At 32.6% G+C, this 133,265-nt stretch overlaps 6 protein-coding genes and 2 long non-coding RNA genes across 10 annotated transcripts; 4 read left to right on the top strand and 4 right to left on the bottom strand.

Annotated features, from left to right (window-relative positions):
• Positions 1-3,490: 3,490 nt before the first annotated feature.
• LOC148277500 (uncharacterized) lies at positions 3,491-7,452 on the bottom strand. Its single transcript, XM_088232817.1, has 4 exons — positions 7,218-7,452; positions 6,611-7,068; positions 4,974-5,464; positions 3,491-4,326 (listed from the first exon to the last, which is right to left on the bottom strand). The coding sequence occupies exons 1-4, from the start codon at positions 7,344-7,346 to the stop codon at positions 4,088-4,090; spliced, it is 1,317 nt and encodes a 438-aa protein (XP_088088943.1). The 5' UTR covers positions 7,347-7,452; the 3' UTR covers positions 3,491-4,087.
• Positions 7,453-8,965: 1,513 nt separating this feature from the next.
• On the bottom strand, positions 8,966-16,904 carry LOC148277501 (V-type proton ATPase subunit D). The gene is made up of 6 exons (XM_088232815.1): positions 16,556-16,904; positions 16,275-16,392; positions 16,026-16,173; positions 14,764-14,979; positions 12,532-12,662; positions 8,966-10,482 (listed from the first exon to the last, which is right to left on the bottom strand). The coding sequence occupies exons 1-6, from the start codon at positions 16,594-16,596 to the stop codon at positions 10,396-10,398; spliced, it is 741 nt and encodes a 246-aa protein (XP_088088941.1). The 5' UTR covers positions 16,597-16,904; the 3' UTR covers positions 8,966-10,395.
• A 76-nt stretch (positions 16,905-16,980) lies between these two features.
• Positions 16,981-39,061, top strand: FucT6 (alpha-(1,6)-fucosyltransferase 8). The gene is made up of 10 exons (XM_088232809.1): positions 16,981-17,142; positions 17,740-18,193; positions 20,667-20,984; positions 24,610-24,775; positions 25,550-25,736; positions 25,866-26,103; positions 26,591-26,744; positions 27,182-27,355; positions 28,646-28,888; positions 31,002-39,061. The coding sequence occupies exons 2-10, from the start codon at positions 17,949-17,951 to the stop codon at positions 31,089-31,091; spliced, it is 1,815 nt and encodes a 604-aa protein (XP_088088935.1). The 5' UTR covers positions 16,981-17,142; positions 17,740-17,948; the 3' UTR covers positions 31,092-39,061.
• On the bottom strand, positions 38,814-50,628 carry LOC148277503 (uncharacterized). Of its 3 annotated transcripts, none has more exons than XR_015823458.1 (2): positions 50,315-50,628; positions 38,814-39,750 (listed from the first exon to the last, which is right to left on the bottom strand). It is a non-coding gene; the product is annotated as an uncharacterized LOC148277503 (long non-coding RNA). The 3 variants fall into 3 exon arrangements; XR_015823456.1 differs by lacking the exon at positions 50,315-50,628 and adding an exon at positions 43,959-44,172; XR_015823457.1 differs by lacking the exon at positions 50,315-50,628 and adding an exon at positions 42,710-42,802.
• C901 (notch receptor 4 protein C901) lies at positions 47,159-60,746 on the top strand. The gene is made up of 6 exons (XM_088232812.1): positions 47,159-47,558; positions 50,980-51,118; positions 52,131-52,289; positions 56,062-56,253; positions 57,837-58,034; positions 59,683-60,746. Exons 1-6 carry the CDS (start codon positions 47,469-47,471, stop codon positions 59,979-59,981), a joined length of 1,077 nt encoding a protein of 358 aa, XP_088088938.1. The 5' UTR covers positions 47,159-47,468; the 3' UTR covers positions 59,982-60,746.
• On the top strand, positions 52,300-54,723 carry LOC148277505 (uncharacterized). Its single transcript, XR_015823455.1, has 2 exons — positions 52,300-53,534; positions 53,607-54,723. It is a non-coding gene; the product is annotated as an uncharacterized LOC148277505 (long non-coding RNA).
• A 5,225-nt stretch (positions 60,747-65,971) lies between the features above and the next one.
• On the top strand, positions 65,972-69,386 carry LOC148277506 (uncharacterized). Its single transcript, XM_088232801.1, has 2 exons — positions 65,972-66,079; positions 67,985-69,386. Exons 1-2 carry the CDS (start codon positions 66,056-66,058, stop codon positions 68,750-68,752), a joined length of 792 nt encoding a protein of 263 aa, XP_088088927.1. The 5' UTR covers positions 65,972-66,055; the 3' UTR covers positions 68,753-69,386.
• A 118-nt stretch (positions 69,387-69,504) lies between these two features.
• Nep5 (M13 family metallopeptidase neprilysin 5) lies at positions 69,505-102,132 on the bottom strand. Its single transcript, XM_088232819.1, has 15 exons — positions 102,084-102,132; positions 98,787-98,883; positions 98,301-98,395; positions 96,171-96,283; positions 91,423-91,609; positions 90,389-90,650; positions 89,325-89,412; positions 88,469-88,771; positions 87,994-88,188; positions 79,821-80,157; positions 75,707-75,755; positions 75,535-75,602; positions 74,041-74,171; positions 71,371-71,526; positions 69,505-70,447 (listed from the first exon to the last, which is right to left on the bottom strand). Exons 1-15 carry the CDS (start codon positions 102,130-102,132, stop codon positions 70,271-70,273), a joined length of 2,307 nt encoding a protein of 768 aa, XP_088088945.1. The 3' UTR covers positions 69,505-70,270.
• Between the last annotated feature and the right edge of the window lie 31,133 nt (positions 102,133-133,265).

Genomic DNA, 133,265 nt, shown 5'->3' on the forward strand with positions numbered 1-133,265 from the left:
ATATACCCCACAATGCCCATAAAAAGAGCAAGAGGACACAACAAAAAAAGATAAAACAAATTATTTTACAGCAAATTAGTTAATAATTCATAGCATCTTCACCGTACACTGTGCAAATATCGCGAACAGCTTTATTTCTTCAATTGAACACAAAAAGGAGGTGATGTCAAAAATGCTCACTTTCGTCTACTTTACATTCCATTTTGAAGACTTGTAACCAAATAAAATAATATTTGTAATGTAAAAGCAAACACAATATCTTGTAGAATAGAAAATTTTCTTTTGAACCTTTACCATTTTGTTCTACTTTTAGTGCTCATTTTGAAATTAGGAAAAAAACGGACACAACTTATGTTAATATGTTTCTTTTTTGGGTGATACCTTGTGTGTTGGATTTGTTCCATTTTTCGACTTCGAATCAAAAATTTTACATAAACCCAGTAATTATAGTGCACGAATAATAAAAGAGGCGGTTGAAACACACAGACACCCAAATAACATAAACAAAGATGACAGGCTTAAATTAAACTCAACACGGTTCCCAACACTACATACTACAAAAACAAATAGGAATGTGCCCACTGCCAACTGCGACACGGTACAAATTACTAGTTTAAATTCATTTCAACAGAGAGGGAAAAAGTTTTCGAGAAGGGAATATGGAAGTCTAGGCATTTACAGGGCTTATGACCTGTCATTGGCTGGTTTAAGTGGCCACTTTACACACTGTGTAACATTCACCATTCTGCCCATGTTTGAACATCCACATTTCCTCAACTCTTCCATCTGTTGACTTTTGTGAAGTGAAAGAGCTGAAACCTTTATCACGTGGGTGAGATTCATCCGGCTGAACCAAATCACCTACTAGGCAACGCCTGGAAACAATTTTCCAATTTTTATACTTCTTCTTTTACCAGGTAGTAATTCAACAATGTTTGATTATGTCCAAATGCTTGCAGACTGGCTGGATTTCCTCCCTAGGGAGTTGTTCATATTTAAATTCATTTCAACAGAGAGGGAAAAAGTTTTCGAGAAGGGAATATGGAAGTCTAGGCATTTACAGGGCTTATGACCTGTCATTGGCTGGTTTAAGTGGCCACTTTCCGGATGAATCTCACCCACGTGATAAAGGTTTCAGCTCTTTCACTTCACAAAAGTCAACAGATGGAAGAGTTGAGGAAATGTGGATGTTCAAACATGGGCAGAATGGTGAATGTTACACAGTGTGTAAAGTGGCCACTTAAACCAGCCAATGACAGGTCATAAGCCCTGTAAATGCCTAGACTTCCATATTCCCTTCTCGAAAACTTTTTCCCTCTCTGTTGAAATGAATTTAAATATGAACAACTCCCTAGGGAGGAAATCCAGCCAGTCTGCAAGCATTTGGACATAATCAAACATTGTCAAATTACTAGTACTTAAACACATGCTTTTTTTCAACAAAACACACAGTTTACCTTGAAAATGGCACCTGCAATGGTAGCCAAAACTTAGGAACAAATCCAACACACGCGGTATCACCCAAAAAAGAAATATGTTGATAACAGTGACCGTGAAAACCTTCGCATCTTTAAAACTTATGTTATACATCGGTATAAACTATAAATGGTATAATATAATAACCGCGTAAAAGCATTAAATACGAAATTGCTGATTTGCGAAAATAAAGCTTAATGCATGGAGTTTCCAGGTTCAATTCCCGATGAGATCAATATATTATCATATTTTTGCAAACCTGGGTATTCTGTGCTATATTCATCAATATCAACCTCTTGGCCTGTTATGATGCAATTCTTTTTTTAAAAAATAAAATCAGAACTATTTATGAAATACATTTTTGGAAATAGTACTCTAGACTTTTTCCATTAGAGCCTTGATTATACATTAAAATTAATTTTAAAAATTTTGCACAACTCCATTCAATTTTTAAAAAAAAGAGAATAATAACATTTCTTAAAACTAAATATGTATGATGAACTAGATCAACTTAATATAAATTATTGATTAAATCCCAATAATGAACTATTTTAATAATGTTTTATTACATATTTTTAATCTATGTTTTTTACAATCAACGTAAAAATAATTGCTGTGCGTATTCACATCCCTTAATATTTTTATAACAAATTACAGAAATTTGAACTCACAAACAAAATGCAATAATTTCAGGGGTTTGTGATAATATAATGACAGAAAAAACATTGTAAAATTAAATAAATTTGAAGATGTTCTGTGTATTTAAAAGGCTTATAAATGCATAATTTTACATAAGCTATAGGAAACGATAACTCAATATAAACATATGAATAAAAAACTGTTCAGTTTACTGAAAAATTGGGTGAATCTGGTCTGTACGGATAATTGTAAATTTGTCTACATCTTCTTCATTACATTCTTAACTTTTCAGGATAAGAGAAAGATATGTGGATAGAATTTATGAATACGGCAAAACTTCTAGTACAAATACAGTTTCAATTCAAAGTATCTTAAGGCTGTAGTCTGGTAAAACGAATGCAAAATTAGGAAATCATACGATTTTGCCATTTTAAAACGAATGTTTTTTTTTAATCGCGCAATAATAAAAAAATATAAATTAGATAAAAACAATGTTTTTTAAAGGTATTTCTGTTAAAAATATACTTTAAAGTTTTATGTAACTAAAATATAATTACTTTTAGACCGGCAGATTACGCCATTTCAAATTTAGACTCAACATAGGTATCTGGGATCTCAATAAAGATTAAGTATTGAACTAAAATTTGTTGTAATAATTTGAAGATAATAAATTGAACATGAAAGTAGCTGCCACCAAATTTAAATTTGTTTTTGAAAATAAATAAAAGCAATTTAAATCACGTACATTTTTGTGACATTTTCCTTTATTTCTAATTAAAATTATGCCTTCGATAATACTTTAAAAAAATAAAATTTATTGAAATACTTAAGTTGAAACCTTTTTTTATAGAATTGTATTATCTTTTTTTGAAAACAGAAGATACATAATTCTGATTGTAATATTCAATTTAAAACAATATCTTATTGACTTTTTTATGACTTTCAGACCAGGATTACCGAAAACAAGAAGGGCTGGTCTCAAAGTGAATACAATTCTATAAAAATAGGTTTCAACTAAATTATTTCGATATTTTATTTTTTTTATAATTACCGAAGGCATAATTTTAAGTAGAAATAAAGGAAAATGTCACAATAATATATGTGATTTAAAATGCATGTATGCAATGCAAATGTATTTCTTTTCAAAAACAAAAAAATAAAATTTGGCCGCGGCCACTTTCATGTTTAATCTTCAAATTATTATAACAAATTTTAGTTCAATACATAGTCTTTATTGAGATCCCAGATACCTAAGTTTAGTCTAAATTTGAAATGGCGTAATCTGCCGGTCTAAAAGTAATTATATTTTAGTTACATAAAACTTTAAAGTATATTTTTAACAGAAATACCTTTAAAAAATATTGTTTTTATCTAATTTATTTGTTTTTATTTTTTTGTTATTGCGCGATAGAAAAAAAACATTCGTTTTAAAATGGCAAAATCGTATGATTTCCTAATTTTGCGTTCGTTTTACCAGACTAAAGCCTTAAAGATGCCCGTTTTAATAGAAGTGCTTAATTGGCAATAACACTAAAGGCAATGAAATCAAGAAGTTTAATAAATTGTTACCTCAAATAAAAAATTTTAACAATGGACTTTTATCGGGAAATATCTACAATGAACATCAGTAGTGACAAATAACTGTATTCCACCAACAAAAATGCTTAATAATCCAAGCAATTAATAATAATAAATTGACAATCCAGTAACAAATCAAACAATATTTTTTTCTCAGCAGTACCTTAAACTAAAGTAATACTTTATATGTGATGAATTGATTGTGGTTTGATAAAGCTGTTTACACAAAGTCGCCAAAACTATAATAGTCAAGGATGTTCACATTTGAAGTTAAATTAATTTTACATTCGGATTATTAACAATCAGTGGTGGAATTCATTATATTATTGATTTAGATAAAAACATGAACATAAATGAAGATGAAAGTTATTTTTTAATTAATTAATTACACTTATCAACAATCTCTTAAAAGCTTTAGATAGTTGGGTTTCATGGTTGCTTTCATAGTGTCGTCTAGCTCTGACATTCTGTGTTGTTTCATATGGCTCTTCATGTTTCCTCTCTGTGCATACCCCCTTTTACAAATGGGACATTTGAATGGAGTTTCACCAGTATGAAGCCTCATGTGCTCCTTGAGATAATCATCGTGGAAGAAAGCGGAGTCACACATAGTACACACACTCGGACGCTCACCTGAAACAAATTGATTTTATTTCTTAATTACGTCAAGGATAAAAACCTTTTTTTCAATAAAATGGTTAAGTAAAATTAAAGACTACTGTCTACTACTAAGTCCTGCTGAAATGCAAGCATGTCATTTGTCTGCAGATTCTCATTCTAATTCTCCAATCTAATAAAAATATAACCTATGTTGAACAATCATAAAAAATTCATATTAGTATACAAATATAACAAACGTCACTAATGTATAAACATATCGATTGTAAAAGACCAAATAACTGATGTGCCATAAAGTAAATTTTACAGAAGTGTCAATTCACGATATTTTAAATGAAAAATTAGCATATTTTTTTATATAAGAAATTCCAAAGGCAGATCTGATGTTATATAAAACTATTGAGGATAAATATTTTAAAAAAGGATTTGAATGTAAACATAAACGACAATATGTAAAATTAGGTCCAGTTTCGTGTGATATTAATCTGTTGATTTTATGAACATTGTATAATGTTCATAAAATCACGCGTTTACATAAAAAACCCTCTTGTATAAGAGGGTTTTTTATGTAAACGCCTAAATTTACGTACAATATCGATAAGAAGTTTAGAAAATTTAAGTGGATATTCAGAATATTTAAAAAAATAATTTATAAAACTTACCAGTGTGCACAGATCGTATATGGATCTCCACAGACTTTTGAGTTCTATATTTCTGGGTACAGAAAGTGCAGTGCTTCCAAACTTGAATTCCGGAATGTATTTTCATATGTTGCCGGAGTCCAGAAATAAAGGCATATTGCTTGCCACACTCATTACAAATAAACTCTCTCCGTGTGCTGTGACACCTTTTCAAATGTCGTTCCATATAATGGTGGTGTTTGAAAATCTTCTTGCAACTTGGATCCTTACACTTAACAGTGGTAGGTGTCGTATCCAGGTGTTTGATCATAATATGATATTTCAAATGATACCTAGAAGTGAATATTTGCCCGCACGTGTCACAGAGGTTGATAGTTGATTTTTCTTTCTTGGATAATTTACGGCGATTTTTTTTTGTGCGTTTAAGCTCGTCTCTTTCCTTCATAAGCTTGGGTAATTCTTCCAGTTCCTTCTTGGTCTCTTCGGAAATTTCTTCCGCGAAATCTTTAAACCTAAGAAGATAAAAAAATTCAAAACACTAAATATATTTATGATGATTATTATTATTTATATTTATAATAATAGGTGAAGGTGAAGGTATTTATTTTTATTTATGACAAAATACAAGGTTTTTAAACTTTACATATTACATTTTATTACATATTTTATTAGTACGAAATATTCCCAATCAGCAAAAGTGCTGGTATGAGGGGAATGGTAATGGTAATGGTTAATTAACAATACAACAATTTCTTCATCTCTTACATGTTTTTAGTAAAAGATTTAACGCCTAACGAGGTACAACCTGTTTTATGACAGACATTTTTTTGTGTAGAGCAAAAATAAAAATAGCATGCTAGTGAATTTATTATACAAATTACACTATTTAATTATTATTTTTAATTATTTATTTTAACCTTAGAGTAATAACCTAATAGAGTCGCCTATACAGAGAAAAACCAATCTATGATTATTGACCACGAAGTTAGCTACAGATTACAGCGGACCGTAGGTGCGCGGTTTGAGAATTGCAAGCAGAAACCGAAACCGCCCATTACACATTTAATGGTTAAACTAAAAACCAAAAAAAAATGGAACGGTCTTGTTCTATGCAATAGAGTTCAAGGGCTTATCTAGAAAACTATTACTATAAGGTTTCAACAGATTTTCTGAATTTTCTCTACACTTAACCATTTTCTAAATAAATTTATTCAATTGAATCCGGGTCATGGTTTTTACAATGTTAGGTTAAAGACGTAGTTTTCTTTTTATGTTCATTACCATCATCATTCCCTTTCCACATCTAATAGTGCATAGAGCGCTGCATTGGTACACCAATTGCGGCGTATTTTGATCATTTTTACTATCTGAAAGTAAGATGATCAGTCTAGTGCTTCGGTAAGAACACTTTTTTAAATTGCAAAAAACTATAAGGAAATCATTTTTTATTACTCTCATTTTTCAATAACATGCTTAATTTATTTTTAACTTTATTTTATGTATTATATTATTTATTGGATTGTGTGTAGGTATTTCATTTGGATATCATAATTATTTCTAAAGTTTAATTGTAATGGTTCTATGTAAATATGGGGTTATACGCTAATTTTAATTTTAACTTTAAGATCAATTTTAAATTTAAAAATATATAAACATACCTCCAATCTCTGCCATTCCAAATACATGTTCCCTCCAAAAGTGATGTTGCAATTCTGTTGGAGACATTTTTATTCTTTGAAATTATTATATTGGGCAAAGGTGTGTCTTTTCTTACTCGCAGGGTTCTTTTTTCGGCCACTTTCCATTTCTTTTTCTTTTTGTTAAGTTTCTTTTTGTGAACTTTCACTTCTTCTTTTACTTTTTCAGGAGGGAAAACTTTCAGATCATCGCTTGAATCGAAATTCTTTACATCTTCTTCGGATAAATAAGCGCCGGTGAATAAATCATCTACCGGATATGCGTAGTCTTCTTCTTCCGTCTTCACGATGTCTTTTTCTACATAATTCCGTAACTTATGATCTGAATTTTCACATTTTTGTTTAAATTCGAAAGCTGTGTTAAGCATACTATAACACACTGGACAAATATTGTTAGGAAAACCATCTTCCTTGCAGATCTAAAAAAAGGAATACATCTATGTTTCAATTTAGGCTTCGCGGTCGATATATCATAATTTTAATACCCATTACAGATAACGATCTGGGGACTACAAGTATTCTAAAATATGTTAACATGTTCATTTTACGACATTTAGAGTGGGTTTACCTGCACAGTAGAACAAGCCATAATTTTTATATATAAATGAACTTCTTCTTCGTCATCAAACAGAGATAAATTAGCGCCCTCTTCTAAACAAACTCGGCAAATATTCTTATATGTAAATGTTATATCCATGGTAAATAGTAAATAATAGTCAGTGACTCCATTAAAATGTAAATATTAGTTAATTTGACAGATGGAACATTTTATTCTAACCTCAAATATTTGACAGTAACCAAACATCAATTCTGAATAGCACTAAACAGCATTATTACAATGGACTACAAGTACCTACACACAGAGTATGGAGATATTTTTTTTTGTAAAAAGGCGTTAGATAGTTTTGAACAAGATACTGAACGCCACTCTTCACTTATTCTTTTACGTGTACCTGGTAAAATTTTTGACGGTTCTAATTTTACCTAAAAATAATACATTTTACCAATTTTTATAGGGTCGTTTTCGTAAGTAATTACTTCAAGGCCGCTGTACATTTTACTTTTTTGAAAAACCGTATATCTATAGGCTAACTTTTAATCATTATTTACATACAGACTAATGCATTGTTAATAAAAATACAAACCACAAGTTTTTTTTTATGAATAGCAATTCCGCTTCACAAAGTCGAACTTCTGGGGGGTAGGCGTTTCAAGCAATGATTGTTTATTATTACGACATCATCTAAATTATTCTGTAGCGTTTGTTATTTTTTTTATTTTCTGTTGTATTATTATTGTTCACGCTTTACAACATATTTATATGTTTTATTTTTAGAATAGGTCCCATGATGAGTTTTTCATCTTGAATGTGAAAACATATTATGTAAATACTTAAAATATAGTGGTCTCCGGCAAATATCAAACCAGAGCACTGCTGGGTTACTGGTCACAAGCACTAATAATGACGCATTTAAACAGCAGAAGTCATGTTTTATTTATACATTACTGAGCTACCCGCTTCATAGCAGCCTGCATAAAAACGCCAAATTACTGGCAGGGTTGGAAAAGTGTGCCGGATTATTATTATAGGTGGAGTAATGATTATTATATGGACAATGATGATTATTTTATCCTATAGTATTAAAAGGGCCTCTCTAGTAAATTATTACTCTGAGTGTTGCACTGTCTCCTATTATTTATTTTATACAATAATGTCACAATTGAATGATATTTATTTTTAATTAATAATATGTTGTATTATATATTCAGCAAAATTTCATTATTTTATAGAATTTACCGCACGTTGTATAAAATGATAAGATCCGCATTGCCGCTATAGACACAGTAGACCCCGGCCTATAGGTCCAAACCTCCAGGGGGGTCTCTGGAGTACCTACATATATCTTTGTTTTTTATTTTATTTTTAAATTCATTGCAAAAAAATAATATACATACTTAAAAACAGGGAATCTATATAAAACCCATTAATGTAAAATGAAAACGGAGGGTTCTCTGTTTAAGATAGTCTCCATCTAACACGGCACAAAGTAATGTAAGAAAAGTTTGTTTTTTGCCCAGTCACCAAAAGAAGGCCCTCGACTCCTAGAGTCCTGGGGGCCCTGAATCTCGTTACGCAGCATTGGACACAATCAATTACATAAGAAACTATAAAGCACAATGTTAAGTTTAATGAATTCACAGCATATCCCTTACCAATAATTCCCGTGTGTTTTCAATTGAATCACTTGATGCTTTGCTAATGAAACTCATACATATTTTTAAAGGATATGGATTAGCACAAAAATAAAACAATAGTTAACTGAAGTTTCATTTATTTGAACTCACATTCTATAACAATTATTTATCCATTACTGGCGTAAATATTCAACTTTATATAACTATGGGCTACTCTTAAGTTATGAAAGAAAATAGATATTATTATATACAAAACCTGTCAAATAAGTAATTCCATTTTTACAATACTGATAGTGTTTATTTAATAAACAGCGGAACTCTTTTTCTTCCTACAATAAAAGGATAACTTTTGAGCCAGGCATTGTTTTAAGGACTTTTTAAATTTTCGCAATAAATTTACAAGCTTAATCACACAAAACGTCAAATTATTTTAATTTTATTAAAATAAGGAATGTATACATACAATACCAAAAGAGGGAAGACCAAAAAATTAATTTGAATTTTTTAATATATAAATGAATACATTGAATAAAATTCAATGAAAATATAGTTTCTGATGTTGTAAATAAAAAGCTTCAGTGTTCATTCAACACATCACACAGAATACAATGCATACTATACAAATGGCTTAAATTTAATAAGCAAGCTTAAAAATGGGTAAATGTAAGCTAGCAGACCATTATAAAAACTGTGGTGCAATCGATTTATCTTTTTTAACAATATTTAACCTTTTTTTCTTATACAATTTTTTCAAATATCCAACTGACTGAGATACTTTAAAAATAAGTACGGCTAAGTCAAATTATTTGGACCAATGACAGCAAAATAAGCCACAAAAATAATGGTAAACTTACCATATATGATTATAGATCATACTTAGGATTTGAAAAATCATTGGTTTTCAAGTAAATATATATAATTGTTTTACAAACCAGCTGAAATCATAAATCAGCCACAAATTTAATGCACGGTCCAATGACTCTGTTGGATGTCTTACTTTTAAAATATTGTCATAAAATTTTATTTTTAATACTCTAGATACATTTATATTTGTGAAATAATTATAATTATTATGTACAATGAAAATTACGCAGTGACAAAAAATACACATAACCACATTCTGATAACATTGAAATGAAGTACATGCGTATAAATACATACATTAATATGCACATCTTAATCTATCAACACCTCCAACAAATGTAATACAATAACTAAGGAAGTTTAATGCTTTTGTTTTGAAATTAATTACTGCAATATTTAACTCAGGCAAAATAAATTTTTAATTTCCATTAAGTTTGCTCTACAAAATCTGCAGAATTTTTAAAACCGGCATTTACCATTGGCGAACTACTTCATGAATTACGAAGATACAGGTGTGTGATTATTACATATTTTAGAGAAATTTCACCATACAGTTAAATATACGTATTGTTATTATGAGCACAAAAAAATAAATAATTAGAATTTCTGGTGGCACTAAACTTCCTAATGACAGCTTCTCATGGTATCTGATGATTTAATTGCATGTTTCGCTGAATGAAAAAGAATTAGAACAGAAGATCTTCATCTCCCTCATCCAACAAGTTAGCAACATCGCGGACATCTTCCCCTTCAGCGAGCAGCGCTGCAACACGCTGTAATTGAAGAATATATGCTTTAAAACAACAGAGGAGAAAAAAACAATAAACACATAATTTTTAAAAAGTATGAATTTATCTCAGAGTAATAATTCTCTAGAGAAGCCGTTTAGCTCTATTGCGGAGAACAAAAACTTTTAGTTTGATGAACAACAAACGTATAACGGACTGTTTTGGTTTGTGCTTGCAATTCTCGACCCCAGTACCTACGGCCCATTGTATTGAAGTAAGCTGTAGCTAACGGTGGTTAATAATCATATATTGGTTTTTCTCCATATGGGTGACTCTATTAGCCATAGGTGTGTTATTACTCTATGGAATTTATGGACTTTCCAATAACTTTCCTTAATGCAACACTACATTATTAATTATAATACAGAATACCAAAATCTATGCTCAACTCGATGAACAAGATTGCCAGCGGCCTCCGTGGTGTAGTGGTCAAGACGCTTCACTCACACACGGAAGTTTCCTGGTTCGATACCCAGTGAGGACACAAAAAATTCAATGTGATTTTTCTCAAGCCCGGGTGATCTGTGTTGTAATTCACAACTGTAATTGTGTCTCCTGGCCTGTTGTGCAAAAAAAAAAAAAAAAGAAAAAAAAAAAAGTAAGTTGTATCATCACTATGCTAAGTATTAAAATACACTGGAACCACGTTTCGCACAGTTTTGAAATAACACGGTTTAAAAATTAAATTCAAAAACTTTTTGAACATTAATAATCTAACAATGCATAATAATAATATACTACTCGTTATTGGAATGCCCTACATCACTCTTTTACTTACTCGGGGTATAACATAATACGATAGTGAATAATCTTTGTTATAAACACAAAGTCTTTATTATGATTTTTTAAAGTATGCATTTTGATGTCATGTTATATTTAAGAAAAAAATTAAGGTAAAATAAATATCAACAAATTACAACTGTGACAGAGAACATTTTAGAGAAGGAAATATGGCAGCCCGGGCATTTACAGGGCTCATGATCTGTCATTGAATGGTTTAAGTGGTCACTTTATATACTGTGTAAAATTCACTGTTTTGCCTATGTTTAAACATACATATTTTTCAATTCTTCCATCTGCTGATTTTAGTGAAGTTACAATAAATAATAAACAATTTACTTTTTTTTTAAAATCCTGAATTGATTTTTATACAAGGAAACCTAACCTACACAGCACTGTATTTTATTTTAAATATACTTTTTTTACACGGTATTGTGTGGAACATATCCCCGGTGTAAAAAGAGTTCTAACATACTAAAAATTATGCGTTATATACGCCTAACGAATGGGACTTTTTTTCTGACGATTTACCCTTTACATTCCTGTACAAAGATTATTGTACCTACATAACATCTGTCTAACCTAACCTAACCTATACAGCACTGTATTTTATTTTAAATATACTTTTTTTACACAGTACTGTGTGGAACATATCCCCGGTGTAAAAAGAGTTCTAACATACTAAAAATTATGCGTTATATATGCCTAACGAACGGGACTTTTTTTCTGACGATTTACCCTTTACATTTCTGTACAAAGATTATTTTACCTACATAACATCTGTCCACTTGTACGATTAATGATTTTAATTTTACTAAATAAAGAATCAATACAATAAATAAATACAATGATCTTTATAAACCGGGTTGTGATCCTGTGGCTAGTGTTGTGGACTCAGAATAGAGGTTCAAGGTTCAAACCCCCCACTCTACCACAACTTAATTCCCCATTTCTCATGGTGAATTATTTACAATTAGCTGAAAATGGTCCCGAAAATTGGAATATTTGGGTAAATCATATGAATACAAATATTTATTTTCTTTAAAAAAAAAAACATTCAGATAATTTTTGAAATATATATAACATCAAACTTTGGATTCACACATTCTGAAAACAAACGTATACGCTGAACACATATTCTAAGATCTGTTAAACTTATTATTTTTAAATTGATAATTAATCGTACTGTTTGGTAGTATGAAACAATTAATGAGAGTAAGATTGGTGAGTGTGACATCTTTTTACAATACTCACTGCTTCTTCCTTCTTTCGAGAAATTCGCTTCTTATCTTGAATCTTCTTCAGGCGATAAAATTCTTCTCTTTCCAATTCATCCAACTCAGAAATGATGTAAGCCAAAGTGCGCTCAATACGAGGAATAATAACTAGAAAAAAATCATTACAAAATGTCACAATATAAATGTAATTCTGTAAACATCAACTCATACAAGTGAATTTGCTTTTTGATAAACTAATTGACTCCAAATTTGAAATAAATTTCTTAGTAGCATCTACATTCTACATGTTATAAAATAATGGACACAGGAACAATTTACAAGTATGTAACTACAATTATTTTTTTTACATACAATGATTTAAAATAAAATAATTATTATAAATTTCATAAGCTTATTAATAGTTTGTATATTTATTTACCCATGTTATTTAAAGTACATATTTACATGACATTGTTTTTTATGTTTATGTCCCTACATTCTTGAAATAAAATCTGCATTATGCCAGGACAAATTAATTATTTTTTTATCAATTAAAAAATTTACTTTTCTGTTAATACTATAAGGACATATAAAACTGGCCAAGTCAGAATTCTTGATTATTGGGAATCAAGATTGAAGTTTTTACAAAGACACAAACTCATAGTTTTGCTATTTATTAGGCAGGCGCTGTGGCGCAGTTGGTTAGACGATCAACTGTGTGAAACTGGCGTAGCGAGTTCGATTCTCGCCAGTTGCAAGAAAAAAATGCAAGAAAGATTATTTTCTCAGTTGGTCTGTGTGTTGTGGTGTATTTTTCATAACCTCCTCCTTATTCCATCTTTCTCACCTGCTGACAAGCCTGTAAATACAGGCTTAGTGATAGGGAAAGATCACTTTTTTTTACATTTATTAAGTGATAAAGATCTATGAAATACTCTTCAGTGAAAAATATTTTTTTGTGCTATTTATTAGTAGCATATAAAATACTTTTAAATTTGTAATTTTGAATTCCCGTAAAAATGGTGATTCCATTGGCCATGCCCCTGATACGTCACAATTCATGTTTATTTGTTCGTGGCGATAGAAATTTTTGTAGAACAATATCACGAATCCTGACATCACAACAACCAAGGCCAAACACGTCATGTTTTTCTACAAACATATTTTGAATGAATTTAATTTTTACATTTATGTATGAAAACATTTCTTCACCATATTCATATTGATTTTGAAAATGCAATTAATTATTCTAAATCCATTTCATAAATTTTTATCGATATTCGTAGTATGTTATTTATCCCTATTAGCAATTAATTGTGTTCGTATGGAAGTGTTTTAATTTTGTCAACATTTCATGAAGCAGATGTTCATATACTGACTTAATAAATATATGATTATCAATTTTGTAAAAAAACCTTTGAGATACAATTGGACTTGGTATTTTTGTTCAGTAGAAGATACCGTCGGCAATAAATCTTCATAAAAAAATCTCAAAATTGCAAAATTTTACTTAGCCACTTTTCGCTGTATGCTCGCATGAGAATATTTTTTTAATTGAAATCAAATACATAATGATCTATGATAAAAAAATAATACAAGAATATAGTTTAGAGCCGGGTTGTGGTCCCGTGGCTAGTTTTGCTGACTCACGGATCCCATTTTCTAATAGTGAGTTATTTACAACTCGTTGAAAATGGAAGCAAAATTGAAATGTTTGGATAAATCATAAGAATGCAAATATAACTTTTTTTTAAAAAGTGGAATTATTCATTTTAATTGCGACGAAGAGCTTATGTATTTTACATTTTCTGAAATAAAATACTGTTTTGCATATTTTTTCTTCTATTTGTCAAGGATACAGTAAAATTGTGTTTCTGAAACTGGCTGTAAAACTGGTGTAACTACTTATTTAAAACAGATTTTTAAAAGATATGAAAAGGGCTGACCCTGAGTCAACGGGACAAACAGCCAGGAGGAAGACCAAAATTATGAAACGATAAATTATTAAAATAGGGTATCACAAAGAGAACACATTCAATATTTGTACTGCTAATGCCGATTTCTACATAAAGAAAATAAAACAAACACTACTATTTATACATATATATATACGTGTATGATTCATATAATTAATTGTAGTGCTTTCACACTTATAGATTACGCAGACAGGGTATAGTGTAAGCTTATAACCGAGTTGCACAGTTATAAGCTTAGACTAACAAACACTACTATGCACTTAATTTAAAATTGGAAAATAAAAAGAACTAACCGTGCTCAATCGCATTAACACGTCGATTTGTAATCTTGATAACATCGTCCAGTGTAACGAATGATGTCTGCAGAGATGCCAACTCAACAAGGAGCTTCACTGCACTTTGGAAATTCTTCTTCAGTTTCAGAATTTGCTGACCGCCTTTGGCAAGACCAGCAAACTCGTATGTGTCTGTACCATCGGTGTATGATTCGAACACTGGCAGAGTTACACCTAAAGAAAAAAAGATGTGGTAAGTCCTCGTGGTGAATTGGCACAATACTATTAGTTTTTAACAAACTTGTTCGCTGTTCAAGCTGTAAGATTTTGGAACAATTTACCATGAATGACACTCAACAATCAACATGTGTTAACAAGAAATGTCAAAAATGTCACTAACTTTCCTGAGACCTTCCATCGTTCAGTCATCACTACGTTTCTCTTCCCTGTCGTTTATTTACAGCTCTCACTATAACCCTCTTCTGGCACTCGTTTTCTGTTATGATTTGTATTATGTTACTCACAACATATTTACATTTCTTTTACCTTATTATTGATAACCATAAATGTTTTTTATCCTTTCTAAATTATTTTTATTTTGTAGAAATTATTATTTTGGAATAAATTATTATTATTCTTTATTATAGGCAGGCCTTGGTGATGCGCCTATATCTCGTGTACTGCTTTTTGTCTGTATAATTGGCGACTGCGATTAGAGCTGTCGATCCAGTCATGGACTCTGAATAGCTGCCAGTCAAGAACTAGCTTTGTAAAAGTTATCAAAGAATGTCTTACAGAAGGGATATGTCTATAGATATGAGTGCACGTTCCTGTTTGTGGGCCTTATTTGTACAAAAATTGCACTATAGTTTTTAACTCTTCTAGAGAGATCTCTGCAGCGTTGCCAACCCTACCAATTTTTTCTTAGATCTACCGATTTTAGGAGAAATCTACCGATCTATCGAATTTTATTGTAATTCTACCGATTTATAATCAAAGAACAACATTTTTATGGTTTACTCATCCCCAATACAGGCAGCAATCCCCTTATAAATGAATAAACAGAATACTCACTTTTTTCTGTTTGCTCAGAAAGTGACTTTTCTGTCATCTGTTTATTATTATGAAAACTACTTATCCATCGGTCGTACATAATGCATATGTTGATTGATTAGTATTTAGTATTGGTAAATGGTGATTACCGGTTATTTTCAAAGTAGTGAATTATGGGTAAACTGTAAACGCAATGATGTGCAGTTAGGTTTTATTTGTTTTCTTACCAGCTACATTATCCTTTTTTGTTCGAATTTTGATTTGCGCTTTAGTAACATTTTGGAGAACTATTTGGTTGATGTCTCCAGAGGCAAATTTGGCTTCTGCTAAAGAGAATGCCGCTTCTTTCATCACTTCTCCCATTAACGTTTTGGTCTGGAATTAGAATGATACAATAATTTTAATCTAGGAGCAGACACTGCAAATGGTTCAAAATTTCGTTTGATGTACTGTTTCAACTACATTGTTATTCCTACCTCAATGATTTTACCCAAAATCATCCTGAATCGCATTTGAAGGGCATCTGCCTTCTTTTTGAGCAATCCATGACCTTTTTGCGCGCCTGCCAAACGACTCTTCATTAACATTTGAGCCCTAAAAAGGAAAATATTTAACAATGATCATAATCCAAAAAATGACACTCCCTCGTATTGATTCACAAACAATACTAAAATTGAGTCCTTTCGCCTATTTTTTTTAAACAACTAGTACGGATCATTCCAAAATAAAAACACTTTCAATATCAAATAAAACTTACCCTCGAGAGGGGAAAATGGGAAGCCTATCTTTACCAGACATGATTAAGAAAACAAGAGGTAGCCAAAAGTCAGCTGACACTTCGTCTGCTCGCCTTGTGATTTTTTACTTCGCTTGAGTGGTATGATTGCAAATATGTAGCAACATTAAGATCAAAAAATATACGTGGAATTTACTTGTTTTACAATATTCATTTCACTAAAATATCATTTTCTTTATTTCGAGTTCTCAAATTTAGTTAATTAGACATTTACCAACGAAAATATCGGATTTTCTAATATAATAAGTACTTGACTAATATTTTGTTTTAGATTTACAATTCTTCTATTTGCTACATTTACAAAATTTTCAGATGACAGGGACACCAACAATATAATGATTTTTTTCTAAATATGACATTATTGAGATTTCATTTGTTTTATTGGTAGTGCTGATATAAGCCATCATCTGAGAGTTACACGGAAGAGTAAAATTGAATCTAAAATACATTTTGTCACTTATTTTCCGACATATTTATCTCAAAAAAGTTTTCCTCGGTGCTTGAAATGCCAAATCACGCTCACATTTTCTGTACAGTGTGACTCATGGGTATGTACGCTAAAAATATTTTTAATTCACTGCCGGTATGGACCCTTGGCCCAGTGTTGAATTGTATTATTTAGAAAAGTGGTCATTTCCTGGGAAACATTCCTGTATACAAAGCCACTGAATTTTTACATTTCGCTTTGTGTGTAAGCAGCAAACACGTAAAAAAATATCTCCCAACATTCAACAGAACTGATTACTAAACCACCCGAGTAAATATTTGTTTTTTGAATTTTAAAAAATAAGAACCAAATTTAATTTTTAAATGTTTTTTTTTAATAACTTACATTAGGTTTTTGAGGTATAAAAATATATCAGTCGTAAATGCAACATCTAAATTACAACTCCTATTGACAGAAAGTCTAGAAAAAATATAATTTTAAGTAGTTTAAAACATTTTTTAAATATTGCTTAATGCTCAATTTTACGTTCTGTAAAAATTATCCTTAGTCAAATCTTATTGTGTACGTTGGCGGCAATTCACGCCGACCAACCATAATTTTTATTACTTCTTTTTTCATAAATCTTGATGCTCTCAAAAAAATCATGTTGAGAATTGCAACTTTACTATAGCTATAAAATGAACATCTCTTGTTTCAGGTTTGTCATATGGAGTCCTAAAAAAATAAACTACGATGTTACAAAAGATCTGAAAATTAATCTCAATAATTTAACAATGAAAGCGCTATGATGATTAATTTAAGTTTTACGTTATCTGATAAAGTTAATTTACAATTATAGAATCAATATATGTGTAAATAATTACTTGATCAAATAAGTTTTTTACACATTCGGTAATCATTTTTGAAATGAAGATGTTACAGCGGCAAGCATTATTTAACCGGTGGGTGCAGGTTCTCATGTTTCTTGTCATTGTATGGATATTTTTCATGGTTATGGTGGCACTTCCTATGATGTGCTCTAGCCCCAGTAAATCCAATAAATCTAACATTGAGCCTGTTAGTGATCGCCTGTCGCAGGCATTACTCCATCTCGGAATTCTTAAAAAACAAAATGAAGAATTGAAGGCGTTGTTTCACGACTTCCGTTTTAGGTAAGACTTATATTTATTTATATATACGCTCAATGGGAATTTTTAAGAACAATAGAAAATTATTGTAAAGAAAAGTAGAAAGACACAATGGTATATAGTAGACTTTGTGGGAGTGTAAGCGGGAGAGAGGTGTTTATAATTGAATTTGATTCAGTGATCGTTTGAAAGAAGATAACTTTTTATCAAAGAAATAAAGACTGATATGTTTGTTGGCAGACCTAAGAATTCTGGGCATAGGGGAATGAAAACCATAGTTAGTTCTATGGTTATCGGTATGAAATGGTAAGTTTTGTCTGAGGTTTCTAGTTGGGATATTTAATTTTATTGAACTCAGTAGTTCAGGTGCATCAAAGAGTGAGTTAAGTTATATTCTCTAATTCAGACATTAGTAAAGTTATAAACTCTCTATTCAAATTCAATTGATTTCAAGACAATGCTTGTTGAAATTTTAACTCAGGAATTAAATTTAAGTTAGTGATAGTGTTGCCAATAACAAATTTAATCTCCACCCTGCCACAATTGAAAACCTATTTAAAATTATAATTTTTTTATCGCTCAAAATCATGTATTTTACTATATTACTTTTCAACATCGTTCTGTAAACTGAATTAGAATCAATTATTGTTTTGTTATCGAAGTTTAAAATATTTATTACATACATTAAAAAATATATACCTGCTTATTCGATTCAAAATTTTGTATAAAATTTCTGTAAGATAGTCTGTACTAGGTAACTTCAAACTCAGCATTTGTGAGTTACCCACTAAAAACACATTTTTTTACCCTCCTCCATGAATGCCACAAATAGATAAGTCATTTATTTTATAAACACCCAGAGGGCTCTTACAATATATAGTCAAAAGTACATAAAGTATTATAGCAATTGACTTAAAATAGAATCATAATACTTTAACTTAATATGTAAATAATTATAAAAAAAGAAAAAGGAAATAAAGTAAAGATGAATATAAATTAAAAATGAGAAAACAATTGAACTGGATAGGAATAAAGAAAAGACTATTGTATAATGTATTTGTATTTATATATAAAGTGTTTAATAATCTCATGCCAAAGTATTTTATAAGTGAAATTATATTAAATAGAAATGTACATAAATATAGGACAAGAAATAGAAATAGGATAAGACTACCACTTAAGAAAAAAACAAAATCACAAAATAGCTTAATGTATAAAGGGTTAAAACTGTATGATGAGATGCCTGAAAGTATGAAGAATGAAAGAAAACTTACGGATTTAAAAAAAAAATGTTATGTTTATTGTAATAATGTAGTTATGTAAGAAATATTTAATAAGTATTTGTTATAATTGTAAATATATTAGTTAATATACAATGTAATATTAACTAACTTAAGTAAATAAATAAATAAAATAAATAAAAAAGAGGAGAATTGAGGGGAAGGCCATTCAATGGAAAGGATAGCTAATTTAATTTTCATGCATTCAAATCATCATAATATGAATGAATCAGTACTTACTATGTGTCATTAAATATTTTCTATAACTACTTACCGACTTTCCTATGTCTACTGGTTTCGAGACGTAACCATCTCTTTGTCAGGTCACCAATTAAACCAACATGCAAAACACAAAAATATAAAACCAACATGCCATGCATTTTAACAAGCATCCCTTACATGCACTGATTAGGTAATGAAAATATTTTATGTTGTGGGAGAAATAGTTGAAAAAAAGAGAGGGAGGGGATGAGGGGAGGGGCGTGAGTTTAATAGGTATAGGGTGACCATTACAATGGAACATCTATTTGTAGCATTCATGGAGGAAGTTTTTTCAGTGGTTAACTCACAAATGCTGATTTTGAAGTTAACTTGTAGTAATTATCCCACGATATGTAAATACAATAGTTTACAAAAATTCCTATGTATTAACAATTGTTGAAATCATACTTTTTGTAATATTTTCATTGTAAAAGAACTTTCAATAATTTAATCAAAACATTTTTTTTTTTAAATAAAAAAAAAAATATCCATACACATGATCCCATATAGGATACATAAAATATGATCTCAATTTTATCATGAACTAAAACACTATTTAGTTAAAACTGTTTAGCTATATTTTTCAATCCTAACTGCATTATAACAATTCATATTAAACTTTTATTTTTAAAAAATTAAAAATATTTTTTTTGGGATTCTGAAAGCCTCTTGAACCATCAAATGCGTAAAAAAAATGTTTTTGTTCTGCTAAGATAAGGGTTAAGGTATTAATTATTTAGTTACTAGCTTTATACTTTACTATTTTTTTTCTCTAGTAAAGTTTTTTTAAATACTAACACTGGATCAAATAGAATATCCGAGAATACCTATTTTGTGAATAAATGAATGTGAATTATTATGAATGAGAAGACAGTAAATACATTGTTAATGCTTATAATAATAAAGTATTATTTTGGTCAGCGTGGCTAATCTCAAGTTCACTTGCATTTTTTTAGGGATTTTGCCAAGGAACAACAATTAGAATTAGTCAAACAACTAGATGAATCTGTAAACAAAGCCTTGGATAATACTAATGATATTCTAGAGAGTGCAAAGACTGGTAAATCCGCACCGTGGAGAAAAGATATAGATCAGAAGTCAAATCCTTCCATGGAATATGAAAACATTAGAAGAAAAATCAAAGCAAATACTCAAGAACTTTGGAATTTTGTCAATGCAGAGGTTGTCAAAGCTTTGAATATAGATCATGCTGACAATCCAGAAATCGTTAAGGTGCTTCAAAATATACTAGACTTAGGAACAGAACACAAACGGTGAGTTTAAATATAACTCTTTATCTTTCGACTTATTTGTTTGTACGGAATCTGCCTCAAGAGTGATACGACAGTTTTAAAATACATATCTGTTTACATTCCATTTTTAGACGTAGATACAGAAAATATTTTTTCTTTTTGCTTGCGGGAAGACCGGCAGATATTCAGTTCTAGTATCTTTTTTTTTGTACTTTTCTTAATCAATATAATAATAGCTAATTACAGTATTTTTTTTATAATTTCAGTGACATGTTATATTATTAGAAAAATAACATTTTCACACTTTTCCAAACTGTTCACTGAATTTTTTTTTTTTTTTTTACTAAAAACTAATTAAGGTTTGATGATTTTTATAAATATTTTCATCTTATAAAAAAAAAGGTGTAAGGGGCATTCCATTGTTAATGGTGGGAAATTTGATTCCAGAATTTGACCAACTTTGAATTTTAACTGTCATCAGAATTCATAGAATAGTTTTTTTTATTTTTTAAACAAAATAAAGAACCATTTGAAATTCTGTTTTCAAGAAAAAGCCAAACAGTCAATATGTTTTTTTTATGTATAAAGGAATAACCCTCTAAACCTCTTTAGAGGCTTATCAGCAGGTGGAAAACAGGATATGGAGGAAGTTATGAAAAATATACCAGAATTGTGACACTGGAAAATCCCACCTTTTACATTTGGTTCGGCCGGATGAATCTCACCCACGTGAATAAAGGTTTCAGCTCTTTTACTTCACAAAAGTCAACAGTTGGAAGAGTTGAGAAAATGTGGATGTTCAAACATGGGCAGAATGGTAAATGTTACACAGTGTGTAAAGTGGCCACTTAAACCAGCCAATGACAGGTCACAAGCCCTGTAAATGCCTAGACTTTCATATTCCCTTCTCAAAAATGTTTTCCCTCTCTGTTGAAGTAAATTTAAATTATGAATGATTTAATATAAATCATCTATTTAATGTAGTTCTTAACTGTCAAATAAAACCTTATCTCATAGTTATTAGCATGTATCTGGTTTATATTCTACATTCCTTATCTAGTCATGTTTCAATATGTCGAGTAAAATATTGATTATTAACTTTTCATAATCGACAAAAGATATGTGTAAAATTAAATAAGTAATTCTTTTTTTTCAATTCAACAAATTCATACATTATACACAACAAATAAGGTGGCCTTCAGAATATGGCTTATTCTATTGATGCTTGCCGAATTATGCTGTACCATAATCTGGCTATTATAAATATAATTTCTCTTGTAGCTGAACATGCAAATTACATAACACGGCTGAATGATAATTTAGAACAAATTAATTCACAACTGATAGTGATGTGAACATTTTAGTTTTTAAACTTAATTGATTTTTGTAATGTGTCACAATAATTTTATTCAAGGGCTCAAGTATCTGTTTTATTTTAAAATCTATATAAAAACATAAAAAATGTTGAAAATGCCATACATGTATTCGATGGCTATTTTCAGGTAAAAATCCTGAAAAAGAAAACAAATAGATAAGTCAGCCTCGCAGTTCAGTGGTTGGCGCATTCGCTTAACATACTTGAGGTCCCGGGTTAGATTCCTGGCAGGGTTGATATTAAATATTTATTTTAAAAGTAATTTAACACTAATACTGCAATATTTCACTGTCCCTGGACTAGTACCTGAAGCGTAATACTGATCACCATACCATTATGTAACAGATGATCAAGGTACGCTGCATTTGGTGTTCCAATGTAGTGACCTATGCACCACTGGGTGTGGATAGGGGAATGATGATGATGATTGATGTAATTCTGCTTACCAGAACTTATTCAAGTCATACTAGTGGAGAACACATTTTGGGAAAATCATAGTGTATATACGAGGTATGGCAATTAAATTCCGAGAATTTGTAAATAAAACACAGGCAAATAAAGTTAGCAACCAAACTTTTTTAACGGCCTTGATAGTAGTCCCCTCCTAACTCAGAACAACGTTTTCAACATTTCTCCCATGATCGGAAGCAGCCTTGATAGTCCTCTAAAGTTAGGTGCCTTTAAGGTGACTCTTCATTTTAAGGAACAAGACAAAGTCACAGGGGGCCAAGTCGGGGCTCTAGGGTGGATGCAGTAACGTTGGGATACTTTTTTTCGCCAAATATACCCTCACAATCAAAGAGGAATGAGCCGGAGCATTATCAAAGGTGCAAGAGCCAGCCATTAGCGGCAAGCGAGTCGGGTCGATTATGGAAAACACGCTGTTGCAGCCGCTCCGAAACTTCAACATAGGACTTTCCAGTCACTGTCTGATCCTCAGAAACGTATTCACGGTAAATAATGCCATGAATATTGATGAAAATGATCAGCATTGCCTTCAGCCGTGATTTTGACATCCTTGCTTTCGTTGGGCGCTCCCCACCCTCTTCCACTGTAGGCTTTGTCTACGGGTCTCGGAATCATGTTCGAATATTCAGGTCTCATCTCCAGTGACTACACGACCCATCCAGTCTCTGCCATCACTCTCAATGCGGGATAACAAATCGTCACAAATTGATTTTCGCATTTGTTTTTGTTGCATTGTGAAAATTTTGGGCACCATCTTCGCGCAGATCTTTTGGATATTAATGTTTTTCTCTAACATCTTCCAAATTGTTTAATTATATTTAACTCGTATGATAACGCACGAAGGGTTAGGCGACGCTCAAACAGGACTAGCTCTCGAAGACTGTCGACATTTGCGTCTGTGTGTGTGAGAATTGACGCTCCTGACTGCGGATCGTCATCCAACGATTCATTACCATTTTTGAACCGTTTTGCTCATTCAAACACATGTGATTGTGACTGACACTCATCTCCATACACCTGCCTCAATTTTCGTAGGATTTCTGCAGGTTTTACACCAGTTACGACCAAAAATTGGATCACAGCACGTTGCTTAAAAACTGAGTCAGTCATTTCTGCAATCGAGTTAAAAAACTTGTATCCGAAGAACACCCGTAAAAAACGAACCAGACGCCCGATTACCATAAAATCTTCACTGCTATTGAATAGAAGGACCTATCTAGCCAGGCGCATGCTCGCCAGTCATGCAGTGTTGCCGGTTCGCAAGCCGCAACTAAATTCTCAGGATGTAATTGCCACACCTCGTACACTAGTTTTGTACTTTATATTTTCCATGAAAAGTAGATTTACAGAACTAAAATCGACATTAAGTTAATGCATTTCCAAAGTCAGCACATCCCTAAGTATGACTGTTAGATTATAGAAAGGTTATACTATAGTTCGGTAGTCAGATGGCAGAAGGGACCATCTGTATTTTAGTTTTCAAAAGTTTTAATAAATATTTCGGTAAATACACATAGAAAAAAATATATAAAAACAGCATTATTTAGAATGGTAATTTGTTATTCAAAAATAACACTAAAATATTTTAGTTTGTAGATTGAAGTCTTGAAATTTAGTCTTATTACAGCTCTCCTGAACATTTTTGAAAATTACAGATGGTCCCTTCTGCCATCTGACTACCGAGTTCCTGTCAGTAAATCTTTACAGTTTAGAATATTACTACTAACTAATTAGAAATAAGGGTATCATTATTATCATTTCTCTGGTCCAAAATATTTTTAATGGATATTTTTGCTATTTCAGTTCTCTTTCGAATGACCTCCATACCCTGCAAGAAGTAGATGGCTATGAAAGATGGCGGGAGACTGAATCAGCTGCACTCGGAGATTTAGTCCAGCGGAGACTCCACGCTTTGCAGAACCCTCCTGACTGCTCTAAAGCTAAAAAAATTATGTGCACTCTCAATAAGGTATACCTTTTGCCAAAATATGTGTGTACCCGTGTGCATATAAACACGCCAATCAAATAAATTTACTTACTTTTTGCACTCACTCAAATTTTTTAAAATAAAATCTGATTATTATATTTTTCTATATCTCCAGTCCTAGAATTTTTTTTATCTCTAAATCCCTTTAGTATAAATTATTCTTACCATCGTAATATCAGTGCAAAATAAATCTCACGTGAGCAATCTTCACCGCGTATCATTTAACATTACCAAAGTCGTATCGGATCTGAGATGTCCATTTTGTTGTATTTATAGACTGCTGGGATGGGCGGTGCCTTTTTTCTCTGTTTCAAATGTAAAATGTTATTTTTTTTCAATAAATATATCAATTAACAATTCTTTATTTTATTCCACCTGCACAGTGATACATTTTTTGGTATCCTTTATGAATAAATTGATTTGATAAAATGGATCTCGCGGATCCATAGCAAGCGTCTTGTGTCTGTGATTTTAAACCAGCAACCAGGGGAGCATTAATATTCATGACCTGCATAGTTCTAAATAATTGTGATTAACTAATATTATAATATAATTATTGGTTGGTAAATTGCCATTTGGCAATAAGCCCGCCAATGTACAATCAACATTATATACAAAAAGTTAAATAAATAATAAACTAACGAATCATATCCCAACTATGATTAATGAACTTACAATACAACTTATGCAAGTGAGGTGGTCATCAATAAAAATATAATTGTTAAATGCATGAATTACATGTAAATATATTTTCAGGGCTGCGGTTATGGCTGCCAGTTGCACCATGTGGTGTATTGCTTCATTCTGGCTTACGCCACAGAAAGGACGCTCATTCTTCAGTCTGTGGGATGGAGGTATCACCGCGGAGGATGGGAGCACATCTTCCAGCCCGTCTCAGACACGTGCACTAGTGCGGATGGAGAAACAAAAGACACTTGGCCAGGTAATAAAACAGATCGGAGGAATAGTCACAATTTTCAGCAGTTTTAATAGATTTAAAGTTATCTAGATAAATCTTATAAAGGTACGATGATGAACATTCTAACAAACTTTGTATGTTTTGCTATTTCAGGCAAGTGGTACACTCAGGTGGTAAGCCTCCCGGTGATAGACTCACTGTCCCACCGCCCGCCCTTCCTCCCCCTGGCCATCCCTGCCGACCTCGCCCCGCGCCTGCGTAAGCTGCACGGCTCTCCAGCCGCTTGGTGGCTGGGACAGTTCCTGAAGTACCTGCTCCGGCCGCAGCCAGAAACCGCCACGTTCCTTGACCAGACCATAAAAAAAATGGGCTTCAAGGGACCCATTGTGGGGTAAGTCCGCCCTTTATCCGGTTGCTCAAATTTCTTCCACAGAAAAAAATTGACTGGGTGTTACTATTGTGAAAAAACCCATGTGACGGAGTGCCTACTTAAATAATTTCGCCACAGCGTTTTATGTGAATATGATGGTTTATATCCTGGGATATCTTCGGGAGACACTGGTTAAACCTGAGGAGAGAGCTTGTCCCCTGCCTAATTGATAGCTTGATACTTAAAAAACCTGGGCATGGAGGAGGATATTTAACAGTAGATATGAGAGTACTTGCTATCCACTCAGTAGTCCGACTCTTTTAAGACCTAGGCTTGGAAGGGACAAATTAATTTACGGAGACCTGTCAATAGTTCTATACAGGTCACAGTGACATCAGGAGCTTATTAAGCATAATCTGACCCGTATTTTGAAAGAACGACATTTTAAAATGGCCGAATCGTTTGATTCTTACTTTTCATCAGAATAAACATATTTTTGTCCTTCAAGGGTTCATATTCGCCGTACAGATAAGGTGGGAACTGAAGCAGCTTTCCACCCATTGGATGAATACATGAAGCATGTAGACGAGTATTTCACGCAATTAGAAATGACTCAAAAAGTTGATAAAAGAAGAATTTACCTAGCCTCTGATGACCCAAAAGTAAGTTTAATTAATCAAGTAGGTAGCATATTTAATTATATTATTTAAACAAAAATAAACTTATATTCAATTTTACATATTTGAACCGCCTTTTTTTTCAAGTAATGCTACATACCACACACCTATGACCCGCATGTATTGGGAATACAATATACTGCCAAAATAACAAAATTGTCCTTTTTCATGATACTCTCCCATTTTTTGCAAATAATCTCTTAGGAATAAATCTTAGTTTAGAAGTACACAAATACAACTTATTTTTCATTGCATTGTTTACTGTATAAGAAATTAAACTAAAAAAAAAAAACAATAAACGTAATTCTATCTATTTTGTGTAATTCTATAATTGAAGATAATGCATGTGAAATTTTTTCGACGAATACCTTCAAGTATATCTTTATTGAATTGCCTTATAATAAAATAAACGAAAATTTTAGGTTATTTTGGAAGCAATCAAGAAATATCCTACGTACGAAGTTATTGGGGACACAAATGTAGCAAAAACCGCAGCTGTGTCTACGAGATATAGTGTAAACTCATTACATGGTATTATTTTAGATATTCATCTACTGAGTCGTTGTGATTTCATCGTCTGCACATTTAGTAGTCAGGTAAGATTTTATAATCACATCATCATTTCCTCTTCTAAATTTCTCATAGAAAGCAGTGTTAGAAACTAATTGAAAAATTTGTATAGTCCATCCGAATATTTAATTAACATTATCTTATCTGTGCGTGACTAAAAGTTTTCAAATAAAATATTCTAGTTTGCCTACTAACAAATGGAATTTGGATGTTTGCTTTATTTACCGACAAGTACTGATATATGAACATAGAGCTTATTATACATTCAAACCCACTGTCCATCGTAATAAAGAATTGATAAATATTTGTACTTTTTTGGTTCAAGCAAGGACTGAATTTATTTATCGATAAATCATGAACTAGAAATAGTTTTTTAACCTTATGATTTTTTCTGTTTTGAATTCATTTAATATTTAAATGGTACAAAATAAATTGTGTTCTGTTCTATTCTATTATTTTGAATACACCAAAGAAAACATTGTAGCTACACATGGTTTTTTCATGCAATATTTTTTTTAACATTTGCATTTTATCAGGTGTTTTTATAAGTTTGATACAACTTTAAGTTCAAATACAAGAAGCAAATATTTATTTGAATGAGTTTGTTTTTATTGTGTTTGAAATTATACAAATACATGTTTATTTTTTGAAAATTATATCTGAAGAATATCCTCTATGACCAGTTACGTAGCGTATTCTGTCTGACCAATTGTTGCCAACTTTTCCCAACAAATCTGGGTTCTTTCCGAAATGGTGCATCTTATATTGGCTTCTAATGCTTGAGTTGTTGATTTGTTTCCATAGACATAAACCGTGGACTTGACATAGCTACATAGGAAATAATCCAATGGGATCAAATCACAGGATTGTGGAGGCCAATTGGCAGAACCATTTCTGGAAATAATGTTGTCATCAAACTTGTGTCGCAGCAAATTCGTGCTTTCACTAAGAGCCCTTTACATTTGGCAAACTAAACAGCAATTTTAAAAGTAAATTTTCACAATTTGCAAGCGCTGTTTGTGTGTAGGGTGTTTCATTATTAATTTGAGCATAGTTATAGAGCATAAATGTAAAAAAAAAACAGCCATTTGTTTGATAAGAAGGTCTTTTACCGATATAAATTTCCATCAGGACAAAAAAATCATCTTTTGGATAAAAAAAATTATGGACAGTTAATTATCAATTGCATTTAATAAGTTGTTTACAAAATTATAAAGACTCATTTTTATTTCATTCAATAAAATTATTTTTTTTCCCTAAATTTACATTTCCAAATGAAAATTTTGCAATAATAACGTAAAAACACTAAATTTTAGGTGTGCAGAGCGGCTTATGAAATTATGCAATCATTACATGTTGACGCATCAGATCGATTTGTATCTCTGGACGATATCTACTATTATGGTGGACAGAATGCACACAATGTAATGGCTGTATTGCCACACAATCCCCCTCCTCAAAGAAACCAGGAGATGCAACTCAAAGTGGGAGACCTTATCGGGATAGCTGGAAATCATTGGAATGGATTCAGCAAAGGAATGAACAAGAGAACCAATCAGGTATGTGCTATGTAGATTCATAATGGTCGTAAAATATATTGCTATGTAAAAAGAAAAATTCTCTGAAAAATAAACAGATGTCCCCTATGAGGAAACTTCAAATATGTGACAGCTCGCACACTTTAACTACTTCCAATACGGTACGTATTTATTGGGAAGCTGTCGGCGTGGAAAAGAGAGCGATCTCTCTTGTGTTCTTGTTTTACAAAGTTTTGACAGCGCCCTCTGTTGACAGGTCTTGCATTTCTCTAATATTTAGGCACATGACTCCCCTTTCGTCTGATAACGACATAGCTAGTCTGCATGTGACTGTTGTCAGTAACACAGTTAATTGAATTAAAGTTAATAAAATAAATTATCACCATGAAATAATGAAAAGCTTGCAATCATACAATGTAATTACTGATTGGAAGAAAAAACTTCTCTGAAAATTAATTAAATTAAGTGTGTCAAGGCATCAATAAAATTTATTAGTATTTCTATTCCAAACCATTTTTTCAAATAAATAAAATATATATTTGAAGCACTAACTTTGGGGTTATTCATTATACATAATTAAATTAAAGATTTTACATAATTCAAATTAAAACATTTTGTTTTTCAATCTTCCCCATTTTTTCCCCACCACATTTTTTTATTAAATTACTGAGCTGTCTGTGATTTAATAAAAAAATTGTAAACATAGAGAATTAATTAGAATAACAATAAACCCGACACAATTTTTTTGTTGTACAATTGCATTTTGTTTCAAAAATATTTATTCAGAAATCTTATGCCCAGTGAATCTCATTTAAAATTTAATGCAGACCAAATAACATTTTACATAGTTATAAATTTCTTGAGGCATTAAAAATTGATTAATAAACAGCATTGATTTACCATTTTTTTATTTGGTTATTGTTCCGGACGCGTAATAGAGAATAATAAAAATGCAAATATATAATCAAATAACCAGGTAGAATCCCCGGTATATGTACAGAACTGAGTGCTAGGCTCTCAATAAAGATAAAGTATTCACTTTCGAGCCTGGCCTCAGTATTACCGGGGCAAAATATAGCTAGAAACATGTAAAATGTAATGTAAAATAAAAATTATGATCATCATGTTGTGCGCGTCGCGGCTGCGGACGAAATAGCCCGTACGGGCGTTAAGCGCCCGTATTTACGCCACCTGCGGCCGGCGGCATGTAGCGAGTGGCGGGGGAGAGCTACCCCCACCACTCCCAGGCAGCCGGCGCGGGTGGGACGGCTGACTCACGGGGCCCGACGCGCATCGCTATATAAGGCGTGTAACCGACCTAATAAATTTAGTTGAGTTCCTAACTCTGAACAGTTCAGACATGTTTTATTCCGTTCTCCGCCCTGTTCGCCCTCCTGCACTTTGCTCTTCGCTCCGCTCTGCCTGCTGACTGCCTTCGCCTCTCTACACCACTTGGACCGGGTGGAAAGTCCTTTTCAGGGCTATTGAGGTTGACTTGCGGTCGGCGCAGCTGTGCTCCTACCTTCCGACTTTGTCTTTGACTCTGTCTGGGAGGGCGGCTTCCCACTTACGCCGGGAAGCTTGACTGCGACAGACGCGGGTGACGAACCAGCGCACAAACACGTGGTAACACGTACGTTACAGTTATTAAATTAAAAAACATAATAATTTGGATGTTTGTAGCACTAACTTTGTAGTTCATTGTTACATTTTAAAGGTATAAATAAAATTACTTTGTTTTATGAACCACTTTTTAATTGTTATTATATAACCCTGAAAAGGGCAACGTGAGTTGCCGCATCTAATCGGTTGTGACCATAAAAAAAGTGATATTATTATTTATATCACTACAGAGATGGGTAGAATTTTTGTTTCAAGATTATGGATATTCGAGCGTTTACAGGGCTTATGACCTGTCAAAACCTTGAAACAAAAATTCTACCCATCTCTGTAGTGATATAAATAATAATATACCTACTCCCCCTTGGGATAAAAAACCCAGAATTGTGTGTGTATAAATATGTAAATATATATACATACCAAAAATAATATTGTATAAAAAAAGTGGTTCATAAAACAAAGTAATTTTATTTATACCTTTAAAATAAAAAAACATCAATTGGTTTTTTTTCAGGTTGGTCTCTTTCCCTCATTTAAGACAGTTGACAAATTGGACGATGTGGAATTTCCTACATATACCAATGTTCCCTTGGTTGTGGAATAGTTTGGTTAAGCTAATCTACCTGGCAAAAACAATACAACAATCTTGAATACCATTTGTGATAAAAAAAAAAAACATTTATACATAGTGACTATTTACTAGTTTATGATATTAAGTGGATAAAATCTACATCTCAAAGATTTTTAGAGATTTTGCATTGTAAAGTTCAGAGTAATATATTTTTATTTTTCTAGATTTAGAGCCCACACATAGTGATCAAATTCGAGTTCTACAATTTTTTCAAAATAATGATTTGTATATATTTATTGATACATACATATATTGTATTTGTTTCTGAAAATATTCAATTGATTCTTGTATTTAAAACATGATCAATCTTTTTTATACTTGTATTTTAGGAATATTGTAACTGATATAAGACAGTCTGTAAATTTTAGTTGTTTTTTTTTTTTGCTCTTGTAAATTTATTTATTTAATTTTTAATAACAGGTATTATTTCGATCAAGAATGCCGTGTTGTATAAAATTGTGTATTTGGTATCTAAATTGGAGATTTTTGAGTTCTAAACAATGAATTTTTGGAGAAATTAATGTTAAATAATTACAATTGTGTTAGTATATTTTGGGATTGTTAAAATTGTGGTTGAACGTATTATTCATTTGAAAAAATACTTTGCTTTTTGCAGTGTTGTAAAAAATATTTATCAATTTTTATTTTATTTATTTGAATATACTAAAATTTGACTCAATAATAATTAAGGACGCAACACTTCTACATGTTGAATTATTTAAAAATAATTGCTTAATGATTCCGTTTTTTCCTGCATATGTTTTTTGTTTAATCGACATAAAATGAGTTCATTTTTAGTTTTATTTATTCCATGAATGTATTGCCAATGTGTATGAATTATTTTATTTCATACTGAAAAATTAATCGATTTATTTTATTTATCTATTTCAATTATCGAACAAAATAAATACAAATATTTACAAGTTTTCAAAAATTTACATATATATTACAATTACGTTTTTATTTTATTTTTCATTTGTGGATGTATCCACTCTACTGGGCTCATAGGCACTTTCTAAAGTGTCAGTTAAAATTAATTTTTTAATCCATTTTTTTTGCACCACAACAGGCCAGGGGGCCTAATTACAGCGGTGAATCAGCACAAAATTTCCGGGCTTAAGAAAATTCACATTTTATTTTTTGTATTCTGGGAATCGAACCCGGAACCTTCCGTGTAAGTCAATCATCTTAACCGCTTCACCACGTAAACCGCCTATAATCTGTACGTATAATTAGGTAATAATTCCTTGTCCGTATTTAAATCGATCCATGTTAAAGGGGCCTACGTCCATAGACCGAAGGTTGAGAAAATCGACAAAAACTGTCTCTTAATTTTTTTAAGGAACTTTTCTTATTTTTAATTAATAATTTGGTATAAATAAGGAATACTGATGTAAAAGTTTATTAAAAATATTATTTGGTTAGTAAGTTTTTTATGACTTTTTTTTTCATTCACAGACTTGTTCCCTTTAAGCATCTAAATTTTTTTCTAATAAAACAAAAAATTTAACATCATGTTTTATTATTTTTTCAGTAAAAAAGTATTACAATTCGGTGGTTACAATATTAAGTCTACTTCCTACAGTTAGAATGATATATAGTTCTCATTTATTTTCTACCATCTCGTCAACATCAATGGTTTAGGTTAGCAGAATTTTGTTTCCGCTTTCTCATCGGATTCTCATCTATATCCATGTTGAAATTACTTAAAAATCCTGCAGTATATCACGCTGGATTTTTAAGGTAAAACTACTAAACTGACCGCTGTCGTATTGCCAGGACACTCATAAAGTATTGCCACTAAATTTTTTTTTTTATTCTGATTCCATGTTAAAAGGGAACTTGTCAATAGACTAGTCTTTTTTTAACTTGGAACTATAATCGCTGGTACAATTTTCTACAAGCTATTTGTTAGATTAGAGCCTTTTTGTTAGATATTGAATGAGGACTAAAAGATCTGTAGATTTTACATAAAAATGACAAAATCACCAAAAGTGTGACTTGTACCCTTTAACATGGATCGATTAATTTATTATGATTGTTTTTAAAAATATTTTTATGCATTTTATTTTATTCTCAATTAATTTTAATCAAAATAGTCTTATTGGGTATTAATTTAATGTAATTATATGTGCCTAGGCCTGTTTAATTTAACTATGATATTATTGGCAGAAATCTCATTTGAGTGTAAGCCTCCTAGTCTTATATGTCCATATTAGATGTGTTTTGTGTTTTTTTGCAGAACTGTGTATTACTTTGTTTTATTTTTTTTTCATCCCTCCTTTTTTTAATTAAAAATATACAGCGTGTTCTGCAATTTATTGTGATTAAAAGAAAAATAATGTGCCATTGCAAATAAGGCAAACCTGGCCTTAATAAAATCTATTTTATTTTCCCATTTACAATAATTATTTTTTTGTTATTAGTACGAAGATCAATTTCCTGAGATTACCTTATTTGTGCGTACGCATTATCTTGAAAATTATTTACACTATTAAAGAAAAGTCAAGCACATAATACGTTTACTCATTCCAATGTCTTATCTATTTAAGTTTTTTCTATTTTTCTTTTCTTCAATTAACAATGGAGAAGAAATTTATGTTTCTAAATAACCATTCCATTGTATTATTATTATTTCAGAGTATGAAATGGTTATTCCTAACTAAAGCAATAAAATATGTTCTTTGTAAGACAGTTTTGATGTTTTAATTTAAAAACCATATGTCATAATTTACTTTTTCACTCACACTAAAAGTTATTTTTTAATGTTAAAAGTATTTATGTAAAACCTTCCTTTTAGGACCATGTTAAAATGTAATTTAGTTCTCTTAAAGAAGGCTTTTATATTTTAATACATGTAGCATTTAATAACTGTACAAATAATGAATTGGTTATAATGAGGTTCTAAGTTTACTCACTTCATTAAAATATGTACCTAATGTTATATCTGAACAACATCAAATTATTTTTGTATCAACAACTTTAGATTAATAACAATAATATGTAGCACAATTGTTTATAATAAGATTATTTATGCCCTTGTCACGTAAATAAACAGATTTTTTTAAAAGTATAAAGCATGTAATGTATTAAATGACACTATGCAAAAGCAACTGATTTTTGTATGTATTAATTACTATTTTAAAATATAGTAAATGGAAGCGGGTAAATTGTTTATAGAGAAATAATTATTTCTGAAATTATATTAATTATTTTGTGGTTATTCTTTATTTTATACACTGCTTTATTCAAAGATTATGCCATTGTTTCAACCAAGCAAAAATGTCGTCTTCAAAAATGCATAATTTTTTAAAATACAAATTAGTCATGAGAAAAACACAGATTTATTTCTGTAAAATCGTAATTATTTTTAACTTTTTCACCCATTCCCACACAAGGCCTGCCGGCCAATGCCATTTTGATATTAAACGGAAATTCCCGGTTAGTCTTTAAATAATGTTGTTTGTTCTAAATTTATTGAGAATTCACTATATTTATGCAAATAATATAAATAATTGATGCAAACTTAGAAATCTCCGCCAAAAATAGAAAATTAGTTATTAATGCCAAAATACATAAAAACCTACCTACCTAAATACCTAAATTCAAAACTGTCTCAAAATTGTACTACTTGACATCGCAAACTTAGCATTCTCTATTGTGTTAGTGAAGCATAGTTAAAAATCTCACAATTCTTTTTTCTAAGTATTTCGCAAATTTCTCAGTAACTCCTTCAGTGGAGATTTCTAAGTTTGCTTCTAATACCCTCAAATATTACAAATTTGCAATTTAATTACAAAATAAATCATTACCATAGTGTTTTTTTTTTTTCACATATACTCGCAAAATTAAATAGTGTATTATCGGATAAATTTATGTGTATGTGGAATGGGTTAATGTGTTTATATGTTCAACAGTGTTGGTTATCCTTAGTCAAACATCATAAATTCGCTAATATTTAGCTTAGATACTCAGCCGATACTTGAAAATTGTTAAAATATCATGAAGTGATGCATTCATTTTATAAAAATGAAGGATGGAAAGAAAAATCTGAAATGTTTTTTGCTGATGTGATACTTATTTATTTTAAATTTTGAAATTTATTTCAAGAATAAATTAGCACAACATTTTATTCTAGTTTATTTTTAAAAATAGCTAACTCCCCAATAGCGCTCTTTAACTTTTCAGCACTCATATGAAATTGGATATATCTTGAGCATTATTCACGTAATTTCAAATCGAGTCCACTTTAAACCAAAATCTTTTCCTGTCTTTTCTAATATGAATTTATTGTTTATCTGTTTAATAAAATTTGACTTCAATAAGTTCTTGGTGCTCCATAAATATATTTAAAAAATTACACTTACTAAATCAATACGTAATTTTTTTATAGCAAAAACATTTTGAAACAAATGAATCTCACCCACATAAATAAAGTTTTCAGTTCTTTAACTTTACAAACATCAACAGATGAAAGAATTGAAGGAATATAGATGTTCAAATATGGGCAGAATGGTTAATGTTACACAGTGTGTAAAGTGGCCACTTAAACCAGCCAAAGACAAGTCTTAAGCCCTGTAGATGCCTGGACTTCTATATTGCCTTCTCTGAAAAGTTCTTCGTCTCTGTTGTAATCTGTTGATAAAAACATTTTGGTTTGAAAAAAAATCATCATCCCCCTTTTCGCACCCAGTGGTGCGGTGCCACTGTATCATTAAACCAAATGCAGCATAGTTTGACCATCTGTTACATGAAGGTAAGATGATCAGTCTTACGCTTCAGGTGCCAGTCCAGGAACAACTAAGTATTGCAGTTCGAGATTCCTTTAAAATAAAATAATCAATTACCTACCTTTTAAATACCTGTATAGTGGTGTGTAAATAACTTCTAAGAAAAAAATGTAAAATTATTTATTTGTGACTTGAAATGAAAATATTGTAAAATTTTAGTTTTTAAAATAATTATCTGATTATATAGGTGGATTAAGTAAATATTATACAGTAATATTTTTTAATTGCTACAAGACCAATGTTTGTAAATATGATATTATGTATGTAAATAAGACATATTATTTTACGTTTATATTTATTATGTATTTTGTGTTTAATAAAATATCTATGAATCTTACATCCTAAAATTATGTCGTGTGTTTATCTCTCTCAGTTTTGAAATAATCCAATTATTAAGCGTATGTAAATTATTTGATCTGCCTTGAATTACACTGATAAAAAAATGCAAATTTGTGATTTATATTTTTGTTAAATAATTTACTAAGTTTATTTGTTTTATAATTTATTTTTTTTTAATTTTCTTCTATAATTTTATTAGTCAGTTTTATATTAATCATGAGCATTTTTCAACAATAGAAAAAAGTGTTTCAAACAATCTTGAAGGTTCTATGTCTACTCAATTTTTTTTCCTTTCCCCCAGAAAATTAAACACGTTTTACATACATACTATGTCATAATTTTTTCACAAATAGTTTGCCAATGTAAATGCCCATTCGACTTTACATGATAGAAAAAAAAACTCAATCATATATTGAAATAACATGTTACAAAAATAATTATTTGGCTTAGTTAAATACATATTACGATACTTGTACGGACCTGGGCTTGGAGGAGGAGATTTATGAGAGCATTCGACATTCATTCAAATTCGCCACTTAGAAGCCTGACTCTTTGAATACCTAAGCTTAAAGGACGAGAACCTATTTTCGGAACGAGAACCTATTTTTTAAGAACTTTTATAGCACTGGCCCCCGTCTTCCAGAATAAGTGTTGTTAAATAATACAGTAATAAAAATTTCAAGGAAGTTCCGATAAACTTAAAAAGAAAAGTCTTCGACGCATGTATTCTCCCGGTGGTAACATATGGGTTGAAAACGATAACATTAACCGCCAACACAATATGTAGATTCAAGTGCACGCAGTGTTCTATAGAACGGCAAATGTTAGCAATAAGTCTGAAGAACAAAATTAGAAATGAAGAGATCAGACGCCAAACAAAGGTCGCCGACATAGATGACTGTATCGCTAAATTAAAATGACAATGGGCGCGACAGGGAAACGAGAGATAGACCCCCAGAGTTCTGAAATGGAGACCGCGTGACAACAAAAGACCAGTATGGCGACCCTGGAAAAGATGGGTAGACGACGTGATCCCAGTTGCGGGAAGAAAATAATGGAAAATATTAGAAGAGGCCTATATCCAGCAGTGGAGATATGGCCAAGAAAGAAGACAAATTTAACTAAAATGTAATGCAACCATGAGAAGCTAAATGTGCTAAAAATCATGACAAATGTACGTATGTATTTGCAAAAGAAAATACTATTTTAACTTTAAAATTTAACTACAGGATATTTTATATGTTTAATTCGTCTTTCTTGGTGAATTGTTTTTTGTGGAATATTTCAATAAACCTGTATAATATTAACAATTATAAGGCTAAATGACTGATACCCTATTTTGAAGAGTCAAAAAAAATTCTAAATAAAAATGAGCCTATGTTTTTTTTTGTTTTGAATCAATTTCCAAAGAATGTAGGTAAGACAGGTTTTATGTACGAGAAAAATTCAGAAAATAATTTCCGCTTGATGTATTAAATAAAACGAGTACATATTCAGAAGAAAAAAAAACTTTTGAATAAATCTTTAGACTTAAAATTATTTTTCTTTGTAGCTCCCGCCATTTTGTTGGCACTTGTCATACCGTGGCACAAGCTTTTGTATTCCTTCTTCATTAAAGAGGGTGCCCACATTATCAGGAATCATTCATTTGTTCCTTCATTGACATGTCTCACCTTACTATTGAATCTCTCATCACATGTTCTCCGCACACCTCACAGATATGTTGATGAATGTGGACTGGTTGAATGTTCTTCGCATTAAGGAAACGAATCTCGGACATTATCTTACAACCTGCGGGTTTTTCAATTTTATTTGGCAAAACAAGCACCACAAAGCGTACACAATAGTCAGCTAACTCTCAATGGCGTTGATTCCTTCTCAATAGGTCAGGGTAAGTAATATGCATGCGCGATATACATTGTATGTAAAACTATTAGGGTTATGTAGGATAAATACTAAAAACACCTTTTAGTTTAAACCAATAGACAATTTACAAAAATCTGTTAACTTTGTGAAGGTTGTGTGTCGAGTTTTTGCTGTAAAAAATTTAAGTACATGGGCATCAGCTCATATGATTTCAAACTCAATTTCTGCTATAATAGCAATTAGTTCAATGAGCTTATCAGTCAATTAGCCTTTTTGCCGTTGATATTATAACATTTATTTTTGTCACTGTAATTCTTGGATCAATTTTAGTTTTTAAGAACCAATGTCATTTTCGTATAACATTATACCTTGTAAACAGCGTGCTTCTCAAATACAGTCACTAATATGTATATTTTTATATTTCAACAATAGTTTTTTTTTGTTGATTTTTTAAACCATGATTGTTTTTGTTGACATTCATATCTTACGCACCAATTAAAATAAATTTCATATGAAGCTTGTTAAAATTTCATTACAATGTTAACCAAACATTTTTTTTCATAATTAATTTTATTTTAAGGAATTTTAATGAATTTTTAATTATTTGTTAAACCAATGATAAATGTAAGCAAATTGCTTGTGTTTGAAATATTATTGATTTATTCTTCTTAAAAAAAGCCCCAGCTTTAAAAATTTCAGAGGTAATTATGATATTTTATATACAATATTATGGTTTTAGTTTTTAAAGCTCTTTATTAAAATCTAAATAAACATCTATCCCAATATTCCATTTAAATTGGAAAGTTAAATTGTCTTGTAAAATAAATTTGGGGGTTATAGAATTTTTGAAAGCACATAATAAAAATTGTTGCATGAATCTCATAGTTGAAATTTCTAGGTATGTGTGTTTTGGTAATTGGGGAGTGTATTAAAAAATATTTTTTTAAATGTATGTGTTTTATTCTTGGTATACAAATCTGTCGGCATTTTTTTACAAAAATTTAATTTCTTTTTTATACATAAATTTAACCGTTGTTTACTTGACTAATCCAATTGTCACTAGTGAATTTAGAATCTCGTGAGTGCGAGTTGGTAATTCTTTGGGAGCAAATATAAATATTATACCTACTAACTTTTATTCTGTCAGAATTCCAATCTTTCATTGACAAAAAAAAAACAAAATTTAAAAATTGATTGAGGGGAATAATCACAGAGGAATTAAAAAAATTATGTAAATGTTAAAAAATGTACTCTGGCTAAAAAAACCATTGACAAAAAATACTTAAACTAAAATACACTGTTTTTATTTTAACCACTTTACTTAAGTAATAACATTGATACTTTCAAACCAATATAAAAATTTATTTTTTTAAAATTATTCTACGCCTAAAATAACTGATCTGAGTATATTTCATAAAAACATGAAAACTGTATTGATCTGGGAACTGGCTTTAATACGTAACTTGCATAATTAAATTTCTGGATAATTAAGAATTTTACACTTTTTTTAAGGTGGATTATAAGGATATCTTTCTCCTGTTAAAGGTCCCAATTTTATTCAAGGTTTTTTTAGGATCTTGCAGATTTTTCTGTACACTTTTCAAGTATCTTCCTCCCTTTTGACCTGGTTCTCTTCCCTGAAATTTTTCAAAGATCGAGATGAGGAATTTCATGAGAAATTATCGATGATTAAAAAAAAAAGAGAAAAAACAAAACACTTAACGTTGCTATTCCAAATTATTTTTATTAAAATTAGCAATCACACTTGGCAGTGCTTTTTTTTGCAACTGCATATCGCAGTGCTATTGGTATTCTTAATCAATTTTAAATACGCTATGCTAATGAGGAACTTTAGCCCCACGGGAAATTTGATACAAAAAATGTTTTCTTACGCGCGGCAAAAAACAGAGCATCAAATTACACTGCAGAGTTTCTTGAAAATATACGAAAATAATATTTAAATAAAAACTAACCACTTTGAACGACGTCACTAGTTCATATGAATCAACTAATGATAAGAGAGTTGTGGAGGATTTCTGGTTTACTTATTGTCAACGGACCAATCGGCAGAACTACCGAGGAGAAACGGAAGAGAATTTGAGACGTCACACGCTGATCAATTTCAGAAATACCAAGCTTTAAAAAATCATAGCGCTGATAATATTAATTAATATTTTTAAAATCTTTGATTATTGAGTACATGAAAATAACATTTTGAAATGTATAAATTGTATGTATTTATTTGATATGTAATATATTTTCTTTACTAACTTTGTATACTATGTGGACATCTGTTATTAGTTCTGAGTTTATACACTATATCTGTTTGTTTACTAAAAATATGTATGTAGAACTGTTGATTTCCCTAATAAAATAAAATAATATGGTACATAAAAACTTTTTTTTTTAAATTTGGCTTATTTTAATTGTCTATTAACAAATCAATAAAAAAAAACATTGAACTTCCTCATTGCGCCATCTCACCACTTACAAAAAAGCTATTTTTATAAATAAAAAAAAACTACTACACATAGCAGTGCTATTGCTATTACAAATTAATTTTAAATACGCAATGCTAATTGCGTCATCTCTCCACTTCTTAAAAAGCTCTCAACTTTTTTTTTCTTATCCATCCATTAAAAATATCTAACATCAAAAAGATCAATGATAATTGGTTGGTCAAATATGTCTAAGGCGTAGGTAACTGAGTACAATATTTAATCTAAGGCGTGAATATTTAATCATTAATTTACAACCAAATATTTATAATCCGCCACTTTATCTAAGTTTTATTTTTATGTCCTTTAAATTAATTTCAGCGGAAAAAATATGTATATCCGGATGGTGGACACTGTTGTACTGATCGAAAAGTCCCGCTTTCGTAAAATGCGTTTACGACGACACAACGGCATAGTATCGCAAAAACATACGCACTCGCGTGTATCGCATTCAGTTCGATTCCCGACAAAGTTGATAGTTAATATTTATTTAAAATGGTATATTTATATTGTCCCAGAACTGGCACATGAAGCGTAAGACTGAACATCTTTAAAAAAAATGAAGATACTATGCGATTGGTGCAAGGCTATCTTTCCAATAAGGGCACTTGGTACATGAGCCCAGGGCCGCTGGCCTGATGAGGGCTTCGAAAATTCTGAAAGGGCCCTTTCTAAAATTCCCAACCTCTGTGTGCCCAAGAGTCCCTGCATGGCCTACGACGGCCCTGGATTGGTGTACCAATCCAGTGTTATATGCTGTAAGAAGTGCGGAAAAAAGCAATGCTATTGATCTCATTTTTCAAAATAAAATATGTAGTTTTTAAAAAATATTTTTATTTATATATATATATATAAATTAGTTTGATCATTAATGGTGAAAAATCAGAACTGGTAGTAACAATGAAAAATATGTAGTTTTTTTCTTGTTCGGGCACTTAACAGTTTAAAATCGTAAATGCAAATGCTTAATTTTTTAAAGATCATCATCATCATTCCCTTTCCGCACCTAATGGTGCTTAGGTCACTGCATGGTACACCAACCACAGTGTATCTTGATTTTTTTTTTGTTTCATGAAGGTAAGATCTTGATCAGTCTTACGCTTCAGGTACCAGTCCAGGAACTATAAACTATTCTAGTATGAAAACACCTTTTAAAATAATTTTTTCATATCAACCATGTCGGAAATCGAACCCGAGACCTCTTGCATGGTAGGCAAACGCGCTGACCATTACACCACGAGGCCGACAAAAAGATAATTAAACAACGGATATAGGGCCAATGAGGAATTTCAGTGGTTTTAAAAAAACAAATCTGTTAGATTATGAAACTTGGCCAGTTTAAAAATTATCAGCGCTATGAATTTCGAAAGTTTTGTAATTCTTTAATTACTCCGCGCGCGACGTCAGTCAGTTGTCCTGATTTGGCTTCTCGAAAACCGGAAACCTATCACAACACTCTATCATTGTTTTTTTTATATTATTATATACACACATTACACAATTTTATTACAGCACAATTATATATTTTTTTATTTCCTGACTCTTTAGAAAATTCCGTGTCAAGTCGAAACTCTGGCGTCGTCGCTACAAAAGGTAGCTATAAAGCTACGGAGCGCCCGATGTGATCAGCTCCATCAAGGTGGGGCCGCCTGAGGTGGGTTGGCCATATAATTAGAATGGACGACGACAACGCCAGCCAGCCAGAAGGACGTCGAGGAACAGGAAGGTCCAAAATGCGATGGATGGACTGCATCAGTTCGGATACGACCACGTTGGAAGTGGGGAACAGGAGAGGAAGGGCAGCAGACCGACAAGAGTGGAGGGGACTCCTGAATACAGCCAAGGCCCACCCATGCTGTCAAGCTTATGATGATGATGATGGTCATAATATTACAGTATGTAGAAATGCCAAGACATTCGTAACCCCTCAAATGAGTTCTTTGTATGTATTGAGATAATCTATATATAAATGAATGTATGTATGTTTGTCCTTTATAGACTCGATAACTACTGACCCAATTTACGTGCATTTTTTTGCAAAATAATCTAATTTATATAATGAATTATTTTTAATGGATGAATTCATTGATTTCCTTACAATTTCTTAATTTCTACATATTAACTTATTTTCAATGGATTTTTAGTAATGCTTAAATAATTTAAACTGACATTTGATGCATTTTTGAAAAACGGATTCTTACACAAAATGCACCACTGTTGGTAAGTAGCGGAGACTTTGACATTTGCAAAAAGAATTCTCTATTTGAAAAATAATTATTTTATGTTTTGGAATTCAACCGTAAACAAGTACCTACATATCAATGAAAAGTCTTTTTCCCTTTATCCAGACAGTATTTACACGCTTTCACGACACAGTCAATTTTCTTTTATTGTTATTTATTTATTTATTGACGGACTCATACAGTCTATCCCAACAATGGTAAACACTCTAAATACAGGTACAAATGAAATAAAATAAAATTATAGCTAGGAAAAAAATAAAAATTACTACCTCAAGACGAGATCTGGTCTATCTTAGTTCTTCCATTTCTTTTGGTTTCGAATGAAATGTCAAGGCCACGTCAAAAACGTCGTCGTTAAGGAATGATTAAATTCGCGTTAAGCAAGAGTTGAGTGTTATAATTTTAGAATGTTCAGGGTAAAACGCGATCTGACTTTTCTTCATTAACACGTATTCGCGTATTTTCTCCATAGATTATGGTCCCGGAGAAGTAAATTTTGCACGATTTTGATTTGAGCACGACGAGACCTCTTAGCCAATCACATTAGGAGATAAAACAAAAACTAACTCTTATTAAGAATAAATAAATAGCTCAAAAGAGGCAAAAATAAATAACCGGTGTCCTTATTTACAAAAAGCGTTTTTTTAAATAATCTAATAGCAGGCAAGCCAAGGTCGGGCAGGACAACGTCTGTCGGGTCCACCAGTTGAATAAATAAACATTAATATATCTAAGAAATTTAAAAACTCTTTTCATAAGGTCAACTGTACGCCGCTGCTTGTTTACTCCGAGATGTCGAAGTATGCCACAAGTTTCTAGTCCGCACCAGTTCGATTACAGTTATGCACTCTCTGTCAATTTTATATTATTTCTCTCTGTGAGGAAAGTAGGGCTTGAGTGTCAGGCCTAAGCGCCATAACTACGGCCGCCATGGGTCGCCGAGCAACCGAAGAAACTTTCCCACTTTATTTTCTATCATATTGATGTAATATCTGTTTTCCGTATTCAGGCTGAATAAAGAATCCAATTCTGTGTTTGAAATACGTAGATCCTTACAAGCTTTGAAAAAGAAGTCAAGGAGTCAGTAAAAGCGTTGATTCTTACCCAAAATAATTTTTAAAACATGCCATGTGAAGACTTTCTAATTATGTTCATACACAGGCAGAATGGTAATTGTTACACAGTGTGTAACGTGGCCACTTGAACCAGCCAATGACAGGAAAGAACTCACACGAGAGGTAGTATTATTCATGGTCAATGTAGTGCAGGCAATTGGTAAAATAAACCAAAGTAGGGAAGAAAATGCCGAACACTCCTCTAGTGGAACGGAAGGCCTGTTGACTACTGCCAACAGGCCGGCTTCTCCTAAAGAGTTTTGAGTGGTTTCCTCTCCACATGAGCAAATGCTAAGAAGTTCATGATTGGCCCACATTAGTATATCGGCGGCCTCCGTGTTGTAGTGGTCAAGACGCTTGACTCACACACGGAAGGTTCCGGGTTCGATTCCCGGTGAGAACACAAAAAGTAAAATGTGATTTTTCTGAAGCCTGGATGTTCCATGATGTAAATCACCACTGTAATTAGGCATTCTGGCCAGTTGTGATGCAAAAAAAGATAATTAAAAATAATTAATTTAAATGAAGGGAAAAAAAATCCGTCCTGATCCCAACAGTTTAGATAAATTAAAAGAAATTTAATTGCAGAAAAATCCACTTTTGAAATATAAACCTTGTAAATTATAAGCAAGGTAAATAATAAAGCAACTCCTATATAAAAAAAATATAAATAAAAAAAAGCCAATGACGGGTCATAAGCCCTGTAAATTCCTAGACTTCCCTTCTCAAAAATATTTTCCCTCTCTGTTGCAACAAATTTAGATCTCAAGAATTCCCTATGGAGGAAATACAGCCAGTCTGCAAGCATTTGGACACACTCAAAACACTGTCGCTTACTTAGTAACAGTTTCCTTTCCAGCGTCGATATGTTAGTGACTTCTACTTTGCTTTTACTCAATTGTTATTTGATTTATGATTTGTTTTTATTTCGCTTAGTGATTAATGTGTTGTGTGCTACGTATTTAAAGTCACGGGTCTCCATATTTAATATAATAATACGAAACGGGTAGAAATGAGGTGAACAGGTACCATGATCCGAACTTTCACGACTTGTTGCCATCGGAATACTAAACAGTTATATAGCTCTTACTCAGACAACTCGTGCTAATGACTAATCTTTTCTTTGAAGTTAGGTTTAGCACAGGCTTACTGAAACCTCAACTTTAAAAAAAAAATTAGCTTCTAACACGTCTAAGCAAAAATCGGCGAGAAGGCCGCCATGACACTATTTTAATTTTTTAAATTATATTACATACACAAAATTATAATTTATGCAAAGTTGCTTTGACTGTCTAACTAGGGTTATTTACCCCGTTCTAAGACAGTCAAAAAATATAAAAAAACAGTAATCAATATATAGAAACAGTTATAAAGATACAGGACAAAGTGAAAAACAAAGTAAAAAATAGAGTAAAAACATGGTAAAAAATGTAATAAAAACATAGTAAAAACAAAGTAAAATTGTAGTAAAAACATAGTAAAAATGTAGTAAAAACATAATAAAAATTTAGTCAAAACATAGTAAAAATGTAGTAAAAAAAACGTAGCAAAAACATAATAAAAACAAAGTAATAAATGCAGTGAAACTATAGTAAAAACCATTTAAATATATAAATGTCTGTAAAAATATTTGAAACTCAGTAAAATGCGAAATAAAAACAGAATACATAGTAAGAAGCATATTTAAAGTCATAATAAAAAAGTGAATGTATGTGTATATCAAAAAGCATATTTAAAAAAAAACATATAGTAAATTTGAGACGATGGATCCTCATAAGTATTTATTCCGTTTCTGATTCGAGCTTTCATTCATTTTCTGATTTACATGTAGACAATATAACATTGTTTTGTCTCAGGATTCGACCACTGTCCACGTGTAAACAGCAATCTGCAGGACAAACAATTGTCCCGAGACATCGTCACCGATACAGACGTTCAGGCTATCTCCGCGAAACAATGATTAACCCCACCACCGCGCGCGGCCGCCGGCGACCACATTGTCCTCGTATTAACACGTGCGGACAAGACAATGTGGCAATAGCGATTTACTAGACGTGTCGCTCCCAAAAAAAATTCTGCTGAATATGGCGGCAGATAAATATCCTTGTTATTATTTAGTTCTTCCTTTAAACATTCCAACACATCTTGTTATAAAATTAATAATATTATTCATGAATTCGCTCGAAACAAACGCCGTCGTGTATTCATTTTTGCAGCGCTCGCGTGTGAACTGCGGCCGAAATTTCGTATTGGTCCTGCGTTCTGTCCAGCGCTACTTTTCGCCTTATCCGTATTATTTAAGTTTAAAAATATATATTTATTTATAAAACATTGTAAATATATTTTTTTTAAATGACAAATACTACGAATACTTATTGTAACTACATATAAGTAGGTACATAATCTAAAAGTAATATATTTAATTATAAATGACTATTTTTTTTTGTGGTTCTGTGAAAATCAACCATAACAACAATTATTGATAAACACGCGATACACTTAGCTTCATTCTACACTATTTAATACCATACTTGTACAAAAGTTTATTAAAAAAGACCACAATGAAATTCAGTAGATATTTCCACTATGATTTAAATGTCAACACTGGGCACTGGCCGATTCCTTTTTAAATGAATAATACCACAAACGACCACTTAGAACGCCACATGTCCTATGTAATACATAATATGTCAACGGTATCCTATCGAAGAAAAATAGTCCTTCGGAAGTAATGTTCGAAATACTAGTTTCCAAATAGAGAATCTTCAAATAATATTTGTAATCTGCGAGTTTGTTTTAGTACTAGAAAACCTGACTGGGTTAAAGATGTAAAATATAGTGTACTTTTTTGTATGGAGGAATAAGCTGAGGTAGAACGGGCTGGGCGCTGGACCAACTTCATAGATTATTATTTTTGTAGGAGTATATAAACGGTAGTGGTGATTTATAATAACTAACAATAATTTTTTTTATTTTCCCATAAACATAGCTACTGTAAAAAAATATTATTGAGAGGCAAATGTAATGGTAAGCTGTGCATAATCGCTCATTTGAACCATTCGTCCCTGCTATGTACTCACCCTAACACACACACACAAAACACATATTCCTCAAAATAAAATAATATAATAATCAATGACTTTCTCATTTCTGTTTGCCCTGTTATTATTACATATACGTACCAACGTCAGTAAGGTGACCGTGAAGACTAGTTCTGTTCCCGTCTTACTGCTTCCAAGTTCATTGCCTCTAATCTTCACTATTCACTCAACGGTGCTTCCAGCGTATACATCTCTCCTCACCCCTTTCTTCCGCAGGAACGGGACCCGAGAACGCATCCCAAATACTCTTCAAACCGAGCGAAATCCTCGCTAAGTGCAGTTCGTGCAATTTATTCGTCGAAATAATTCATAACTGTTAATTCGGAATCAGCGCCAGGTATTCTGCCCATTGAATGGCGAAATGAATTGTACAACAATTGAAAATATTCAGTGTTAAAATGTTTAAAAGTTATCTATTTTTGTTTTGTTTACTGGTGATTGTGCCGACGGTGTGGCCTGCTAAATTTGTTCCGAAATGGAAAAAGCAGGTAAGTAATCTAATGATTTTTACATACAAAAGTTAAGAAATAGGTACAACTATGTATTTTTCTTTATTACATTGTTTACAGGTATATATTTATTTATTTATACTTTTACAATGTTTATATTATTTTTTTATACAGAAAAATGTTACCTCACTGCGGTGTCCCGTGCCTAGGGAAACATTTTACAATAAGTGAATCATGCCTTAAATGAGTTATTTAACATAGTAAAAATAATAAGAAAATTAAAACGTAATCTATCTAATGAACCTAATTATCTTCTTAAACATCATAAGCAATAAAAACTAAAATAATCATAAAAAACATAACAAATGCATGTAGACTTGTAGACCAAATTTCATAAACAGGACACAAATGTTTACTTATTTGGCTTCATCCATTCATCGATTCGTTCGCAACCCACCTCCACTATCCATTTCTTAATAGCAATTTTATATTGTGAATACTTACTTATTGTCCTTATGGACAATGGAAGTAGATTGTACACTTTAACCGAGTAGGCCAATCCTCTTTGACCAAAGGTTGTATTAATTTTGAATTGTTTTTGCAGCATTAGTATTTGTAAAATGAGTTATGGAAGGTAGAGAATAATATAACATATAAAATTTAATTTTGTACATGTCTACCGGTTTCGGAGTAAATATTAGTTAAATTATAATTTAGCTATTGATTTCAAGTTTCACTTGACGAAAATCGAGATAAAAACGAAATTTGATTGATTTTTTTCGTTATTTATTTACTTCGGTAACTCAACAAATATTAAAATTGTATGCGGAATAAAATATAATAATTTAGATTATGTAAAAGGCAGTTAGGTAGAAATATTTTTTTTAAAGGGTTATGGATAGTAAACACTGTTTTAACACGGTTAAAAATTAAATCTGGTAAAACTTGCATAAAGTTTTCCTTCTTAAATTATTTTTGTTTGCACCACAACAGGCCAGGAAGCCCAATTACAGCGGTCAATTACAGCTCAGTATATAGAGGCTTGAGAAAAATTACATTTTGAATTTTTGTGTTCTCACCGGGAATTAAACCCGGAACTTTCCGTGTGTGAGTCAAGCGTCGTTAATAATGTTGAATAATGATTAGTTTGGAATATACGGACCCTAAACATAAACAATATTATTACGTACCAAAACCTTTAATGACAAAAAAAAGTAATTTTAAATAATAAATAAATGTCATTTTAATGAAAATACATAATTTTAAATAAAAAATATATCCTAACTTGTAAAATGATTTGACAAAAAATAATCCAAACTAAAAAAAATATTTAATAAAAAATTCCTTGATATTCACAATGATCGGCCCATATTATACATGAATTATATAATTTTGTTATAACCTTTCTATTTTTCACTACAAACTTGACTACTATTTATTTATCTTAAAACCATTATAGAACACAAATCTTCCCCAATATTGATGAATTGTTAAAAAAAATGTAATTATAAATCAAAAACATATTGTAATTGAACGAATATCAAATTATTATTACTACTCCCCTATTCGCACGTAATAGTGCATAGGGTACTGCATGGGTACAACGTGTCTCAATCATATGATATACATTCATATGCTTCAAATGCCTGCCATATCCGGAGCAGGATTCTCCTACTACTTTGACATGAGTTTCTTTCGTGTATTTTTTTTTCTTTTTTATAATATGTACGTATTGAATATTTGTTTGTTATGTAAATGTTATAATTAAAATAAATTAATTGAATTGAATTGAATTGAATCATTTACTGAAATTCAACAATCCGTTAAAATAATAAATAAATCGACTGTGCTCACTACGATTTCCAAAAACCTCCATACAAAATTTCCTGCTCTCAATTTATCATAGTCATTTTTCATCTGAAATGGAATAATTTTGTATGAAAATTATTCTGTTAAATTCTTGACAATATTTTGAGTTTGTCCAAATTTTTGTTGACAAAGACTGGATTCAACTCCTTGGGGAGCTGTTTATACTAATAGATTACAACAGAGATGAAGAACTTTTTAGAGAAGGCAATATAGAAGTCCAGATATTTACAGGGCTTATGACCTGTCATTGGCTGGTTTAAGTGAATGTTACACAGTGTGTAAAGTATGTCACAAGATCTTTAAAATCAACCAATCAATTACAGTGTTGTTATTGTGTTGTGATAGATTTCTGGTAGCCATTTCTATCAACGTTTAGTGTATTTTTACGCTACGGGGCTCTACTTTTAAACGTCAGCAGAATTTTTGCTCTGACTCTTGTTCAGGGTTCAAAAAACGAAAACAATCCATTCAACACGTGGGTGCCTTTAATATACTAGAGATGAAAATAACCGAATGATTTATTAATAACCATTATTCATTTATCTATTCGCTCATTCAATTACCAATTCATTTGAATTAGTAACTGCATTCGGACTTTTATTCGAATATATTTAATATCAAATGCATTCGATTATTTTCTATATGTCTCAAATTATACACACACATGCGTGCAAAAAATAATATATATGATTTTTTGTTTAGAAAAATGCCGGTTCAATTAAAAACTCGGGAAATATAATTTTATTTAAAATAATTATACATTATGAAAATATGAGATAAGTTTACGGTATAACTGGTTTGTTAGAAATTGTTCGTTAATTGTTAGAAATTAATAACGGAATTTACTTGATTTATCTTGTTTCGTTTACATAATAGAATCTGCAGGTATGAAATATTATAATGACTAATTATTGTGTGTTACTTACGCACCTGCCAGTACAGGAAAATTATGAAATATTGTGAAAATACACATTTAATGTAAACATTTCATCTTGACCAGGTCGAAAAATCGAACCCGTGTCTAAACACTGTTACTTCGTGCATGTTTAACGTAACACTACAGCATTCTTGCCCTGAAATCCTGAAAAATAAATCGCTAGATTAATTATTAACTCGGGTGTCGTGGACATGGGGGGTGAGGTTTGGCAAGCATCGCTAACCCCTAGATTAATTACACCCCAAAGGCCGTAAGCATTTATTTAAGCCATAAGAGTTATTAAGATTGATTTTTTTGCAAAAGAGAGGGAAAATAAAAGTTTAGGCATTTACTATAGGCATTTACTATAAAATAAAATTATCTTCTCTGTGACAAAAATGTTTTTCTGTTGATTAGTTTTGTCTCAGGACTCAACGGGTTATGAGGAAATAGAGATGATGTTGATAGGCCCTTTTCACACATTCCTCTCCAATCCACCCGGCCCGATAATTTTCCGGGTACACCCTACAAAAGGTGACACATTTTGTATGCGTTTGTAGGATGAACCCGGTATAATTACTGGGCTGGGAGGATTGGCGTGGTATGTGTGAAAAGAGCCATGATGTTATTATTTTGATTGTAAATTATATATATGTATTTATTTTTTATTCCCAGGCTTGTGAAATTCCGGCATCCCAGAGCGAGTACAGTCACTACAAGTGCAACGAAGATGGCGAACTGACCTGCCTCCCGGGGTGGCAAGGAGACCTCTGCGATGTTCCTATATGTAAACGGGGTTGCGATCCCCTAAACGGTAATATTTTCACTTTCCTACCCTACCTAAACCAAAAAGGTCAAAAATATATAACAATAGATCCTTATGTGTATATGATAGTGCCTATGTCCAAATCCTAGTAGAAAAAGTATTTAAACTTTACAAAAATATCAACAGATCATCGTGATCGTAGAACAACGACGGATACTCGAAAAATGCAACATTGTCTGTTTAAATATTTGTTCTTAAGAATTGGTTTTATTAAGTCTTTATATTTCAGATTTAAAAAAAATATATAACTAACCTGAGTATCAAAAGATATACTTCTTTTCTTATCAAGTTTTACTTTATTTCATTTTATTTATTATGGTTCACAAGCAATAAACAATGCATACGGCATTGGTAAAATAATCACAATTTGTTTTGTTTAGATATTGTTCATCAATTATATGTGAACACAACATGCGCAAATAAGTTTTTTTTTTAAGTTTTTTCATATTTTTTTCTAAAAATTGACTAGCTTAATTAAATTATTTTATGAAATTTATGATGTTAAATTATGCTAACAGTATATTACAAATAATTTTATCTAACTAACACAAGGGACTATCTGATTTAATACGTTGCGTTACAGTTCTGCTATAATTATTTATTGTATCGTTAAAGATATCAATATCAGCATTACTTTCTATATAATTATATAATCTTAACATACGTGATAATGCATTAAAGTGAGTAATACTATTATTGAAGGTTGGAAGATAAAATATAGTGTACGATCTCAATCGCCGCTACGGACGGACATTCAGGGGTAACATTTTCCAAACAAAATGTAGAATCAACATTACAATGAATTATTTTATAAAGATACATAAAGTCTAGAATCTGTCTCCTAAATTCCAACTTTTCTAGACCAAAATGTTCTAGGGGCTGATCATAAGACTGAAGGGTTGTTTAAATCTAGAAAAGTCCAGATCTTGTCTCTAGTTTACAATGCGTGTCGTTTGTCTGTTTTTTTTTATCATTTGGGATAAATTTTATTTGATTTCAGGATACTGTAAGCGTCCCGGTGAATGCCGGTGTAAGTTGGGATTCTACGGAGAGAGGTGTAATAAGTGCATTGCTCTACCGGGATGTCAACATGGATTCTGCAATGTTTCCTTTGAGTGCATCTGCCACAATGGATGGGATGGTCTTTTCTGTTCTGAACGTATGTTAAACTTTTACCTTTCAACATAAATTTAACGTTGTATGTTTGATAGATTGTCTTTTGACTGACATTTCTTGGGGGAACTGTATTTTAATTATAATGATAAAAATACGTATATAGTTTTATTCCACTTTTATCTTTAAATATATAATTCTTCTGTACGTGTGATGTCATTGAACTCCTCTTAAACGGTTTAACTGATTTGCGTGCGGTTTTTTGCATAATAGGGAGCTTTGCATTGCAGATGTTCGTAAATCTTTAAATTTTCAATATACACCGCAAGACAAAAAAAATTACGAGTTTACCTGCTACCGCGCCCCTTGACTTTACTGAACCCTTTTTCTAAGAAATCCTTTATCGATACCTCTTTCTTTTGTTTAATAAATTAAGGACACTATGTGTCACCTTTCTACAATATTTACATTTTAAAATGTCTCAACAGTCTTGTTTTACCCGCGTTTGAGTGAACATAACACAACAATCATGGAAAGTGCAAAGCAAATGTCGATTGCGATAAAATCCAAAATAATCACATTGTCGCAAGAAAACATATCTAATTGTGAAATATCTCGTCGAGTTGGGTATTCAGAAGGTGCAGTGAGGTTTTTATTTAAAAAAATCCAAGAAACTGGATCCATAGAACGGAAAAAAGGAAGCGGACGGGGGCGCGTGACATCTGCCCGAGATGATCGCTTAATAAAAAAAATTGTTATGCGCGATCGATTTTTAACGGCACCTGAAATACACGCAGAGGTGCAGTCTACCAGCACATCAACATTTTCAGTAAAAACAGTGTCCAGGCGGCTGTTGGAGCATGGTTTCCAAGCACGGAGTCCCGCAAAGAAACCATTACTCACGGACAAAATGAAGAAGGCTAGACTGGATTGGGCGAAAGAGCACCAGAATTGGACCTTGGAGGATTGGCAAAATGTTGTTTTCTCTGATGAATCAAAATTCAACCTTTTTGGTCCAGACGGCAGAAAGATAGTTCGACGAAAACGTGGGGAAAGATATCATCCGTCGTGCGTCACTCGAACCGTTAAACATTCACCCTACGTGATGATTTGGGGGTGCATGACAGCATACGGTTTAGGACCTCTAAATTTTGTACAGGGTACGATGAATGCCATTCAGTACAAAAAAGTGTTAAAAAAACATATTATTCCAACAATCGAGGACATTACGCAGTATACCGCGGACCCAATTTTTCAGGACGATTCTGCGCCGTGCCATAGAGCCCGCACTGTGAGTACAAATATATATATTTTTAAATGCATTTTGTGACCACATGATAAATAATTTATTGTTTTTTTATAGATCAATGAATTCAAGGAGAAAATTGGCTTAAAATCGTTGACGTGGCCCGGGAATAGCCCCGATAGAAAATTTATGGGCGATTATGAAAAAAAAAGTCGGGAAAAAAAAATCAAAAAACATTGAGGAATTAAAAAAAAACTTAATTCAAGTTTGGGAAGAAGAAATAACATCAGAAATTTTAGATTCGCTTTACGCTTCTCTAAATAATAGAATTTTACATGTTATAAAAAATAAAGGTGAATTCACTAAGTACTAAATATTTTTAAATGTTATAAATATGTTTAAATGTAAAATACTTTAATTTAAAATAAAGCGATAAGAACCTACTTCTTAAATATGAATTAAAAAATAACATGTCTTTTATTATTCCATCACAAACACTCGACCATAAATGAACCGTTATGGGTCTCTAAGGTTCGGGTAATCTGATACCTGATATATAATGGCAATTTCTAAGTACAATTCATGAGTAAGATTTTTTATTTTAACCTTGAAATAACGAGTAGTCATCACATATGTCAAACAATATAAAAAAAACTAATTTAATATCAAGAATAATTCATTATATGTCAATTTTAGTTTTTTTTGAGAACTCGTAAATTTATTTGTCTTGCGGTGTACTAAAAAAAGTTATGAGCATAAATGTTTTATTCATCGACCTACCAGGGTTGCATTCTACGCATATACAAAAAAAATGGAAGGATGTTTTTTTTTATGTATGAAAATGGTTTATTTTTAATGTTTACAAACAACATTCGCTTTTTATGGATCCCAATCAGATTCTTTCCTTCAATTCCTTATAATTTCTAACCATTTATTTCTTTTTTATTACTTTTTTAGTAATGATAAAATAAAATTAACTGACATTTAATACATTTTTGAAAATCGCATTATATTTTATAAATCAATTATTTTATGTTTTGGAATTCAACCATAAAAAAAGTACCTCGGTACCTACTTAAATTCAATACTTGAATATTAATAATTCTTCACGCGTACATAAGAATTATATAATATAAGGTTAATTCTACAAGTATGTTCTGATAAAAAGAGCCAGACCGCTTTCATACAAAAAACCGTAATAATCACCTTTTGGAAGTAGTATTGACGACAAAAACGGGATTTCTCAATTTGCAGAAAACACCCACAGCTCTAGGAAAATCGTACGGTATAGACGCCGATGGGAAGATTAATTCCTCCAAAAATCTAGTCATCTTAAATAAATTAAGTGGATAAACACATAAGTATTTTAATATTATAGATTTATTAATTTAAGAATACCTGTAAAAAAAAATGTTTTAATGCAGAAAGTCACCTCACGAATTCAATATCTGGGCGTTTTCTTCAAAATGCATATATTAGGTTGTGTGGTCAGCCAGACTTTTAAAAAAAATCAACATTCCTTTAACACATAATTAAATAATTTGATAGTTATTATAACAAATGATTTGAGTTTTTTCTTACAATAAAGTATCCACTTATAAATATAAAGTAATATGTTCAATACATAATAACACAACATACATCAGAGTTTTACTAGGACTGGCTGTTTTCTGCAAAATGCACATCTTAGGTTGTGCGGTCAGCCAGACTACGATGGTCAAATATTCAGTAGAATTCGTTTTTTTATTATAAAAAGATCGAATGTATACATTACTTATCATTTTAATATAACACTTTTGTATTTTAAAAGGCAGTGTATCAATTTACTATCTTCAAATTGTAATACCTAAACAATACTATGTTGATTTCAATTGTTTACCGTTTATTGACTTTTATATGTATTCTAAATAAGTATTTTTCTAACTTCTTCTAATTTTAAGATTATTTTAATATAACCTATGCGAAAAAATGTACTCCTGTTCTCCACTGCAATATATGTATGTATTATTATGTATTCTCATATATTTTCTACTAATATGTAATGATTTTTATTTTATTTTATTTTTATTTTTCTTTCTCTTCGTAATTCATTTTTATTTTTTGCTCCTTTCTTTGTGTAAAATGCATTTCTGTCTTCATATTTAAAAATGTACTTCTGTTCTTACCACTTTTATACTAATATGTAAATATGATATTTTTGATATTTTTCTTTTTCTTCTAAAAATCATTTATATATTTTATGCTACTTCTTTGTAAAATATATGCCTGTCTTTATTTGTATATATGTATGTAAAAACATGTAAAAGCCTAAAAGGCGTTTAAATAAATAAATAAAGTAAAACACATTCCAACTGTTGTGTAGATTTGATTATTTACACTTTACATAAAAGTGCTATTATTTCAGTTGCAATTTTCTGTGGCTGGCTGCTTTCTGCACAACTAAGTTCAATTGACACGTGTGCTGTAATGTGCATGTTAATTTTTAAAAAATAAATCTGCTTAAAGTTCGCCGAGCTACCATAAGCTATTTAGCTGAAAACAGATTTATAGACTCTTGCTTGTCTATTTTCAGCTGTGTGCCGCTCAGACTGCCACCCAACACGTGGGTACTGCAACTCTCCCGGTGCGTGCACGTGCCGACTGGGCTGGGCGGGGCCCAACTGCCGTTCGTGCCAACCCCTACCGGGGTGCCAGCAGGGGTACTGCGACAAGCCTCTGGAGTGCAAATGTCTTCCTGGATATACTGGCCTGCTGTGCCAGACCCGTGAGTACAAACTTCATATCACTCTGCTTTTATTTGCTCTAACTACCTTGTCACAAGAATCATCGACCAAAAAATATGCCAATGAGGAAGTTCAGTAGTTTTTTTTATTTTTTATTTGTTAAAATACTATTCAACTAAGTCAAAAATTCTTTTTTTAAATTTTTGTATATCGTATTATCAGCGCTACGATTTTTTAAAGTTTTGTATTTCTGAAATAACTCCGCGTGTGACGTCAGAGGTTCATTTCCGCTTATTCTCATTCAGTTCTTCCCATTGGTCCAGAAACAACAAGCAGGCCGGAAATCTTCCATAGCTCTCAGATCATAGGTTGATTCATATGAACCAGTGACGTCATTCAAAGTAGTGCGTTTTTATTTTTAAAAAAATTTCCGTAGATTTTCAAGAAACTTTGCGTTACAATTTAATGCTCTAATTTTTACCCCGCGCAAGAAAACATTTTTTGTATCCAATTTCCCGTAAGGCTGAAGTTCGTCATTATCATTCCCCTATCCGCATCCAGCGGTGCATAGAGGTGTATTAGGTGTATTTTGAACATCTGTTACATGAAGGTGAGGTGATCAGTCCTACACTTCTTGTTCCAATCTAAGAACAATGGAATATTGAGTTTTAACAAATTTTAAAATCTATATTTCACTTCCTCCCTGCCAGGAATCGAATCCAGAACCCCCAGAATGGTATACAAACGTGCCGACCACTACACAATAAGGCGGAGAATAAAGCTAGATTTCTTTATTCACGATATTCGTCCCGAGCGCAGCCCTCAAGTCGAAAATATTTGTCCTGTAGCTCAATCACAAATAACTATCGACGTGATAACAATTTCTCGCCGTGGTTGTTTATCGTATTCGTGATCACAATGTAACATCCGTGAACACCTAATATTAAATATCAAAATATTTACATTTCGTGACGTATAATCCTGCTGCGCAATCACATGCTTGAATTTCACCGGTGTAAATATGGAAAATATTCCAAAACTGCAATGTTTAAATAAACATAGGAGTTTTGGAATATTTTCCATATTAACACCGGTGAAATTCAAACATGTGATTGCGCAGCAGGATAAATATTTGTTTATTATTTATCATGCTATTTATTGCATTTAGCCGGCGGTTGGCAAGCCAAATGTCAAGAAAAGCAGTCGTCAAAGTAAATTGTAATTTAATTTTTACTTTTTTGTATTAGATACTCTTTATTATTTTGTAAATGCGATATATTGTATGATTTTTTACAGTAAACGCCGATTTTTCGTCAATGAACTGTATTTATTAACAAGGAAAACCAAAAACAAACCGACACGAGCGTCGACTTAGAGATTACATACGCGTTTACTTATGACTGCGATAACTTAAGCATGTTCATTATTGTTCATTGTGCATGTAGCATGTTTTTAAGCACGTCGATACTTATTTGTGGTTGAGCTACTGAGCGATCTCTTCTCGAGCAATTCCGTTCAGAATACCAGTTCAGGGATTGCAATATGTTGTCTTTAATCACACGTAAAATTATTAAATTGTCCAAGCAGCCAAATTAATTTATACTCGAACTAACTATATTTCCAGCTATCTGCGCGCCAGGCTGCCACAGTGAGCGCGGGTACTGCCGCAGGCCCGGGGAGTGCCGCTGCCGCGTGGGCTGGACCGGGGAGCGTTGCGAGCGCTGCTTCCCCTACCCCGGCTGCCACGCCGACCACGGCACCTGTCGCCGCCCTTGGGACTGCCTCTGCGCCCCCGGCTGGGGCGGAATGCTGTGCGACCAAGGTATTGTAGAAATCACTTTATCCAGTAATCATACTTCCTATCTGCCTCTCCAGAGCGATAGTTTTTTTTATTTTTTTTATGGGAGTTACGTTATTTTTTACCTTGCTTATGATATTTTATTTTATTTTATTTATTTCAAATACAAACAGATGTACAGGTTAAATGAATAAAAATAAAAACTATAAAAAATGTATACATAGTAGGGCCTGCCATCCAATTATATGTATTCACTAAATTATACTGCAATAAAGCGACGACGGTTCAAAGTTAAAAATATAAAAATAATAAATATACTATTTATTATAATAAAATAAATATGGACTAAACAAGGAGATACTAGGAAAGGAAAAGAAAGAAATTAATAAGGGGAGGTGAAGGATGGTTGAAGGAAAGTAGGAGGGGAAAATTGCATTTGATTTAGTGATTAAGAGTAAGAAAAAAAACAGATAAAGCGGTTTGTATTTAAAAAATGGATTTTTCTGCAATTATATTACTTTAATTTTATCTAAAACTGTTGCGAACGGGAAGGATTTGTTAAAGTGGGCCAATCAGGAACTTCTCAGCATTTGCTCATGTGTAGAGGAAACCACTCAAAACTCTTCAGGAGAAGCCGGCCTTCATTCGGCCGGCAGAGCGATAGTTAGCTTTCGCACGAAAGGGTATGTTGACCAGCGCTGTTATTTTGAACGCTCTCGTGGCTGTAGAAAACATTTTTATGTCGCGTATTATGTATGTTAACAAGCGAGATAAAAGCTATTTCTACGGCCGCGATAGCGTTTGGAATAGTAGCCGAGGTGTGAACGCAAAAGCGCGCGCACAAAACATATTTTTAACGCGTATTTACGTACTAAATATACACCAACAGAGCAATCTGATCTCAAGCAATTTCGGTAAGAATACGTGCTGTTCTTAACCACTCTTGTGGCACAAGAAAACAGTTTTAATTGTGTATTTTGTGTGTAAATACACAAGAAAATACGGCCATGACAGCGTCTGGAATACCACTCCAGGGATTGCAATATTTTGTCTTTACTCAAACGTAAAATTATTAAACGGTCCAAACAGCCAAATTCATTTATACTTGAAGAAAAACGTCATGTCAAGTTCTACATTATCTCTGCATGTCACAATGTCACAATTTCGTAAAAACCTGAAACAATTAGAAATTATTTTATAACCTCAAAAAATTACGTTCCTTTTTCTGCGTAGACAAACTTTATAAAAAATCGACACCAGCAATCAATGTAAATTCTTTTAATTGTCTTCAGTCTCAAATTTCAAATTGTTTGATAGGAATAAGTGCTTTATTTTTTTTAGTTATGTGCCAGAGAGTGGCGTTTATTTAAAAAACAGATTCGACATGCTTATTTAATTACAAGAGAGCTTCGTCATGCAAAATCATGCTTAATTATGGTAGATTTCTATTTTTGTAACTGCGATCATTGTAATTAATAAATTTTATGTATTTTTTAAATTATTACTAATCAGTTCCAAATAAATACATATAGTATTTCCCACCTAAAAACATTGAAAAAATATTGAATTTAAAAGCTTACTGAAAACTCCAATCCTTTTTCCATTTTGCTGTGGATGCCATATGCCGGATGCTATTGAAATATGTTAAGATATTATTTTTACTTTATTTCAGAGCTCAACCACTGTGAAAAGAACGCTGGAACCTGCCAAAATGGGGGCAAGTGTACCAGCTTGCCTAAAGAAGATGGACTATTTAGGTGTGAATGCCCTTCTGGCTTTAAGGGCAGACAGTGCGAGCTGGCTCCACCAGTCATCACCTCAACGTCACCCAAGACTCCCGAAGATACAGTTATTGATATGAATTTTAATTCGTCGATGCTTCTGGAAAATTCTGAAGAAGACACGACTGTACTAGGTGTAAAAGTGCCGGCGACTGACGAAAAAAATGACAATACTGACAATGAAACATAGACAGAAAAAATACCGGGAAACCTATCTTTGATTGGATACTCAAAATAATGTTTATTTTGCTCAATTGTTGTATATTAGACAACACATTTTAGGTACTTTTAAAAGTCCATATTAATATAAATAACTAAGCACTAGGTAAAACACTTTGAAAAAATTATACAATTGGATCAAAAACAATCCGCGCCTTTTTTAATTGTTTCAAAAATTTAAAATTTCTTGCAATACGTGCATGAATAATATTTTTTAAATCCTTACAAACAAAATATATGCTTTTACTTTTTTTCATATTGTCCTTCATAAAATAAAATAAAATGTTTTTAATTATACTTAATCCATTATTTGCTCAACCTTTGATCACTAGGCCATGAACGCAGTACGCGTAAAGTCAATTTTCTTTAATTAGATTGACCAATAAATAATTTTGAGATAGGATTGGATAATTCTACATGTCTATGCGGTTTCTGTTTCCTTAAAGAAATCGCCGGGTATCTTTAGTAATTTGTGCCGTATATATACAGTATAAAATAATATTTGGAAATATTAATGAATATAAACTTGTGAAGTCTCTCTTATAAACAAATATTATTTAGATTGGTGGTACTCAAAAACGAGTACTTATATAAGAAAAAGATAAGTCATTATTTGTCTCATCATATTTACGACATCCGATAAGTAAAATGAAACCAGCTGTTTTATAATTAAGGTATATTTATTAAACTATTTATTGTTATTTATTTATTAATTGTTAATAAAACATTTCATAAACATGTTTTTTTCTTTATAAAATACCAATATCTGTAATAATTTACTTTAATATTCCGCTATTCCGCATACCAATATTTGTTTGCTTCCTACTTTAGTTTTTTTTTCGGTTTAGATCATGAGTTTAGATTGGATATCAACCCCCCGGGCCTAAGGGATACTCACTAGGCGGGGGTGATAGCAATTTTTTTCAATCACTTTTTTTATTAATAATCATATTGAATTAATTTTTTTGCATAAGCCTTTCAGAAAATGTAAAAAATGTATCAAGATTATTAAAATATTAAATATTATCTGCTGAATTCTTTAAATAATAACGCACATTTGTTTATTTTATTTATTTATTCATATACGTATGTACATACATTACAAAAACAAATTTGTCTATGCGTTCACCCCGTGCAAACAGCAAACATAACATTTAATAGCTCTACATTTTAATATTCTATTGACATGTACAGTGTCCACGTGTGCTTATTTGTTATTTAGTCGTATTTTTACAACCATCACCACAAAAGTCCGGATTTGGTGCCTACCATTTTACATGCATTCCCCCTCATAACTCCCCGCTGTAACGTTCCACTAACGGGCGGCGCGGCATTAAATCAGTGCTGTTCAACATGTCACACAGAGAGCAGTGCGATGTCGTGTAGCATCCTCTCGCAACAGTATATTATGAAAATATGTGTGAATTTCGCAGAAAGATAAAAATATTATGAAACGGTTTTAAAAACACTACCATGACAATTATAATGAGTTTTGAAAAACTCGTACGAGTATTTAAAGCATTTTAGCTGGGGTATTCATGGAGTGCAATATATAATAATACACTTCATCTCGTGTATTTTGTAAGTAAATGCACGACAAAAATGGTTTTTCAACGGCCGCTAGGGCGTTTGAAATACCAGCCCTGGAACCCCCCCAGGAACTCGGGGATGTTTTTTACGTTCAGGCTCGGAACGGTTAAGATGTAAAATTGGTTCAAATTAATATTCGAGCATAAATAATCATTTTCGCAAAGTTATTTTATTTAAACAGGTGATTTTAATATTGCATTTTTTTACCTTTGACATTTAATTTAGAAAAATTTCCAGTTAAATGTTTAAAGTAGTTGCTGTTTAAATTCTCTAAAAATGTGTATTTGGCGTTTTTTATTTTATTTAAAGGCAGTTTTTAAAAACACGTTTAAAACCGTTGAAAACTTCAAAAAAATAAAACATTTTCTTATACAGCTTCATTTTAGTTTTTCAAAACTTATTTAAAGACTACTCTGTATCCAGGCGGATGAAGAATACAGTTCTGTGTGTGAAATAGAACCAGAACCCTGGACGAGCGTTTTCTACTCGATGGCTGCTCTCAAGTAAAAATCTTGAATAAGGAAATCGAGTGGAGATAAATCCATCTCGTTGTACTGTGGTTGACGTATTTGCCTACCATTCTTACAGTCCTGAATTCGATTCTTAGCAGATTGGATGTGATTTGTTGATTTCTTATCACTTTACCTTCATGTAATCGATTATCAAGAGCCGCAACTTGTAAAAGGACGACACCTTTCTTCTCAGAATTTCCCCTTAGCTTTGCCAAACGCTGTATAAAACAAATACGCAGCAGCGTTGGGAGGATCATTACCGCGCTTCTTCTACAGGTAAAATCACTAAAATGTTTTTCCCAACGCAGCAAACTTTCGTCGTTATCACCAAAGTACTTTCAAAACGACCTAAATTTTCCCCGGACATGGAGCTATGAGATGTTACTTTTATAGGTTTAAATTAAGGAATGATGACTATTGTCCATGCGGTGATATTTCTTCACAGAGTATGGAACATCTGTTATTTCAGTGACCATTTTTCAGTTTACAATGCCATAATCTTGAAACAGAATGCAGGAAAGATGGAATATCCTTAACAAATATCTACTCTGTAGTTAAAAGTAGTTATCACGCGCCATTGTTCTTGAACTTTTCAACAATGGTGATTGGACTCATAAAGGTAATACACCAAAATCAGTGATCAAACATCCCATTTCCAAGACAAACAAAAACGAAACGAAATTTTTTTCCGAATACCTTAACCTTATACATGACACGTAAGGCTACTAAATACAGGGGTCCAAATATATATTTAAGAAATCCATAAAAAAATCGATTATCGAAATACGCTACGTTGGTTTACTAATGAACTGCTCACTGTGTGGTGAAAAGGGAATGATGATGATGATTTTTTTTTTAAATAAGGCTTGTACTAGGTCGTAAAAATACAAAAAAAACTTTATTTTAAAAATAAACTATGAAAACACTAGGTAAAAGTTATAATGTATATCAAGTATGATAATTAAAAAAATAATTATTCAGCATAATATAAATCAGTATGCTGAATAATTAATTAGCAATAAATATATGAAATGGAAAGAAAGAAAGAAATGACAATCTTATGGTCATTTAAAAAAAAAATAGGGTAACTTTATCTTTATAGTAAAATCATTGTTGGACATCATTCCCCATTGTAGTATACAATAATGCTTTTTTTCTCTTTCAACGGAAAACGTTCAAATATATATTGATTTTGTATTGTATTTCGTATGTTATTGTAACAAAAAAAAAAGTTATTTTTTGTCAATGAAAGCGAGTATTGAAAAACCTGTCCTCAATTACACAAATATTTAGAGTGATTTCTAAAGGTGAGCAGTGAACACTATTTACAGAACATCTAGATCCTGACTAAAATTAATGCAAAAAAACTTAGAATTAAATATTTATGAAATGTAAACATTCTTCGAGATATAGCTCAGTTTAGTTTATTGTTGTGTAATCAGGGTAGTTCAAATACTAAAATTATATTATTATTAAATAAATTAACTCTCAATAAAACAACAAATAAAATTTCGGCAAAATTACGTTTATTTAGGTATAAAAACTTAAATTGCTCCCTAAAGAAATTAAGAAATAAAAAGGGGTAAATTAATTGAAAATAAAAATACCGGAACCCTTTTTTTTAAGTTAAGGCAACCCATCCTACGATGATTTGTGCCATAAAGTGAATTTTTTTTTTCTTCAAAAAAATAAATAATTTTAAACAACAAAGTGCAAAACTACTTCAGGAGATAAGACTTACAAGATATGGGATAAATTTATAGGATTAGGAAGGTTTAATTTCCAATATTAAGGACATGCATACCGAATGCATCCAAAAAACGCGTGTTTTATGCATTCCTCATCAAGCCGCCAATATTGGAGACAATTATTTTTGACAATTTGTAGACATGATACCAGGGAGAGGGCTGGATGGAATTTTGTGTATCGAATTCAAAGGAACACCTTGCAAAAAACAACTTGATTTTGAATAAAGAACTAGTGAAACATGAGCACAAGAACACCTTTATAAAAAAAACAAAATACTGAACTTATATAACGTAATAAAAACTGCAATAAATATAACTTTATTAAATGTAATATATTAAACAAAAAAAATATTTATATGTATAATAATATTGCAGTTTTCATTATTGAAATAATAAAATTTTACCAAAAGTGGTATACCTACAAATATGAAACCAGGGTCGCTATAACAATCGAAAGTTAAGGACGTCATACGTTCACCATCACGTTATAGGTAAAGATAAATATTCCACCCAGAGATTACGCAGATACACTAACTTCGAGTTTTGTGTAGGTAATTTGATATATACCAAGGGGAGGCGTATGTTACGGTACACATATCTGCACACAAAAGTGACATACCTTCATTATGACGTCATAGTAGAAGATAAACTCTCCCGAGCGATCACGAAGATACACTAGCGAACCTTTATCTCGAATTTTGAGGTGAGTACATCGGTATTTTGTTCCACCGAGCAATTTTCGCATTTATTATGATTTATTTCAATTTTTAAATATTTATGAGGTGGCCACATTTTTTCTTAAAAAACTCTTTAAAATTCGAAAGAGCAAGAAGTCAATTTTGAAAGTGAAATTAATTCTGACGTATGTTACATACATGTCAGTTTAGAAACCGAACGGCCAGACGCAGAGATAATGTGGTTAGATGCTGACATATTAACATGTAACAGCTTCTAGCCGATCGGATTTAAAACTTAGATTGGTACAAATATTGCCATTACAAAAAATATGTTTAATTTTCTTCGTATCTTTTCCTATATTTTTGAGAACACGTATCGAGATGTCAATAAAGCCGGCTTTGTAATATCTCGGGAGATCCATACAGATGAAAAGTTAAGTATACTATCTTAGGAATTGTCAAACGTTGTATAAAATTATGTTCTAGCAAGTATTTACAAATTTCTTTGCGATTAATTTACATTTTTAAGCGTTTTAAAGTGAACACATTTAATAAAAAGCCTTACAAAAATCTATTTAAAATACAAAACAGTAATACTTTAATTTTAAATTTAGTATCGAACGCAAAGTAAATTTTCTGTCCCACGTATTGGTTGAATTCGATCATATATGACGTCTGAGATGACGTAATGAAAACGCGTATCGACATGTCGGTATATCAAAATTCTCCATACCGTCCTCGGTATAGGTAGTACCTTTCTGGTTACAGATAGTAGAAAAGTTAAATATACCGTCCAGTATGTTCCGATGGAGATAGCGTTCGCAATGGCGGCCCTGAGGTTAAAAAAAAAAAGATGACCTATGCGAAGAAAAACGGTCAGAAAACATTTTCGAAGAGAGAATATGGAAGTGTGGGCATTTACGGGGCTTATGACCTGATGTTAGCTGTTAAGTGGGCATTTTGTTAACTGTGTAACATTCACCATTCTGCCTTTATTTATTCAATTCATTCAATTTGTGAAGATTTATTGAAGCGACTGAGATCGTTTTGTTAGCCAATTTCACCAGTTTCACCCCTCTTTCGATATCACTCGTTCAAATTCTCTTATCCAGCATTTTATTCACAGTAAATTTAATTAATTAAAATTTGTAAATAAACATAACTTGTATGATGACACACCCTAGAATGACATAACCCTTTACACATAACACAACCTATCAGGTGCATAATATGTGCAACAGATCGTTGCATGCTGCATGCTGCATTTCTTCCTCTTCCAACAATTTATGATCTGCCACGCGTTTCTTCGTTATATAAAAATTTAAATACCAGTAAATCCAACTCCTAGAACCAGATCTAAAGAATTATGGATTGTTTTAAAGTCAGTTTTCTTATATAAACCAGTAGCGATTTTATATTTTTATCATTTGCCGTCAAAACACGCAGAGAGCTTTTACTGTTTTATCTTTATATATTACCAAATAGTTTGAGAAAAGTTTTGTATCGCGTGTTACAACTATGGGTACAAAAGTTTTTGTGCTGGTAAGAAACTGTTCGTTTAAATATGATATTACAACAGAGATAGTATAAATAATATTTCTGAGAAGCGAATATAGAAGTTTAAGCGTTTACACGGCTTATTTATTTATTTATTCTGGATAATTTCTCAAAAATCACCTCAGGGGCGCTGCACAATAAACACCCCAACACGTATCGCAGCTCCAGAGTGCATAGGCGGTTGGGATTCAGTTACCTGTTTCCAATTATATAAAATTTTAGTAACATGCAGAAACGAGATTGCAGTGAGTCTTGCAGCTACAGAGCGCATGGACGGTTTGAAATCTAAATAAAAAACAAGTTTCAAATAACTTTGATCAAAAAATTATGATCCGTCGTTGGCTGATTTTTTTTATGTCCGGGCAGATAAAAAATACAGTTATGTACGTGAAATAGAACCAGAACCTCGGACAAGAATTTTCTACTCGACGGCTGCTCAGACGAAAATCTTGAAAAAGGGGAAACTAGTGAAGATAAGTCTGTACTTTTAATATAAAAATCAAATACTTTATTTTATTTTTACAATATAAAAACAGACATTTCTGTGACAAGAGGGAAATATCACTTTTTTAAACATTTTTAAAGCAGCAAAGGTCTATGAAATAATGTCCAATAAATTTTTTTTTTTGCTAATTCTGAATAGCATAAAAAATTGTAATTTTGAATTCCCGCAAAAACAATCAATCTTTCGGGCACGCCCTTATTACGTCACGATTCATGTTTATTTGTTCCTCGCCATTAAATTTGTTTAGAATATTATCACGAATATTGACGTCACAACAACCAAGCGTCGCGTTTTTCTACGAACATATTTTTATTGAATTTCTTTTTTACATTTTTATATGAAAACATTTTTCGACAATATCAATATTGATTTGGAAAATACAGTTAATTATTCTAAATCCTTTTCGTATATTTTAATCGGAATTCGTAGTATGTGGTATTTCCCTATTTTTTCGCCTTGTTAGGGCATTTTCAAACAAACGAACATTCCCTAACAAGGCGAAAGAATTGTCACATATTTTTTTTGTTTTTATATTGTAAAAATAAAATATAGTGTTTAGTAGACTCAAATCAGTGTTTGATTTTTTTATTAAAAATATAAATACAGAGTTCTACAAAATATACGTTAAATCAATTAATCAATGAGGTACGAGTAAGTTTGCTTAGTTGTGTAGTGGTTTGCGTATTTGCCTACCATGTCCCGGGTTCGATTCCTGAGAGGGAGGATTATAATATGAGAACTGTAACCTGAAGCGACTTATTACCTTACCTTTCATGTAACAATATTGATATAGATACGCCGCAATTAGGAAGTTCAGTGTCTTTTTTTTCCTTTTTTTATTTGTTAATCGAATCTCAGTTTTATTTCAAATTTAAAACGAGCTTCAAAAGTAAAACAATATGATAATAATTATACGTATTTTGAAATAAAAAATTCTGGTGTACAAGATGTTGTTTTTGGTTTTATGTTACATATGTTATTTTATTTAATTACAAGTCCTTAAAATGGAATGTCAAATAGACAGATGTGAGAATTTTTGACACCACCTTTTGTTTGCGTTCAATCGAGGAATAAAACTGCCAAAGCTGCTTGCGATATTTGCTCGGTGTACCATATAAGTGTGCGTAAATACAGAGGGCTTTATTTATAAACCTGGCATAAAGTTACGTAAAGGCTTAGTAGTAGAATATGGATAGAAATACCATCCTTATTATGGTCATAGAATAAGGATGATATTCCCATCGTTATTTTACCACTATTCCTAGGCGTTACTTTATACCAGGTTTGTAAGTAGGGCCCCTTGACTTCCATACTTCATGCACAACTGTTGGTCTTTAAATGTATTTCAATTTATTTACATAAACTATTTCATTTTTCCACCTCAGGGTATTTTAGGCTTGCAGTGCGTCTCTCTAATACTCGGGGCAGTGCTCAAAAACCCCGTACAGAAAAGTAAAAGAGACATAATTCCTGGAATAAATTCCTGGAACAGCCCCCTTACAGATCCCTGGATTGGTGGAAACCTTGGATGGAGGCAGAACACGTGGAGACCAATCGTATCATCACCTCTCGTGTCATCACCCCTCGTGTCATCACCCGTCGTGTCATCGCCTCTGGTCACTCAATACTGGAGGAAGAAAACTCCCATTACTGTCTCCCAACCGATCATTGACAGCCATCGTCCTTACCATGGATCCATTGGCAGTGGTATTTCCCTCTTTGGAAGTTCACCTTTGATCGGCAATGGATATATCGGAGGCGGATATCCAATAAATAATAACATAATTGGATCTCCCTTCTATGGATCATCTTCCCTTCTTGATGGACCGTCTTTGATTGGTGGCTCTCCCATTTTAGAATCACCTGTTATCGGCGGATCATCTTCCTTTCTTGGTGGATCATCTTTGATTGGTGGCCCTTCCATTCTAGGATCACCTCTTATCGGTGGAACATCTCCCCTTCTTGGTGGATCGTCTTTGATTAGTGGCTCTTCTATTTTAGGATCACCTGTTATCGGTGGAACATCTTCCCTTCTTGGTGGATCGTCTTTGATTGGTGGCCCTTCCATTCTAGGACCACCTCTTATCGGCGGATCATCGATTATTGATGATCCGGCTCTTATTGGAAGTGGTTTAGATTCACACATTTGGTGATCAACGTAACCAGTCATTTATTAAAAGCTTCATAATTATCTCACCTGTTGTTGTTGATTAAATTAAGAATGTGTGCTTTTTAACATTTTATTAATAATGTACTAAATAAAGTTTAAATATATTTTTTTAATTTCCGCATTATTAAATTTGTTTATACAACTGTATTATTTGTGGGTCTGCCCATTAGCAATTAGCCTCTACAGGGTAATTTGGTCAGAAATCGGTAAACACGTACAAATAATTCAATGATGGAAACAAATAAATAATAATCTAATATGCAGTTAACAATTACATACATAAAATAATTGCATGAATATGTATATTTGTAATTCAACAAACTGAATTAATATATTTAAATCTGAAGAGGTACAAATTAGTTGTAAGCTTTATTTCGTCTACATATATAATTTTAATTTAATCACTATCACCTTAAGTAATATTATACAATACACCTGTCATTAAATAAAGAATAATTCAATAAAACATATACTTGTTTTTGACAATAGTACTTTATTTTGCTTTTTGGTCCCTTATAACATACATATTTCTACTTACGCATTTACATTTAAAAAGGCACACTGAAAATCACTCCTTATAAATAAATAATGATTACAACTATCTTAGTGCATGATTTTTAACAACCAGTTGTATTTGTATCTAGCCTAGACGCAGAAGGCGAAAAGCATAAATAAAGCTTTTGGATTTTATAAGTAACATTTTTGATTGATTGAAAAAACCACAAAATATTAAAAAAAAAACTTTATTGCATCCAATTCACGTTTATTTTAATAAATATAAGAGATCTGTTGTTACTAGTTTATTAAGGATGAAATAATATTTCAATAGTTGAAATATATTTAATTTTATATTTAAGAACTCGGAGCTGGTAAGTTATTCAATTGAAAAAAAACATCATTTTGTACAGTTATTGTTTATGTAAACATCAAAAAGTTTTAAATCATCTATTGAAGTACCGATGCAGTGTCCTATGCGCCACTGAGTGCGAATAGGGATAAGATGATAATGAAACATTAAAATGCATTTTAATATATTGTATACTATTATTGTTTTGCCCTTGTTTGTCTTTGCTAAATAGTTGTATGTTCTTTTTGTTCAGTTTCTTGCATTTATGCTTCTTCATGTAACTGTTGTAATTGGCTTAGGCCGTATATATATAATAAATAAAAAATTCTTATTTCTTGCATATTCTTTCAAATAACGGTAAATACACGAAACCGTAGAGGACAATCCTGTTGAGTGTACTAAATTTAAGACAGATTATATTATCATGATGGTTTCTGCAAACCAAACCAGAGGATTTAACAGCACAAGCACTTGGTTACTCTTTTCCATCCTCTCATTATAAGACGTGAACCTGACGCGGAAGGACGCGCGAAAGTTCTCAGCCGACAAATGGGATTGAAAGCTTTTTGTGGATGCCATATACAATACACCATATTATTCCAATAGAACGGTGCAGAGTTATGGTTTATTAAACTATTTTGTCGTTTTCGTGTATTAAAATAGAATGCATTTCTGTTTTAAGGGATTCATTGTACTATTTTTAGGGCACTTCCAGGCTTTGGCGAATTCAGGAATATTTTGTAGAACTCCCTTTAATCTCACGTGGCTTGGAGAATGTTCGTCATTAACTTCATATCCGAGAGACTTTGCTGTGCGGATTCCACACCATAACTAAAAAGGAATATTACATAAAAATTGATACATCAAAATAACGATTCATCACTATTTTAAAGTTTAAAAAAAACCCTATAGTTGTCAAATAACAATGTCATTTATCTGGAAAACGATGCAAATATAGAATAGTTTTTTTTAAACATTTTTTGATAGTATTAACTTTAATTTTCTATTTCTATGAATGTTGTCGATATTTTTAATTACATTATAGTGTCATATTAATAGCGTTTAAAAAAGGAAACATGGAAGTCTTAGTAAAACTATTTATGCAATACTTGGATTATAACATATTTATGATTTATATCTACTAAAATACTTAATAATTTAGTTTCTATTTCAAAATTAATCGTTTACTTAACGAATCATATCTATAAATTAATATATTTTAGAGGGTTTATCCATGAACTTCGGCTTTAAAATGTAACCAACAATGTCATACATATGAATCAAGGGATAAAAAAATGATAAGATTACCAATGAGGAGAAAAACAGAATCTCAAAACTCATTGTACAAGGGATTGAAGCTGTGCAATAAGTTACCCCAAGAGATGAAAAAATAGAAGGAATTAAATTTTTACAAATTAATTAGAAAAAATATGTTCTTGAGAAATTTTGAAAAAAAAGTAATGTTAATAAAAGTTAATATTAGTTTTTAAGATGTTGTGAACTAACTTAATAAAGCATAAATAAATTCATAAACAATCTGGGTAAAGCACATTGTAATTTGTTATCGATATAAAATATTTGTCATACTTAAATCGATAAATCAAGACGAATTTCCTTTTTTTATAAAAATCTTTTCGATTTTTAAATTTGTATTTTTATCGAAAAAATGATAAGTGTGATTTATATTTTTTAAGAAATTATTTTTTCAAATATTGAATAGGCGTTGCAGTATATATTTGTTAAATTATGCATACATTTCCATAGGCAAGGAAAAACAATTGATCTCCGTTGAGGTTTTCAAGCCCTGGGAGGGACATTTTAGTTTCTGACTCCTTCCAATATCCTTTTAGGGCCGATCTTACTCCTCCGTTATCCGCTATATTTTCACCGAGTGTCAAATTTCCATTCACCTAAAATAAGTTATTAATAGTGTTGAAAATGCTTTTTTTTCATTTTGCCCTTATTTAGTATATACAATAAAATAAATATGAAATTGTGTTAAATGATTTTTTTTTTCTACCGCTTCTTTTTTTATTTTTATTTATTTGGATAACCAACAGCTATTATATATAGCTCTTATATAACAAAACAAATAGCAAATAAGCCAATTACAGGTTTTCACAAGTACCATCACAATAAGTTAAAAAAGATTCTCGAACATAAAATTAATAGTAATTTAATGTAAATCCAAAATAAAAGAAAAAATACTACGAATTATTTCGAAAGCAAACGCCGTACGTCATTAAGATTATTTGCAAATAAATCCATGTTTAATGATTTATTTATTACATTAAAATTATTAAAAGTTCGCCATAAATATGAACTTTGCCTATAATTAGATGAAACAAGAGGTATGTGAAGTAGAAGGTTATTTCTTAGAACTTTAGAAGGAACATTGATAGAAAGTTTGCATAGTAGCATTTATCAAGGTATAATTAACTCATGTGAGATGGATGCGATCTCGTATCGTATCCATCTCACTCCACCCCTCCCATTTTTACAAGAACAACATGACAAAAATACTTGACTTAATAGCTCCATATGGTTAGATTTATTATTTAGTAAACGTTGTTGAAATAAAAAAGGATTAGATTTATTAGTTAATTATACCTTGATAAGCTTGTGTGGCTTTGATACCGGTCGATAAAAAAAAAGTGATTAAAAAAGGATCTTCTTGGGAGTCGAATCTTGAACCTCACTCATAGTAGTCAAACTCGCTTAACATCACACTGTGAAACGGTATTAGTTTTATATTCTTCATAATTGATTATTGTAAAAAAATTAATCTACCTACATAGAATTCTTATTGTACCTGTACTCCCATCAACTTTTCTCAGTTTAAAAATCGTAATCGCGCGGGTCGTAGCAACATTCCCATAAATCTACTATTAATTCTTAAAATTTTACCATACATCAGTCGTGTAATTATAATTACATTATTCAATAATTTCAGTTCTTTTAATAACCTCTAATATTTCAAAATAACCGGTTTTTGTGCGTATTTTTGTGTAGTGAATTAAGAGAATAAAGTATTAGAATAAAGTAAAGAATAAAGTATTAGAGGATATATGACACCCGACAATTTCTGTGAATAGGTATGTGAACATTGTTTTTCGGACACTCCCTCGCAAATACCTCCTTGATATTGCGGAGGCATCTCTCGGCGTGTCGATATCTTTTCCGTTTGACAAAATAATTTATCATATTTGTATACAGTACGTCCGAAGACGGCATATACAACTGGGCGCTTTCTGGTTTTTGGGTAGTCCCAGCTCACATAAGAAACAATTTATCAAAGAAACAAAAAAAAAGAAACACGCCAATGGTACTTTTTTTATTACAATAAAAACAAATGCACATTTCTGTAATAGACAATTTATTAAAATAATACACATCAAATTTCAGCTGTCAGTTGATTAGATTTCCAATCTTATTTTTTTCGATGGTTAAAATTATGGGAAAATCAAAGACTTTTTTTTTACCATTATGTATTGGAGTGCCGACGTGTCTGAGTTTTCCTCTTCATATAACATATTATATGAAGAAAAACCAGTCAGAAAAGGTGACAGAAAACCATTCTGATTATTACTTCCCAGATAATAACCAAAAAGTAATTGCCAGCATCGAAGACACCCGATAGGACACGAGAAGAAAAATACGAGAAAGGTAAGTTAATAATAATGGATTATTTTGTTTTCAATGATTAAATGTACGTAGTTATGAAGAAGACAGCCAGTCCACAATTTTGAAAAAATTAGATATTTGTATTATCGGGTGCACTAAGGTCAATTCCATATTCTGATAAAAACGGCCAAGCCGCTTTCATATATAAAGCTGTAATAATCACCATTTGAAAATAGTGTTGATCACAAAAACGGCATTTCTCAATTTGCAGAAAACACCCACAGCACTAGAAAAACCTTACGGTATAGAAGATTGTGGAAAGATTAGTGCCTTCAGAAATCTAGTTCACTTTAATAAATTAAAGTATTTACATATTTGCATACATAAGCATTTTTGTTTGATTAATTCATTCATTTAAAAACACCTGTAATTAAAAATTATGGTTTAGTACAGAATGTCACAAGTAACATAATGTACAAGTTTGAATAAGGTTCATTCAATATTAGATATAGCTGCTTTCTGCAAAATGCACATTTTAGGTTGTGTGATCAGCCAGACTTTAAAAACCATTCAATTCAGTCAAATAAATCCTTTTTTGTGTTGTAAAAAAACTATTGTATGCATCATTTATCATTTTTGAAAGTTAAAAAAATTCCAACCTTTGTGAAGATTTGTTTATTTACTCTTTTCACAAATGTGCAATTATCTCACTTTTACTTTTCTATAGCTCGCTGCTTTCTGCATAACTACGTTGAAATGTAGTTGTGAGTGATTATTAGCAGATGGGAATCGTCACTTACATATTTATCTATTTCTGGAAGGTAAAATTCTGAATACTGCTTTACGAAACATTTTGTTTTGTTTACAAAAGATTCGATTGTTTTATTTGTCCACCATTGAACATAAGTTCCATGTTTGTCATATTGTCGCCCTGAAAGTTGAAATTGTTATAATTACATTCTTAAACTTGTAAAAAATAAGCATATTTAATATTATTAGTGTAGCAATTTTTTTTCAAATAAATAAATAAAACAAGAAATGAAATATTTATTGATTACAAAAAACTCTAATTTATTTTGAAACGCGTCCAGTAAAATTAAAACGTTGATTAATAAATTAATAAATAAAATTAAAATTTATGATAAAAAGTGAATCGAGTTTTATAAATTAAGCAATTAATGACAAAATAAATTAAAGGATCAAAAAATTGGTAACGTTTTCGATGACTAAACAAAAATACCTGAATAAAATTGAACACAAGAATGAACAATAAATAAGATGTGTCATCCATATGCAAAAATACTCCTGTCCTTACGAAGAGTGCATTATCTAGCAATTTTGACGTCATTTTCATAAATACTAAATTATTATTATTAAATTTAATTAATGTTTTTAATTTAAATATTAATCTTAATATGAAAACTAAATTGAGATGGATATGTTCTCATCATCACTATGGCAGCATCATCTGCATGTCATGTGGTGTTAATGACCTTATCTGCCTTAGTAGATTCACTAGTTTTTTATTCTCAAAAGCGTTTTTTTATATATATTTATTCTGCTTGTGTAAGAAAGGGTTTTAGGCGTATATATTGTTGTTGTATATTTAGTTATAAAGGTGCTAAACTTGCTTTGTTTCTTTGTTGTTCTCAATATGTGTTATTTTCTAAATGCTAATATTATTTAAGTCCCGAATTGAGTTGTTGTAACTCCTGGGAATGTAATTCAACGTATTATACTTGTAAAATACTTTGTGTCATATGATTCATAAATAAAATAAAAATAAAAAATCTCTCAGTTTAAAAAAAAAAAAATATACATGGCATATCATGACTTGCATTGTATTGTAACTTCAACAAAAACAACATTATTTTCTTTTACCAAGTTTTCCTCAGAAACATGTCTAACTGAGAAACTGCACTCTTCACACGTAGGGCAGTATATGTTTATAGTTTATACAAACATACGCACATTTACATGCATATATAAAACTTACTCATTCATTACACACAGTACACATTTATGCATAAACGACATATACGTCATGTAATCCACGTAATAATAATATATAAATGCACATTCCGTGACAATCCCAAATAATCCATCCCGTGAAAAAAAAATGCAAAAATTCAACGTGGACTTAAAAATGTAAACAGGCATGTCTTATAAAAGAATTTAAGTTTTAATTATTTTTACAAGTTCATATTTTTATACCAACTTTTTTTTAAATGGGATTTTAATCTGGCATAACCACGGTATGACGAAGAGACAATGGAAACTAAATTTTTTATTACCTAAATTATCAAATCCATGAGTTAATTCGTGCCCCAGAACTGTTCCAATTGATCCGTAATTCAGGACCCTGGAACGAAAACTTATATTTAACTTTTCAGTAAGATGCTAAAAAAATGTAATACTTATTAGTTCAATAAAAATAAAAAGTAAACATATATAAAATCAACTTACTCCAATCCTAAATCATAAAATGGGTATTGCAGCATCACAAGGGGCACAGCTGCGTCCAATTAAAAATTCCGTGTTTTTAATTTTTTTAAATATGTATTAAATAGAAATAATTTTATCTGTCATTCTGTAAAATTTCTAGTTAAATATATTCGAACCATTTTGAAAAATCTTATTAATTTAAAACTTCAAGTACAAAGAATAAGCACTTTGGCGGACTTATTGCTGAAAGCAATATCTTCCAGCCAACCAAAAAACAGACTGGTCAAAAGAAGAAATTGGTCAAAAATTTGTACCAAAAATAATACATATATATGATAAAATAGAATTTTTAAAAAACCTAATTAATTCAAAATAACAGCTGTTTTTTAATTGGGAGATAAGGCTTGCACATATAAACATTAATATTTTTTAATTTTTAAAGTACATTATGTTATATGTATTTAAATGATGAGGAATGTGGGATCAGATAATGAGTTTGGAAGGAGAGAGAAAGAGGAACCAATAAAAGAAAAAGGGATAAAAAAATATATTTGAAAAAAAAAAGTAAAAACTCTGGGGATATATAATAAAAAAGATTCTCGGGATATATATTAATGTTTCTGGCGTTTCTTGAAGGTGGCTAGAGAAAAATCTTCTAATTAAAAAAAAATGTAAATATATTTACTAAGGATATCAATAGTAACACAAATTTAAAATACGTAGATAATAATAATAATGACAAATATCAAGAGAAACACGTGAAATATAAATCACTTTTTGTCGGTCTAACTTGTAAAACGGTCTTTTTTGTCGGCCTCGTGGTGTAGTGGTCAGAGCGTTTGCATACCATGCAAGAGGTTTCGGTTCAATTCCCGACAGAGTTGACATGAAATATTTATTTTAAAAATGTGTATTTCACAGTACCTGGACTGGTAACTGAAACGTAAGACCGATCATCTTACGTTCATAAAATAAAAAGACTGATCAAGGTACAAAGCGATTGGTGTACTAATGCAGTGTCATATGCACCATTCGGTGCGGAAAGGGAATGATAACGATGACGAACTTGTAAATCTCGTAAGTCCCAAACTTTTCGGTATTTAAAAAAATGCGATAATGTACGAATAAACTAGTTTTACACACATATAGATTATTTGAAGCTCACATTTTTTAACCGTTTGTGGACTTAGGAGTTGTGTAAGATGGGTGATGTTAGGATATTTTTTTTGTGTATGTGTGAATATGTATTAGGGATTGATTGTGAGAGTGAGAAGGTGCCTTAGAAGATGTGTGTGTGAGTGTCTGTTATAAGGGTGTGTAGGTATACTCGTAGATGTGTTTACATTAAGTGTTAAAAAGATTGTGCATATTTAAATAATATTATAATAGATTATGCGGACGCAACAAATAAACTCTTTCTTAAAATATTATAAATGTGTGATGTTTATTTTGCAATTAAGCTTATCTTTAAGATGATCGGAATATCGGAAAAAATCCAAACAAATAAAATAAAATTGTATAAAAAACAATTTGTAATTTCTTTCGAGGCCGGATGCCATGTGCGCCAATTTAAAGGGCCAAATAACGCCAAAAAAGTTTATGTTAACTAATTAATAATGTTTTGAGTTCGTCCAAATGTTTGTGGACAAGGGCTGGATTTTACCACTTAGGGAGTTATCAAGATTAACGTAATATTAAAACAGATATGAAGAACATTGCAAAGAATACGAAAAAGATTTTAAAATTTCATCATTTTTAATGCCTAGTAATAATTTTCCAAACGATATTTTGCGAAAGTTTAATGACTTTCTTGGTGGGATTCTTACACTTATCGATATAGGACATATTGTAATAACCAGTTATTATATACGCAACTTTCAATCATTATAAAGGTAAATTAGAAATCTCTTTTCATTAAAACTTGGCAATACCAATAACCAATAAAAATTATCGGCAAGTGTCTAATTTTCTTCCAACATAAATCAGTAATGTCACAGTATAAATACATACAATTAAATTCCACTAACAAACTATGAAGGAATTTGAATAAGCCAATGTTTGCTGCTACGTTTATGTGGGTAAAATTTTAATAATTTACTCCCAAATCGAGTTTTTTCTGGTTAAACTAAACAATTAAGACGTTAAGTTTGATTAGGACTTTATTTCACATTTTTACTAAAAGCCAAGGGCGTTAGCCACTTACGTATAGCACAAGAACCATATTGATCCTTTATCCAATAAGCAGAGACTTAAATACCCTAAAACTCACCGTATAAGAGTATATTCTTGAGATAGAAAGCAAACAAATACTTTTAGTAGGGCCAATTTAAAAGGTCACATTTGACACTTCATCAAAATTTAACAACATAACCTTAAAAGGGCGGGTATAAAATATTATTTATTTTTTCGAATTTAGAACTGCACAATTGCTTAATTTTTTTCAATTACGATTACATATTTATTGTAATAATGACAAAAGAAGGTAATTTTACGATTAACTTTCACTAATTAACCATTCTAAACATAATATACTGTTTCTGTTCTAAACGTCGTTACAATGTGGCATCAGTGAACCCTTTTTCTTTTTAAACGCTAGGGAAGTTACCCAGAAAAATTGAATGTTGATAATTTTGTTAAATTATGTAATTATCTTATTTTGTTACTTAAATTTACGATAGAAAATAATAATGGACAGGGATTCGACTAATGATTTTTAAAATAAAATTACAGTACCTATACGTACTTTTTCATAGTAACTGAATTCAAATCACATAATATATTATATTATGTTTGAAGTCTGATCGAAATCGATTCATTAACTTTAATCGATGTTTTTAAGCAGGTCACCTCACTATGAAGCTAAAACCGACAAATGTCAAATGTGGCCTATTAAATTGGCCCTACTATGGTTAACGGTTTCTTTATTATATTATAGCTGGTCATATAATAATCCCTCCTGAGGTGGTCAACTCTGCTTGCCTCTTTTTTTTAGCCCCGGGTTGTTGGCACCCCGAAAGACTGTCGAAGATTGTCTACCGGCTGTAAGTATTCAGCAAAATTTTGATAGGCTGGATTTCTGCAAATGGACTGGCGCAGAAGTGTGTTCAATGGAGACGACAAGTGGTGGCCATATGCTTCATATAAGAAGTGAAAACGGTTGAAGAAAAATCACTTGTTTTTTTTTGCACCGCAACATACCACAAAGTCCCTTGAATTGAGACGGACTGTGCTCCGGTGGCTAGTGTCACGGACTCTGAATCAGGAGGTCCGAGGTTCGAAACCCGCTCTATAAAAACTTGTTTTCCAATTTCTAACTAAATTATGACTAAAAGAAAATTATCCCAAATATTTGGGTAAATCATATGAGCGAAAATATTTCTTTAGACAAAAAAAATTACGGCGCTACATTGAAAAAAATCACATTTGACTTTCGTAATATTTATTTTTTTATTTTACATACGGCCTAAGACAATTACAACATTTACACGAAGAAACACATATTTTATTACAAACAAAAATAATATAAAACTATGCAGCAAACACAAACAAGGGCAGCTTGCCAACCACATACACACATCGCATTTGAGGACATAAGTCTCCTTGGCGGTGCCCACAAACACGAAAAAGTTGCTCGTTACCGAACGAGAAAAGCTACCCAAAGGACCTCTCTCTTATCTGGTAGCCTTAGCTTCTTTGTGCTGAAAGAAGGCAATCCAGAAGTACATAATATGCACTTCATGGATTGAGAAAGAGGAAAGTGAATTCTTCACTGACTGGGATTAAATTGATTGGACATGATCAATTCGCCGAAATGATTACAAAACTTTTTAAAAGCCTTGAAATTCTAAAACGCAAACAAGGGCAATTAAATAATGGTAATCAATATATTCATAAAACGATAAACCTATAAGAATTTGAGCTAAACCATACCAATCTATCTTCGTCCCAGGCTGTTTTAGCGACGAAGAGATCTACGAAAAGCCAGAAGAGTATCAGGAAAAAAGGAATATTAAGAAATATTATGAGGAATGTAACCTGGAACTTTTTTGCACAAGGTAATATTCTTTGCTAGTACACCGAGGGAGTTGCGATTTATTTACAAGTGGACATGTAATAAAATAAATAAAATTCTTACTTATGGCATTCGCCTGAAAAGTGTGGTATGCGTTGACTTCAGTCGGCTCAGTATCCCAATTGAAAAAATATGGTTTTCTAAAATAGTTTAACTTATTTTTGAATGCCAGTGATACCAAACAGAGCTGATTCTCAATATGTGTCTTGGAATCGGTAACTACTCCAAAATAATATTCCTCCAACTTCCCCGGAACCAGCAACCACTGAGGAAACCCAATTAGAGTTTTCATGTTCCTCACTTTCTCTATGGAGGCTGATTTAGTTGGCATGTCCATCCAGCCTATTGACATGACGAGGTCCTCGAACGATGACTTTATATTCTCCAGCATCCGCATCACCTGCAATTTCAAACTGTTTGACTAAAATTATAGCGAAACTATTGAATATATGTATTTCAGCTGAAAACACGTGTAAATTCTTGTTAAGCGATCCAATCAAACGACATTCACTTTTTTATTTTTTTTATTAATACATTTCATAAATGGTATATGTTTTTTTTTATTTTATACAAATCTACATTTATACATCTAGTAAATGTTATAACCGTAACTCTCCAAAAAAGAGACTAACTCTTGTGCTTGGAGAGTGACTGACACTATTATAGTTATTTATTTATTAGACTTAATTTAATTTTAAATAAACAAGTACATGAGAAAAAAAAAACATAGGATATATAAAGAAAAACAGAAAATAATCAAAGACTCATACTTATTAAAAATTAATGCAGTTTTTACACTTGTTCAAAAAATTTCTATAAATTTACTTTGAATTTATTTATAGTTAAATAAGTTTGTATAGTTTTTAGTTCCTTTGGGAGATTATTGTAATTTTTGACACCTTTGAAGACAAAGCTTTTTTGACCATGACTTATGTGGAATTTTTATTTCAAATGTTTGTAAAATTTTGTTTAAAATTCCTCATAATCCTTTTTCCATTTTCACAAATAACCTCAATAGGAATGTATATAATACAATAACTAAATAAGGCTTTGTTTTAACTCTCGTGTGGCTGTTATGTCACCCTAGTTACATAGATACTTGTATCTTAAAGAAAATAACAATTATCTATTCTTGTATTCATCATTATTTCTAGAAGGGATGCTGGATTACAACAACCTTTGAATCTCTTTGTCAAATTTTTCTTACGAAACATTTCCATAAGCTGATTTCTGGAAGTATGTTTCATCCAAATATACTGAAAGAGATCAGTCAATAATTATACTAGAGCGAGATCTTATGCTCTGTTTTACACACCCAGAAGCCGTACAAATGCATGTCAGAATTTACCCATTAATAGGGCAATTCTATTGCTGAATATGGCTTCTGCGGATAATATGATCTATTTTTCTGTACATATGGGCAGTTTAGCAGTTATCTACTTCCTATTCATTAATTTCTAACTTATGTTAGAAACAGACTGCAGTCTGTATTACGTGATGGGTTAAACAGCCCGTAAAGTAATGCAGTCTCGTAGTGTAATGGGCAGCGCATTTGCCTACCGTGCAAGTGGTCTCGGGTTCGATTCCCGACATGGTTGACATAAAATATTTATTTAAAAGGTGTTTTAATTATCATCATCGTTCTCTTTCCGCACCTAATGGTGCATAGGGCATTCAATTAAATATTTCACAACGGTTTTTTTAGCACAGCCTTTTAAGAGTTATTATACTATAATGATGGTATATATTTAAGAATTAGATGTTAACATAAGTTGTGACCGTTTGAGCACCAAACGCAAAACAAAATGGTCATTCAAAAAAAAATTTGGTTCTTCAAGAAATTTTTTGTTTTTACGTTTTAGTTGTTTTTTTTTAAAGAAATTTTTGCGTTCCTATGATTTACCCAAATATTTCATTTTGAAGGCTATTTCCAACGAGTTGTAAATAGCTCACTATTAGAAAATAAGAATCAAGTTGGGGTAGAGTGGGATTCGAACCACGGTCCTTTGATCCGTGGGTCCGAGACACTAGCCACAGGACTACAACCCGACTAAACCAGTTGATTTCAAACCTTCAAAATGGAATGGCAAGTAGACGAAAGTGAGCATTTTCGACGCTTCTTTCTGTTCGCGTTCAATCGAGGGAATAACAGAGAAAACCAATAAAGGGAATACATTATTGACTTATTAACAGTAAAATAATAATTAATTTTGACTAATTTGTAGTAATTCGTCTTCTTGTTTTCTTTATTTGGAATAAAAACGGACATTATGCGGTCACGATACATAACTGAGATTATGAACCTAAATTAATATGGTAAATTTTCCAAAATGTTCAACAAATATGTGATATTTGGACGGACATTTTGAAACGGAAGCATATGAATTTCGTAAAACGGACTTACACGATTGAGTCACGTGTGACTTTTTTCGATAAAATAAACTAATCCTCAAATATACACTAATGTTAGAGACGCCCCTTCTTTATTTACATTTAAGTCAAAATTGAAAAGTCACTATCTAAATATTTAAATTGTTCTTTTATCCTTCTTCTTTCCTTCCCACCCCCTCTCCATTCTTCGTAGTATAGTGTATTTTTTTTTTTTAATATTTTTATTTTTGTTAATCTTTGCTTTTAATTTTTGTATAAAATTGTAAGATTCAATATGTTTATGTATTTATAATTTTCTCAAACTGAACGGTTTGGTTAGGTAGGAAGAAATTGCCGTATGTAAATATATATTGTATATGTATATAAAGTGTCAAATAAATAAATATCATATTTTTATTACCTATGTATATTTCAGGATCATGACATCAAAAGTTATTGTTTTTCGACATTATTTTTAGATATAATAATATTTTTGTGAACGTTTCTGGTTTTACATATTTGTGAAGCAGTATAGCTTAATAATTACTTATAATCATGTTTATTAATGGAGAGTAATATTTTTAAATAAAATAATCCATTATAGTTGCATTTTTGCGCCTAGTTCCTGGTGAGATTTCTAGTAAATGCGTATTATGTAGTATTAACATACATGTGATAACTAGTTTTTAGTTTGAACCAGTGTCTATACCTGTTATTTCATCTACGTATAACATTTTCCTCAACCCTTTGTAACTAATTCCTCACAAAATAGTGGCTTGACTTTGTGAGGAATGAAATAGTAAGAGAACGGACGCTGCGAACTCCGGTGACAACTGTCGTCAGGCGGAGGCGATACGATTGGCTGGGCCACATACTGCGGATACCTCCTGAGAGCCTTAACCACGCTTGCCTACTTTACAAGGCGTCAGTGTCTCGACGTCCAGGACATCCACTGCTGACTGTTCGTTGGCAGTTTATGTCAGAACTACGAGTGGCGAATCTGAATTGAGAGGACGCACATGAGCTGGCAGCCGATAGAGTACATGAAGGCTATTTGCGGACACCATATGCTCTAACTAGGGAGCTGACATGAAATTATGATTTATTACTCAAATTCTTTCAAATAAAAATACCAAGTGTTTTAATTGCTATCTGCAGAATCACGTATTTGTTAGTTTTTCTACAACAACAACAATAACAAACCATCACGCCGTTTCTCCGTAAGGGTAGGCAGAGAGGATAGAACGCAACATCACTCTATCTTTGCATACATATCTCGCTTCTTCTACATTCATACATCTTCTCATGCACGCGCGCCGATTATTCCGACTTTTGACATGTCTATCTTCAAGTATTTGTTGGATCTGGTCATGCCATGTCTTTCTCGGTCTACCTGTATTTCTGCATCCATCGGCATTCGCATTGTAAATATTCTTAACCGTTCTTTCGCTGTCCATTCGTTCTACATGTCCAAACCAGCGCAGAGCTCTTTTCTTGATTTTGTCGATAATGCTTGTCTCAGCCTTACATAAAATACGGATCTCAACATTTGTGCATCTATCGTACATAGTTTTACCACACATTCTCCTGAGAGATCGCATTTCGACAGCATTCAGCTTACTTTCATCCCTGTTTTTCTAAGTCCATACTTCGCTTCCATACATCAGTTTTTCTACATTTCATAATAAAATGAAATAACAGTAAAAAATTGGGGTCTGATATTTGTGTGACTTATGTTACAATGCCTCAAAGTATTCTTAATTGAAATATAAAATATTTTTAAGCAATTGAAGTAATTAATCAATAAATGTGACAAAAATAAAAAACAGAGATATCTGGGGTTACATTTTTAAACACCAATACATTGATAAAGTAACACCCATGAAGTTTTGAAGGTGAGGAATCTATCTGTTAAGGATCTGGGCGTTAGATTTGTGAGCACTCTGACATTTCATGAACACATAGAGACAATCAGTGGCAATGCATTGAAGATGTTAGGATTTGCTCTGCGTACTGCCAGGGTTTTCGAAAATACCCGCGTACTGAGAACTCTTTACAACTCCTTGGTGCAAAGTAGACCTGAGAGTGGCTTGATGATTGGGGGCCACATGAACTAAAGTACTCTCTTATGATAGAGAAAATCCAAAAGAAGTTTCTGAGATATCTCTACATGAGAGAGTGCGGGTATTATCCTTGGCTCTACCCGATCGAGTTTCTACGGGGTATGCTCGGCTACAACAGTTTAGAGACTAGAAGAAATGTGTACTTGACTACACATTTTTATCGATTGTTGCGCGGTATGATCGATAATTTTGAGAATTTGATGACCATTGGTTTGTATGTTCCTGATAATTACCTAAGACAGCGTCAGCATAGATTGTTTCATATTCCGATATTCAGGAACAACCTGCCTATGGTTATGCCTGTTGGAAGGGCTACCGCTATGTTGAACAATATCGCTCTGGATATTGATCTGTTCCATGTATGGATATTGATCTGTTACACACATGTCCACACTCATTCCAATATAACACCCACTCACCCACCCTCTCACACACTTACGCTCACACAAACACACTAGTATGTATTGTACGTGTATTTAATGTATTTCTGTGGATATCTATCATTGGTTTTATTCTCTGTATATTTTATTTGTTATATTTTTGTTACATGTATTACTGTTGATATCCCCAATAAATAAAAAATAAAAAAGGGTTTTCCGGAGCAGGATTCTTCTACTACTTTGACACGAGTCTCTTTCGTGTATTTTTTTTCTTTTTTATAATATGTACGTATTGAATATATTTTTGTAATGTATATGTTATATTTAAAATAAATGAATTGAGTTGAATCCAGTGATATTCTATGAAGTTGATTTATCGCTATCAAAATCGGTTTTTTCTACCTTTTTGATGGTGTAGTTGGCTTAATGTAAAAGGGCCATACATAAAATCTTCATTTATGTAAAAAAACATTTAAAAAATATGACATAATACCTTTATACACTCATGTGTTCAATCGTTTTGCTTATTTTGACAAAACGCATAATATCTACTAAATAGCAAGTATAAATATGTTGTGGTGTAATATTACTTAAAAATTAACTTTGGTGATTACTTTAGATTTTGTTAGCGCTGAAATAGTTTGTACCAGAACGGTCTCATGATGCTATAAAGGGTTAAGGTAACAAGACATTACCTGCATACTATATTTTATCTACTATCCACTACCCGCTGACTTACAGAGTTGATTGAATACATTTACGTAACGTCACTGTTCCGGTCTGCTTCACTTGGCTATATGATGTAATTATCTTGTTTACGTGTGATCGTCTGCGCAAATATCAAATTTACGATAGTAAACAAAATCTAAAAATACAAAAAAAACATAAAAAATTGTTTTATTTCACTGAAAACCCCACCCCATCCACGGACCCGAATCCATTCTAGAGGTTTTGTGGCTTCATTTTAGATCCGCACATTGCGAAAATAAATTTTAACCAACAACGTTTTGAGTATGTCCAAATGCTTGCAGACTGACAGGATTCCTCCGTATGGAGTTGTTCGTATTTAAATTTATTGCAACAGATAGATAAAGCATTTTTGAGAAGGGAATATGGAATTCTAGACATTTACAGGGCTAATGACCTGTCATTGGCCGGTTTAAGGGGCCACTTTATACACTGTGTACCATTCACCATTCTGCCTATGTTTGAACATTTACATTTCCTCAACTCTTCCATCTGTTTACTTTTGTAAAGTAAAAGAGCTGAAACCTTTATCATGTGGGTGAGATTCATCCGGCTGAACTAATTCACCTACTAGGCAACACCTGATACTATCACTTTTACCTATCACTTTCAATACAACTGCCTTTATAGTCAATTTGTGTGTCACCATCAACATAAGTTTCCTAATTAGGAAGTTTTTCTGTTTTTTTATTTGTGATAGACTCTCAAACAAAGCCTTTTTTCAGGGGCGCTTTTCATGAACTGCTGCTTTTTAAAACAATTAGAACAAAATGGTACACACATATACCATCACAATTGAGGTATTTTTTTTCTAATATTTCGTATTCATAATAACTCTTCTGTCACAGGAGTGTTGTAATTTCGATACTAACACTGGTAGATCAATCTTCCACTCAGTTTTTTCAAACGCAATTGGTCTTATCTTAAAAAAGAACTCATTTTATTAGGTCTGCAAGACGTAAATCAACACAAAATATATGTCCTATAAAGGGTTAAATCAGTTTTTTTTAAACTCCATTATGCATTTAAAAGAAAAGAAGACTCGAAAAAGTTTAAAGAAAAAAAATCAACTCTCCGAGTAATAATTCTTTCCCACTTCTATAAACGACTTCTCTTTAGAAGCCTTTTAGGTGTATTTGCATATTAAAAAAGCGTTCCAAGCTTTTGGTTTCGTTTTTTTCAAGAAAAAAAATTGCGTTCTTATGATTTACTCAATTTTTTCAATTTGGGCGATTTTCAACGAGTTGTAACAAATAGGAATCAAGTTGCGATCGCGTCGGGTTCGAACCTCGGACCTCTGATTACGGGACCACAACCCGAATCAAAAATTTCAGGTTTCAAAAAACCCGATTTTAGCTAAACAACAGACGTGCAACGGATGGTTTCGGTTTGCGCTTGCAAATAATACCCTCAATTCTCGACCTGAGTACCTACGGCCCGTTAAATTGCTGTAAACTGTAGCTAACTTCGTGGTTCATAATCATAAAGAAGACTGCTGCGAGACATTGCATAGATATATATACTATTAAGCATGTTGTCCAGATGTTTATTAAGATAATTTTTTTTAGTATTCTTTAATAATATGCATGCTTCCACTTTCCACTATGTTGTATCCTAATTGAATTCAGGGCTCTTGATCTCATAGTCAGGAACACGTAGATACGTTATTATTTTTTTGTAATAATAATTTAATAAATAATTTAAAAGAGTATAGTTTTTGAGACGTATTATTACTCAACATATTATTAATAACAGCATCAACAGATTAAGATTTTTTTTGTATTATTCAATAAAATACACATATTATAACAATATCAAAACATAAAAAATGGCCTTACTTATAAACTCTGCGTAAAGTTACACTTAAGTATAGTGATATAATTCGGATGGGAATACCATCCTTATTCTACCACTATAATAAGGATGGTTTTCCCATTCAAATTACACCACCATACTCGAAAACTTTACGCTGAGTTTATAAGTAAGGCCCTATAAAAATAAAAACATAAAATATTTAAACAGATATTTTGTCCCTATAAACTATTAACAATAGTCTACTATAGTCATCGGGTGCTCAGACATTAGTTTTAATTACGATTAAAATAAAAGTAAAAGAGTAAAGTCATAATTGTGTACCCATATAAAATAATGAACATATTTTATTTTGTTTAATGTGCTTTAAAAAAATAATATTAAGAAAAAAACAACAATTATAATTATACAACAATATTAATTAAAAACTTCTATTTATATCTAAAAACAAAAAAATAAAAATTGAAAATAAAAAAAATAATTTTTGTGTTGTCGTCAAAATGGACTGAATAGGTTCCCCGAAAAAAGTAAGAAAAAACAGCCCTAATACTTTCTGAGTTATAGGGAACATGATTTCGTTTCGATTGAGTTTTACTCAAAATCTGCCAATTATTATTTTTTAATGCATACTGGTATCGTGAATTTAAATAGTCCGCTTTCATTCCATTATATTCTTGTACATACACTCATATTTTTTTCCGCATATTATATAATATTAAGTACCACACTTCCAGTGATGTGCAGTAAAGGTGTCTGCGGTATCCATATACGAGAATATCAAGTTTAGTTTATTAATATTTGTACCTTAGGTAAAGTGGTATTTATGAAGCTTTGATCTGCAATTGCATAACCAACCGCCATTCCCATCACCACGCTGACGCTGCTCGCGCAGCGAATGGACCTTGGAATGTTACTTTCAAGTCCTGTTATTTCTCTCATGTACTTGTAGTATAATTCTCTAATTGCAGTCGTCGTGTGTGGAATAAAAACGTCCACCACCTGAAAACAATAAATTATTTATTTAAATAAACTATTCACCAAAAAATACTGTGAAAATTAAATCACGTATTTTCCTAAATGTTTCGAAATCTTAAATCTTTTTCAAAGAAAACCAATTTTCGGCTACAATCATCTATTTAATAGAAAAATGCATAATAGCTTTACTTTCTACAGGCAATGAATTTTTGTAGTAACACTACAATATACGATTGTAATATCTTTGCAGTTAGCATAAGAAATATGGTACATAGATAGCATTTCCAATCACAGTGAGTTTTACCTGAAACCAAATATACATTTCCAAAACTAGAGGGTCCGTATCCTGTATAATTACAGCCAATGAATACAAATATGCCAAATCATAATTAGAAAACAGTATTTCATCTTGTTTAAAATTTAATTTGACACTTGTCTCGTTGAACAAACCAAGTAAATACGGAGACCATATTTCCACTGCTGGTAAATTAAACATTTGTAAACATTTGTTAGTTTCATTTTGTAATTCCGAGACAGAGACATCAATCGTTTCCGCTTCGAAATCGTCACTCTCCTCGCTCGTGGAATTCTTCAGTTCCTCGCCTATCTGAAAATAACATAGTTCTGAATGTTATTTCCAAGATGTTTAATTTGATCCAAATTTGATATATTTTAATGTTTTTTTAAATATTTGTATAATTCTTAGAAAAATTGAAATTAAACTATTTTATATGTTGATAGTCATCATTAGTAAAATAAAATATGATTGGTCCTAGATTAGAACCTTGCGGTACACCGTTAGTTGTTGAAAAAATAATAATCCATGTTTTTTAAATATGCATGATTGGTAAACAGCTTTTCGTCGATTGTGTAATTTTTTATGCAACCCATGTTCAAACATCATGAAATAATAAGAACTAAATAAATGTGTACAATTATTATCACCTAGTATAGTTTACATTTCAACTACTCACTCCATATATAGTCTTCACAAAAGTTACATATTCTTTCAAAGCTATGTCTATATTTTTATCAAATTCTTCATTGACCTCCTTAGTTTTGTTTGTACGCATTGTCTTAACAAACTCTTTTATCACACCTTGATATAATAACGTATACTCCTTTATATAGAGACTTAACTCGACTTCATCATCATTAACTTCTTCTTCGGGTGATTTTTCTGATCGTTTTCTTGGGAAGAAAATTTTCTTCTTTATTTTTGGAACCATTTTATCTGTTTCGATGTAACTGCAATCAAGAACACAATAATACATTATTTTTTGCATACCAATGAAAAAGTAAGGTTCATTTGGATTTTTTTTATATTCACGTGCGTTACTACTTTTTTGCAAAATTTTTTGAAACCATGAAAAAACACACGACGATTAAAGAAAAAGAACTACACATAATACAATTAACTAGTAAAAAGCGTACGTAAAGTTTCAATTACTCAATAATAAATCAATAACAAACCTACTTTTTGAAAAAAAAAAAATTATTATTAATAAAACATAATATAATACATACTACCAGTAGTTATTAAAAAAAACTAATTTGGGACCGTACATAAAAAGGAAACATTTTTGTGACAATACATAATATCATACATAGTTAATACATCCGAAATAGTAAGAAAACAAAATATAAAAAACTTAAAACACAGTACTTTACACTACTCGTATCTATATAAATTACATTAATAACTATCACTATCGAAAAGATTTAAGTAACATTTTGTAATTGCGACACTTTTGGATTTGCTATTCGACTTTTCGTGTTTTAGCTCATCGGACAGTTAATTAAAAAAACAGAATTTAGTTGAGGGAAACTTAGATACATGAAGATTCTCTGAGGTACGCGTATTATAGTTGTGAATATCATGACCAAATATGAAATTTGTGTGAGCAGAAAAGTTTATGATATTCAATATGTCATGCAGTGGCATCACCTTGGAAGGAAGTATTTTTGCCTGTCGGTAGATATCCTTGACATAGGAATCCTATTTCAGTCGAAGAATGTTTCTCAGAGCTCTGTTCTGAAGAGCTTTTATTTGGGAGATTTGATTTTTGCTGGTGAAACCCCATATACACGATAGATAAGCTAAGTAGAAATGTATCATAGCGTAGTTGACGGAAAACAAAACGGAATGAGGAATCAAGCCCCGAAGTCTATGCAATATGCCAGTACGACGTTTTATATTTTTTTCTCAATTGTAATATCTTACCTTGGAAATGGTTCGGCATCAGATGGCTCTCCTAGAACGAGTCTTTTGATTGTGTTATTTTTGGGATCTGGGAAAATATCGAATCCTATCAGAACATCAAGTCCAAGATTTTTTTTCACTTTAACAATTGTTCCGATCCAATCAAATTTGTAAGGCATAGTATAAGTCTCGTTAGTTATATTAAATATCGTTGGTAAAGCAGGCAGCCCAACTTTTGATAAAAAATCAATCACAGGTTTTACACTAAGACAGTCCAACGTTTCTGTGGAAGAAAACAGCATATGGGTACAAAAATACAAACAGGTTCACAAGATATCAGTACTTTTAACTCTCTCTACTTTATAATGTTTATTTGAATTCGCGGTACTTATTATTCTTCTTAATCAAATTCTTGATAGATGTGGAGATCACCAGACTTTAGGAGACTCTGGTGTCTTTTCATGTCAATACGCGTCTCCGCGGTTAGCAAACAAAGAGTTTAAACTAGTTACTTTTTAGTTTATTTCATTTGTGTTTTGTACGTTTTTGATGACATAAAAAATACGTCTTTTGGATTTTGAGTATTATTCAATTAAAATCCTTAACCTACTTCCACTATCTATCAAAACAATTAGTAACGAAAAAATGTTCAAAAAGGCTATAAAAAAATGGGTAGTGGAGCTAGGTAGAAGTAAAATGGATTGTCTCATTCGCCCAAACCAATATTGAATCCACTGCTCCATAAATGTATGGCTTATGTTATGTTTTTATTCTTTCATTGTGCGTTTTGTAATATAAATAAAATAGATGTACATTGTACGTAAATCAATTATAAATTATAAATCACTTAGTCTTCTTTGTTTATTCTCAAATGTAATTTTTTTTTTTAAAAGTATATTTTAAGTGTCCTCGGCAAGGGTAACCCCAGTGAGGTCACATTCTTTTTTATTATTAATTATTGTTTATAATGGAAAACATATGAATAAAGTAAAAATAAATATAAACGTTGATAGATGCAGAGAAGAAAGATTAAAAATAAAAATGTAGGTACTGACTTGTATCAATACACGACGCATACATGTTTTTGGCTTGATTTAAGGGAAGAGGGTCGGTCATGGATATATTTTTACTGAGGACATCCCTCACCATTCTCTCCACCCTTCTCTTCTTGTCTGTGAACCAATCATATGAAGACAAAAAATCTGGCTTGGGGTGGTCTTCCGCCCAGTTTCCACAGGTATACTGGAAAAAGATTCAACTCTTTCGGTTATTTAAAAATATTATTTTGACAGCGCGTTCGGTTTCATGATCCAGGTATCGATTATATTTTCGCTGCAAGATGTCAAAATACCGAAACTGTCATATAAAGCGTAAAAATAATTATTATTTCCCCATATTACTAGGTAGACTGATCATCATCATTCGCACCTAAAGGTGCATAGGGCACCGTATTAGGGTACCAAATGCAGCGTATCCCGATTATCTGTTAAATGCACGCGTTGAACAGTTGATACAGATTACTAGTCTAGTTATATTTTGTTTTGTATGTGTCTGCGAGTGTTTTTTTTAACCCTTTTAGACCAGGCATTTATTAAAATATACAAGGGATTGACGATTAATTTAAGCACGTACCTATCGAATTATAAAAGCGACGAGTTTATTTTTTTCTGCTTATGTTAGTCAGGATTGAATAAAAAAAAATGTTTTTTACTTTGAAAACTGGCTTTTGGCTGATTCGTTTGTTTTGGAGTAAATTTCTATCGTACTTCTAGTTGATGACCAAGTCAAATTTTACATACATTTCACTAAAATTCTACTAAGTTGAATTGAATAAATATTTATTGTTATATGTCTTATGAATTTCATCGATTTATTTAGTTTTAGAATCTATGTTTATTAATTAACGTTAAATAATTTCTTAAAAATGAGAGAGAAATTAACTTTTTTTTAAATAATTTGCTCAGGAATTAATTCAGCTCTGAAAAGGTTAAAAAACATAAAGTTTACTGCTATCTAAGCCAATGAAAAATAAGTGAAGATCGATCCATGTTATTAATCGGCAAATTAAAAATAATGAATCAACTGTAACGACAATGTTAATAATCAATCTTATAATACATTTTTATCTAGAATATGTATGTATTTAACACCAATATAAAAATGCATTAACATTGAAAATAGTCAGATGGCAGAAGGAAAAATATGACAAGGTTTTCAATAAGGTCAGGGGGGATAAGACTTTTCACGCTTAGAAAACGCTCTCTGTGTCCAGAATTTCGCTATTTAAAAAAATAAAATACCACAGATTGAAAGTATATGTATTATCTTTATATTTATAATTCCTCTGAAACTGTGATGTCACTTAACTCCTCCTAAACGGCTAAACCGATTTACGTGCGGTTTTCAGAGAAATATAGACCTTTGCACTGTGCGTGTTCGTAGATTTTAAAATCTTCAATGTAATATGTAAGAAGTAAGGAGCATAAACGTTTTATTCATCGATCTACCAGGGTTGCATTTGAGGAGAATGCATTTACAAAAAAAGGAAAGATGTTGGTTTTTTGTGTGTAAAAAAGTTTGTTTTTGAATGTTTACACACAGCATTTGTTTTTTCTGGATCTCAATCAGATTTTTTCCTTAAATTTCTTATTGTTTTTACCCATTTATTTCTTTATACTGGATTTTTGGAAATACTAAAATAATATTAAATTCAATACATTTTTAAAAAATCGTATTCCTACGTAAGTACACCTCTCTGTTGGTGAGAAGACCGGAGTTTGACGTTTGCAAAAAGAATGCTAGATTAAAAAATATATTTATTTTATGTTTTGGAATTCAACCATAAACAAGTACCTAGGTACCTACTTATCAATGAAAAGTCTTTTGTCAACGTTCGGGCAGAACAACGTCTGTCGGGTCCGCTAGTAAATCCGCTTAAATAAATCTACTTTTTACACCAAACATATAAAAAAACAAAATGTTATTAATAATAATCTAAAAATGTGCACGACTGTTCCTCTTGCCCTGTTACCCGGGGTAAAAGTATCATAACGGGTTATCTCATAATAATAATATAGATATTATCTCTTATAAGACAAATAACTACATTAACCGTCAATGAAATTTGTACCTTCAATCATTCAAATGAGCAAGAAAAAGGGTCTTGGTTCTAATTCGAGGTACGAGTGTCAAACAAACGCAATAGTAAAATCTTTGTTTTGGTTCTGGAAAAACAACGCATCTCTCTGTCTGACCGACTGAGGAAATGGGCTCTTAATTCTATGGATTTTGATAATTGAGCTTTTGTTCCTGCACCGTAGTTACCTCTTACCCCACCTGACCTTAAATATTTTCATCAATAAGAAAACATAAGCATTGCAACATGTACGAGTATTATGCACGCTACTACTCGTAATATAATATGTTTGTTACTTTATAGGTATGACTTATATTCTATTACTTTTATAAGTTTTTAATGTTATTTCTTTTATTTGGATTGCCATTTTTGAAATATAATTGTTATTTTTAATACTATATCATACGAAATTATTATTATCAAAATATATCATGTTATTTCTTGTATTTGGAATGTTTTTTTAAATTTTAAATTATTTTAATTTACTTTATATTTTGTTGTTGTTCATTATTATGGCCTAACATAGACACCGCCTAAAAAGCCATAATATATTGGTGAATAAGTGTACAAATGTAATTTGGAATAAATGAATTACATTTTTGAAAATTACTTTTTTTTTAAATATTTTTTTTTATTTATAAAAATAAATATTTGCGTTTTTATGATTTACCCAAATGTTTTATTTTGAGGGCCATTTCCAACGAGTTGTAAATAACTCGCTATTAAAAAATGGGAATCGAGTTGGGGTAGAGTGGGAATCGAACCACGGACCTTTGGTCCGTGAGTCCGAGACACTAGCCACAGGACCACAAACCGATTAAAAAAAAAAATGTGGAAGCAATTTTTTTTATAACCGCACCACCTTCTACCATTTTACCAATCAACTGAGCCAATTTTTTCTGCCGTTTTGACGCCTCTGTGAATTTAAAAGATTTACAACAACAGCAACAAACCATCACGCCGTTTCCCCGTTAGGGTTGGCAGGGAGGATAGAACCCAATATCACTATGTCTTTGCTTACAGATCTCGCTTTCTTTACATCTTCTCACGCACGCGCGCTGATTATTCCGACTTTTCACAAGTCCATTTTCAAGTATTTTATGGATTTGGTCATGCTATGTCTTTCACGGTCTTCCTCTATTTCTGCATCCATCAGCATTCGCATCGTAAATCTTTTTACACAAGTATGAATAATCGAAGCAATTTATAATAACCTGCTGACGAGTTGTATGTATAAAACTCAGCAGGACTTTAATTTCAAAATTTTATGTAAATAATTTTGAAAAATAAATTTCAAAAAAAAAATAATCAAAGAAAACCAGCAATTTTTGGTAACAAAAGTCTACAAAGTATGCAAGGGAAGCCATTTGCCGATAAAATGTGATTGTTTTTAAAAGAAATGAAAGTATGACTAAATGTGAATTCACTGTGAATGGGGTTATACTGAAACAGGTAAAGGAATTTGTGTATCTGAGAAGTATGTTTACTAGGGATGGAATGACTGAAAATTTATTGAAGGAAGGGTGAGTGCCGGGAACAGAGTGAATGGTGCACTTAAATCAACATTGGCAAATATGATAAATATTTGTCGCAAGAGACAATATTAGCAGTTGACAGATTAATTTATTTTTTTAATCCCCACTATTTATCAATGGAGTCTATTATAGTACGCGTAATAAAAAAAAAATTGACAAAAAAATTGAGTTTCTTTCAAACATTTCACGTGCATAAATAGCGATTTTGATCTAATTTAACTCTACTTTTAATGTGAGTTTGTCAATTTTTATGTAAGACAGTCAGATTTTGTCATTCTTTCATCGTGACCATATTGCAATAGCAAAAACTGTGTTTAAGCCAGACCGGTAACCTACCACGAAGTTTTATTTCTCTTAAAAGGAAACACGGTCTGACTTTTCTTTATACAATATGCTTCCCAGGACTCAGACAAAATAATGTATGAAGTTTGGTATGTATGTCAGAATGCATTGGTTTTATCTTCTGCCTACAGTAAATGGCCTGATGGTTGCAGTAGCGTATGTTGATAAAAAGTATTGAACTTTTGTTCCCGGTCAAAATATGAAAATCAATAGATATTATTAATGGCGTAGTAAATGCATTATTGATCTGGAAAGAAAGGAAATAAGCCAAACCTTCGTGACTCGGCCTCATTCGATCGTCATTCAATTCAGTGCACCTATAAAATTTATAATGTTTTTTCAGGGCTCGGGAAACACGATAAATAGATAGAGAATGCTTATTTCTAAAAATAAATATCGTCTGATGTTAAATTGCAAAAAAATTCACCAGATTCATTTTTATGAGCCAATATTTTTACAAATATACTCGTGGATTAGAATTCCCTAAATGTGTTTTATTTACTTATTTTATTTATTTATTTACATACGTAATTTTATTTTACATTATTTGAGACAATAAGTCCCAAGGAGTAAAAGTCCTGTGTTGAGATGGGACGAGCAATTATATGACACAGACACATAAGAATATCACCACAAATATGGGATTAGAAACATCAAAAATAATTATTAAAAATATTTTTAAAAACGTATATATGGCACATCAATATGGTGAACAGTAAACTCAAGCATTTGGGAAATCATCAAGGAGTTTTCTACTTTTTAATATGAATGTCAATATTTTTATTCGTACCTGATAAAAATCTTCGCAGGGATCTGCCGTTTGATCCATTGACATCAGAATATTGGATGCTGATCTTACGCATTGTTTTGTCTGACATATTCTTGGCCTCCGTTTGCCAGCGTCTGAAAAAAGTTGAATATGGTTTAAATTCTCTGGAACATAAAATATCACCGTCATCATCATTATTGTTATCATCTTCAGCGCCATCACCATCATTATCATTGGAGGACTTTTTTCAACCCCTGTCCATGGGTAGATTATCTGCGTTTCATCACACTAATCTCAATTATCATCGTTTTTTATGTTATTATTATTTAATTAAATAAACAGCAAAGGTATAATAATTGTATTTTGCTTTTTCCACCTTTTCCGATTTCATATTTTTTATCATAGTACAACAATTGAGATTTGAGTTTGAGCTAAGTGGTATAAAAAGTATACAAATACATAGATCAATACATTGTTTTCAGACATTGCCTAGTAGATAAAATAATTCAGCCAGATGAACCTCACCCAGAATAGCAGAATGGTCAATGTTACACAGTAGATACTGCAACAAATATGACAAAAGGACACTGGAATACAGTATACCTAAAATATGTAACGTGGTACCAAATTAAAAATAGTGAGTTAAATACAGAAGTGAGACGTATGTTCAAATTATGGTAAACAGAAAAAAGTATTTTTGTATTAAAGATAGTTGTAATTTATATTTATTTTATAAAACAAAAAATGTGGTATGCAACGTTTTCAAATGAAATAATTATTTATGTAGGTTAAGAATGGAACATTGAAACAATACATAAGAACCTGCTTACAAGTCGGCAAGACTTGCATTTTAAGATTATTGCGTAAATATCTTTGAAAATATATATATTTTTTTAACTATGCTGTCGATATAAAATATCCAACTATTTAAAAAATATTACGATTCTCTTATTGTGCGTATAACTATAGGGAAATATAACATATTACGAATACCGATAAAAATATATGGAATGGATTTAGAAGAATTAATTGTATTTTCAAAATCTATATGGATATTGTGGAGAAATGTTTTCATACATAAATGTAAAAAAGGAATTTTTAAAAAATCGCTGCGAGAGAGAAAACGCGACGTGTTTGGCCTTGGTTTTTTTGACGTCAAGATTCGTGATAATGCTCTTAAGAAATTTTAATGGCCAGGAACAAATAAAGATGAATCGTGACGTATTTTGCGGGAATTCAAAAAAAAAATTATGCAACTAATGATTAGCAAAAAAAAATTTTTACTTGACAATATTTCATAGACCTTTATTACTTAAAAAAAAAAAGTTATATTTCCCTATTCAGCAGGACTTTTATTTTAAGATTATTATGTTAATATTTTTGAAAATGTATGTTTTTTTTAAATGTACTGTTGATATATTGAGTAGGTAGGAAGAAATTGCCTTAAGGCGATATGCCCGCCCTTATATGTATATAAATTGTATATGTATATAAAGTGTTAAATAAATAAATTAATAAATATATAATATCCATCAATTTAAAAAATATTACGTACCTATCTTTCATTACACGTATTACTATTGTTAACGTAAGAAAAAGGCACTATGTGCCATATATTCTAAAGAATTAAGCAAATGAATTAAAAAAATTATACACAATTTTTATTCTAACCATAAACATAAGGTTACAATATTTTATACAGTTCTATAAAAAACTATCTATGTAGATACAATATACATAAACAGGGTGTTCTTTAAACCCTGTCACATCCGAAACCACGATGATCAGTATGAGCAAGAAGACATATTTGCATATTTAAAACAATATTTAGAACGCAGAATTTTTTTAAAAATGAAATATTAAAAAAACAAATGGTTGCCTACTTTTGCAGGGAAGAAGCGAGGGGGGCATGGCCATGTGTTTGATTGTGTATCAGACTCCCATCTCCCCTCTCCACTCTTCTCCCTTGCAGAAGTAAGCAACCATTTGTTTTTTTTAAATACTTTATTTTTGTAAACTTTATTCGTTCTAAAAATTTATTTTAATGTGCCAATATGTCTTCTTAGTGATACTGATCATCGTGGTTTCGCATGTGACAGGGTTTAAAGAACACCCTGTATTATAACACAATAAAACATAACGCATACTTACTGTGACTAGAAATGATGATCAATATTAAAAGTAAAACGATTATCAAAATTATTAAAATGACTATGATTATTTTCTCTTGTTGTTTTCGTCTGATCCTGAAAATAATTACAGAGTATAAATTATGATATATGAACAATGTACATTTTTACATTAAATAGTTTTTTTAAGTCATCTTATACCATTTTTACATCTCATCAATGATACCTCTTCCAAATTTGTATTCTTGTCTAATTTCATAATTTATAAGCCTATCCTATATCAATTTCTTACATATTCATTGAAATTGTATTTCAAGCGCGCTTTCTCTGCTCTCGACTCCTTTCTGCCAGTTTCATGTTTCACTTTTACATATTATTTTCTAGAATAAAACACCCTTAAGCTTCGTAAGTCTAGCTACAATTGACATATTTGTAAAAAAAAACATTGTCAATAACATTAATTCCTGGCTATTGTTATGAACAAATTATGATATTATTAAAAACTTACCTTGCTGTTCTAGAGCCAACAGCAACCAAATAGCTTTCCGCGACAGTATCGGGCCTTTTGTTAATCGCATTTACAGGTGGAGACACGCCACTAGAATCTGGCAATGAAAACAGTAATTTATTTCAAATGATAGTATTAATTTTATTTTGCCATTGGTGGTTTTGTTATATTAATTAGTGATAGATACATACATTTTATTGATTTATGACTCCATATTACTGATTTTATTAAATAAACAACTAGTTTTTCATTGTATTAAAACTACAATGAATAATGTTGTATTTCTTTCACAACTACTAAATAATAAATAAAAAAAATGTTCCAGAACCCATTATTTTTAGATTAAGTTGAGATTAGAATAGCATCGTATTTACGTTATCTTGTAATAAAATCAATAATTAAGTAAGGTTCATAAGATACAATACTTTTTTTTAATCAACGGTATTTGAGTTATTGGTTATTATTTAATCGAAAATGTTCTTTATCTGTAAAAAATATCTAAACGTGAATCTGAACATTGAAAAAATGCAACATTAAAAATTTATCCAGAAGACGGGTTTTAAAACTAACATCCTTGTACCTTATTGATACTCGTACATATATTTTTATAGACTGTGAACAAAATACATAAGTAGGTGTTACTTTGTTTTTTATCATGAAAATTTCTTAATTAATCCACCTTTGAAAAATTATGTTTGCAATAATGGATTGAATTTTCATTAGAGATGCACGGATTATCGATAACTAATTGGTATCCGGCTTATCCGGCCTAATTTTACTATCCGGCCGGATACTGGATATTCGTTCAAAATCCGGAGGATACCTACTATTTATTAAACTTTGACAATTTCATTAAATACAAGATAATAAATGTATTTATTGATATTTACTGTATTTGGGGAAAGGGAAGTAAGCCACTTTATTTTTTTTAAATATTTTTTTAAATAAAAAATGTTCGTCAGTGAACAGTATACACTCCAAGAAAATTATTTACCGGCAAATATTTTTTGCGCAAGTGGTTGATGGAATTGAGTGGTTTGTGGCTGGATGGACCGCTAGTGGTTGAAGGTCCACCTATCCTACCCATCCTGTGATCTCCCAACTTTCAATGTTTGTTATTCTCCTCGTCTCTATGGTCATGGGTAGCTACGGTTGCTATGGAAACAGTTTTCCATATCCATAGCAACCAACATCAACAATTACACATTTAATGTAGATTAAGAATTAACACAGATCAACGGTTCAGTCAAATAATACCCACCGTTTTTGTTTTATGCCCATTTAAAAAAAAAGTTTTTTTACTTTATAAATTTATTTCATAAATAAATATACATATTTAATACCGGGGAATCTCTATAAAATTAGTGAATTATAAAATTAACACGGAGCAATAAAATAATCGTTTTTAAGTATGAGACAAATTCGGTATCCGGTGGCTGGATATCCGGTATCCAGCCAAACCATTTCATCCATTTCGCCACTAATTTAAATATTATACGTGCCATTATTTATGTAACATATTTACAGTACAAAAATATAAAAGTATGTTCTATTTTTCAGAAACTTTCAGTGTGAAAATGCTCACTATCGTTCGCGTTAATATACATGTATAATGTGCTTATGTAACAAAATAATGATATTTCGCAAGTATTTACTCATTCAAGTAATATATGTATATATTAATAATAAAAAATAGATCAAGTGAAAAATAATTAATCATTTGATTGAGTATATAAAAATCCATACCATACAGGTTGTATGAGGAGAGGTGGAGATAAAATTGGGAAAGAAAGGAGAAGAAGAAAGAAAAACCTAAAATATTCAAATAGTGACAATTCTACCATGATTTAAAAATGAACAATGAAAGGGCGTCTCTGACATTAGAGGGTAGATTATTACAGATCTATGCAGCTACTGATGTGATAGACAACAGAGGTAGATTAAATTTAGCATCTTGCACCAGCGATAAGTTGATACATTTTTTTGAAAAAAAAACATGAATGTCATTACACTATATATTTGTTTACTCCAGTTCCTACCGATATTAAAAAGCCGTAAATTTATTTTTTAATTACTGGCATCTTTAAGTACATCACTATTTTTTTCTGCTTATGTAAGTATTCGAAATTTTTTTTATTAAAAAAAATATGGACAAAATAAGTATCAAATTAAATACGGTTTGTGCGTACATAATTGATAACAACGTTTCTACCTCTCTAATAGACTGAAAACTGGCGTTTAGAGGGGGAGTTCGTTTATCATTTATTTATATATTTTCATATATTTTCTACTAATATGTAGTGACTTTTTTTTTTTTTTTTTCTTTCTCTTCTTAATTCATTTTTATTTTTTGCTCCTTTTTTGTGTAAAATGCATTTCAGTCTTCATATTTTAAAATGCACTTCTGTTCTTTCCACTTTTATACTTATATGTAAAGATGATATTTTTAATATTTTTCTTCTAAAAATAATTTAAATATTTTTTGCTACTTCTGTCTAAAATACATGTCTGTCTTTATTTGTATATATGTATGTAAAACATATAAAAGCCTAAAAGGCGTTTAAATAAATAAATAAATAAATTTATATACACATATATCAAACATTTCCAGACAGAATGCATTAAATCAGTAAAACAAGTTGCGGGATAATCGCACTTAAAACTTTTTTTTTCTTTTAACGCATTATTCCTCCCACAATTTTATTTTATATTAATTTATTTTTAAACTTTAACGAAGTAATCTTTATTCTAGGCATTGCATAAAATTTGAAATCAACATCTTGCACCTTAATTTAAAAATATATGAAGACTGTTGACTTAATGCATTCTGTCAGTATATTTATGTATTATATTTATGTATTATACTTTATTTACATTTAATTTTTACTATCTAAAACAGATTCCTTAAAATTAGACATTACACCGAAAAATTAGTTTTTTAGTTTGACAGCATACTTGGTTGGATTGTTTGAAAGAATTCTAATAGTCCTTTCAAATGATATTAAGGCCAAGTTTTCAATATTATTAATTATTAATTTAATCGAATAAACATACATCATGATATAATAATACATGTTACATGAACTTTTTCGATTCATTATCAGTTTGCGACCCATTGTTCATTCAAAATTGAAGGTAAATATTTTATAAAGTATAAAAGACAAAAAAGTTAAAATACAACAATTTTCAAATAATTCTTTTAGTCAGTACAGAATTAAAAATATTTCTTTCTATCCACAGGAATTTATTCTGGTCTAAAAGGGTAAAACTTATTCTACAATTTTTATTCAATCTTACTTGTAACGGCAATTGTGTTATTTCCTGCACCATCGTTCCACGCATTCATCTTAACTTAGTGCATTATTTCTGTTATTCAGCAAATTGATTCTTGACGTAAATCAATTTGACAACACAACCTATTTCAAACATTGTTCACTTGACTCTAACACAAAATATAGTAAGGTATAACAGTAATATGACACATAGGTAAATTTTTTTGTTGATAAATTAGCAAGGCTTGTTTTGTGGTTTAAAAAGTGGTTATTATTAAGTGCGAATCTGGCAATTATAACAAATTAAAATAATTCATTTTAAAATACTATGCACGCATTAATTTCGGATTACCAACCCGGCACTCTCGTCAACAATATACAGTATATTATTCCAACAATAACTATCTCGCGTACTATATTTGTGTACATTTCTATAAAATTTGAGACAATATGTCTTCATCGTCATCTCCCCTATCCCCACTTAGTGGTGCATAGGGCAGTGCATCGGGAAGTCAAAAGCAGCGTGTTTCGACTATCTTTTACACAAAGGTAAGGTAATCAGTCTTACGCCTCCGGTGCTAGTCCAGGAATAACGAAATAATGAAGTTTCAACAACCTTTAATATTTCACGTCCACTTTGACAGGAATCGAACTCACAACCTCAAGAATGGTAGGCGAATGCGCCAACCACTTACAACGAGGTGGACTTTCATCAACTCGATTTCCTTATTCGGAATTTTTAACCGAGAGCATCCATTAAGCCGAAACACACGTTCAGGGTTCTGGTTCTCTTTCACACACAAAACTGTATTTTTAATTTATTATTTAATTATGCTGTTTAAGTTATTTATCGTGTTTCTATATTTAGAATTTCGGATTTTTTATTGATGTATTTTTAAATATTTTTTTCATCACTTACGTTGTAATTTTGCATGTAAACAATTTAACATAATATTTTTAATTGAATCGGCATTTACTTTATAACACTTCATTATAAATTATTATGAAAATAAAACTTTGTTATTAGTGTTACACAATTTTTATTCTTTTGCAAGAATACTACTATAGTTTCGGGAGAGCACTTCTTCCATCGACGGGTGATATAAAACTAATATAGTAAACACAGAATATTGTTCACAATGTCATAAAATTTAAACAAATTTAAACAAATTCTATGACATTGTGAACAATATTCTGTGTTTACTATATTAGTTTTATATCACCCGTCGATGGTAGGAGTGCTCTCCCGAAACTAAAGTAGTGTTCTTGTAAAAAAAAAAATTAAATAAAATTGTGTAACACTAATAACAAAGTTTTATTTTCATAATAATTTAATTTGACATTAACTTGGTTAATAGTCACAGATTTTAATATTTATTAGTTAAGGTTTATAACTTCTTGTTCAAAACTATTTTGTCCAACTATCTGAATAAAATCCATTACATTACACCATTGTTTTATACATAAATATAAGAAAACATATTCTGACACGGTTAAAATTAATAACAAGACTAGTGTTTTTTAAGAGCTTGCAAGTAGGAAATCATTGCCAAATTCACGCTTTGTAAAAATAATCACAAAAAAACATAAATATAACAGCCGCTCAGAATATTCCTATTGTGGTTATGTCAAAAACGATATCAAATTCTGCGTATTTTGATTAGTGTCAAAGCAAAAATTATTTGCTCTATTATTTCGTGAAATAGAAGAGCTTTTACGAAAACAAACGGAAGCTTCGGCTTGTTACAAATGACACGCCAACTGCTACGGGGGTTGGATACAGACTACGTTTGGTGACAGTTCATGTCAGTGTAGGGGTAGTTTACTGTTCAGCCTTACGTATTTCCCGATCAAGTATTTTTAAGGGATGGGTAAAATATTTTATGCTGGATCATTTAATTTTCTTTAACTATAATTGAACATATTTTTTATTGCCTGAAAATACTTTATTTTGAGCAATTACTTTTAAACAAATATCTTACTAGTATTTTCATTTAAACTTATATGTATTTTAATCGTCATAATTTCACTCTTAAATCAGCAAATGACAGATCATAAGCTCTGTAAATGCCTAGACTTTCATATCCCCCTGTCTCTTAAATAATCTCGGTCTCTTTTTCAATCTTGAAAATCTGCAAACATTTTAACAAAGCCAAAAAAAAGAAGATGTAAATATTTATTTAAAATAGAATTTATTTTAATTTATAAAACAGTTTATTACACTTTTTTTTTTGAGACAAAGGTCCCAACTCCATGGGACCTTAAGTCCAGTGTTGAGTTAAGGCGAGTAATTAGTTGACACATACATACAAGTATATCACTGCAAAAATTATATTGAATCAGAAACATAATAATAATAAATTAATACGAGAACATATATGGCTCATCAATATGGTAAACAGCAAACTCAAACAATCGGAAAACCATCAAGGAGTTTCCCACTCAAATCCCTCTCACTGAGGATAACCAGTTCTTAATTACTGTCTTTAAAACAGTTTTTGTCCTTGAGAGCCTTCTAAAATATTAAATACTCTTGGTGCGATAAAGGAGACATGTCTCTGAGCAAAAGTCTTAGGCGTTTTGGATATGACATAATTCGTGCTGTGGGAAAACCTCGTACAGACATTTTGCTGAGACCTCTCCTTATTGTTTGACCAGAAGTGCGTAAGTGCTTCTTTTAGGTACAGTTGTCTCATATCCAGCCCCCTTATGTATTGGAACAACTGTTCTAACGGGTATGTTGGAGGGCGCCGAAATAAAATTCTGTGTGATTTTTTAAAGTTTTGTGTTTATGACATTGGTGCGCGTGGGACGTAAAGTACTTTGTTTTATTTTATTTTTTTCGTACATTTCTAAGAAACTTTTCCGTACAATTAATTTAATGCTATTATTTTTATCGTGCTCAAGAAAACATTTTTTGTATCCAATTTCCCGTGGGGCTAAAGTTCCTCATTTATTACAATTTCACTCGGGGGTCGCATATTATCGAATGAAGTGTAAAAATAATTGTTACGTAAAATAAAAGTAAAATCGGTTAACTTATTTGAATAATTTTATTATTTGGATTCGTTCGGGAAATTTTGAACAACCCTGATACGCTAAAAGGTTTTGGTCACGGCATTTGGAAAGTAAAACATTCTAACGAACGGGTTATAAATATATGTATTGGAAAATATTCATGACTGCTTATTAAAATACTGCCCTCAATTTTGTGTAATTTCTTATGTAAATGATATTTTAATTAATAATAATAATAATATGTCCTAAAAACTTTGAACTAATACTAACCTTTTTATGTCGAACTCCTTTGGAATCGAACCCGGAACCTCAATCATGGTAGGCGACCGCGCCATCCACTACACAACGAGTCATGCTTATTCAGGATTTTCCCCAAAGAGTAGCCATCGAGTTCAAAGCACTTGTCCAGGATTCTGGTTTTAATTGACAAAAAATGTATTCCTTATCCGCCCAGAAATATAAAAGAGTTTTATGCTAAATTTATTTAAGGTATATATTTAAGGTAAAAATTATATTATAGTGATCGTAGAACAACGACGGATGTGGGAAAAATGCGATATGGAATTTCTTTTATATTTGATCTTAAAAAGTTTTTATGAAGGCTTTATATTCCAGGTTCCAATAAAATCTAATAAATCTAACTAAGCAAAGTATCAAAGAATATACTTTTGTACTAGTTTGTTTTGTAAGTGTCAAGAAAATTTTTTAACCCCTCACATTTTCCCTAACCATAAAATTTATAGATGTGATCGCTCACCTTCTACAAGTACTAAATCAAGAGGTGGGGGAGTATTGCTGGCGATTAATAAGAAATATTCATCAAAACACCTTAAAAATAATAATCTCATCTCAGAACAAATATTCGTTCAAGTGAGCACAGCTTTTGAAAAATTCATAATTGGATGTGTCTATTTTCCACCACTTACAGATTCAGAAAATTATCAGAGGCATTGTGAAGACATCGAGTTTTTGTGTTCAAAATACCCTAACAACAAACTAATTATATTTGGTGACTACAACCTTCCCAACTTGTCGTGGGGAAATAGTGAGAGTGGCTATATTCATAGTGAAAGTGAGAACGATCGGGCGCGACCAATACTGGACATGATTAACTTTTTAAATTTTTATCAACATAATTTTATTTATAACGTGAAAAATAAGTTGCTAGATTTAGTTTTGTCAAATTATGCTAACCTTAATGTTGAAAAGAGCGTTGATCCGATCTTGCCAATTGATGATTACCACCCTCCTCTTGAATTAACATTATATTTACACGAAACCTGTTCAAAACACACTGATATTTCTTTAAATTACAAAAAGGCTGATTTTGATTCAATTATTAATCAACTTTCTAAAACTGACTGGACTTTTTTAAATAATGATAATACAGAAATATCTATTTGCCATATGTATGACATAATTTTTAATTCTATAGATAACTTTGTCCCCAAGTATCAACTTAAAATAAACTATCCAAAGTGGTTTACCGCTGAACTTAAAATTTTACTAAATTCAAAAAAAGTACTACACAAAAAATTTAAGCAAAGTCGGAGTATTCATGATTATCAGGAATTTTCCAAAACAAGAAACGAATGTAAAACGCTTTCCAAGATATGCTTTAAATCGTATGTAAAGAGTATGGAAAATTCGGCGTTAAACTCAAACAATCTTTGGAACTACATAAAAAAATTAAACAATTCTCATTTCGAATATCCAAGTGCTATGCATCTAGATGGAAAATTAGTGAATGGCACTGAAAATATTGTAAACCTTTTTGCAAATTTCTTTAAGGAAGTGTATGATGAACCTATTCCAGATGATAAGATTCCAACTTTTACTTTTGATAAAACAATTACGCTTTCAAACTGTAAAATTAATATGTTGTCTTGTAAGAAGAGACTACTCTCTTTAGATGAAAATAAATCAGCAGGTCCTGATAATGTTCCGCCTATTTTTCTCAAAAAATGTGCCTCAGTTATAGCTGAACCTCTCACCACGTTTTTCAATAAACTATTGTCAATGGGATGTTTTCCCTCCAAATGGAAATCTAGCTATATAACTCCAATTTTTAAAAAGGGGGACGACTCAGATATTAAAAACTACCGTCCTATATGCATCCAATCAGTCATACCCAAACTTTTTGAGTCACTCATACTTGACCAAATTCAACATGATGTCTCAAATATAATAGACACTAAACAACACGGTTTTATAAAGGCGCGGTCAACTGCCACAAACCTAATTATTTACCATAATTACATATCGGAAGCCTTTAATGATAAAAATCAAGTTGATAGTATATACACCGATTTTACTAAGGCGTTTGACAAAGTCTCTCACAAAATATTACTAAGTAAGCTGTATGGTTTGGGTTTTCGTGGAACTATCCTTGATTGGTTTCGAGCTTATCTATCTGACAGGTATCTATATGTAAAAATCAAAAATGTAAAATCAGACTGTTTTTCTGCCTCTAGTGGTCTTCCACAAGGCAGTCACCTAGGGCCTGTTCTTTTTCTAATGTTCGTAAATGACATTACATCCTGTTTCCATGATGTCGAAGTTTTGCTTTTTGCGGACGATATTAAAATATTTAAAAAAATATCGGACATTAATCATTGTGAAACTCTGCAATCAAATATTAATAATTTGTATAATTGGTGTAAAAAAAATAATTTATTTCTTAATATTCAAAAATGCAAAATTATGACATTCTGCCGCAACAGAAATCCCATCGTTTTCACGTATAAAATAAATTCTTCACCTTTAGAAAAAGTTACAGAGATGACAGACTTAGGTATTCTTTTTGACGAAAAACTGAGTTTTATTAAACATATACAAAACATTACAAATAAGAGCATGAGAACCTTGGGATTTTTGCTGCGAACGATACGGGATTTTGAGTCTATAAACATAATGAAAACATTGTATATTGCCCTAGTGCGAAGTCAACTCGAGTATAACTCAGTTATATGGTCACCGCATTACAGGGTTCATGTTAAGGACATCGAAAGAGTTCAGCATAAATTTTTGCGTTTTATCAATTTTAAATTAAGTATACCGATTGAATACATAAATTACTCATACTTAAATGATTATTTAAACATCCAAACATTAGAAAACAGACGAAAATTAAATGACTTGCTTTTTTTGTTTAAAATAATAATGTCGATGTTCGATTGTTGTGAACTTATCAATTTGATTAATGTGCGAGTGCCTGGTCGAGTTACCCGATGTAATACTTTGTTCTACTGCGGTCCATCATCGACCAATTACAGCGCGAATTCGCCAGTAATGCGGATGCATGTACTCGCGAACCAATATGCTAACAACATCGATGTCTTTAGCGTGAGTCTTGTAAATTTTAAATATCAATGTATATGTTCCTTATCAAATAGAACTTAATATTCTGTTCATATTGTATTTTATAACATTATGTACCTAGCTGCTTTAAACCTTTAATTGTATTTCTTTAGCTTATTAAAAAAAATAGAAATATATATATATTTCTTTAATTTTTTTAAAACCAACTTAACTTTAAAACACAGTTCTATATTTTATTACAGTATATTATATATTTTTTTTTTTGAATTTATGTTGTTAATACACTCATCTTTTTATTTTTATACCAACTATACTTCTTAACACTGTTCCTTTATTTTGTTCCTTTATTTTATTTCTTTATATTGTGTTTTTTTTTTTAAATCTATGCTGTTTATATACTCATCTTCTTTTTTATACCAACTTTACTTCTTAACACCGTTCTATCTTTTGTTGCTTTATATTGTATTTTTTAAATTTAATGTTGTTTATATACTTATATTTTGTAAAATTTTCATGTATGTAAAAGCCTTATGGGCGTGAAAAAATAATAAAATAAAAATAAAAAAAACATGTAAAGTTGAAGAAAATCACATGCGTCGTTGTTCTACAATCATGAAGACCGACGATTATAGCGCATACGTCAAAACCCACAAAAAATACAAAAATGACTATTCAGACCCATATACAAATTCTTCGTGTGCTGGCAAAACGTTGTAGCGCACAAAAAATATTCGATCTAAAAGGCATTTGTCAAAGAATTAGTGCTCCAAAAATTAAGTCACAATATGTATAATCCCATTTAAAACAGTGTGTCAACTTCGGTAAATACTTATTTTTCTTTAATTATTAAAATAATGCAAACCAATGATAACTACCAGTGGCGTCTTTGATACCAAATTTCTAGTGAAGTTCAGATTAAGAGATAATATATAGTGTGAGTTAACAATACTCCAATCCTACCATATACTTCTATCCATACCAACCGAAAAATAATATTTTGGCAATTTGTTAAGCGCCTCTAACGTGAAAAATCCCTTTTAGGGCACTGGTATTCACAAACAAACAAACAACAAACAAATCATCACGCCGTTTCCCCGTAGGGGTAGGCAGAGAGGAAAGAACGCCATATCACTCTATGTTGCCGACGTAAAAGTACATGCACCAACTTGGCGGCCCTTCCTGGGGTTTTAATGTAGCATAGGAGGCTTCAGTATGTGTAAGCGATCTACCACCTCCTCAATAAAGACTAGTATTTGTCACTTTCGGGGGTGGTGATCGCCATACTGAAGCCCACATATAGATTAGAATTCATGAAAATATTTGTATGCCCATAATGTGTTTTTATGTTGTTCTGTATAAGTGTTGATCGCCGCGCGGTCGGCGGGGAACTGCGGCCGGTAGCGGGAGGGTGGGGACCTTATACGTGGCGCGAGAGAGACCGATAGAGCCGGCAAATGTGCTCGCTATCTCTCTCGCCGCGTGATTGGTCAACCTAGCACCGCCCGCTATTGGCCTAGCCCACCGCCGCACGGCAAAATGTTGTATATATAGCCCCGCCGGGGAAAAATAAAGTCAGTCATCTCACCACACTACTAAGGCTTTCTACTCTCCACTTCACCTCCCTACCTCGCTTCAAACCGGACCTCATCGCCACCTGGATTCGAACACCGCTACCCCCCTGGACTTGGAACTCGGATACTCTTTGGATTGGATTTTGGACCCCGGATAATTTGGACCCTTGGATACTTCCCCGGAACACACCCCGCCGTTCCCACCGACGGAGAGATACCGGCCTTACAACCCGGTTGCCTGACTCAGGATTGCGGCCGCCAGCGCTACTCGCTAGCGACCCCGCAAGGGATCTCTAGGCGACGATACCTCCCCCGGAGCTTATCGTTCGTCGGCCGAGGCCCGCCTACGCCCGGCCACTCTGCGTTTGACACCAGCACCTATAGAAATACAGTTCTTGTGACGGGCGCGATTGCTACGGACGAAGCAGTGATCCGCCGCGTCTGTTACAAGTTGGTCCTTCGAGAAGAACCGGATATTCATCGCAGAGCGCCTAGAGATGACTTCGAGAACCCCTTCACTCCGCTCGGGTCGAGGAGGCACGGAACCGAGAGAAGACCCTGCTACAGATCAGGACTCAGCCGAGTCGGACACATCCGAAGATACAGTCCAGCGGCTGAGGACGCAGGTTCGAACGCTCCGTGCTTCACTACACGATCAAGACCGACGCGTGCCCTTGGAGACGAATCCCGAGCCCGCGCCGCGTACTACGGATATGGACGGCATCATGACGGTGCTGTCAAAAATGGCGATTCTACTAGAGGCTTCGCAAGGAAGAAGCCCGACTTCAGCCCCAGAGGACGTTAGCAGAGTCGGCGCCATGATAGCGCGCCAATCTACTGCCAAGGACCTACCCGCCTTCGCCGGAGAGCCGCAGGAATGGGCTACTTTCAAATCGCAGTACACTCAGTCGACGGAGATGTGCTGCCTTTCGGATCCAGAAAACCTCCTGCGTCTACAGCGTGCGTTAAAAGGACGGGCAAGAGAATCTGTGTCGTCATTACTAGTGGATCCAAGCCAAGTGAGGGTGATAATGAAGACGTTGGAGCTACACTACGGCCAGCCGGACATTGTAGCGTCTTCCTTGTTGGAAAAAGTGAGAAGGCTCCGCTGCATACAGAACGACGGATCTACGCAAGCATTAGTAGATCTGTCTAGCGCAGTTCGGAACGCGATAGCGACCTTAGAAGGCTTCGGTGGCGATTACATGTCTACGCCACAACTACTAAGCGAACTAGTGAGCAAGTTACCGCTGTGCATGAAGTCTCTCTGGTGGTACAGCAGAAGAGGAAACCGGGTGAGGCCCTCCGCGAAGGATTTCGCGCTCTTCTTGGAAGATTTAACGGAATCTTCGATGATAGGCGGCGGAATAGAGCCGCAAGTGTACAGCGGAAAACAACGCGAGAAGCCACAGAAGCGAGAACAAGTGCATACAGTGATTTCAACAGAGGGAAACGGGAAAAGTGTAGCGTCATGTGTTTTGTGCGGACGAGGACATTTACTACAAACGTGCCAGGAATACATAGAGTGTAGTATTTCGGAAAGATGGGACATAGTGAAGCGAAAGAATTTGTGTTTTTCGTGTTTATCGAACACTCATCGGGCGATAAAGTGTAGAAATGTAAAAAAGTGCGGCCTCGATGGATGTCGCCGAACACATCACAAGACATTACACGACAGAAATAGTGCCGATATCAGTGAAGCTCGGTCTAGCGCCGATATACGAGCGCCAGATAATAATGCCCGCCGCAACACGCCTGCAGCGGCGGGCGCCGGGGGAAACAGACCGACCGCGAACGAAACCCGCGCCGCGAGTTCAAATGAAAGAAACTACGATTACGGCCACAGTTCGCGGACGAATAATATAGTGACGAGCACCTACGCTCGGGAGGAACCGGTCCTCCTAAAAGTGATTCCCGTCATGTTAAGTGGTCCGCGAGGACGAGTGAACGCGTACGCGTTACTAGATGAGGGATCAACCGTGACATTGATTGACGCAAAAATAGCAAACGACATCGGCGCGCCGGGAGAGACTCGAGGATTAAAAATCCACGGTGCCGGCGGAATGTGCGTAACAGATAGTGCATCAAGAAAAGTCACAATTAAAGTGCGCGGAGTTACGGAAGATTTATTCACTCTCCGCGCAAACACAATACAGAAGCTGAGTCTGCCGCTACAGCCCGTGATTGAAGGGGAAGGCAGGATGCGACAAGTGTGCCCGCAGTTACTCATCGGCCAAGATAACGCCTCTCTCATAGTGACGAGAGAGGCACGGAGATGCGGGGAATACATCGCCTCAGTGACAGCCTTAGGAAAGGTGATACACGGTGGGCGGACACGCCAGACTAACGCCAGCATACTAATGGCGCTTAGTACAGAACAGAGACTAGAAAATCTAGTTAAACAAAATTACGCCGTCGACGCGTTAGGTATAAGTTCGACAGCCAAGATATCGCGTCAGGAGGCGCGAGCCACAGAAACCATGAGAGCCACGACACGTTTCCTACCGCAAGGACAGTACGAGACAGGGCTACTGTGGAAAGACAATCGAATATGTTTACCGGATAATCGCCGTACAGCGCTGAATCGATTTTTAAGCATAGAGAAAAAGTTCAGTAAAAACAGTGAATTCGCCGCGGCTTACAAGTTAAAGATTAAAGAATATCTAGACAAGGGGTATGCCCGGGAACTGACGCTGGCTGAAAGACAAGACACTGCGAGTGGGCTTTGGTTTTTGCCGCATTTCGCAGTGACGAACGTGAATAAACCGGATAAAATACGGATAGTATTTGACGCCGCCAGCCGCTGCAACGGGAAGTCATTGAACGACATGTTGGCCAACGGCCCGGACCTTCTCTCATCGCTTATGGGAAATATAATGCGATTTCGCGAGGGAAAGATCGCGCTGGCAGCAGATATAAGGGAGATGTTTCTCCAAATTAAAATAAGAAAAGAAGACCAGAGGGCGCAGCTGTTCCTCTGGCGCGATAGTCCCGAAGAAGAAATTCGGGAAATGATTATGACGTCGATGACGTTCGGCGCGGCGTGTTCACCGAGCAGCGCACAGTACGTGAGAAATCAAGTCGCAGAAGATCACGGGCAAGAGATGGCCGCCGCCAGGGATGCTGTGCGAAATAAATTCTACATGGACGACTATATGGATGCCGTAGACAGTGCAACAGAGGCGATACAACTGCGCCACGATGTCAGCGAACTACTACGGCGGGGCGGATTCATCCTCGCGAATTGGGCGAGTAATGATCCCTCCGTAATGGAAGCGATTCCTTCAAGTCTGAGAGGGAAAAGCGCACGCGAAATAATTAGCGGAACCTCCGTGACAGAGAGGGTCCTCGGCATCAAATGGGACCCGGTGACAGACGAGTTTCAATTTAAATTTAAAGTGTCACGGGAGGTTCCAACAGAGAGGCCTACAAAACGGCAGATGCTAAGTGAAGTTATGAGCATTTTCGATCCACTCGGTTTCGTAGGGTGTTTGACAATACGCCCGCGAATACTGCTACAAGATGTGTGGCGCTCCCACATAGAGTGGGACGAACAAGTGAATGAAGAACACGCAGAGAAATGGCGCACTTGGGTGGACATATTACGCAATACCGAGTGCGCTATACCGCGGCGCGTATCGAGCGCCAATGGCCAGCCAGTAGAGCTGCACGTATTTTCCGATGCCTCGGAGCAAGCGAGCTGCGCCGTAGCCTACATCGTGGAGGAGAACGCCGCCGGAAGGAATGCGACGTTCATGGCTAGCAAGTGCCGAGTTAGCCCGCTACGAGCGCTATCAATTCCACGCCTGGAATTACAAGCCGCGCTCATGGCCGCACGACTGGCGGCCACAATCAAGAAAGAATGCGGAAGTAATATACGCGATACCTACTACTGGACAGATTCTACTACGGTGCTGTGCTGGGTCCAGAGTGATTCGCGCATCTTCACGCCATTTGTAGCCCACCGCCTAGGGGAAATAGATGAGCTAACGAACGCTCAAGAGTGGCGGTGGGTACCAGGAAAGAAGAACCCCGCTGATCTCGGGACGCGGGACGGCGAGATACCAGACATCTCCCCGGCCGGCATGTGGTTCAGTGGGCCGAGTTTCATAAAGAAAAATAAAAGTCAATGGCCGCCGCTCAAGGTAATAACGGCGACCCCGGATACAAGCAGTGAAATAAAGTGTGCGAACAGTGCCATCGTGATGACAGCCCTCCCGGACGAAAGAAGATTTTCCTCCTGGCGGAGACTGATCAGGACTACAGCGTGGGTGTTGCGCTTCATAAACCGCTGCAGGAAAAAGAATACAGGAAGCGCGACACTCATCGCCCCGGAACTCAAGGCATCAGAGAGGGCGTGGATACTCATAAGCCAGACAGACAGTTACCACGCCGAGATAGCCGCAATTAGACGGGGGGAGTGCCTCCCGCGGAACAGCCGCCTGCTGGGCCTCACTCCCTACCTCGATAAAGATAGCGTCCTCAGAATGGGGACGCGAATTATGGAAGCCCCCGCGGTGAGCGAGCAACTAAAGGCGCCCGTCATACTGGACGGAGCGCACGCCTATACGCGTCTATTGATAAGGCATTATCACGAGTCGCGGCAACACGCAAGTACAGAGCGGACACTCAGCGAACTCAGACAACAGTTCTTTATAACACGATTACGGACAAATATAAGGAAAATTATATACGAGTGCCGCTACTGTCGAATACAGAAGGCCCGCCCGCAGCCTCCGCTCATGGGACAGCTGCCTGCCGGCCGACTCGATCATCACGTAAGGCCTTTTACCCACTGTGGGGTGGACATGTTCGGGCCCGTATACGTAACTATCGGAAGACGCCGGGAGAAACGATACGGGGCCCTGTTTACGTGCATGGTTACGAGGGCCGTGCATATTGAAATTACACCGTCGTTGAGTACTGACTCGACGGTGCAGGCCCTCAGAAGGATGGCGGCCCGCAGAGGACATCCGACAACGCTCTACTCGGACAACGGGACGAACTTCAGAGGCGCAGACAAAGAGATGGCGGCCGCCATGAAGGAACTAGCCCACGATCCCGAACTACAGAACGAGGCGACAAGGAGAGGGATCAAATGGGTGTTCAACCCGCCATCGGCGCCACACATGGGGGGAGCCTGGGAACGGCTCGTCCGGTCGATAAAGGGGGCGCTTATGGTGATTCTAAAGGAACAAGCCCCCCGAGAGGAAACGCTAATGACAGCGATAGCGGAGGCCGAGTACACAGTAAACACTCGGCCCCTAACCCACGTCTCGCTTGATAGCCGAGACGACGCTCCGCTGACTCCGATGCACTTTCTCATCGGGTCGAGCGGGGCCCAGCCGCATCTGGCCGATTACAGAGACGCGCCGCCCGAACTGTGCCTCAGAAAACAATGGCGGGTGGCGCAGAAACTAGCCGACGCATTTTGGAAAAGATGGATGAGGGAATATCTCCCGACGTTGGCACAGCGACGGAAGTGGCAACAGGCCGCCACACCGATCATGGTCGATGACCTGGTCATAATAACGGACGCCGCCCTCCCGCGGAATGAATGGCCGCGGGGACGCGTCATAGCAGTCACACCAGGGAAGGATGGACAAGTCAGGAGCGCCCGGGTCCAGACAGCCACCGGAACCTACACACGACCCGCCGTCAAGCTCGCCGTGTTGCAAATCAAGGACGACGTCGGCGCAGAGATGCCTCCTCGGCAGGGGGGAGTGTTGCCGACGTAAAAGTACATGCACCAACTTGGCGGCCCTTCCTGGGGTTTTAATGTAGCATAGGAGGCTTCAGTATGTGTAAGCGATCTACCACCTCCTCAATAAAGACTAGTATTTGTCACTTTCGGGGGTGGTGATCGCCATACTGAAGCCCACATATAGATTAGAATTCATGAAAATATTTGTATGCCCATAATGTGTTTTTATGTTGTTCTGTATAAGTGTTGATCGCCGCGCGGTCGGCGGGGAACTGCGGCCGGTAGCGGGAGGGTGGGGACCTTATACGTGGCGCGAGAGAGACCGATAGAGCCGGCAAATGTGCTCGCTATCTCTCTCGCCGCGTGATTGGTCAACCTAGCACCGCCCGCTATTGGCCTAGCCCACCGCCGCACGGCAAAATGTTGTATATATAGCCCCGCCGGGGAAAAATAAAGTCAGTCATCTCACCACACTACTAAGGCTTTCTACTCTCCACTTCACCTCCCTACCTCGCTTCAAACCGGACCTCATCGCCACCTGGATTCGAACACCGCTACCCCCCTGGACTTGGAACTCGGATACTCTTTGGATTGGATTTTGGACCCCGGATAATTTGGACCCTTGGATACTTCCCCGGAACACACCCCGCCGTTCCCACCGACGGAGAGATACCGGCCTTACAACCCGGTTGCCTGACTCAGGATTGCGGCCGCCAGCGCTACTCGCTAGCGACCCCGCAAGGGATCTCTAGGCGACGATACCTCCCCCGGAGCTTATCGTTCGTCGGCCGAGGCCCGCCTACGCCCGGCCACTCTGCGTTTGACACCAGCACCTATAGAAATACAGTTCTTGTGACGGGCGCGATTGCTACGGACGAAGCAGTGATCCGCCGCGTCTGTTACACTCTATCTTGGCATACGGACCTCGCTTTCTCTTCATTCATACATCTTCTCATGCACGCACGCCGATTATTTCTACTTTTGACATGGCCATCTTCAAGTATATGATGGACTTGCTCGTGCCATGTCTTCCTCGGCCTTCCTCGTTTTATGCATCCATCAACATTCGCATCGTAGATTCTTTTAGCCTTTCTTTCGTTGTTCATTCGCGCTACATGTCCAAACCAACGCAGCACCCCTTTCTTGATTCTGTCGATAATGCATATCTCAGTCTTACACTGTTCACGGATCTCGACATTTGTGCACCTATCATACATCGTTTTGCCACATATTCGCCTGAGGGATCGCATTTCGACAGCATTTAACCTACTTTCATCATCATTTTTCCAATTCCATACTTCGCTCCCATACATTAGAGTTGGCACTAGAACTCCGCTGTGAACTGCTAGTTTAGCCTCCTGCGATAAACATTTGTTTGCCAAAGTAGATTTCAGTGCACCGTTCACCCTGTTCCCGGCACTCACCCTCCATTCAATATCTTTTTCGGTCTTTCCATCCCTAGTAAACATACTTCCCAGATACACAAATTCTTCTACCTGGTTCAGAATATCTCCGTTCACACTAATCTCACATTTAGTTATATTTTCATCCTTCTCAAAAACCATCACTTTCGATATACCATCATTCATAAGAAAATCGCTTTTATAAGTAATTACATGTCATATTAATGACAAAAATATAAAATTTTAATAAAATAAACGTGAAATGTCTGTCTTCCTATTCCTTTTTATATTTTAGGGAGTAAAATTTCTTTATCACAAGTGATTCCATTTTTACTTTAACTTTTGACAGCTCACTTAAAAGTCGCTAGAAAAGTCGCTAGAATTTATTTGTCGCTGAAAAAAGTCGTTTTCAATGTCAAAATGTCGCTTAATCTGGCGACAAAGTCGCTAAATTGGCAGCACTGGTGGACGGTTGACCCGCGACCCACGCTCTTCTGCTTCCACAAGATTATTGAGGCAAATAAATCTTTGTATTCAGTTCAAATTTCTTGTTTGGATGTGTGATAAACAAAACTCACTTACCTCTGACAAATATGACGTCATTGAGTAATACGTATACATAAACTAGAAGCTCTCAAAAACATCGCTTCAGTTGGCTTCATATTTACGTGTGTCATCCCGCGTATTCAAAAATTAACCTTATGCAATAGCAGTAAAGATGTATTTAGCATGTTTCAAAAACTGTAATTACGTATTTCGTGTTATTTTATCTTATGTTCGTTATTTTCAAGCAAAATTCAACCGTATCGTTAATTGAAATAATGATGTTTTTACTAACGATGTTTTTAATTGATATAGTGCGAGTTTAAATACATATTAGGTACTTGGGAATAGCAATGATTTATTAGTGAGGCTCTACCTTTTTTTACAGGGTCCTCCGCCTCTGATAACTACCGTACATTCTCGGAGACTCCACCGCTATGCACGTGCAAACCATGAGCCCACTGCGTGATGTCGCATGATTGGCCCATTCCACACCACGGCAAAAATCTACACGGCATGATAAAATACAATACAGTGGATCGGTATTTATTGTTTTACAATTATTTGATTATTTAATGCCTGACAAACGCAATAACCCGTACACTATGAGACCGACTAATCTCCAGTACTACAGTAGAGAGTACTCGCTAAATTTAAATAGTGATTTTGATAAAATTATCATTAAAATCTCGTTTGTTAAGTTTTACTACATTATTTAAGTCGGGTTGTGGTCCCGTGGCTAGTGTTGCGGATTCACGGATCAGTGGTTCGAGGTTCGAACCCTATTCAACCCAAACTTGATTTCCATTTTCTGATAGTGAGTTATTTACAACTCGTTAAAAATGGTCACCAAAATTGAAATATTTGACTCAATTATAAGAACGCTAATATATATATTTTTTAAATAATGTATTCACCGATGCATTTACTCATTAACTGTGAAATTTAATTTAAAAAAAAAAAACGAAAAATATAAATATTATCAAATTTATATAGGTACTAACGAATCTAATTAATTTCAATCCACTATAATTTTACCGTGCTGTTTAGATGTTTTATTTTTTTATCAAAAACATACAAAAATTAAAAAACAAATTATCAAGTCCTACTGAGCTGCATATAATATGATATATGTGAAATTGGCCATTCTCCGTCGGGTGTCACGCGGCTGGTTTGTTTATTTGTAAATTCTTGTAATAATGAACAGACTTTAGAATGAAATCAGGATCATTTACTCATTAAGATAAGAGAGAAAACGTTTTAACCTTAGAGTAATAAAACGCCAATAGAGTCGCCCGTACGGACAAAAACCATTCTATGATTATCAACCACAAAGTTGGCTACAGTTTACAGCAGTAAAAACGGTCCGTAGGTACTCATGTCGAGAATTGCAAGCCCAAACCGAATCCGTCCGTTACACGTTTACTGTTAAACTAAAAACCGAACCAAAATTTTGACACTTTTGTTCTAGAGCTAAAGGGCTTATCTTTAAGCGTGAGCTAATTATTACTCTGAGCCTCACCTCTAAAATTAGATGAATATGGGTTGCCATATATTGCTCTATAAACGTCGATATACAAAATTTGTTCAGCGTCCAAAAAAAATATTTTTATTTTAATTGCGTTTGCCGTTTTTTTTTTAATATTTTATTATAACTTTTCATAATGCACCGACCCTTTTTAGAATCATCCTTCTTACAGCGGTTTAAATGGACCAACTTATGAAGGAAAATAAATAGCTGAAGTTAAAGGGGATATTACAAATGTATTGAATTTTTTAGGCAGGTGAGATATAGTTTTGCCATTTTTATACTTGTATAATCAACGCAGGAAAATCGAGTAGAATAATAGGTTAAATAAATGCTAAACGCTTTCTTGCATGCGGAGATGCGGTTGACTGGCACAATGACGTCACGGCACCACGTGACTGAAGTATTGTAGATTTTATACAAATAGGCATAAATATGCACACATTATGAATAGTTAACCCGGTAGAAATTCCAGGTTTGATTCTTGGCATGGTCGATACCTAATATTTATTAAGAGGGTGTTTTTTCATTATATTTTTTAGTACATCTAAAACCTGAAGCGCAAAACTGATATTGCTCTTGTTAAAAACATGACATTATTATGTTTGATAAATCATCAGCATCATCACACCCCTTTTTGAAACCAGCGGTGGTAACTAAATTTACTAATTTATTTAGGAACGTGTTTTTCCAAAAATCGACATTCGCTTGAAGCGTAATTTTTCAGGAGGGTTTTTGTGATTCGCGTCAAATCGCGAGAACAATCTTTGTTTTAAAAACTATATTTTACAGCTAAAGGTAATCTAATATGCAGTTTATATATATAGCTTACAGTTTCTTTTTATATTTCATTAACGTCCAATATAAATTGTTGAGATGAAAGATAAAATATCGTGTTTTTAAAAAACGATCGTCATTTGCAATTTGTTCGTTCGGAAGAATGTCAATATCGACATGAGCCCTCCATATTATTTCCCAAACTCACAGCGAAAGGGGGAAAGAAAGCAATAGAGTTAGATCAAATTAAAATTACGTCTCATGAAATTGATATTCATAAATAAAGTTACTTGATTTTCGACAAAAAAAAGTGTTTTAGTGTGACTGAAACTGATTAAAAAACTCTCCGTCTTTAAAACGGTTTTTTAGTATACGGAAGAAGTGCGTTTATTGTTGAAACATCTATCAAATAACTTTAAAATATTAATCTTTAATCAATAGTTGAAATTTCAAGCAAACACCTTATTTTCAACTCGTCAGCTGTTGTCAAGCAAGAAGCGTTGACCTTTATAAAATAGATAATAATCGTCGTCTATGCCTATTTGACACCAACACTTCAATAGTTATTATCCTAGGTAATAAAATATTCACGAGTGGTCAATGTGTATATTGCCTACAACGTGATACGTATAAAACATACATGTATGCATACTGTGGTCAGACCGTAAATGACCTATAAAGGTGTCAGTGAATTGATTTTCTGTTAACGATTGACCACAAATTGAAGGGGAAAATTAATAACGTCCAATGAAAACGTTCAAAAGGATTCATAACTATTTTTTTCTCGGTACGTCGATACATATTTTACGCCCCAGGGTGCTAACGAAGATTGATAATCGTCATCATCATACACCTATTCGAATCCGATGGTGCATAGGACATTACATTGGAACTCATAGGACATAGGACATTACAACGTATCTTAATCATATTGTCGCCGTTCAGGCAGAAGTCATTCACCCTAAAAATTACAGCTTTGAGTCAAATATGCCATTCGAACACTAAAGTATATGTGAACGCATTTGAAGTGTAAAATTATATTCTTTAATAAGCAAACGTCACCAAAATAACTTGTTACAAAAACCTTTCGTAAATTCGAATTATTTGTTTTTTTTTACTATTTGATTTTATATTATTAAATATTAAAAACTTAAGTTTATACATTTGTTTATGTTTATAAAATGTTCATTCAAATAAAAATATATTTTAAACCATAATTGTAATAATTATTTCTAATATTTATTTCCTTTCACTAACTCTTATAGCTTCCATTGTCCAGATTATAAACCAGCAAAAGTCACTAAACCAAAATTTAGCCACCTTGTCTCATTAAAAACCTTCCAGATATTTTTTAATATATCAGAAGAAAAAAGTTACCAATGAAATTTATCTAAAATACATAAATGAATTGCGTTATGTACATAAAACTTCCAAAGCTTAAAAATCTTTTTTTTTTTCCTTAATCTCCAAACTTTCAAACTCCAATTTCCCAAAATGATGTTCTTTCGGTTATTGACTTTTGCCTGAACGTCGATGATATGTTTTATAAAGATAAGGTGATCAGTCTTACGCCTCAGACATTTAAGGGATAGTAATAATTAATTTTGAGAAATAGAAATAGATTTCATGACGAGTTTTTTTTCCACGCATTGGCTGCTCTCCGTTGAAAATTCTGAAAGTGTAAAATGGCAGTGTTCATTAATTAGGTTATAAATTAAAATAAAATACTTGGCAGAACACTTCGACTGATTTTGTGTACTGAGTATTTGATTATTAAGCTCATGTGAAATTTCTTAGAACAAATAATATTTTTCAATGAAAAAAAAACAACTCTAATATGTTTTTAAAGCGTGAATTTTGGCTGTATAATTAATTAATTATCGTCGTCTTCTATATTTAGATATTATCCAATTAATTTTATTAAGTCCTCATTTCGTCAATTATTCGTCGAGGTTTAATCTTTTTGGACGCTCTATAAATTTTTCATTTGACCAATCAGCTAGCATTCAGTGGAAAGCTGTCAAACTGTTGACGAAATGTAAACATATTAAGGAAAATGGAAACGTTGTTAGGTGAACTGAAAATGGAATTCGGAGAGACATTTGTAATCCATTTGATTTTTTTCAGAAAATCAATACACTAGTAGTTCAAACTATTTTTTATTCTTTAGATTTTATTGAAGTGCTGTTATACTCACGGACGATCGTTTGATTACGTTTGCTTTGGGTATGTACATAATATTTATAACCAAAAATCACACAAACCGTTCCTTCTATTAATAAGATGTTTCAAACAAATCAAGATCCGTGCAGTATGCATAGTCGAGAGTTGCGACAAGCATTATCGACAAAATGAAGTGGTAATGCGTTGGTTTGCACATAAAGAGCAAATGTGCAGCAAAATAATCACTAAATACATTTATACAATTCAATTAATTTAATAATACATACATTACAAACTAAAATTTAATACGTATATATTATAAAAAGACAAAAAATACAGAAAGAGACTCTTGTCAAAATAGTAGGAGAATCCTGCTCCGGAAAACCCCTTCGGATACATGAAACACATCAACATCCAGAGCGATGTTGTTCAGCATAGCGGATGCCCTTCCAATGGGCATAACCATCGGAAGGTTGATCCTGTATTTTGGAATATGAAACAATCTATGCTGACGCTGTCTTAGGTAATTATCAGGAACATACCAACCAATGCTCATCATAATCTCAGAATTATCGATCATCCCTCGCAACAATCGATAAAAATGTGTAGTAAAATACACATTCTTTCTAGTCTCTAAACCGTTGTAGCCAAGCATACCCTGGAGAAACTCGGTCGGGTAGAGTCGGTAGAGCCAAGGATAATACCCGCATTCTCTCACGTAGATTAATCTTAGAAACTTTTTTTGGATTTTCTCTATCATAAGAGAGTACTTCCAACCACTCTCGAGTCTGCTTCGCACCAAGGAGTTGTAAACAGTTCTTAGTACGCGAGTATTTACAAAAACCCCTTCAGTACGCAGAACGAATCCAAACATCTCTTAATTTTATTTTTTATTTAACTTTTGTACATAATGTTATTTGTACATTAGCGGGCTTATTGCCAAATGGCAATTTCTTCCAAGCAACCAATAAAATAAAAGTTTTATTTTTATAATTCAAGTTACAGAACATATTCAATAGAAAAAAAAGATTAAAAAGCTAAAGATATATAAAAATAGAAATAAGCGTATTTGTTTATAAATTACCTTAAATCAAAACTATTACTCAATGGGGAAAAGGAAAAAAAGAGGAAAGAGGAAAAAGGAAAGAAGGAGAGATTAAGGAAGAGAAAGGAGATGTTTTTTCAGACGTGATTTAAACAGAGATAATGTAGTAACATCTTTGATGGTGGGTGGGAGATGATTCCACAGTCGAGCCGCATGGACACTATATGAGTTAGAGAAGAAAGAGGAATTGTGGATGGGTATTAAGAGAGTGCCTTGAGAATTAGAACGAAGAGGTAAACCATGAAATGATAAGCGTTGAAATTTTTCACGCAGGTATATAGGAGCGTTAGGACTATGAAGTACATTGAACAGAAGTGAGAGGGAGTGGTAGTCTCTCCGCTGTCTAATTTTGAGCCATTTCAGTTGCCTACGATAATCAGAAATGTGGTCATATTTCTTAAGACCAAAAATGTACCTTATGCATGTATTCTGAAGTCGTTCAAGTTTATCGAGTTGCTCACAGCTTAAATCAGTCATGGAAACATCAGCGTAATCTAGAATGGGTAGTAGTAATGCTTGTACAAGGGTGCATTTAGTACTAATGGGTAAGAATTTTTGCAACCTTCTAAGTGAGTATAGACTGAAAAATATTTTGCGGCTTAATTCATTAGTATGAGCTCGCCAGCAGAGGTGTTCATCCATTTGTACTCCTAGATTTTTTACGGATTTCCTGTATTGAATATTGGTACCATTGACAATAAGAGGATTCAGTGAAGGTATGTCTAGCTTACTAAGCAATCTTTGACTACCTGCAAACATAATTTGTGTTTTAGATGGGTTTATTAGTAAACCATACTCTTTTGTGCATGTTGACATCTTCAATGCATTACCACTGATTGTCTGTATAAAAATAAATGTAAAACGAACTTCCTCTCTAAACACGAGTTTTCACTCTATTAGAGAGGTAGAAACGTTATAATTAATTATGTATATACCAACCATTTTGTAATTTTATACTTATTTTGTCAAGATTTTTTTCAATAAATAATTGAAAGAAAACGCGCATGTAGATGTTTGTAAAGGAGGCAATGGCTGAATGTTATGACTTATGATAGCGTGGTGTGCAATTCTTTTCTCTCTGACTAACGCTGCGGAAAATTTGTGTAATGGTTGGTTTGTTTGAGATTCATTACCACAATGAGGAAATTCAGTGCTACGGAAAATTATGACATTCAATTGCACAGCGAATTTTTAGCAAATTCAAAGTATTATTCTTTTTTTCATACAGAAAAGTTAATAATAAAATTGAAGATAAAAGTCAACTTTTGATTGTAATACGGGCCCAGACCCAGGCTCAAAGACTTCTCTCAGGTCAATAAAATAATTGGAATGTTTAAAACCCAAAGGCATTAATTATTTAATTAATCATTAATTACACTGAGCGAAACAAACATTTTTAAAGTATTCTGTTTCTTGAAACATAAAAAAATCAACGGATAGAAGAAATGAAAAATTTAGATGTTTGAACATGGACAGAATTTCGTTTGTAAAGTAATCCTTGTGCATAGACATTCTAAGTTTTTCGAAATAATTATCCATCTTTGCTTAATCATGTATGTATCAATAATTATTATATGCTTTCCTGATTAATCATTAGCCACTAAACAATAATTATTACAAGTTTGAACAAATGAATCATTCTTAATAGTGAGGGAAATGATTTCGTCTTGTTTTTTTTAAATGAAAAATCAATGTAAAAAATGTGCTCCCTGAAAAGTCCTTAAAAAGAAAATCGAGTAGAAATACGTTCGCCAGGTAGTGTAGTAATTGGTGCGTTCGCCTACTTCACTTGAGGTCCTAGGTTTGATTCCTAGCAGGGTAGACGTAAAATATTAATTATGAAGGTGGTTCTGCACCGCAAAATTTCATTGTTTTAGAATTGGCACCTGAAGCGTAAGACTGACCACCAATTGGTACCAATGCACCCTATGCACCACTGGGTGCGGATAGCTAAATGATGATGATGGTTTATGTTGTAACGGGAGTCAGTCTAGAACAGAGGTAGATAATGTTATAAACAATAATAAATAAAAACAGTGGTACATTTTATTTCTTTATTTTTCAATAAATAATTTATGTACAGACTGCATACGTAACGAAACGAAGCATTCATTGATATCTACAGAAACGATAATAAATAAAGGTAGAAAACGAAAGTAGTAATAATATATTTGAATGTGCTTTCGAGAAAAATAAAAATCTAGTAAAACTCAAAGAATAAGTAAATTTTAAGTCGAGATAAAAACAACTTTCATGATTGTGAAATTTTTAATCAAAGGGTGGAGTTTTGAGTTTTTCTTATGTAATTGTTTTGAGTGTTCTTGGTTAAAAGAGAATAATTTATTAAACAATTCATGGCTCGGGTGAAATATTTCATTAAGAGGCGTAGAGTTTGTTGAATAATTTATTGGCATCTGGATAGTTTTTCTTCTGTGGTGTTTGAAGGCTGATGGTTGGGGTTCGAGTCTACCAGGGGTTGTGGGAATAAATGGGCTGCGCAGCCACCACCTGCTTGATTAGAGGTTGGGCGTAAACGGGGGGGGCAACCTTGACTATAGGTTGGGCGTACACTGGTTGAGCCACTTTCACAATTGGAGCGGGGTGACTAACGTGGACCTGGAAATATGAACGAATATTAATATAACTATTGTCTTTGCCAACAAGTTTCATTAATTTTTAATGATGCTATCGATAATAATATTGATGGTAAACGTAAATAAGAGTACATCCTTTTTTCGCGTGCATTTAGATTAAAACTCATGTAATATGTTTTAGTTCATACTGTAGTTTTTAATAAAATAAAATAAATAAAAATTATCAACTATAGTTTGTAAGAGAAAAATATGAATAAATGAAAAAATATCCATTCTAGATCATTTTTTATCTGTTAAATTTAAAAAATCATTCTCGATATTTCATTCTAAATTATTATTTTATAATAAAATAAATATAACAACTTTGTTTTTAACCACAATTTTTTTTTCCACCTACCGGTTTCAAAGAAAACAAGCTTCTTCGTCAAGGTTTACGTAACTAGTGAATTCTTTCCTATTTTCATCATGTTAACTAAATACTACACGTGGAGCCAATAAATAAAGTATTTTTTTCCCCTACAAGGGTGGTAATTTGATATTAATATTTTCGAAGCTAGACAGAAGAGGACTAAAAAAATATTGTTTATTCTTTTCTTATTATGAATCGCTTTTTAAATTTCTAAGATCCATATATATATATACATATATATATTATTGTATACTAAACGAGGTAGATATTTAGCTTCTTTGTATGTAAATAAATAAATGTAAATACACTAGAAATAGCCCTGAAACAACATACCTTGTATTATAAATCAGATAAATTTATTCTTTCACGAAAACAAAATAATACCCATGCGTGATATTAAATATTGAAAACTGTCTTGTATTGATTGATAATAAATAATTATTAATGACTGTATGTTTCAACCTCAAAACAAGGCATATAATGTCTTCTTTTATATAAAGACAAAATTATCTATATTTTAAAGCCACTAAGTTTTTACCTAAAAGCCATTACAGAATTTAAAGTAATTTTATTGTATTTTAAGATTTATTCCAAAGATATTATTAGCAAAACTTGGAGATGTATCACGAAATATTTATTTATTTATTCACACTCTTTATCAAAATACAATTCCATGTTCACTTTGCCCAGCTAACAAGGGTACATACCCCGTTCCAAGCTAGACAATTACATTTTAATATATTATAAAAGTTAACAAATTTATATAGAGCACAGACAAACGAAATGTAAACTTATTCGGATACACATTTTGATTCATACACATACAGACATACACATATATACACACACATATATATATATATATATATTTATATATATATATATTTATATATATATATACACATATATACACATGTACATACACACACACGTACATACACCCATGCGCATACACATTCGCCATGTGTTCTTTTCCTACCTTTTAAATAATAAAAGCTTAGTCCCAATTTCGGTCCATAAACCCCCAAAAATGAACTGTTTAGCTAACTAGTTGTAAATATTTATGTTTCTGTCCCCTGTTAAAATACTTATTTGATCTTATCTCCAAAATATGTTAAGAAAAGTATAAAAACTGTAAATGTTGTTTCACCAATATTGAAGATGCCTACTAAGGCGAAAGCGCTCGTTGGTCAAAATAATAAAAGGTAAAACTAAACCGAGAAGTTTTATTGATAAGTTTATTTATAATTTTATCATAATCATTACTTAAATATAGGTTTTGTAAAAAGGAAAAGAAAGAAGAAAAATTTATTTTCTAAATATACATAGGGAAATGATGTGATAGTGATGGTAGTAGTGGATACTAGTACTTGGCTAACCTGAGAAAAGGAAGAGTAGCTGCTGGCGGCGGGGGCGACTGCCTTGATGACGGGGGCGGCGTGGATGTACGAGGGCTGCACCAGCTGCTTTACGATGGGCTGAGCGTACGCCACGGGGGCGTGCGCCAGCTGGGGCTGCGCGTAGGCCACGGGGGCGGGCGCGTAGGCCACGGGGGCGTGCGCCAGCTGCGGCTGCCAGGGGTCGAGCACGGGACCGTAGGGCATGGCCACGGCGGCGGCAATAACAGACATAAGGATCTAGAAACAAGACTGTTTATTGTTTGCGGCACCAATAACAGACAGAAGGATCTCGAAAAAAATACAGTTTATTGTTTGTGCCAACGAAAACACATATATAACCTTAAGAGTATACACAGTTTTTCAGGGCCAGACCGCGAAACTTCAGAGGAACATTCCTCATGGTAAGCTTTAAAAAACACCTTTTTTTTCCATAAAGTCTTTTTTTTAAATCAACAATAAATTATTCTCACAATAGATTAAATCTTTATTTTCTCAGACTAGCATCCCTTCCGAAAACATCTACCCCTCCTAGACAAAAAAAGCGATAGAAACGTATTTAACTAACGAAGCGATACGCACCATACGCGGACAAGGGAAGCGGATGGGTAAGAGGGGGGTAGGGGTTTGTGGAGGAACTGCTTGCCCGAGAAAAAAAGGATTTACTACATTTTAAGATTACATTTTTTTTAATTACTTTTTGGAAAAATTACGAATAAGGAATGGTCCTCTGGAGTTTCGCGGTCCGGCCCTGAAAAACTGTGTATACATGACTCTAAGTTTATAACGGTGAATTAAAAAGCTTTTACTGTTTAAATAATATAAAAATAAGTATTCCTAGTGGCCACATTAACTTTAAGAAGCCAAAAACATTATAACATAGACGCTTAATAATTTAAAATTGAAAAAAAATGTATTTTCTTATGGAGAATGCTACTTAGTGTGTTATCAAGACATTTAAAACATCGAATGATATGTCGTTACTGTGTTAGCACTGTTAATGCCTTGACTTAAATGTTTCCTTATAAATAATAGTGTCTATGTCGATTGTAATTTATTTGTAATGTATTTGTTTAATTTTGTAATTGTTGTAATTTATTTGTAATGTATTTGTTTGGATTTGACCCCTAGGGGGTCAAATCCAAACAATCTATTTGGACAAACTTAAAATATTGTACACTTATTTGTTTATAAATTTGTATGAACCACTTTAATTTTTTTTTATTACACTTCGACCGGTTTCGAGGTTACTACCTCATCGTCAGGAATTTAACTAACTTGTAATTACACGCGTTGCTATTTATATAATAAAATATTGTATGAAAGAGACAGAAAATTGAAAGAAAGAGAGAGAAAGAAGATAAAATAAATCATAACGGGAATAGTTTTAAAAAGAACTGGCGTAGAATTTTGTACATTAATTCATTTTCTAATAATATAGCACAAATTTTACCTAACAATATTAGGACAGCTTTTTATACTAATAATAACATAGGTAAAATATTAACAAATTGTAAAGATAAGGATGATAAATTAAATCATTCGGGAATTTATAAATTAAATGGTTTAAATTGCCCAAATTTCTATATTGGAAAAACTTCACGTAAATTTAAAGTTAGAATCAAAGAACATATAAGATGTCTGAGTGATAATAATTTTTCAGAATTCGCAAATCATCTTATATCCGAAAACCATGAATTTAATCAAGAAACGTGTGTAGAAATTTTGCATGTCAATAAATATGGTTTTCGTTTAGATAATTTAGAACGATTAGAAATTAGTAAAGCCATTAATCAAAAACTTCAAATAATAAATAATCAATTTAATTTAACTTCGAGTCCTCTTTTAAAACTATTCCCGTTATGATTTATTTAATCTTCTTTCTCTCTCTTTCTTTCAATTTTCTGTCTCTTTCATACAATATTTTATTATATAAATAGCAATGCGTGTAATTATAAGTTAATTAAATTCCTACCGATGTGGTAGTAACCTCGAAACCGGTCGAAGTGTGATAAAAAAATTAAAGTGGTTTATACAAATTTATAAACAAATAAGTGTCATACCACAAAGTGAAAAATGTTTTTGATAACAATAATATTAAAATATTGTAATAAAATCAACTGAAAATTGGGACATTATTTTCAGGCGTTGTCTAGTATGTGAAATAATCGAATTAGATAACTCTCATCACAACGATAAAAACTTAACTTCACTAAAATCAACAGATGGAAGGATTGAAGAAATATGGATGTTCAAACATGGGCAAAATGCTACAGTGTCTTAAGTGGCCACTTAAACTAGCCAATGACAGGTCATAAGTCCTATTAATTAATGCTTAGATTTCCATATTTCCTTCTCTAAAATGTTCAAAAGCTATATTGTAATTAGTTATTCATTAGTATTTGTAAAAAAAACTTCCGACCCCTGAATTAAGTTTCTCAGTATCAAACTTACAAAGGCTTGCATCTTGCTAAGAATGATTTCTTCTTGTGTAAGATCACTTAACTATACCAGACACTAATCAACTGATGATAGGCATAGATCTCCCAAGCCTTTTATACCCCAAACATCTGGATCGAGGTAAACAAAGATGTCCGAGCGACCTTCATCTTCGAATACCATGATGGAAGGTTTAGTGAAACTTTTGATTATAAAAAAAAATAAATGTTAATAAATATTTGTATGCATATAATTACTTACGGATTTTTTATGTCTCTCAGTTTCAAGACGTACCCGTCTCTTCGTCAGGACACTAATTACACGTGCCAATACCATTCTACATTTTCACCACAGTAGTTGCATAAAAACGTAAAACCAACGTACTGATAGAACACATGCCATTTAAAGCTAATACGAACGTGCACTGATTGAAATAAAAAATGTTTAATCTTGTAGAAGCAATGGTAAAAAAGAGAGAGGAAGAAGGGAGGAGTATGAATTTAGTAGATAAAGGATAATCATTGCAATGGACTATCGTATAAAAGGCTATATTGAAAGGTTATTTAACTATTGATTAAAGTAATATTATTTTTTAAAACCTTCCTAACGACACAAATGATTGAGAGCGGTTTAAATTTAATTTTGACACTTTATGTCACAATTCTATAAGTACGAAATTTATTTCCTTCGATACCTATATATTTTACATATTTTTTCAAACCTGGAATATAAAACCTTTTCGAGATCAAATATTTTAAAAATCAAAATCGCGTTTTTCGCACATCCGTCGTTCTTCTACAATCACGACGATTTAAGCCTAAATTATGTGCATTTAAGATTATAACTCATGTATTTTTTATTGATGTGATGATTAAAATTGATTATGTGATTTGCGAATTCGGAGAAGTTTAATTAAAAATACAATTACCTCAAAATATTCCCCGTGGCCACTGAGCTATAATTGCTAAGACATTAGCTTTACGCACGAGCGTTCCAAGAGCGACTCTCGGTGATCACAAAAAATAATGTATTTTTTATAAAACATTGTGTTTGGTGTGGTATTTCATTACTGTTATTGGGCCTCTTAGCCTACTATGGTGCAAAAATAATACAGTAAAATATAAAAATTAAAAAGTATTTTCAGGCGTTTTTAGTTTGTAGCATAATTCGGATTAATTAACGGCATTATTTTTGTTAAATATTTATGTGACCTTAAAAGCAGAAATGTCAATGTCAAACTATAATGTTTTATTAAAACTCAAGAAATAATAATGACAAAATAATTATTATGCCATTGTTATTTCTTCAGTCATTTAAAACTAGATGGCACAAGTGAGTAAACTTTGAGTTGTGCATGTATTTTTGCGAAGGAATCAATGAATGTTATTTTACTGATAGCGTAGGCTCTCTTATAAAAATGAGTTTTTTTGAGTTGTACTACTATTATAATACTGACTGTGGAATCATCTCCCATCCACCATTAAATATGTTACTACATTATCTCTGTTTAAATCACGTCTGAAGAAACATCTCCTTTCTCTTCCTTAATCTCTCCCCCTTTCCTCTTTCCTCTTTTTTTCCTTTTTCCCATTGAGTAATAGTTTTGATTTAAGGTAATTTATAAACAAATACGTTTATTTCTATTTTTATATATCTTTAGCTTTTTAATATTTTTTTCTATTGAATATGTTATGTAACTTGAATTATAAAAATAAAACTTTTATTTTATTGATTGGTTGGAAGAAATTGTCATTTTGCAATAAGCCCGCCAACGTACAAATGACATTATTTACTAAAAGTTAAATAAATAAATAAAATAAATTATATAAAAAGTGTCCCAGAATTAAAATACATAGAACGGCAGATTCTAGTGTGTCTTCGAGATAAAATAAGAAATGAAATAATTAGACGGTGAACTAAAGTTGCTGATGTCAAAAACCGTGGGGCAAAACTAAAGTGGCAATGGGCAAGACATATTATAGCTGAACAGGGGGGCACCAGATGGGCCCCACAAATATTGAAGGGGGGGCTCTGGTCAAATAAAAAGAATGTCGGAAGACCACCAAAGAGATGGACCGAGACATTGTCCAGATAGCTGGTTGTGCCTGGGTGCGGAGTGGCCAGACGAGTGGAAGACAGACGAGTGGAAGGAGTTGGAAGAGGCCTTTATCCAGCAGTAAAGAAAGGAATGCTAGAGAATGAAGTTATTACATTACAGACTGTGAAACATTCATTATTCTGCCAATGTCTGAACATTAATTCTCACATTTATTGTGAGGTTAAATTAGCGATATTCCAGGACATGTTTTTATATTTTTTTTAAAGAAAAAAGACGCTTAGTGTATGGTTATAGTGGCAAGCGTTTTGCGATGAGTCGCGGGCGCAGTACACTGCGTCATGGCGCTTCCGTTGGTCACTATGGACACTACGCTTGTTACCATATGTTTGAGTTTACCGCGCCCGCACTGCGCCGCAAAACGCTCGCCGCTATGGCTTCTATTTTAGGTGGGAAAGAGAGAATATGGAAGAAGGTTACAAAAACTACACCACAATACCCAGACCAATTGTGAGAAAAAATATTTCTTGGATTTCTTTCTTGCAACTGGCGGTAATCAAACCCACCACGCCAGTTTCCTAGTTATTCGTCTGATTAATTATTAAACGGCACCTGTCTATAAAGATTTTAAATCACTTCAAAAACACTTTTTCTATTCGAGTTATCAACTCCTGCATTTGAAGGCATGATTAGCAGCGAAGAATCGTCATCTAGTTTAATATTATTTAGATCACATTTACTCGTACACACAACGTAATATGTGAACCACCAGTAGCGTGATTTAAGTATCACCTTAAGTTTTACCGAACTCAAAGGTTTATATTGAGGTTAGGTGTGTTAATGTTGTGATTAAATCACCTAATGGTATTTTACTAATGAATCTATATGTTCGATTTTATTATTCACATGTTCAATATTCATTAATATCATTCATGAAAAAACATGCTTTTTTTCCTAGGGAGGCCAAGAACAGACATGATTTTTTTTTTATTCTACTGTTAATTTAATATACAACTGTCAAATTACAGGCTTTCCTATAACACAAAATCATTTATTCATTATGCCCTTTCCGCACTCGTGGTACATGGGGCACTGCATTGGTACACCAATTTATTTTTTTGAAAAATTAAGGTAAGATGATCAGTCTTACGCTTCAGGTACCAGTCCAGGGACAATGAC

This window comes from Micrasema longulum, unplaced genomic scaffold (genome assembly GCF_059751315.1).
Source record: "Micrasema longulum isolate JH-2025_06_02 unplaced genomic scaffold, ASM5975131v1 h1tg001021l, whole genome shotgun sequence".
NCBI lineage: Eukaryota > Metazoa > Arthropoda > Insecta > Trichoptera > Brachycentridae > Micrasema > Micrasema longulum.

Excerpts from the sequence above, each read along its gene's own strand:
- LOC148277500 (XM_088232817.1), bottom strand. The coding sequence starts at position 7,346 with ATGGATATAACATTTACATATAAGAATATTTGCCGAGTTTGTTTAGAA. Across the intron at positions 5,465-6,610 it reads TGGAATGGCAGAGATTGGAG|GTTTAAAGATTTCGCGGAAG; the intron begins GTATGTTTATAT and ends TTATCTTCTTAG. Across the intron at positions 4,327-4,973 it reads TATACGATCTGTGCACACTG|GTGAGCGTCCGAGTGTGTGT; the intron begins GTAAGTTTTATA and ends AATTTGTTTCAG.
- LOC148277501 (XM_088232815.1), bottom strand. The coding sequence starts at position 16,596 with ATGTCTGGTAAAGATAGGCTTCCCATTTTCCCCTCTCGAGG. Across the intron at positions 14,980-16,025 it reads AAAAAAGGATAATGTAGCTG|GTGTAACTCTGCCAGTGTTC; the intron begins GTAAGAAAACAA and ends TTTTTTCTTTAG. Across the intron at positions 12,663-14,763 it reads TGTTAATGCGATTGAGCACG|TTATTATTCCTCGTATTGAG; the intron begins GTTAGTTCTTTT and ends ATTTTTTTCTAG.
- FucT6 (XM_088232809.1), top strand. The coding sequence starts at position 17,949 with ATGAAGATGTTACAGCGGCAAGCATTATTTAACCGGTGGGTGCAGGTT. Across the intron at positions 26,745-27,181 it reads TAGCCTCTGATGACCCAAAA|GTTATTTTGGAAGCAATCAA; the intron begins GTAAGTTTAATT and ends CGAAAATTTTAG. Across the intron at positions 27,356-28,645 it reads TCTGCACATTTAGTAGTCAG|GTGTGCAGAGCGGCTTATGA; the intron begins GTAAGATTTTAT and ends ACTAAATTTTAG.
- C901 (XM_088232812.1), top strand. The coding sequence starts at position 47,469 with ATGTTTAAAAGTTATCTATTTTTGTTTTGTTTACTGGTGATTGTGCCG. Across the intron at positions 47,559-50,979 it reads TTCCGAAATGGAAAAAGCAG|GCTTGTGAAATTCCGGCATC; the intron begins GTAAGTAATCTA and ends TTTTATTCCCAG. Across the intron at positions 52,290-56,061 it reads TGGTCTTTTCTGTTCTGAAC|CTGTGTGCCGCTCAGACTGC; the intron begins GTATGTTAAACT and ends GTCTATTTTCAG.
- LOC148277506 (XM_088232801.1), top strand. The coding sequence starts at position 66,056 with ATGGGTACAAAAGTTTTTGTGCTG. Across the intron at positions 66,080-67,984 it reads GTACAAAAGTTTTTGTGCTG|GGTATTTTAGGCTTGCAGTG; the intron begins GTAAGAAACTGT and ends TTTCCACCTCAG.
- Nep5 (XM_088232819.1), bottom strand. The coding sequence starts at position 102,132 with ATGAATGCGTGGAACGATGGTGCAGGAAATAACACAATTGCCGTTACA. Across the intron at positions 98,396-98,786 it reads GTTGGCTCTAGAACAGCAAG|GATCAGACGAAAACAACAAG; the intron begins GTAAGTTTTTAA and ends AATTATTTTCAG. Across the intron at positions 90,651-91,422 it reads TGCGTCGTGTATTGATACAA|AAACGTTGGACTGTCTTAGT; the intron begins GTCAGTACCTAC and ends TTTCTTCCACAG.